Source organism: Heterocephalus glaber, unplaced genomic scaffold (assembly GCF_053883595.1).
Source record: "Heterocephalus glaber isolate CG9 unplaced genomic scaffold, H.glaber_assembly_v1.0 deba00001550, whole genome shotgun sequence".
Taxonomy (NCBI): domain Eukaryota; kingdom Metazoa; phylum Chordata; class Mammalia; order Rodentia; family Bathyergidae; genus Heterocephalus; species Heterocephalus glaber.
Window position 1 is genome coordinate 339,287 of NW_028258343.1, and position 144,179 is coordinate 483,465.

General features: G+C 38.5%; 2 protein-coding genes and 2 pseudogenes across 8 annotated transcripts; 2 read left to right on the forward strand and 2 right to left on the reverse strand.

Annotated features, from left to right (window-relative positions):
* The first annotated feature begins 8,714 nt into the window (after positions 1-8,714).
* On the forward strand, positions 8,715-16,715 carry LOC101711075 (sodium/hydrogen exchanger 6 pseudogene; annotated as a pseudogene).
* A 16,028-nt stretch (positions 16,716-32,743) lies between these two features.
* Tbpl1 (TATA-box binding protein like 1) lies at positions 32,744-63,512 on the forward strand. Of its 4 annotated transcripts, XM_087190002.1 has the most exons (8): positions 32,752-33,026; positions 55,979-55,993; positions 56,085-56,157; positions 58,145-58,227; positions 58,390-58,453; positions 59,931-60,034; positions 60,125-60,219; positions 61,284-61,816. In XM_087190002.1, exons 4-8 carry the CDS (start codon positions 58,154-58,156, stop codon positions 61,361-61,363), a joined length of 417 nt encoding a protein of 138 aa, XP_087046128.1. In that variant the 5' UTR covers positions 32,752-33,026; positions 55,979-55,993; positions 56,085-56,157; positions 58,145-58,153; the 3' UTR covers positions 61,364-61,816. The 4 variants fall into 4 exon arrangements, with proteins under 4 accessions (XP_087046127.1, XP_087046128.1, XP_004874886.1 ...); XM_087190001.1 differs by lacking the exon at positions 55,979-55,993 and having other exon boundaries at positions 32,744-33,026; positions 61,284-63,512; XM_004874829.3 differs by having other exon boundaries at positions 55,979-56,157.
* Slc2a12 (solute carrier family 2 member 12) lies at positions 37,484-114,263 on the reverse strand. 4 transcript variants are annotated; one of them, XR_001182923.3, is made up of 7 exons: positions 113,973-114,261; positions 96,334-97,674; positions 78,508-78,630; positions 74,805-74,937; positions 65,503-65,676; positions 51,845-52,031; positions 37,484-50,270 (listed from the first exon to the last, which is right to left on the reverse strand). XR_001182923.3 is itself a non-coding variant. In XM_013069283.3 (6 exons), the coding sequence occupies exons 1-5, from the start codon at positions 114,085-114,087 to the stop codon at positions 65,523-65,525; spliced, it is 1,866 nt and encodes a 621-aa protein (XP_012924737.1). In that variant the 5' UTR covers positions 114,088-114,261; the 3' UTR covers positions 37,484-52,031; positions 65,503-65,522. The 4 variants fall into 4 exon arrangements, 3 of the variants coding, with proteins under 3 accessions (XP_012924737.1, XP_004874888.1, XP_087046126.1); XM_013069283.3 differs by having other exon boundaries at positions 37,484-52,031; XM_004874831.3 differs by lacking the exons at positions 37,484-50,270; positions 51,845-52,031 and having other exon boundaries at positions 64,901-65,676.
* Positions 114,264-139,158: 24,895 nt separating this feature from the next.
* On the reverse strand, positions 139,159-140,196 carry LOC147824197 (cytoplasmic polyadenylated homeobox-like protein; annotated as a pseudogene).
* Between the last annotated feature and the right edge of the window lie 3,983 nt (positions 140,197-144,179).

Below are 144,179 nucleotides of genomic sequence, written 5' to 3' on the forward strand. Positions count from 1 at the left end.
GAGGTGATGTGTGTGGGGGTCCAGGCCAAGCCCGAGGCAGAGTCTGCAGCAGACACACGCAGGTCCCCTGGTGCTGATGGGAAGCCACCTGGAGGGGAGTCCATGAAGCTCCTCAGTGCCTGGAACCCAGGCCTCTTTGCTGGGCTCAGGCCGCTGCGTGTATTTCCCTTGGTGAGCTGTGCCCTCAGGTTGGCCTGGGCTGTTCCGAGGGACACAGGGAAGACAGTTCTAGCCAAGCGACAACTCTTTTGTGACTGCCAGGCAGGTGGAGTTGCCTTCATTCTTAGCACTCTGTCCTGCCCATGGTTTAGAAGCCATATGCTGTGGGTGAAGTCTTTCCCTCTGCTTCTCACCACAGGCCGGGCTCTGGAGGTGGGGGACCTGCTCAGCCAGGGAGCCAGCAGGGAGGAAGGGGTGGCCGCCCTCTGTCCCTCTGTGAGGATGGAGAATCTGGCTGGGTTCCTGGGCCTGGGGGCCCTCATGATGCTGCTCCAGCTCCGTGGCACTGGGGTCCCCGAGGCTGCTTGTGCAAGGGGCCAGGTGACCTCCCTGTCCCTGACCTGCTGCTTCCTCCTGTCCTGCAGCAGCCTTTTACCTGTGCCCTTCAGGCCCCTGAGGCCCCTGTCCACTGTGCGCAGCCTTCTTCCTCTCAGGGCCTCCGCCATGCTGTTTTCCTGTGTTGGAGCCCTTCCCAGTTTTCTAGATATTTGGGGCTCCAAGGTGGGACCCAAAAGGGTGGGCTGTATACCTCTGACAGTGTCTTCTTCCTTCTTAACCTCCTCCATTTTTTTCTGAATTTCTACATTTAACCAATTTCTGAGCAAATACAGCTCTTCCAATTTATTGTTGTTGGATTCATGGATAAAGGAGGACTTCTTTATATCCTTTTTTAAAGAATCTGTGTTATCTCCATGAAACACATTTGGAAAAACCCTTGCAATGAGTGGGAGTAGAGCTGACTGCACAGCCTCTGGGTTTCCCTCTGAGAGATAGGGCACCATGTAGCTGAGGGCGTCAATCACGTCACTTTGGTCATGAAACTTGAGCTGGTCGCTCATGATGCCTGACCAGGGGGCCACACTTTGCTGAGAAGACAACGTCTAAGGCTCAATGCTCAGCTGGGTGCTGGTGCTGTTGTTCTGGGCCTGCAGGGCCTTCATGAGCATCCCATCCATGTTCCCCATGGCTGCTGCCTCAAGGCACTGCATGGTGTTGGACAGACAGGCGCCGTCACAGTGCAGCTAGACTATCGGGCACACAACCTCGATATCACTCTTAATTTGGCAGAGGCAGCAGGCCGTGTGGCTCGGCAAGATCAGTTTTTGCAACTCCAGAGTCATGGTGAGGATGTTCTCCAGCACTGCAGGGGGCACGTGTGTTGCTCCCAAGTCTAGGTGTTTTAATGCTGGTAATTTACAAAAAGATGGATCTTCGATAGTTGTCAGAGGGTTATTGTTGAGGACTACTTGATGTAAAAACTGCATCCCGTGCCATGCATGAAATGTTCCATAGCTGATCTGAGAAACAAAATTGCAACAAAGATTTAAGTACTGCAGGGAGGAGTCTTTTCGTAATTCAGTCAGGGAGTTTCCATTGAGATTTAGTTTCTCAACCCACTGGTATGTTCTCCAAACATTCTTATCAAGGGAAGAAATAGAATTTCCTTGGAAATTTAAGATGGTGAAGTTCTTGTTGTGGGCACTGGGCTCGAGGGCAGGCACCTCGTGCAGCCTCCGGGTGGGGCCGAGGTCAGTGCAAGACAGGGTCTCCTCCTGGCAGGAACAGAGCTCGCATATGTCCTTGTGTGTCGTGCTGCTCTGTGCACCTAGCACAGTTAAAGCCTTCACCCCTGATGGTTGAGTGGTGACTTCAGTCAGGATTGGATGCTGAGCCTGAACCTGGTCTGGGTGTGGCAGCGTCACCCCCGTCCATGTTACAGGGGCTGTAGATTTCTGCAGGGACGGAGAGCGTGCGGCCTCTGTGGAGGGCACGGCAGTACTGCTGAGATCCACGTGGGAAGGTGGGCCTGTGACCAGGGGTGATGGGCGATGTTGAGAGGGCTCCTGACCAGGACTTGGAGCTCCCGTCTCAGGAGGCGCTGGAGGTTGAGTGACAGACTCAGCTGGGTCTGCAGGCAAAGGTCCAACTATGCCCAGAATCAGGTTTGGTGGTGGAAGCGTCACCTCGGTGGGCCTTTCGTGAACAGCTGCAGACCTCTGGAGGCCAGTAGGAAGTTCACCCTCTGTAGTGCGTACTGGAGTGATAGTGGCTTCCACATCATGGACAGTTTATTGAACCATTCCATAAATTTCAGATATTTAGATTATACTCAATTTCACTTTTTCACTTCAGGCCAGAAAACACATCTTGGACCTTTATCTGTACTTCCAGTCATAGAATCCTGTGGCTCCTGACACATATTTCCAAATTATATCTTATTTTACATTATATGTATAATTTCCTGGTTCATTACTTGGGCTGCATTTAAATTTAAGTGTTTTTTCTTTGCCACATAGAGAAGTTTAAACACCAAACAGATAAATAGAAAGATGGATCGACTTGAGCAAATTTCTCTTTTGCACTAACTATAATTATACCATTTGTTAAAGGGGCTATTTCCCCAACATATGTTATTGGCCCCTCTGTCAAAAAGCACATGACTTAAGGTACTTAGGGTTGTTTCTAGTCCATTTTCAATATGTCTGTTTTTGTGCCAGTATCATGCTGTTTTTATTAGTGTAGTTTTGTCGTATAACTTGATGTTTGGAATTGTGATTTCTCTGGCTTAGCTGGTTTTGCTCAGAACTGCTTTGGCTATTCTGGGTCTCTTGTGGCTCCTTATAAATTTTTAGAATTTTTTTTAATTTTATGAAAAATGTGGTTGGTAGTTGATTGGAATTATATTAAATCTCTATATTATTTTTGGTAATATGGCCACTTTGACAATATTGGTTCTGCCTATCTAGGAACAGAGAATTTCTTTCCATTTTCTAATATCTCCTTCAATCCCTTTTTACAAGCACTATAGTTTTTGCTATAGAGTCCTGTAGTTTTCATTGTAAGGTCTTTCATTTCCTATGTCAAGTTAATTCCTAGGCATTTAATTGTTTGAAGCTATTATGAATGAGATTGTTTTCCAAATTTTTTGAAGCTAGTATGAATGGGATTGTTTTCCTAATTGTTTTCTTGGTGAGTACATCATTGGTGTCAAGCACTGTTAGTGGTTTTTGTGTGTTGATGTTTTATCCTGCCACTTTGCTGAATTTATCAATTCTAAGAGTTTCCTGATGAAGTTTTTTTGTATCTTCTCTGTAAAGAATCATGTTATCTGCATATAAAGATGGTTTTACTTCTTTCATATTCAAATCTCTTTTATTTCTTTCTCTTGCCTTATTACTCCAGCTAAATTTTCAAGTACTATATTGAACAGGAGTGATGAGAGGGGACACTTTTGTTTTGTTTCTGATTTCAGAAGGAATGCTTTCAGTTTTTCTCCATTTAGTATGATATTGGCAGTGGCTTTGTCATAAGGTCTTTCTATACTTATTTTCACCAGGGCTTTTTTTTTTTAAATCATGAATAGATGTTGGATTTGGACAAAGGCTTTTTCTACATCTATTGAGATAATACTATGATTTTTATCTTTACTTTGTTTATATGCTGTATTATATTTATTGACTTACATATTTTGAACCATCCTTCCACCACTGGGGAAAAGGTGGCCTTTTTTTGGTACCAGAGATCGAACTCTGGTCCTTGTGCTTGTGAGGCAGGCCGTGGAACAACTGAGCTAAATCCCTGGCCCAGGTGACATTTATTTTTCCTTTTGTTTAACCATTCTCCCAGTTAAATTTGTTCTTTCCTTTGGGCTCTTTGATAATGTTGGCCTCATTGTCTGTCTAGGTTTCCCTTGAGTACTTTCTGCAATGCTGGTTTTGTGATAATAAATTCCTTTAGGTTCTGTTTGTCATGGAAAGTTTTTATTTCTCTATCAATTTTGAATGATGATTTTGCAGGATATATTAAGTGGATTGGCAGGGTTTTTTGGGAGGGGACCTGAAAAACTTCGCTCCAAGCTCTCCTGGCCTTTAAGGTTTGTGTTGAGAAATCTGCTGTTATTCTGACAGGCTTACCTTAATAGTTTACTTGATGTTTTTCTCTAACAGCTTTTAGTATTCTCTCTGTGAGCTGAAATTCTAGGCTTTTGACCATAATGTGTCTTGGAGTCATTCTTTTCTTCTCATAGCTATTCTATATGCCTCAATTACATGAATATTGGAATCTTTCCCTAGATTTGGAAAGTTTTTTGCTGTGATTTCATTGAATAACTTTTTATAGATTTTGTATCATCTTCTAATCTTTCCTTAACTCCTATAATTATTAGGTTGGTTTGGTGTGTGTGTGTGTGTGTGTGTGTGTGTGTATCATCAAGTAGCTCTGAATCCAGCTTCCATGGTGTCTTATTGATTTCAGGATATCATTAAGTACATGGTCAACCTTGCCTTCTAGTTCTGACATTCTTTCCTCATATTGGTTGTACCTGCTGCCAATGCTTTCAATGGTATTTTTTATGTCCTGGATTTCTGCTTGATTCTTTTCCATAATCTCTAATTCTTCACAAAAAGTGGTCATTCATATATTGTACTGTCTTGTTAAATTCAATCAACTTTTTGTTTGTGTCTTCTTTAAGCTTTTTGAAAATTTTATTAATGAGATCCTTTATCTATTCATTTTTATCCTCTTTGGCTCCACGGAACATCTTATGAATTTATTCATTTATTTCACCTTTAATCTCTTCAAACATTTTAACCATTTGGCTTTTGAGTTCTTTGCCTATAACTTCCTCCACTTCTGTATCTGTAAAATCAACTTTTGGAGAGTTAAGAGTTTTGGGAGGCATGTTTTTGCCTCGTTTTCTTGTGTTTCCATTGCTTTGGTGCTGGACATTGAAGATCAGTTAGGATTGAAAAACTTTCACTACTGAGGAAATCTCTTTAGTTAGTGTAAATTTCTCAGTGACATGATCTTAAAATTGGTTATGTTTTGGTATTTATACACCCCTTCAACCTACTCAGCATAATAGATTGAGTTCCAGTTGCTCCATTGAAAGGAGAGAATACCTACCAGTTATATCAGACTTTACAGCACCAACCATCTATCAAACACATAATTTAAAATTTGTTTTAACAATTTCACCCCTTTTAATAAGCCAAAAGACTGTCATACAGTTCTAATGACAAGTAGCGTAGGATGTAGAAAATGAGGGAAGGGAAAAAGAAGAGGAAGGGAATAAGAAAGAAGGAAAGAAGAAAAAGAGATAGGAGCAAATGAAAGAAAAAAGAAAGAGGACTTCATTGATGTTGTTTTTATATCTGGAATGGAGAGCGAGGGGGTTTGAGAGGTTGTTTGTTGGGGAAGCAAAAAGGAAGAAGAGGGATTGAAGTATCACTGAAGGTTGACAGAAGCAGTAAAAAGATTGGAACCAATTAATCTGCTGTTAGAAAGCTTGTGTTTGAATCCTTTATACAAAATTGTTGGTGAGGTTTAACTTGACATGCCCTTGAAAGATACTACCTAAATTAAAGCATTAATTAATTTTAGCCTCCATTTCATATATGCAAATACTAAATATGAAATGAGAAAAAGGAGAGAAAGAAGCACACTCACACAAACACAAATGAAGAAACTCCTGTCAGTCCTATTTACACTGTAGTCAGAATTTGCCTGGAGTGTTCTTCCCCCTACATTCACACATAGAGAAACTTCGACTCCCAGCAGTTGTGGGGCTGAGCTCCAGCCCTCTGTGGTTGAGTCCAGGAGGTTAGATGTGTCTCCTGGTGCTTGAGTTCTTCCCCCACTACAATTTGTTCTCCTGTCTACCAGTGAGTAAAGGGATTGGGGAATCTTGACAGACTGCTAAGTCTGCTTTTTTTCCATCTGCAGACAGTACTCTGCTGGACTTCAGCTGAGCTCCTGCATGTGAGACTAGACAAAGTTTTTTTGCATCTGCCTTATGATTGGATACCTGCAGTTGTATCAGGGTTTGAGGGACAGTGTGGATGATCAAGTTTCCAGTCTTCAGCAGACTTCCAAAGGCGTCTTCTCAATCTCCACCCCCTTCCCTTCATAATAATCCCTGCAGCTGCTTACATCTGCTCTTTCTATACCCGTCTGGGTGAGCGTGCCCTTTTGGTCACACTGCTCCTTTCTGGCTTTTTGGCATGCACCAAATTCTGTCCCCGCCCCACAAAGGGTCTCAATCCAGCCCATGATTTCAGTAGTGTTTAGGGCTCATAGAGTTCAGCAGCATGAGGCTGGCAGTGGGAAAGTTCCCACACGGGCACCAAATTCTGCAGTGTTGGGAGGGCGAGTTATAGGTGGGATACCCCATGGGCACAGAGCTCACTGCTGTTTGGGGGAGCAAAGGGACAGAGCCTACTTTAGCACTGCTCCAATGTCTTTTCTCCTCTCCTGAATCACAGGGTTGCAACCACTTCCTACCCCACAGACCTCTCGATGTCTGGCTACAGTTCTCCAACCAGGACAGCATTTTTGTTCCTTTCTTTCCCAAGGGCTGGCCAGTCACTGTCCTCTGAATGATTCTCTGGATTTCAGTTTCTTTAGTGCCCTGTAAATATCTCACTCACTGGGCTCCTTCTTTCAGTGAGGAGGAAGTTGGAACAAGTGGGCACTGGGCAGTGGTTGCTCGACCGAGTACCACTCACGGCAGCCTGACAATTGTACTCAGCTCTTCCTTCAGAGGCTTAGCTCTTTTCTCAAGATGATATATTTGCCAGACCTGGGATGTAGGCAGTGTGATGATCGAGGAATGGCCCTGCTTCTTTTTCTAAACACCCTTGATACTGGAATTCATCTGCTGTGCTGCTGCTTCAAGTTACCTTCCCATGTATGGGTCTTGGGTCCCCCATGTTTCCAGATAGCCACATTTCTTGGTGTATATCTTCCAGTTGTCTCCTGAGCACTGCTGCCTCTAGTCAGGCAAGATGATCTCCCTTCTCTAAGGAACTCTTAAGGGCTGGGGCTATTGCTCAGTAGTAGAGCAGTTGCTTACCATGCACAAGGGCCTGGGTTCAATCCCCAGCACTTAAAAGAAAAAAGAAAACTAAAGAGTAAATAAACAATTCAATTAAAGATAGACAAAGCATGAAGAAGCATTTAATAAAAGAAGATATGCATAAGGCAAAAAAGCACACAAGGACATGTTCAAAATTATTAGTCATTTAGGAAATGCAAAAAAACACAATGAATTATACTGCATACATTGCAGAAGGGCTAAAGCAAACAAGGAAGGAAGGGAGGAAGGAAGGAAGGAAAAATGAATGAACAAAAGAAAGAGAAAGAAAGAAGAAAGAAAGAGAAAGCAAGCAAATGCTAATGAGTATGTAGAGAAATTGAACATTGCTAGTGGAAATGTAAAATTGTACAGGCACTCTGGAAAATAGTTTTATATGTACATATACCAGCTCCCACAACGAATGCAAACATTATGTACTACAAATATGTACTAATAAAAATACAAAACATACAAGAACCATCAATTGCCAGTCATTTGTTTCAGAGAAACAAGATTTGTGTTTACAGAAAAACCTGCACATGAATGCTTAGAACAGCTTTATTCATAATAGCCTCAAACTAGGAACAACCCAGCCATCTTTCAACAAACAAATTGATTAAAGAAATGAGGTATATTTAATTTACGGAATACTGCTCAGCACTAAGAAAGAAGGATGAGCTGTTAAAACAAATAACAATCCGAATGAATCTGTAGAGAAATATGTTAAGTACAAAAACCAGTCCCAAAGGTTACATAATATATAATTCCACTTGAATAACACTCACAGGCAAAGAAAGGGTTACTGTATTGGCTAGAATAACGTGTCCAGATTATCAGGTGTACATTGGGTTGCTGATATGCATGAAGGCAAGGAAGAACATACGGGAGATTCTCTACAGCGTTTCTTAGTACAGCCAGTACTTGCCACCCATGGTAGTTATGTTCTATAAAATAGCTACAAACACTGATCAAACCAATGCTCCTAGGGGGTACATGTATATATTTTAAATATGTACAAACATATCTGGTGTAAATTACAACTTTAAATCCTGAGAGCAAGTCACCCTCTTATCTATCTTGTTGATTTGGCAGAAGTGAAAATTCTGTAACTGCCTCAAAACAAAAAAAGTTTGATTTTTTTTTCAGTTAGAGAAAGGTTCAAAAGTGTTAAATGATTTCTCTGAGGCCACCCTACTGGTTGTCAGAATTGGGATTAAAATCCCACCCACTGACCCCACAGCCGGACCTTCTTGTACTTTCCTGCCCTGCCCCCTACTGGCTCCATCCTCTGGTCACATCTGCATGAGAGCTGGAGGAACAGGCTGCTTGCTTGTTGGTACCTCAACTAGAAACAAACCAGCAGGGGAGCCACCTTTCTCTCTGCCCCATGCATCACCTCCAACGGCCACAAAAGTCTGCATTTCACACTAGCCAGCCAGATCCCATGATGGAGTAGGCCAATTCCTGCAATAAATTTCTTGATATGTATCTCCTACTGGTTTTGCTTCTGTGGTTGACGCTTCACTGATACACCAGGCTAAAGAGAACAAGGGCTGCAGATAGGATCAAGCTCCATCATTGGCTGTAGCTAACTTTCAGATGCATTGCCCTGCATTATCCAGACAGGGCCACTGAGGTCATGGTGTCCTTCAGCATGGAGGAAGAAGACAGAAAAGCCTGCCAGGATGATGCAGTGTTGGAAAGACCAACCCACCATCGGGAGGTTGAAAGGTACAAAAATAAGTCAGTGGAGGACCAGAAAAAGGAAGAGCTACAGGCAAATGCTGCCACCCTTTAGAAGCCAAACTCTTCCCCAGATCTGCTCAGGTCTACATTTTTGTCCGGTCAAACCAATTTTGAACTGTAACCTTCAGAACTATAAGATGATCAATTTGTGTTGTTTATGCCACTAAGTTTGTGGTAGCAGTTTGTTTCAGTAGCAATGGGAAATAAATATATCAAATCTATAGAAATTTCCCTAAAATTTTCACAGAATAAAAAGTGAAAATACATAAATCTAGTTTATAATACATATAGAATATATGTACTTAAGTATATGTCCATTTTGTTTCTAAAATATGTAAATTTTAATTAAATCACTATAGCATTGAGTTAATTTGTGCTTTATAAAAGAAATTCAGAAAAAAAATGACCACTGGGATTAACCTTTGTGTACAAGAAGGCTGACATTGAGGTTTCTGCCGAGTGCACAATAGCAGATGTAAGATTCAAGGCAGAGCCACTATGAAGCATTTATAAAGAAAATGTTCCAAGAGTTGGTTTTGTGATCCTTGAATGCCTTATTAAAATAAAAAAGCTAGAAGGGACAGGAAAGTGTGGGGAGGAAATGAAATTTTTGTGAGATATTTGGAAGACACTGTGTGTTTTAGGGCTGAGCTGTAAGCCCCTCCGAGCTCTATCCCAGGGGCGAGAGGACAGACCCCCATCTCACAGGTGAGGAGCTGAGGGTTACTGGGACAGCTTCAAATGTTATTCTTGCAGACGGGGAAAGGTGATTTCTGCCTGAGCCCACAGAGACACTTTCCTCGGTGGCAAACTCAGGATTGGGGCTCCCAAAGCTTGGCATTTCCTGGAGACAGTTAGAAGGCCACCTTGGGCCCAGTCCAAGCTGCACCTAGAGAGGGAGAGGCACCTGAACTGCAAGGTCCACAGACAACATCTCAAGCAGCCATCTGAACAGAAGTTGCACCTCCCTAGGACATGGGACAGGATCTATAGAGAACAAGTGGCTCTAAATATCTGCTGATGCAAAGGAAAGGGAGCCAAATTATGATGATGTCCTGTTTTTATAAGATCTGGACCCACCTCTTCCTGGCTCATCTTTTGGGAACAGAGACTGCCAGGGTTGGGAGAAGAAGGAGAAAAACAAGAGGGACTTTGAGTAACCCAAGTGCATGTCCTTGCTCCGCTGCCAGCTTTAAGCAGATCTGTGCTGGGGAGTTGAGGTTTAACACATACTATTTCTATTAATGCCTTCAGTTGGACCTTCTATTTGTTGACCTGATACTCTGTGACACTTATAACTGTTCTCTATCTCAGAATTAGCAAAAAAAAAGTCATAGGGCTCACCAAATTTTTATTCACGGAAATAAGAATAACTTCCTCCTATTGAACACTTTTTTAAAGAGACAACAGATCTGGGCATGACACGTGCCTGTAATCCCAGCACTCCTGGAGGCTGAGGAAGAAGATCTCAGGTGAGGACAACCCCCGGGCAGGTACACCAGCTGCCAGTTTGGCCCTGTGGTCAGACGCAGGTAGCTGCGCCCTGCTCCTTCCGACATGCCCCGCCCCCTTGCATCCGGGAGACCCTGAGGACACCCCCCCCCCGCCCCCGCGGGCCCACAGGCCGCCTGCTTGGCTGCAACAGCCCCACCCCCACCCACCCCAGCCCTGGGCCTCTGGCCTCTTGGCTGTGCAGCTACCCCGATTCCACACTACAGAGGCACAGGGGGACATAGAGACCATTGTCCTGAGTTGCTGAGGTGAACAGCAGAAAGAAGGCCTCTTTCAGGCTCCCTGATGAAAACTGAAGCCCACTGGAAAGGTGAAGAGAACCTCTGCAATCTAGGCACACTAGACCACCGTACTTGGTTAGTTGGAGGGATCATCACCTCCCATTTGATTCTGGACTCTTTTCAGTGGAAAGACAGCCGGAACCTGTAGTGGAACCTGTAGTAGAACCTTACGGAGTTCTGCCCTTTGGGAGGGCAGGGAGCTCAATTTGGGACTTGCAGCCGGAAGTCTGTCTGAATCTCAGGGGTCTGTAACTGGCTTACTGAGACTCATTGACTTATAACTGACAGTACCAAAAACAAAAAAAATGAAAAGACATTTAAGCAAGTCACAAACCCGGGCTTCCACCCCACAAAAGGCAATTTCTGGGGAAAACGAGGTGGAAAAGTCTGATAATCAACCATCTGGATACCCTGAACTGATAGCACTGGAAGTAACAAAACAGAAGAATGAGGCTCTAGAAAAATTCAAAGCAGAAATAATCTCCCAGATAACTACAGAGATGGTGAGCAGAGTGAAAGACATGATTAGAGGCTCTAGAAAAGAAGATCTTAAATTGAAGTCAGCCTGGGCAATTTAGTGACTTAACAAGATCCTGTCTTAAAAATAAGAAACAAAAAAGAATGTGGTATTTATACACAATAGAGTACTACTCTGGCATAAAGAAGGATAATTTGAGTCATTTGTGGGATAAATGAATGGACCTTGAAACCATAATGTTAAATGAAATAGATCAGAGACAAAAGCTTAAATATTGCATAGTTTCTCTTATATAAGACACTCAATATATAAGTAATTTTTAAACAAAACAAAAGATAGAGAATAGGAAACAGGGAGATAGATATTTTGCAAATGGGAAGGGAGCCAAAGGATGGAAGGAGGGGAGAGGAAAGGATGGAAGGGGAAGTAAAAAGAATGAAGATGTGTTATGTACATGCGAAAACTCCCACACGGAATGTAATCATGTATTCCAAACATGTACTAATAAAAATTTTTTTTAAAGACTTGGGGATGTAGTTCATTGTAAAGGCCCTGATTTAATCCCTAATGTCACAAAAAAGAGGCAATAAGAAAATTGGTAAATAAGTACACAGAGTGTTTGGGTTACACCAGCACACCAGTTCAATTTATTAAAGGGACTATGCATTCCTCACAGCACTTTTCAGTCAGACTGGAAAGCCAGTACTAACACCTTTTCCCCTTGACTCCCTGTTTCTGCTACCACACACAACTTGAACACAGAATTGTCAAGTTCCCCTTCCTTATATGCACCCATGCAGGATCTAATGTGTTCTTCTTTTACCTTATTTTTATATCTCTGTTTCTTCCTTTCCATTTCTCCTACCCTTGTTGCTATTATAGGTCCAGATTGCCCCAACTCTTGTTACTATAATAGTTTTTCACTGGTGTTATTGCTTATGTCTTAGGACCATGCCCCAATTCAATCTATTTCACATTAAAACCAAATCTTTATGAAATTATGTTACCTCCCATGATTATTTACCTGACAGTCAAAACCTTCTGGAATCTGACTACTTTCTTCCCAACTCTATTCTCACTTTTTCCAAATCCAACGTGTTTGTTCCAGATGAATACAAGGTATACATCTGGATTTTTCCTTCTGCTTGGATGATTCCCTTGATTCTGGCTATGGTGCGGTTTTGTAAAATCTCATCCCTCCTTTAAGGTCCAAATCCAATGCCCCATCCTCGGGAAGCCTTTCCTAACCACCTCAGCTAGAATGTGTAAGCTGCGGTGTGAGCGAGGCAGATTCTGGCTCTAGTCAGTATAATCTTCGTAACTAATCAACTAATAACTGGAAGAGACAAAACATTCACAGGGTCCTATCAATACCGATTTGATCACACAGTGAAATCTACACATCTGAACCAAGGATGAGTTAACAACAAGGACGCGATTCATATAAAGAAACAAGATCTCCATTATAAATCAGAGCTTCCCAAGAAGATATGAGGGACACAGGAAATGTGTTAACAAGAAAGATACCTTAGTGGTGGTATAGAGTTCCCTGGGTTTTCACAGAGTAGATGAAGGACCCATCTTTATAGGCAGTGTCCAATTAGAGGGCAGAAACCCCACAGCAGCCTTCTATAACCTGACTCTATTTTCTTCCCAACTCTATTCCTACTTTTTCTATAAAAAAAGAACGTTTAAAAAGTTAACTACCATAGAAGTTTGACTGTGAAGGGAGAACCCTAGGACTGAGAACAAACTTGGAAGAGTTGCTTCCTCCTTTCTAAGTTGGGGTCCAGGCTCATTGGGAAGTCGGCTGAACAGGTTCCCTGGGTTATCCAAGCTGAAGCTGACCTATAGCAGGTCTGAGCAGAGACTGGAAAGCTGGGCATTTCCGCTGGAGCCAGCAACCGGGGAACACCTTTCTGGGGTGTGGTAGGCAGAGGCTGACAAAGTGGGAACCTTAGGAACTGGAAATTAGTGGGGAATCTGTCCTTCAAAGTTTTAGGGAAAGCCAATCTACAAGGGGCGCCACACTTGAGAAGGTTGTGTAAAGCCATCTAAGAAGAGATCTCCACAGGGGTGGTGATGTGTTCTGGCCACCTTATGCCCCCCTGCCACACCTCCTGCAGAAGGCTGGCTGGTCCACCAAAGGAGCCCTGGGGAGGAGAGCGGTGGGGGAATGTGAAAGAGGAGCCTCTTCCTCCTGCAATGTTCCTGCAGCTCCCTCTACTGACAACGCTTAGTACAGTGCCAGCTACAAGGAAGACGCGCTTATAAAGTCCAGCTCTAGGGTAAATTTACAGCCAAGCAATGAAGGGTGGATTTGGAGGCGACAGGTAATAAACTGACGTCTGGAACATTGCTATACCATTTTATTCCTATGTGCTTATTTTTCTATTCATCAAACAAAATAGATTTGTAAATCACTATGCTAGGATCCTAGATCCCAGGGTTTCTCCAGCATCACCATGATCATCAAAAAATTCCAAGGAAACCAAAAACATTTATTGAGATTAGCTCTAGGATAGGTGTCTCCCTGATGTAGGATAACATAATGAGAGTAATACTTTTTGTAAGCAGTACATAAGTACTGAATACTATTCTTATGCTGTGTACAAGGAAACTGAAGTTCAAGTACACACAGCTATTGAACCTGAGGTCATGTAAGCAAAATATCAGTGTTCTGTTCACTATCTCAGCCTGAATTTCTTATCAAGCGAGTAAATTTTTGTGATGTGCTAGGAAATTCCATATTCTAAGCTGAAAATGTTGTGTCTCCATTAAGGTCTGTTTTCTGAGGAATCCTGCTATTACATTTTAGATGACACGCTTTCTACGAATACTTTTGAAGTGCAGTGGAAGTCAAACTCCCCCCACCCTGTTTTTGAAGAACTAGGGATTGAACTCAGAGCCTCACACATGCTAGGCAGGTGCTCTACCACTGGGTTACATCTTTAGCCCTTGTAAAATACTTGCCGTCATTGTCCCTCAACCTCCCAGGTAGCTAGGATTGCGGGCATGTACCACCTCACACAGCAGAAGTTAAGTTTTTCTTAATGCAATTTGGCAGCTTTTTGCAAGCACAGGTCAACTGTACACACAGCTTAGCTTTCATGGAGCTCTGAGTGTTAGGAAGTGCTAAGTACCGTGCATGTTTGTCTGTTTGTTTTTGCTGCATAATTTTTGCTGCAACCCAGGTATTGTTATCTCATTTTCTAGATTGGAGAACTGAAGAGTGGAGAGGTTAAATAAGTTGACCAAAATTATCCCCCAAGTAGTGCTACTGGAATTTGTGTGCAAATAGACCTGGCTCTAGGGCTCAACTTCTCGGCCATGTCAGGAAGCCAGAGCCTGTCCACTTGCCCTTTGCTTCATCCTTGGGTATAATTTAGATTTTATGTTTTAAAAATATATAATTAAGCTAGCATATTTTTCATATGCTTTCAATTAATAAAAGAAATTACGCCTTTGAGATGATAAGAATCCTTTAGGAATGGTAAGCTGTCTTACAGGAAGTAGCTCATTTTTAACCCTTTCTGTTATCTGGGAAGGAGCCACTGATAGGGCAGCCTCTGATTCCAGGGGACACATACAGAAGATATGCAGGTGTCTGCCTTGAGCGGTTTGCCATTGTTCGGGATGAGGAGACAGCAGTTGATGTAGTATTTTTGGCAGACTTATTTTCCATTGCCTTGCTTCCTAGCTTCCTGTCTTGGGTCAGCTTCCATTGCCTTGCTCCTCATCCTGGCTCAGCTTACTAGAAGCATCACATTCCCAGGGCAGCTCTTCATGACCTTGAAGCAGTGAGTCTTCTCCTTCCTCCACTTTATGTTTAACAAAAATAGATCTCAGTGTGTGACACTCTGACTGCAACAGAGCTTACACAACTGCTGGAGGCAAAATCTCCTGAAATGTTTAATATGTATTTGCTGCACTTGGTATTCATAAAACTAATTATTTGTGAAAAGAAGAAAAAATACCAATTTTAAGAATTTAATATCCTATAACATTATTTTACTTAATTTTATTTTTGTTAAATGAAATTGTGTATATCTATGCCTGCTGAATCTGTGCTGTAGAACCATGGACATCTATTAGTTATACACTCTTCCTCGAGGATGCTTTTCATAGTGTTCTTCATTAGAGATTAAGGGTTAGCTGATCTTGACTGTTCTTGCCATATTCCACGAGCTTCAAGTTGATGTTGAACTCTACACACTTCCTTTTGGAGAAAGTGTCCTCAGTGATGCTTCTGCCATAGTGCTGTCGCCATAGTGCTGTCCTCCTAGCCTATCAGCCAGCTGGAGACAACAGTCCCACCTTTGATGTCACAGCCATGTTCAAGTCTATTGGGATCTTCCTTGGGATCTTCCTTGGGATCTTCAGTGGCTCTTTTGCAATGGGTGCTGCTACAGGAGTGGTGACGGCTTTGGTGACAAAATTCACCAAATTGTGGGAGTTCCAGTTGCTGGAGACCGGCTTGTTTTTCCTGATGTCCTGGAGCAGCTTCCTTTTGGCTGAAGCATGAGGCTTCACAGGTGTGGTGGCCGTTTTGTTTTGTGGCATCACACAAGCACACTATACATACCACAATTTATCCGCAGAGTCTCAGCATAGGACAAAACAGTTCTTTGAGCTTCTCAATTTCTTGGCAGAGAATTTCATCTTCTCCTACATGGGGCTCACACTCTTGACCTTCCAGAACCATGTCTTTAACACAACATTTGTATTAGGAGCATTTATTTCTATTTTCTTGGGAAGAGCTGCCAATATTTACCCCTTGTCTCTCTTACTTAATTTGGGTAGAAGGAGTAAGATTGGATCAAATTTTCAACATATGATGATGTTTGCTGGTCTTCGTGGTGCAATGGCATTTGCCTTGGCCATTTGAGATACTGCCACTTAAGCACAACAAATGATGTTCAGCACCACACTTCTAATTGTGTTTTTTACCATGTGGGTATTTGGTGGGGGCACCACTGCCGTGCTGTCATGCCTGCATATAAGGGTTAGTGTTGATTCAGACCAAGAACGTTTGGGTGTTCCTGAAAATGAAAGGAGAACTACTAAAGCAGAGAGTGCTTGGCTCTTCCGGATATGGTACAATTTCGATCATAACTACCTGAAGCCTCTGCAGACACACAGTGGGCCTCCCCTCACCACCATGCTCCCAGCCTGCTGCGGGCCCATTGCCAGGTGTCTAACCAATCCCCAGGCTTATGAAAACCAGGAGCAGTTGAAAGATGATGACTCCGATCTGATTCTGAACGATGGAGAGACCAGTTTGACATACAGGGATTCTACTGTGAACACCTAATCGGCACCATCTGGTGTCCCAAGGAGATTTATCGGCAACAGCTCCAAAGACATCTTGGATCGGGAGCTTGCATTTGGAGATCACAAACTGGTCATTCGAGGGACACACCTGGTTCTTCCTATGGATGATTCTGAACCTGCATTAAATTCATTAGATGATACGAGACACAGCCTAGCCTAAGCTTATTAGTACTTACTTAATGATTTGTATAATTTGCATATGTGATTGTGAAGAAATTTGTACTACCTAAAAAGTCCTAGTGCATGTCTCTGAATGTGTAAGCTATATAAATGCTATTTATATGGCATAGAAAGTATATAAATATCCTGTACAAGCCAGATTGTGAGCAAACTGTTCTTTTCAGTTTTGATGGCTGCTCTGTGTAGGCTGGATCTGTTTTAGACAGTTACTTTCACAGTGATGTTGTGTGTTCTGTTAGCTTTATGTCTCAGTTAAAGTATAAAAAGTGACAGATTTACTCTTTCTTGTATTTACCTGACACTCATCCAGAGTACCAAGTTCTTGTGATGTGAATTAATCTGTGTGTGCACATGTGTGCGCATGTGTGTATATATGTGTGTGCATGATGGGGGAGGGAGAGGGACAAGGGGGTGTTACTGCTGAGGGAACCCAGGGAGGAGAGGTTCTTTTGTTGGCAAACTTCTGTTGACTGCTGCTGTCTTTGTCCTGACCTTTCTCTTTCCCTTTTCTCAGGTGGCCCACTGTGGTGCAAGAAACGGATGGCATTTTGATCTTGCCCCATTCAGGTTGGGGAGTGAAGTGCAGGGGCCTTTTGCCCCCTTGCTATGAAAGAACAGATTCACTGACTACCATACATTGCTGTTCTGAAAGCAGGCTGCACATGACCTCCAGGACCTTAGTGCTTTGCTTCCAGGCCAAGACTGCAGGAGTCAAATCTGGCTGGCTTTGCCAAAGTACAGGTGTATGTAGTTCAGGACACTTGATTTACATTTGGAGGGGCTGGGGCAGGTGGAGAGGGCAAGAAAGAAGTAAAGAAGATGGTGATGTCAGGGGTGTCTCTTCCCAAATATGTAAATATACCCAATAAGTTTAAATAAGAAATCTAATTGCTGCTTAATTTTTGATCATGTACTTTATCTGTATAGCAAGCTTTGTTGTCCGAAGTTTTTTTTATCGATTTAAATTGCTGCCTTTGAACAGCCAGGCAGGAGCAAAATGTTAAATTTTTAAACTTACTTTGTCTAATTGTCATTTGTTAGTCGGTAGTAGATGTGAAAATTTAATTTATGAATCCATGATCATCCATACTACACCAAAGGCAGTCTCTGGAGCACTTATGGCAAGGTGGCCCCTTTGTGTGCACTGGGTATAGTTGTCTTCTTTATCATGTTATTTTCAATATTAAATACCTAAGCTGCCATATGAGTTTTTATCTTTACAGTTTTCAAGGAAGAGCACAGAAAAATTTCCCATTTCATATTCATAGTATGTAAGTGGCTTCTATTTTGTAATGCTGAAAATACTTAACAGTGCATTGAACACTTGGAAGGGAAATACTTTTTGGTGTTGATTCTGTTAATGACTCAGAAGAACAGTACACACCCTTGTGGATTTTTTTTCCTCAGGTCTGAGTAGCATTGCCTTAAATCTTACCCAATTAGAAAGTCACTTTATTTAATGTGATGTTCAAATTTTCCACCAAAAAATCCTTCCAAACAAAAGACATACTTCTTCTCCAAAAGTGTTCTGTGCTATCGCAAATACTCCTTGAGATTTTAAAGGAATTTCCATGTTGTACCCTTTAGTGGCAGCCTTGACTGTTGGCATAGCCATCTGTTATGTAGTGGTAGGCAACTTTCCTGCCATGCAGGACTCCCTCCTGTGAAGTGTATGTTTTATACAGTGTGTGCCTCTTCATGTGGCGAATAATTTCTTGTTAATGTATGTTTGAGGGGCTTTGAATGTCAGCATTATTTACCCACAGAGTTATTCAAGTTGTAAAAGGTTATACAATAATTTAACAACTACTTTTTTTATTCTGTCAGGTTACTGAGCTCACTTTACGAAAGTGGCTGTAAGTACTTAGCATGACAAATTCTGTAACTCATCTGTTTCAGCATGCATTAGGGAAACTGATAATGCTTGAGTCCACTAAATCTGCCTTCAGTACTTTATCAAAGAGGAACCAAGCCTGCTGTGCTTATATCAGCATCTCGAAGATTCTTTGGTCCTCCAATCAGTGTACACATCTCCACACAAAGAAGAGAAAACCATCTCTGCTCAGATACCTATCGGATGGAGACACCTGAGTGAACTTTGATGAAGTACAGTCTGAGTTACCATCATGCACGAGTAGAACTGCTCTTGGACCTGTCTTTCTGTCATTTGCAGAACCTACATGTTTGATTGACTTGAACGTTGCATCTTTTGAGGCTATTTTGTAAGGTCTCTTGGCATTTATCCTAGTTGTCTGTTTGGCAATGTGCTGTTGAAGTAAGAGACTTTTAATCTTTATGTATATTTTGTTTTCCCTTGAGATATTATAGTGGTTTCTTTTAGGAAAATCTGTCATTAAAATTATAGCCTTGCAAATAACCAATGACCATATTGAGTCACGGCTTATTCTAGTGAGAATAAATAAATAAATAAAAATAAAAATAAAAATAAACTCTTCCTGGGACTTTAGCTCCATGGCTAGATCTAGTATTTGTGCCCAGAGTTCCTGATGTAGGCTAAAGAGGTTTTCATGCTTTTGAAAGTAGTCACAATCACAATTACAAAAGTAATGTTGCATATTACTGCTATAATTAATGGAAATTCCTACTTTTCTCACTTTTGGGGATAAATTCCTCCTTTCTGTTCACATATCACACCACATGGGGGCGAACTTGTTTCTCATTTCCTCTCCTGCATTTCTGCAGCAGGAATTATTTTTCTATTCTTTAGAGCACATTATTTAAGATTGCAATTATTTTTCTTCCTTGAATGTTCTGTAGAACTGTCCGCCAAACCATCTGAACTTGGAATTTTCTTTGTAGAAAATTCTTTTGACTATTGATTGGAAAACTTAATTATGGAAAAATGTTTTCCTAGGAATTTGTCCTTATTTTCAAATTCATTGGGATATAGGAATGTTTATCCTATTGTCTGTTTTAATGACTGCAGTATCTATAACAAAGTTTTCTTTTTTATCTCCGATAGTAATTATTTGTACCTTTGTTTTGCAATCTCAATTAGGTAGATATTTATAATTTTTAATATTTTAGAAAACCAACTTTGGGACCTATTAATTCTCTATGGTTGTTGTTTTATTAATTTGTCTTCTGATATTTAATATTTCTTTCTCTTTAATTTATGTAAGCTTATTTTAATTTCTCACAAATGATAAAATTAATTTCAGTCTTCCTTCTTTGCTGATATATATGCATACAAGATTTTAAATCTCCTTTTTCAGTATTTCTACTTCAGCTAGATCACAGAAGTTTGCCAAAAACATATTTCTCATCATTCAGCTTAAAATATTTCCTAGTTTCTACTATGATTTTCCTTTTTCAGCCATGAATTATTTTGAAGAGAATTTTTTTATTTTGAAATATACAACAATTTTCATATTTTTACTTCTAATTTTTATTGTATTGTATTCAGGAAACATGTTTGCCTGATTTCAATCCATTAATATTTCTTTAGATTTGTTTCAAGGCCCTGTGTTTTGTAAATGTTTGTATATATTCATTGTGTGCTCAAAAATATTGGTGGATTGTTCAGTGTGTGTGTGTGTGTGTGTGTGTGTGTGTCTGTTTTAGGTAAAATTTTTCCTTTGTGCTATGTTAATCTGGTTTATTAATTGTGGCAGTTAGGGTGGAGTGTCATCTTGATTTGCTTTGGGATCTGCCCTGCAGATTGGTAGACTATGCTTGTGGGTATGTCAGGATGGGTCTTGAAGGTATGGCTTTTGGGTCTATATCTGGTTCTGTCCCCCTTTCTTTCAGGCACTGTATCCTGCTCTGCTTCTGGCTGCCATTAAAAGCATCCTTGCTCTGCCATGCCCTTCCCCAGTAGAAACTCCCTAACCATGGACTAAAACTATGAGCCAAATTAACCTCTCCTCTTTTAAGTTATGGGTGTCTTAGTGATGGGAAATCCAATATTATTTTAAATGTTTTAATCAAATTCTATGAAAGGTTAAGAAATATCTTCCTTCCTTGGTATGGATTCATATGTTTCTCTTGGTAATTCTCTCACTTTCCCTTTATATATATTGAATCTCTATTGAGAGGTACATACAAATTCTAAATTGTCACATTTTCCTAGTGAGCTGATATTTTATCATTATGAAATAACCTTCATTATCTCTGGTAATATTTTTTGCTTTTAAAAACTGTCTTGTCCAAGGAGATTAAGATGGACAGCAAAATACAGCCTCTCCAGTACCTGGAATTAAGAGACTTGAAACACAACAACTTCATGGAAAAGAAAAAAAAAAAGAAGTAGATCTCTGGGAATCAAGAAGCTGCTGACAGGGAAACTAGAAATTACAGAGAAGCTGGAGAAAATGAGCACAATGTAGAGAAAAGAATGAAGTAGTCTAGAAAGCTAACCTCGACTTCCGAGGAGGGAAACGTTTTTCCACTAACACAGGCAGGGTAAGCCTGAAGTGAGTTGGTGGCTCCAGGGAGAAACTATGAGTTGAGCCAGTAGTGCTAGTCCCAGGGAAAGCCTGCAGTTATTGTAAACTGTGAAAACAGCATGGGATTTTACTCTGAAAGTCTACCTTTCCACACAGCAGGTTAGAGTTGAAGAAGAAATCCAGCACAGTGCCCACAATATTTGAGAGTGTTTAATCAGGAGCCATTTGGGGATGGGGTTGTTTTAAGACTAATATACAGAACAACTATACTTAAGGGTTTCTGGGATTACCTTACCCCAGTGACTGAGTGGAAGACAACCATAAGAGACAAGTGTACAGAGGGAACAGACAAGACATAGATCCCCTGAGAAATATAAACTCAGAACAGGACGACGCAGGGGTCCTACCCTCCATAACGAGAAACCAGGCTGTTGGTGAACAACTGAAATGAATAGATACTTCTCAGAAGAAAAAGGCCAAGAAATACATGAAAAAAAATGTTTAGCATCTCTGGCTAGTAAAGAAATTCAAATTAAAACAATATTGAGATTCCATTGTACTCCAGAAAAAATGGCTGTCATCAAGAAATTAAATAATAGCAAGGCCATGGGGAAAAAGGAAACTTCTAAATTATTGATGCAAATGTAAACTAGTACTATCAATACTGGAGAGTTCTCAAAAAACTAAAACTAGAAATTCCATTTTACCCAGTTATTCCCCTTCTAAGTATCTTCCCAAAAGAGTTAAAGACATCATATTACAATGATACATGCATACCCAGGTTTATAGTAGTACTACTCATAATAGCTAAGTCTTGGAAGTGGCCTATATGTCCATCAACAGATAAATGGATAAAGAAGTTGTAGTATTTATACATAATGGAGTACTACTCAGCCATAAAAGAAAATAAATTTAAGACATTGGTAGGAAAATGGATGCACCTTCAGATCATAATGCTAAGTGAAATAAATAAATAAACAGTTAAGCTTAAACATCCCATGACTTCTATGAGAAATACGAAATACAAGTAAATTAAAGAGAAAAATAAAAAATATTTAATAGGAAACAGGGAGATAGAACTTTTGTAAATGGGAAGGAGACCATGAGATGGAGGGAGGGGAGAAAAAGGGGCCAGGAAGTGGAAGTGAAAAGAATTAAAATGTTTTATATACATGTACCAACTCCCCATGATGACAGTAAACATTGCATACTACAAACATGTAGTAATGAAAATAAAAATTTAAAAATTAAAAACAAAAACTGTCTTTTCTAGCTTTGTTTTGGTTAGTATTTGCACAGTACATTTGCTTTCAATTTTTTCTATGTCTTATTGCTTCAAATGTGTTTGGAAAGCTACATATAATTGGATTTTATCTTTTTAAAAAATCATATTTGATAGTCTTCCCTTTCACCAGAGCATTTAGTCCACATGCATTTATTGCAATTTTCTGTATATTTGGATTTTAATTTACCACTTTTTGTGCATGCTTTTTGTTCTGTTGATTGCGTGTATTTCCTTTCTTCGATTCAATGAAAATTTTCTTATTATTCAATTTTCCCCTTTACTGGTGGGAGTTCACATTGTCTTTTCCTATTCTTTCAGTAATTATTGTAGAAATTACAATGTGTATACTTAACCTTTACCTTCCTCCATAACATTAGAAGTACTTTAGATAACTTAACTATATTTACCCTGCATCAGCATTTATGCTATTATTTTTAATTTTTTATTTACTGTATTTCAATTTTCTATTTTAAATGCCATGTTGTTTGTTCTTTTATATATTCACTTATTTACTACTTTATTGTCTCTTTATTCCTTCTTTGCTTCCTTTTTTTTTTTTTTTTTTTTCTGGTACCAGGGATCAAACTCGGGACCTTGCACTTTCAAGGCAGGCGGTGGAACCACTGAGCTAAATCACTGGCTCTCTTTATTCCTTCTTGTATCTTACATTTTCCATCTGCACAATTTAGCTTTCATTTTATTAATTAATAAGCATAGTTGTTTATTATGTATTTTATAGATCTAGAGATGCAAATACTGCATTAAATATTTGTGATTTTGTTTCTGTTGTTTGTTGTTTCTATTGGTACTTATTTATGTTGTTTTGTATCCTCGGGTGTCTATTTAAATTTGACTATATATGTGCTGGTAATGGTATTTGAAAATACATTTGTAAGAATAATTTGAAGTATAGGAGGAATCTATTTTCCTACAGAGAGATCTCTTTATTCCTGCCAGGGACACTATCAGGTCTGAGACCACCTCAACCTAAGTTCAAGATTTGAATTCCCTGAGACACCAACATGATATAAACAGCTGCAAGAGGACTTGTTTAAATATATTTTTATTCTCAGGCTATACATTTTTTAGGCCCTGCCTTACTTGGTGTCAGGATGGGCTCCTGTTCAATTTCCCACTTTGTGCAATCTCTGGGCAATTACATTTAATGAGAATATCAAAATGAAAGTTCAAAATTTCAAGATTGGCAAATGTTCACAATGCAAACAGACCTCCTAGTGCTCATGTTTCTTTCTTAATTATTTGTTCTTCATTTTGGTCTCATTGTCTTTTATTCTTTTTCCAGACTATTCCATTGTCTTTAAGGAAAGCTTCTCGATTCTCCAGTATCTCCAGCATTTTTAGTTGTTTTTCTTAGTAGAAATGGGCAATTACCAAAATTCAGAGGTCCATTCCTTTCTTTCTGAGCCACTTTTGCAAAGTTATGTTTTGTGTTTTATTTCATCACAATGTTCAAGTGTTTTTGGCATGAAGTTCCTCATAGTGTGTTTTTAAAAAAATCTGTTTAGTCTTTACTGTATCTGAAGTTAGGACTGTCTCCTTGTTTCTTGGTCAGCTATAGTTCTTTTTCAGATTCACTCAAAATTTGTCGGTTTTATGACTTGTATCAAAAAATCAATAGAATCCTCCCTATTTTATGTTTTCCTATTTCACTAATTTTTGTTTTTATCTTCTTCCTCATAGATTTTTTTCTACTTCTTGGAGTTTCTTTCCTTTTCTTCCTCTAGCTTCTTAAATTGGACACAACTCATAATTTGTCAGGCTTTCTGCTTTAAATAACATTTAAATTCCTATATCTCTACTAATTTTTATCTACTTTACTCAGAGAGTAAAGCTTATTGGTATATCTGCTATGATATAAATTTGTCAATTTTTCATTATAACTATTAATTTTTGTTTTTATTTTGCCTGCTATTAATATGGCTACTAGTTTTCATATCTAATATTTTCCTGGAATCTTTTTTATTTTTTAACTTTCTATCTTTCCATTCTTTAAATATAGAGTCTTTTAAAGATAGTAAAGTTTTTCTTTATTTATTTAACCCACCGGAGTTATCTGGCTTTTAATTGATGATTTCAATAGATTTATATACATAATATAGTTGAATTATTTTAATCCATTACTATATTTTGTTTTTTGAAAAATCAATTTAATCCATCCCCATATAGCATAATTGTTGGAAATTTAGAATTTTTTTTCCACTTTCTTACTTTGCATTTTCTATTTGTCCTTTTTTGCTGTTTAATTTTATACTCTCTTGACTTTCTTTATACTTTCTGACTCATTTAAAATGCCTTCTTATTTCATTTCTTTCTTGTGCTATAAGAGAATACACCAATTTATTCTCTCATGATAGAATTGTCTTATTTCTCTTACTTAACAACAAGATCTAGAATTATTCATAGCCGAACTCCTCTTTCAAACACTCAAGTTTTAAGGAATTTTCTTACATTAACCTCCACCCTTCCCTCTAACTTAATTGACTTGCTATGGAATGATACAGTTCCTGCAGTGCAAATAAAATGGGTAACTTTCCCACCACTAGAAAGTGAAATGCATTTTCAAAATAACTGTTCATTCCATATAATTCAAAATAATGTTAATATTTATCTTCACCTTATCTTCGATCTAAATTTAATTTTTTAAATGCCTAACTGAATTTTGAGGCTAATAACATATATTTACTTCTTTATGCTTCTAAAACTCAATTAAATTAAAAAAATAAAACTCAAATTAACACAATAAACATAAATGTTAATTCATAGAAGTATTAAAAACCAATCTGAGGGGCCACCAGAAGTGGAGAATTTCTAGATCATATTCAGTAGATGTCATATAAAATACTGAGTTGGCAGGAGGGATTGAAGGAGACTTCACAGACAGTGTGGTGTGTGTGTGTGTGTTTGCACGTGCGTGTGGGTGCTGCATTCATACAAAAGGTGTATTCATGTATTTGTGTAGAAAAAGAAATTACATAATTGTTTAAAAATAAATGGTGGGCCGGGGATTTAGCTCAGTGGTTTCGGCTGCCTGCTGCGCAAGCGCAAGGACCAGAGTTCGATCTCCGGTACCAAATAAATAAATAAATAAATAAATAAATAAATAAATAAATGGTATGGATCATCTTTGAAACCTATATCTGTGACTAACACTATAAAGATTTCCACTATGGGAGCTATGGTCAGAGACCATGGGGATCTGTATACCATGTGGAATTTATTTTTTGTTCTGAAACAAAGATCTTATTATATATATTTTTCAAATGCACAGTCAAGTGACTTAACAGCTTATCCTTTTCTCGCAGAGTTGCTATGACACCTTTATCATTTGCTATATTCTTTTCAATATGTGGATCTGTATTTTCTGTTCTTTTCCACTCATATTTTTGTCCATCCCTATTCCAGTACTACTTTGTGCCATTATTGTTTTTCAGTGTGTTTTTAAGATTTGGAAAGTTTAATGTTCTTTTGCAAATTTTTCTGTTATGCTCTTGCATTTTCTTTTCCAGCTGAAATTAAGAATCTAATTTCATAAAAAATTATCACATTGGCTCTTGATTGGGATAACATTAAATTTATAACTACACTTGAGAATTGACATCTTCAGACTATTGAGATTTTCTATGCAAGTAGTTTTACACTTGCTTCTCTTCTTTCCATCTTTTGTCTCTGATTTTCTTGGTGTTAACTTTATTATCTGCTAATATCATCCTCTTCCTCCGTGAGTAGGGCATGTCACCCTCTTGCAATTCAGATGCTCCAAGTTTCACTATCAGAAAAGGGAATCACTTATTCTCCCAGATGTACCTTAAGTAAGTCATGGGATAGGCTACTCTTTCATAGAGCTTGGTCACATACCTTTTTCCCATTAATCACTGCAGTTAGCAGGTGGGGTAATGAGTACAATTAGGAAAGATAAATCCACTGTAATTTAAGCAGTGATGGTAATATAAAGAATGTTAAACTATAATAGGTATGGAAATATTAAGGGGTTGGCCAGGAAAAGAAAAGTCTATGGAATAATAAGGAGCAGGCTGTACCCTTAGGGCTGGGATGGCTCACCCAAGGAAGAGCCTCCCTCCATCTGTCCCACTCCACATCCCCACCATTATCTCCAGGCTAACTGGGGAGGCCATGGCCATGGTTCAGCAAATGACATAGAATCCATGGTGTTTCACAAGCAGAATTCATTGAACATCTGCCCTCTAAGTGCTGGGAAATGCAGTTTACAGAGAAGTGTCATTCTAGGGGCACTCTCACCAAAGGGGGCAGTGTTTTAGTTATTTTTCTCATTGCTGAGATAAAATACTCAACACCTAAAGTTAAAGGAGGAAAGATTTAGTTTGGCTAACAGTTTATAGAGGTTTCAGTTCATAGTTGGCTGGTTCCAAAGGCAGAGGAGAAACAGTTTTTGGTGGGCAGAAGGAAACAAACCAGTGAAGCAGCAAGCAACAACAGCAGCCATCTTTCTGTCCTTTATATCCTTCACATTCTATCAAGGCTACTCACTCTCAGGGCAGGTAGCACTCACACTTGGCTGGGGGACTCTTAATCTTAGCATTTTACTGAGAATCAATCTCAGCATCACACAGTCTAGCTCCAGCTACCTCTGAAAAGCCCCACCTATGACTGAGAATGAGGAACGAATACTAATAGTTATGGAGTTTCTTTTTTGAATGATGAAAATGTTCTAAAATTGATTGTAGTGCTCATTGCACAATTCTATGAACACACTTAAAATAATTACATTTTACACTTTAAATGGGCTAATTGATGAGTAATCTTTATCTCCATAAATAAAACAAAAGGCTTGTCTAAGTCTAACCCTCCATTGCCCGTGCTAGGAAACTTATTTGGAAACAGAGTTTGCAAAATGTAATTAAGTCTTCAGATGAGATCACATTGGATTATACATTGGACTCTGTAGCCAATGGAAAAAGAAGGGGAGGAAGAGTTGTGACAAAAACAAAAATGATGTTGAGATGGAAGGAGGGACTGTAGTGGTATGGTATAAAGTAAAGCACTTCAAGAATTGGCAAGTGGCCACCAGAAGCTAGGAGAACGGCATGGAAAACATTCTCCCTCAGCTCCTGAAAGGAATCAACCCTGCTAGCACCTTGATTCTGGATTTCTGGCTTCTAAATTGGTAACAGTATACATTTCTGCTGCTTTAAGCCACAAATTTTGTGGTGTTTTGTTACTGGAGCACAACTGTCAATGTGAATATAAAATAAAAATGCAAAGTGAAACAAGAAAATTATTAAATATGAATAGACAAATATAACAAGCCAATAGAAAGTATGAAAACATCACAGTCCTTGTTTCACAAGTCTGTAATTGATAGCTATGACTTCATTTTACCTCTTTATTTTGTATTTCTTCTGCTCTCAGCCAGTGCCTCATCTATTTGTGATTCTTTATGTGGCAAAATGGCCCAGATCTTCATTTTTGAAGAGTCCAAGTCCTCAAGAAACCACCTTTGATTTTTGGTTGTAGTTGATTTTCATTGATCTTGATATTGGGAAGTACTACAAGGATTCCCTGGGATCCAGATGTCCTCTGAATCTCCACTGCATAGAAACAAGCTGATTTGCTCTTGGGAGTCAGAACCAATCACTCTGGCCACTAGACTATCTCCTGTCTTTGCCTTTTGTTTTCATGGTATGAGGAACTCAAATAGCTAGGTGGCAGTTCCACTGTCCAACTTCATAAACTTGTTGACTTTTTTTTTTCTGGTACTGGGGATTGAACTTAGGACCTTGTGCTTTCAAGGCAGGCATGGTGCCACTGAGCTAAATCCTCAGCCCTCCTTGCAACTCTTGATGGAAGCATTCTCCCCATGGGAACTAAGGTATCTAAACCAGCATCAAAGTTCCCAGGTAAGGAAGGAAAAATTCTGAGAGAAGGCTATTGGTGATATTGTAAGAAGAGCCACTCTCCCTGCCACATTTTGATTCACATGTATCTTGACTATGGGAGACACACTGTCACATGACTCATAACATCAGAATCCTATTCTGATAAGACAGAATCCCATTTTTCCAGGGTCCTGTCTCCCAGGTGGGACCACAACTGTATCTTTCATAAGTAATTTCATCTTTAAGTGAGCTGCTTCTAAGTGGTGGTGTGTATGTTCAGCCCAGTTAATTCTAAGGCACTTCCTTTGCTGTGAAATGAGTTCCCTAGGGCTGAGGACTTAGCTCAGTGGTTCCAGCACCTGCCTTACAAGCACAAGGTCCTGAGTTCAATCTCCGGTACGGGAAAAAAAAAAGTTCCCTGATAAGAGGTAATGTTGATTGAATGCACTGATTTTGTGAGTTCACAGAAAATGGTGTGAACAGAAACACTGTGAGCAGTAAAGGCAAAATCATTTCCAAAGTATATGATTATTCCACCAAGGATGAATCTTTGTTTCTTCTTTGATGGAAGAGATCCAATGTAATCAACCTGCCACCAGATGGCTAGCTCTTCATCCTCTGGGAATGGTGCCATATTAGGTACTCATTGTTGTTCTCTGCTATTGACAGAAGCGCTTGGCAGTAGTGTTGGCAAGGTGAGCCCGGTAAGGTAAAGCCAGTTTGTTGACCGCATACATGACTTCCTTCACTACCACTATGACCACTCTGATCATAGATGCATTAAGCAAACAATGGGTTGGCTGAGCAAAGACATTCACTGATATCCTCATGTGCTGTTTTGCATTTTGTCCACCTGACTAGTAACAGTTTCCTCTGGAGTGGATACTTCTAATGTGCATTCAGATAGGACATAAATGTCTCCACAGAGTGTGCCCATGCAAAGAAGTCCATCCATATACCTCTTTCTTAGACTTCTTTGTCACCCAGTCTCCAATCTCATGCCTTCCAAGCCCTTGACACTCTAGACAAACCACTGGCAAAGTGGATAGCCTATTCTGGTTATCTCTCACTTTTTTTTTTTTTTGAGATGGAATCACACCAGGTTGCCTAGGCTGGCCTTGAACTCATGATCCTCCCATCTAATCCTCTTGAGTAGTTGGTATTACAGATTGTGCCACTATACTTGGCTTTATCTCTCACTTTTGACAAGCTGGACAAACAAATACTCTGACTTATGGACTGCATACCTGGAGCCCTCACCAATGCCTTTCAGGGCTGGGAAATTCACCTGTCTTCCCAGGCAGTGGATTCTGGGGTGGCCTTCTGTGCTGCAGGAGCCTGTCTGGGGTGCACACTGAAACCAAAGAATAAATCCTTTCCTATTTCAGTGTCTTGTCAGTATTCTCCATCAGTATTGACGGAACTTAACATTGCGATGGCAAGGAAAAAGAGACTGCTTATAGGGTCTGGATCCATCTCACAGGAATAAATTTGGATCTGAAAGGCAATAAATCCACTATAGCACAGGCACTACTGGCCCAGCTCAGGTCACAATCCCTCTTCTCTATAAATCACTGAGGCTATTAACGTTCCATTTGGACGCTTGTACATTGAGGATATGAAGAGGAGTAGCTACTCAAAATAAGGGAGAAGAGCCCTTTTCCCAATAGAATAGAGGAGTTCTAGCCAAATGAAACAAAAATATCTTCCCTATACTTCAGTCTTTGATAGCTAAGTGTATGTATGAACACACACACGTTTTATCCCTATCTTTAGGTCCTCTTAATATAATTTAATTATCCCATAGGCCACTGCAAATGTATTCCATCTCTCCTCAGTAGAAAAAGAAAATACAGTCACATCCAGATACTGAATTCATGCTCAAATTCAGGATCTTTGAGTGCTGTAATTCTTTATCAGGTCCAGATGGCTAAATGACAAATAATGAATACAATGCCCCAACACATGATCAAGGAGGGGGAACGGGATCAAAACTAGCAAGAAAAGCAAAAGGAAAAGGAACATACAATGATGGGGAGCATATGCCTGCTGAACAAGAATAGTCAGAGTAAGAAGCACTGTACTTCTTGTGGTTTATATCTAGATGTCTCCCCAGAGACTCATGTGCTAATAGGTAGGGCTTTAGGAAGGTGACTGAGTCACCACTGATGAAGTTATAGCTAAATGTTATTTGGAAGGTGATCTGGAAGGTGAAACCTGCTTGGAGGAGGTAGGTCATCGAGGGTGTGGCCCTCCTTCCTTGATCTCTGTCTGCTTCCTGGCTGCCATACCATGAGCTGGTTCTTCTCTGCCATGCCTCTCCACCATGCTGTCCTTCCCTGGAACACGATGCCTATGGACTGACACCTCTACAAACTGTGAGCCAAAATAAACCTTTCCTCCTTTAAATTGTGGGTATAAGGTATTGTGCTCCAGGGACAAGAAAGTGAGACACTTCTCCAGCAGAGAATCAAGAAAGATCTTTGTCAACCAAAGTTCCAAGATTTACTTCACCTCAAAGGCTTTGCCTTAAAGGTGTAAATTTTAGAGAAAGAAACTCCCAGAATCGTCCTGGCAGCCTAATTTATCCTTCTACCACATATGAAGACTGGGATACTGCCTTTAAAGAAGCACAACCATAGGTACCTTTTTCCAGGTTGAGAAATTTCCAACAATACTTTAAAACTTTACTTGGCTGCCAATCAATGTGACTTGGGGAAATCCATTTGGTTGTTATCAGAAATCTCACTGAGACATGAGCTTTGAATGTGGACCCTGTCCTTCCTGTTTTTATCTCTTGGAAACTTGCCCAGCAACTCTGTCAATCTCTCTAGCTCTTAGTTCAATGGCTTTTGTCATAGACTCTGTCTGAGTGTAACAGGAAACAGGAGGAAACAGGCTGGGAGGATAAAGCCAGGTTATAGCATCAGACTCCATTCCTTAAGTTGTTCACTGCTTAGCTGGCATGAAAGAAATCATTTTTATGCTAAGGGTATGTAACAGATGGTATCTGGGGAGAATTCTGAGGAGTGAGGTATTCTTGATTCCACTCTCTGGGTCTCCACATTCATACTTAGTGTATTAAATTTTTGTGAGGTAGAAAGTTCAGTTATTTCAATTACTAGAGTAAATATCTGATCCTTACTGATATAGGATAACTAGTCTTCTGGTGAAGGTACTCTTCCTAACAATGCTGTATAATTTTTGCCCACTATTGCCTGTGTCTTTCAGAAAGGATATGCTGAACTATAAGCCCCGTAACACTACAGGAGGCAAGAAACAGCCATCATTTCCATAGCCAGATTTTTTTTGTTCAGGTAAATTCACTAAACCTACAGCCTTACTGGACATAACAAATAAACTATGAGTGTCTCTCAATTTCCTGTGATGAAAGATCTGTTTTGTGTTAGTTTTTGGTTACCAATCCACCACAACAAAAGCTTTCATGAACAGAAAAATGCATGCTTAAATGCCACTGTGATGTCAATTATTAAATATTTCAAAACACTTCTATAAATTTCTAAACCTATTTAATTTCTGACTACTACAGCTTGCAAACTGATGTCACATTTTCAGTAGCACTGATTTAACTAATAAAGTTTGCTCTTTTTCCTGCCAGGAGTGAATGACTTCTCATTATTTCTACCTCTAAGACTAAAACTACTACATTTCGCAACTCCAGCAATCAATTGCTGTATTAATCAATAGTCTTAGTGAAAAACATACTACATGTTCTAACATTACAATGTATTTTCTTCTAGCTGGCATTTGAATAATGGGGCACATTACAAGAGCAGTGAAGTCCACAGACTTTATCTCATTGTCTTACTTCTCTCCTTTGAAATTAATTTCTTGGTTAGAGGAATGACATATCAGATAATGTGTTACTGTAAAAGCATTTAGTAAGTCTATTATTAAAGGAAAATGGTGCTTGCAGTAGAACCACATCCACTTCCAGAATGAAGCAAATTGTTGACAAATCCATGACCAAAGGGAGTCCCGAGTAACTGGGCTTGACTCAGGTACCCTGCTGGTCTTGAAGGAGAGCGCCTCATAAAGCATTTGCATTATCACTGTTGTAAAATTGACTTTTCAGCAGTGGCAGTAGCCAATGGAATAGCATTTCGCCAACCATTTCCTTGGTAAGTCAGACCATGTTAGTCTACAGCTTAAAATTCCACTTTCTCTAGCACCTGGAAGAAAATCCAAACGCTTACGGTCTACAAGGCACTGATGGTTCTAGGTCTCTAACGATTGACCAAAAACAATAAAGTCCATTTATGGTATACTCTATGCCCAAAATTAAATGCACATGTTTAGAAAACTATACGAGGGATACATCGTTTTTTCCGAATCCTTTCCAGTGGCTCGCAAGCAAAGCAGTCCGGCCCAACGCACTTTTGCGCCACCCTCTCACGTCCTCCTAGATCGGCAAGTGTGCCGGAGGGGCCTAACTCCGGGACCCGGAAGCCGGAAGGTAAAGAGAGGGCCGGGCGAGGGAAAGTGACGGGGAGCAGTGAAAGCCGGAAATGAGTGGCTAGTGAGGCGCCCAGGAGCGCCCTGTCCGGCGACGCTCTAGCCCCCGCACGCCGTCTCTATGCTCTCCCGCGGCTGGTCTATTTATTGTCGCGGGGAAGCAGCGGCCGCCCTGTACCCGGAACAACAAAGCGGGGAAGACTGAGCCCGAGCCTCGGGGGCCTCCTAGTAACGGGCCGGGGCGGGAGGTCCATGGAGACTGGGGAGCGCGCTCGCCTCATCTTCATCCTTGTCCTCCAGCTTCTGCTTCGCATCCGACGCAACCGGCAGCAGCGCTGCCGCCGCGTCCTCTGTGGCCGCCCGGTCTTCCCACGGTAACCCGGCCGGCGACCCTGGGCGGGGGAGGCGGGCACCAGGCGGCCTGAGCGCCGGCTGCGGGCCGTGTGGGCGCGGGGCTGGAGGGCTGGAGCCGGGCGGGTGCCGGGGGGGGGGGGAAGGCGTGCGGGGGCGGTGACTGAGGAGAGCAGTGAGTGGGGGAAACCGGCCCGGTGGCTGAGGGCGCGTCTCGCCCCGAGGAGGACGAGGAAGAGGAAGAGGTTTGGGCATCTCTTCGGGGATAACGGCGTGGGGGTGGGGCGTCCCTGCCTGGGCGCCGTACCGAGCCCGCTATGGGCTAAAACCACTGGGAAAGCCTAGGAAGGGAGATTGCCCATCTGTCTCTGTGGTGCCCTCACCCCGGGAAAGAGACAACGTGCCAAGATGCTGGGGATCCATTGCTTCGCGGAAAACTTCCAGCGGCCTCTCTGCAGCGGCGGGAACGCTCCCAAATAGCGGCTTCATGGGCGCCTGGCCTGGCAGTGCCAACAACCCCACTTTATTTTATTATTGTTATTATTAGCCAAAATTAGGTTTGATGAAAGAGCTGGAACTGAGCAAGAGAAAATGAATTGTAGGTAGGGCTGAGCATAATCGTTTAATAATAGCAAGTAAGAGCTGCAAAAGTATATCAGGTAGGGAATGACGGGTTTTTTTTTTAAGGTTTTTATGCCGAGATGTACATCTGCAGCTCTGTCATTGCAATTAGATTCAAACTGTAGACGGTACGCATCTGTGAGCTCTCTGACTGCATCTGTCACCTGCAGTTCCACAGCGACGCTGGCAGTACCTAGTGTGAACTTGTGAATTTAGGGTTACGAACATGCCTTCAAATTGTGCTCAAGAAAAGAGAACAGGCTTGATGTAGTGTGTGTATATGAGGAACCAAGGACAACTTCCCTGGGGAAATTGGAAAAGAGAATTATAAGGAGAATGTTCAGTCATCCTGCTGTAATTTGCAGGCACTTTTAAAGTTTGAAACAACGACAGTTCTTTGAACCAGAGAACTTTTAGCATTATCTGATTGAAAAATTATTCAGTTTGATATGCCCAGTTAAATATTCATGTTTATGGTGTCTCTTTATCCGTGCATCACAAGCTACTTAATAGTTTAATACGTTCCAAAACCATTTTAGGTCAGTAAATGAGGATTGCCTGTGGCACACTGGAAAGGTCACATATACATACTACAGTAATAACATTTTTGTGGTCAGTGAGAACAAAGCTCTCTCTATAAAGTGGAAGACTAATGATGAAAGTAAAATTGATAAATCATAGAGGCAATTATATCAACCGCAGCTTCTGTTTGTCTACCATGTCTCTTACTAAGTCTGGCTTCTCTTGAACAAAAAGGCATTATCTTTAGCCTCAGTGTCCCTCCCCTCTTTTTATAGTCTGTTCTCTCAGAATCAGTCTCAGAAACTGTAATGGCCTGCTACTGTGTACTGTCCTGAATGAAGGAGAGCTAGCCAGAATACTCACTTTCTGAGTCAAGTGTTTTCATTTTAAGCTTTTAATCTGAAATTGAGGTTCAGTAATTTCATGAAGTAATTTCATGTCTGTGCAAGGTGGTGGGCAGTTTTCTTTAACAAGAATGAGTAGTGTGAACATTGGGAAATATATTGCATTTTAAGACTAAGAAGAAAAATTCAGTATTTCTATCTTTGGATTAATGAATCCAGGGATGTTGTTTAATCTTTTTATGTGACTGTTCTGTGAAGGATATTCTGGGATGACCCCACTGAGCGTTGTGGATATTGAGTTCCAGGATTTATTTCATAGTGTATATGACACATAATGAACTCCCTTGACGTCAGGGATGCCATCAGACTCCCTCCACTTTGAAGTTCCTTGCTGAGTCCTCTGTCCCTTCCTAGATGGAGACGGGGGGGGGGGGTCAAGTCCTGTCTTATACCGCTATTAAAGATCCGATTCTTGCTCTCCTTGCTCTCAGTCCCGACATTCCTGATATTTGGTGTTTTCTTAACTCCACTGTGTACTTACTCATATCTCAATGAAAAATGATTGTTCTATGATGTTAGTATTTTTTTTTCTTTTCCTTATGGGCTTTTCAGCATATGTCTTTGAAAATATTTGTACCTCTAAGAGTAAAAGAAATTTTGGAAGTGGTCATACTGTAATTGTACACATAGTCATTCTAGGTGAAAGGGTGTTGAAAAGTAAAATGGTAACACAGAGCCTGCTTTGTCTTAAATCGAAGCTTAAAGTTTCATAATTCTTATTCAAAAAACTGATATTCTTAGCATGAGTCTATTCCGATCATTTTGCAGTTGAATATTTGACTAAAATTATGTTGCCAAATTTGAGGAAACTACTTAAACTATTTCCCCACATTTTTCTTTATGTGGGAAATTGTCACATCAGAATTTTTAGGTGGGTGTATCTATGTAGAGAAGGTGCAGAATTTTCTATAAAGTACAACAAATAATGAAATATAACTGAAAATCCTGGAGCATGTCATTACTTATCCATGTATATGGCGTGTTATTTAAAAATCAGCAAATATTACATAATTTAGTGGGTTTGAGTACTTTTTTTAATAAAGGAGGCCAGTAATAAACTGGTGATTGATTTCCTTTTGTTGCATCATAGACCATGTGATGAAATTATTGCTGTAAAAAACAAAGTTTAAATTGATTTTAGAAGAATTTGTAGTAGAATGTTTCTGAGTTAGAACCTTCAGTGGCTTGAAAATTTAGCTATATTGTGAAATTTGAACCAATAAAGATTCCTTGAAATTTATTCCCATTTGTTGTACCTTTTATATGCCTGATGCCACTTCAGGTGTATATAACTGAATGAAAGATGTTTTGCCCTTCGGGTGCTCTTTGTGTACTTGTAGAAAGCAGAGAAATGACATAATGGATAACAAAAAGTGACATAGTTTGACTTTTAAATACTTTTACTACATACTACTTGGTATTATAGTTATTGGTGTGTGGATGTCATCCTGCCTGCGAAATTAGAACTTTTTTGAAGGCCAGGATTATGAATCACCATATTATAAAAGTTCATATCCTGTAGATATGTATTTTGAAGTTTGATATGTTACTAAATGGAAATGATATTTTTATTTCAGTTCAGAGGCTTAACTAGTGGATGAGGAGAACCTTTTTAAAATCTAATAATTGATGCCTAAAATTTCAACTTTTTATCCTAGGGATGCAAGTTATAAGCTGCCAAATTTTTTTCAAATATAATTAGGTGGGGTTTTTTTTAAACAAACAATAGAAAGAACAGTTGACTGATGTAACCTGTAGTACAGGATTTGCTTTTGTTACATAACTACCACTTTAGGAGATTTCAGGAGGTTGAGAAACTATACACATGAGGTTTTTAACAGGCCACATGACAAATTTGAATTCTGTGTTTTGATGGAATGTTTGTGCTTGTATAGATGTTAAAAAGTAACATTCGGTGGGGGGGTGGGGGGGAGATCTAGCTCAGTGGTTTCACTGCCTGCCTCGCAAGCACAAGGTCTCGAGTTCGATCCCGGTACCAAAAAAAAAGTAATAGTCTAGAAGTATGTCATGTCCTTAGTGGACAGGAATCAGATCACATCAGAAATTCTACTCATCTGGTCGTGTTTGTGACTAACAGGTGATAAATTGAGAATTTGACTTACATGGCTAGTTTTGTCCTAAGAAATGTGTTGCCAGGGGTGCTATTAATATTTTTTTGAAAAAACACTAAGGTGATGTCTGGGGCAGTTCAGATCCACCTTTTTGTGGGAGTCAATAACAAAACTTTAAAATTTCACCAAGAAATGTAGATCAGAAGTTTAGCTGTTGGTTAATTTCATCATGGACCAGTATTCATTCATTAAAAAAGAATATTGCAAATCAAATGATGTGTTAAAGACAGTTTTCTTAGGACATGTGCTAGTGACACAAGTATGGAATTGTGCTAGCATGATAAACACCTGGCTCTGGACATTGCCCCATGTTATGTTTTGGTGTAACTCAGTAGATGAGGGCTTAACATCTTAAAAGAAGTAAAACAAAATATCTGTTGCTATTAGTTATTTCCAGACAATTAGTTATTTCCCTTTCTCTTCCTGATAAATTGCAAGCACTTTCAATGAGACAGCAGTTTTGATTTGAATCAAGTTGCTTTTCTTGGGGTTAGCATGGATATAACATTTAATAGCATGGACTCTGGACACAAGATGCCTGTGTTTAGCATCCTAGCTGTGCTTGTTAGTTGAATGGCCTTGGACAAAAGGGTTTCAATGCCCTAAACCTCAATTTCCTCATCTGCACTATGTAGTTAATATTAGTACTACCTCATGGGACTGCTATGAGAATTAAGTGTAAAGTACTTATAACTTTAGTTAAGAGCTGAAAAAAATAATAGTGCCGTTAGTGGTCCAAGGTACTGCTTTAAAGGTGAACCATTAAGTTGCTTGAATGGCGTGTTTCTTTTGTTTATAGACTTCTCCTAAAGTTTTTTTTTTTTTTAATCGTGGACCATTAGACTTTGTGGTTAGTTTTTGGGAGGGGAGGGTACTTTTTTTAAAATTTTGAATTGTGACACAGACATCTGGTTATCACTTACGGCAGATGGACTAAGTAAAGGGAGACATCTATGTTTCTTGGAAAAGGAAAGCCAACAAAGCCTAGTCTGGCACAGGGTTGCAGCTATTGAAATGCTTTTTCCCTGAGGACCTGCCTCGTTTAGCTGAATGAAAGGAATAGACCCCATTGGTTTCATTTAGCAGAATTAGTCTTTCTTTAGAAGACAGTGTTTTTTACTTGTATAACCTTAATTGACGGTAAACTTGAAACTTGTTAGTGTCATCTTCAGGCCATTTAACTTGAGTTTTCTGTGTCACTATACTTGGTGTAAAAGTAGCTTGTAATTTTAGAAATAGCTGAAATTGCTGTTCTGCTCCAATAATTCAAGTGGCCTATGAATGACTTTGAAGGATTGCACAATTATTTGTTTATAGGAAGGCTAAAAACAAATACTAAGGCTATCTAAGGGAAATAATTTGATAATTTTAGCTTTGTTTAGGTTGCTATTGAGATAGTTAACTTTTTAAAGTTTTAAATGTTTCTGGTTAAACAAAATGAACTGCAAACTTTCCTTTCCTGTTTTGTCTAATATCTATGTTTTGTTTTTAGTTGAAATATATTTTATAAAATATAGCTTATATAAAATATATTATTAAAATTATATTTTACCTTAAATATGTAGGGATGAAGTTTTACAACTTTTTTCTTCCATGTATGCCAATTTTATTTTAGTTGCTTTTTAGAAACCTTCATACACCCAGGGGATTGGCAAATAGTATATTTGTGTTTAGAGGTGTGACTTTTACTTTCCTGTCTAAAGAAAGTAAAGCCTAGCTGATTATATTGAGTTGAGCAACTAGATTGGCCATAATAGTCTCACTATTAATATCATATTAATATTATTGTCATAGCCATTGTGGATATTTGATCTAAAAATTATTGAGATAAGAGAAGAAATGATCATGGTTATTTTCACAAGAATATATTTAGATACATATCTCCTTTAATTTTATATGCTCTGATGACTGTCAGGAAATTTTTAAGAAAGCAAGCCTCCAAGGTGTCAGTACTACTGCCTACAATAAAACTTGTTTTGAGCCAAAGTCTAACACCTCATTAATGTTTCTGTGCTGTGCTTTCCACCACACCCTTTCAGGGACAGATGTTGCTATCCTTCATATAAGACAGTAAAAAGCCAGTGTGTAACCCAAAAGCGCAAAAGAAGATGGGAATTTGATTTATGGCTATAGTCAACATTTATAGGACATATGTGAACTGGACGCTTCTGTGGAACAAGAACCACCCCATCTTTTGTAATTTGCCAGATACATTTGTTAAGCCACAGATCCTTTTTTCTCTCACCTGCTACGGCTACAGTGAGTTTCTTGTATGTGTGAATAGCCTAGTGAAGTTGTTCTGAGCATCCCTTAACTGGTTGAGGGCTGACCATGTTCCAGGAGCTTTGGTAGCCACACATTGGGATGGTCACAGGAGACACGACCATACCAGTTTGTTAGACTTCTTCAGCACAGATTTGGTGTGCTCACCTCAAAGGCACTGTTCTATCTACTGTTGGGGGTATGAGATCAAAGGTGTGACGGTGGCTCAACAGACTAAAAAGCTACATGAATAATTCTGTCTTCTAAGCAGCATATTATTGGCATAAATCTTAAGTCAGTATTACAAAATCTTTGAGTGGCCAGTAATTTTAAAGCTTCTATTTTAAAGCACAGTACAAAACTACTTGTGTAATCATAGTCATAATCAATGTCACCTAGTGACATTTTACCATACCTTTTCTGCTTAGATATGTTTAAAATAAATACACACTGTTGCTTGCAGTATTCAGTACAGTAACATGTTGTACATGTCTGTAGCCTATACTAATAGACTTCACCATTAGTGTAGGTGTATAGCTTAGACTATATCGTCTAGGTTTATGTAAGTATGCTGATGTTCACACAGTGACACAGTGACAAAATGTGTAACTTTTATGGGAAGGCAAATGGAATATTGGAAGTGCTAAAAGTCCACAGGTTTTTTTTAATTAAAATAATTATTTTCTTGTATCAAAATGTATTTCTGTATTTTAAAATCTCCTAGAACACAGTTGCTGTTCAAGATTTTGAGGGGTCTATACTAAGACCAATCAACCTTCTAGGCACAGCAGCACTAAATTGAATTCAATGGAAAGTGAAATAGGGGAATAATAGGATATCGTTGGAGAACTTGAGTGTTTTGAGGCTACTTGAAAATTCTATTTCAAAGCATAGTACAAAACTACTTGTATAAGTATTTAATGTGTATATACATTAAGAATGCATGCCTCCCGATATACTTTCTCATAAGAATAAATCTTAATCTGTAGGATTCTTTTTTGTCATTGCAAAAATGTTCTTTCCACATCCCCCAGCCCACATTTCTTTCTTTTGTTTGTTCTTAAATTATTCATTTAATCTAGAAACATTTTCTTGTTTTCAAGACCAAGTGCTAGTTACTGTATAAAGATTGAAAGACACATTTAGCCAGGCATGGTAGTGCACACCTGTAATCCCTCCCAGCAGTCAGTAGGCTGAGGCAGAAGGATGGCTGTGAGTTAGAGGCCAGCCTGAACTACATAGCCAGATCCTGCCTCCAAAAAAAAAAAAAAGACCAAAATATATAATAGATAATGTGAAATAGGAAGCAAAGGTTCAAAGGAAAAGTGGGGGAGGGGGAGGAAAGAAGGGAAAGAAAAAAATAGAAGAAAAGGAAAAAACAGAAACAAAGCTTTTGTAAATAGGGAGGGTGGAGAGGTGGAAGGGAGAGAAGGGAAATGGGAAAAAACAAGAACTAAGATACATCATGTACAGGTACAAATTATCAATGATGAATTTGATCATTCAAGAACTCATTTAAAGAATCATTTTTCTTTTCATATAGTTGAAATGCCTTCCCCAGATCATTCACCCTAAACTTTTTCTTTTATCATCTTATTTCCTAGATTATATTCTCTAATAATTTTAATTGCTGGCCTATCTATATGTTGTCTTTTTTAGACTGGAGTGTAACTGCTAGAAGAGTTCTTTGCGGGACCATTTTGTTCTGTATTCCCAGTGTATACCCACAGGGCTTGCTTCACAGCAGTTACTTTATACCAAATGTGCAATTGTAAGAGTTTCTTAGTTAAAGAGTGGGAAAGGGCATTCTGGACAGGTATGAAATCATGAAAGTGTCTGCCATTACAAGAAGAATGGTATAAAGTGTAGACTGGAAGTGGAAGATTAGGTTATAAAAGGAGGACTGGAGGTGGGATGTGTAATGCATTCCAAGCCAAGCAGATTAGATTCTATTTTGTCTGCCTGAGAGAGCCAGGACATGTTTTTTTAAGTAGGAGTGTGACACAATTAGGAAGATAATTCTGGTAGCAGTTTGTTAGATGGACTAGATCTTGGAGGTTGCAAGCAGAGAAGAATTTCATTTGAAGACTGTAGCCGTAATAACATATGGGAGACCCTAAAATAAAACTGTTGGTTTAGGTACGGAAAATAAGCTGGATTTGAAATTAAAGGCGCATAGGAGAAAAGTGAGAGATAAAAGATGATTCTGAAATTCCCATTCACTAAAATTAAGAGACTGAACAGTATTTCTGAGGGGATTAATAGTTTGTTTTGAATGTGTTGGTTTAAAAATAATGCACCCACTAAATATTTGGGAATATAGAACCAGATCTCTGATGGGTTAGTTTTGATGTAGGAGTCAGCCTTAATAAACTCGTGGATAGCATTTGAAGCCTGAAAAGCTTCATGAGGACAAAGATTTAAGATTTTGGTTTTTCAGGGGTCTTAAAATTGTTTGAGAATGTGAGAAAAACAAAGGCCTCCTCAGGCACATATAGGGATTTATCTATATACAATTTCTGGGAGTTCCTAACCTCTGAAACTATTGTTTTAAGCTTTTTAGGAACTACTCTATATAGACTTCAATGAAGAACTTTTAATTTAAAGAACAGATGGAAATATTTCAGATGGGAGGAAAACCCAGGAAAGATATCTCAGAACCCAGCGGTGGGGGTGGCAAAGGAGAATTTTGAAAGCCAGTTTCCCAGCGCTTTATGCTCTGGAGCAGTCCAGTAGGAGAGTTTCAACCTTGGCCGGCCTCGGCACTGAGCTGCTCATTTGTAACATTTTGTACTGTGTAGAGGCAGAAGGCAGATTGTGCCAGTTTAGAGCACGAATGGAGTTCAGGAAAGAAGCCATGGTAAACAGAGTGCAGAAATCTTGATGTTCTGTGTGATAAAGAGTCCTGATATAAGAATATGGCCCTTTTTAAAGACTTACTGAAGGAGAAATTCCATCATTTTGATTACCTATTATGGTGTTTTAGCCCAGTGGTTCTCAGGTGCCTGCTCGTGAGAAACATCTTACAAATGGCTTCAAAATTTAGACCGTACCAAGGTCAAGTGAAGTCAGTACCTGTGGTGAATCAGCTTTTTCATAGTTTTTATTTTGTCTCTTTTAAATAGTTAAGTATCAGTGTTCATGCTGTGATTTGAGTAAGTTTGTTTCCCCTAAATCAGGTAAACCCGAAGTTTTATGTTACTGGTATTAAAAGGATGAAATGTTACGCTAGCTATGGTGTTTAGGGACGGTGCCTTTGGAAAATGATTGGGTTTAGATAAAATTACTAGGGTGGAAGCCCCGTGACTGAATCCTGGGGACTTTATAGGAAACAGCACAGGGACATTAATTATAACACAGGTCCTCATCTTGTCCTGTGGTACTCTGCATTGCCTTAGGGTGCTGCTGGCAAGAAGGCCATCGCAAAAACTGAGCAGATAGGTGCTGGCACTGTGTCCATAAGGCTCCAAAATTGTTTGCTAACTAAAGCTCTTTTCTTTAAAAAGTTAGCCTGTCTCTGGTATTTTTTTTACACTAAGGAAAAATTGACTAATTTAGGCCAGAAAACTTCTTTATCATTCTTTGTATCTACCGTGTAAGAATTATTACTTGAATGTTTACAAATTACTCACCTTACTGTTGTGCTACTTTAAAATCAGTGTTTCTAATTTTAAATTTTAAAAATTATGTGTTCTGATCTCTAGCCAAGTTCTCTGTAGTATCTCTTTTGAGTGACATGACCTTCAGTTCCTCATATCTGATCGGCTTTGTTAAAAGGGCTTACCTGAGGGAGGGTGTCCAATTTGTAATCCTGTTTGTTTTAACTACATTGTATTTTTTTCATTTGAATTTTGTTCTGTTTTTCTGAATAACCTATTTCATAACATCTTTCTTAAAATGTCATTGATGCATGACACAGACTTTAAACACATTTTTTTATGTTAAAGCAGACAGTTCATATGAAGATTAATCCTCCAAAAACCATTGAAAGGAAACTGTCCAAATAGGAAATTTCACTTTTTTCCCCCTCTGCTTTGCTTTCTCTTGATTAAATTTTTGGTGAGCTATGAGTGGTTACAGACACTCCATTCACACCCTTGAAATAATATTCAGAACACAGAGGTTTGATCTCGATGTATGCTAGCTCTAATACCAACCAGAAGCTAGAAGAGGATTTGTTTAGTTCATTAGCTACCTAGTGAGTTAACATTTATACTTACAAGTAAAAATAATTTTAAAATTATATTAGCATTAATTCAATGGCTAAATTAGTCTTTAAATTGTAGCTTCCTATTATGGAAAAATAATAGGAATAAAAAATTAGGAAAAATACCAAGCTTCTCTCTAAAGAGATAAAACTCCCCAGCTTTTAAAATGGTAGTTTATATTAAGTGAAAATAGGAACATATGTAAGACCTCTCAAGAAAACTGATAACATACAAATAGAAAGAAATGAACATCTTAAGCTTAATTTTTAAATTTAATATCCTAAAGTGTTGGACTTCTAATTTCCCTATATTTGTAGGTAATATTTAGCAAACTGTTTCTTTTATAATATGTAGTACTTGGTCAAACTTTTCTTTGTCTCCTTGTCTGTTTTATTTCCTTCATGACCTCCCCCTACACCTCCTCCCTAGATAAAAACCTCATAGTCAACTATTTGTTTTTATTTGAAATGATTTTTTGTTTTTTTGGTTTTTTTTAAATTTGTGGTTAAATTTAAGGGTTTTTTTTTTTTTTTACCAAATACTAATTTGACTTAACAGAAAAATCAGAATTGTATTTTTTATTTTACTCCTTACTATTAAATTTGAAGAAACTTGGTCTGTTTTTGTGTTCCAAAGCTGGAGGGACTGCAATGAATAAGTAGAAATCCTTTCCATTTTTGAACATTTCTCTGTCCCTGGAAGATGAAGAAAAGAGGTAATAATAGTAAAAATAAGAATTGCTAAATTTGAATGCCCACTATGTATAATCACTGTGCTGAGCACATTACATGACATTTTACTGTTGTAAGATTCTATTGTCAGCCATATTTTACAAATGACAATAATGAGGCACCACAGTAGTGTTCAATAACGGAGTAACTTTCCCTCAGTCATACGGGTCATAATGTAGATGTGGGTGTAACCAAAGCAGTTTGTTGAGCCCTTTCTTTTGTGTGTGCATTGCTTTTTTTAATAATCTGAAGCTAACAGTTAAGCTCTGTAGACATTTTATTGAATGTGTATAGTGCCTTGGGAACCATGCCAGGATTGAGGTACAGAAACAAGTAAAGTTTGATTATGGTTCTGGGGAGTTTATTGTCTAACCAATACATATAAATAGGAAATACTTCACTGTAGGAAAGTTTCATAATAGTGTGGAAAACTGCCATGATAGAGGTATGCATAGTAACCTGGTAATGGGACTTAAAATAGGGACTTAGGCTCAGTCTCAGGTATCAGATTTCTTAGTTCCTTTGATTTTTAAAAAAATTTTATCCATGCTGATTTTTTTGGTACCAGGGATCGAACTCAGTACCTTGTGCTTGCTAGGCAGGCGCAGTGCCACTGAGCTAAATCCCTCGTCCTTACCAGTGATGATTTAAATTACCTTCTGTACTAGTATTTTCAAGTTTTCATTTCTAATCACAGGACTCTTCTCTGATTATCTATTCTCTATCTCCTCTTGAATGTTTTACAAGTTTCCTCAAACAAAATGTCCAAAACAGTTTCCCTGTCTGCCCTGCAAACCTGCCCTCCCCACAATGTGTCCTGTGTCATCAGGTAGTGGTTTAAACTACATACCTGAAGTCATCCTCCATCTCTCCTTTCTTCATCCTCATAGTTATCATAAAGCTCTGTTTACTCCGTCTCCTGAGAATGTCTTTCTGTCAATAATTACCACCACCATGGACCAACACACCACGGTCATCTCTTACCTGTAGTATGGCAGTAGACCCTGGCTGGGTGTCCTTACCCCTTCCAGTATAACCCTGAGTATCATCTTCAAATTCAAATTTTCCTTATTTATATGTTTGTTTCTGTGTTGAAACAATGAAATTCCTACATTATTAAGATGGGATGGATATTAAATTGTGCATTCTTGTGTATTACAAATTATTTCATTTTCCCAGCCAGAACTATTTCATGACTACATAAACCATTGAATGCATCTTTCTGTAAGGACTCATTCAGAAAATCAGCATCATTTCAACCTGTCCCTGCTACCTTTTAGGCAGCATTACAAATAGTTTCACAGACTGAAGCATAAAATACATTCTTCTTTACTATTGTTGTATTTTTTAAATAGTTGTTGGCATCCCTCAGATTTATTGTTAATTTCCATGAAAATCATACTCATTTTGATGCAAGTTATTGACTTGAATGCTGCATGGTTACCAGTCATCAGACTTGGCATTTAGATGATCATGAAGACTATCTCTGTATTTAACTTAATGCAGTGATGAAGGTTTTGTATATCAGATACTTTTAGTTTTACTTAGGTGTGTATTAAATGTTTATATAAGTGGTATATTACATAATCCTTTCCCTTGGAAATATACATTTTTTGTGTGTGTGGCCAGGAGCTATTAACATTTTCTTCGTATATTGTATGACAAAATTGCCTTCCCTTTAGGACTGACTGAACTCTTGAGCCAAGCACAAAAATGTCCTAATGATGGAATGTGACCCTGCCAAGCAAGGGAAAGGTTATAAATCATTTGACTTATGATATGCATCTAACTTTAACCCTCTCTCTTAACAGTAGTTCTATAATTAAAATGGAAATTTAGTGTCTAATTCTTAACTTTGCCTATATTGTGTCTTCATCTTTTATGTTAGACTCTTGAGATTTTAGAATTCATTTAGAATTATCCAAATTTGTTTGGTTCTTATGGCAAAATTTCAGACATCAAGAGAGTTATCTAAAACCTTATCCAGATCAATTAGTGGGTTTAGATAGTGAAAGATACCTATATTTTATTTATTTATTTGTTTGTTTGTTTGTTTTGGTGCCGGGGATCAACTCATGACCTTGTGCTTGCGAGGCAGGCACCACAGGCACCACGGAACCACTGAGCTAAATCCCCGGCCCCAAGATAGCTATATTTTAAAGTTAAGGTATGTTACAGATTACATTCCCTCATGGATATTTTAGTATAATCTCTGAAAAATAAGCGTGTTTATCTGCATAACCATTCTGTTATCCTACCTACAAAATTAATAGTAGTTCCCTGATGTCATCTATTATCAAATACATTTAGATTCACTTAGATCAGCCAAATTTCCTTCAAATGTCTCATACTAGTTTGTTCATTTTGATTAAAATATGGACTTTACATTTATCAGTGTTAAGTATTATTTGATAGTGCCTCATTGAGTTAGCCCAGAAAACAGCCAAGTTTTTTCAAAGGACCACATAGTAAATATTTTAGAGTGGTGGGTTTTGGGTGTTTGTCAGAACTCCAGTTATGCTTCAGTCACTACAAAAACACACAAGCGTGGCTGTGTTCCAGTAAAACTTACAAAAGAGTTTGCTGTAGGGTGCGGACTACTGCTGAACCTATTGTGATCTGATTTTTTCCCATCTGTTGCTCTGACCAGTCTCAAATTTTCTGTCAATTCATTAAATAACTGTACACGTAACATTATTCAGTTATCTGAATCTATCAAACAGTAATAACTCATTTAATCCACATGTGCTGTATGCCATGTACTGCCATAGATAATCATAGTTAATTCTTAAAAGTACCCCAGGAGTTTCAGATATTATCTCCAATTTACAGAAGAGGAAATGAGCACTTTGAAGTTAGGTAACTGACTCAGTGTCACACAGCTAAATGCAAACACTACATTAGAGCCCCCACCTTGTGCATAATTTGCGCGTGCCCCAAGCACATGTGAAAGGACATGCTCTTTCTAAAAGGCAAAATGTTACTTTTTTTCTTGTTGTTTTGTTTTCCTTCATCTTGGTCACGGGCATATGTTGAGAAACCATCAAGTAATGTGTTGGAATCAGGATACAAAATGTCTTACTTTCTCATGCTTTATTTTGAGGACTTTGTAAAGAATGTGAGGTTAGTTTGGGTAGCATGTCTTAGGTATAGAAAATAGTCATCAGTAGGTGAGCACATGGATTCATGTTGTATCTGCATATTGACCAATCTTCCCCTTCTCCCATTTCTCAGATCATGGGTAGTAATTTTGTGGTTAAACCTTTGAAGCCCTTTACTCAGTATTTTCAGCTACAATTTGAACATACTTAAAGTAGTGAGATTCTACTGTTTTGTAGAATCAGTTTTCATTTTTGGACTTTCAGTTAGATTTCAAGGTTTTTATTGCTTTGATTCATGGAAAATTTTACACGGTAGTCTGGTGAAGTTTGTCTTCAGAGCCAGGAGGTGGCGATGTTTTCCAGGTGATGACTTAAGGTGGCAGTTTCTCATAGTTGCTGAAGTTGTGTTTCTGAATACAACCACAAAGTCAGAGGCTGACTAGAGGACTGAAATATAATGTATTCTTACCCACAAAATCATTGAGCAAGGGAGAGGCTGTTTCAACTTCCATGGTGCCTTTATATAGAAAGCTAGAAATGGCATTTCCTGAAAGTAGGACAGCTGTAGTTTTGAACTTTACTTCTTATTAGGAGGAAATATTTGACAGATCATACTCATACTAGGCATTTACTTGAGAAACAGGACAAAATACTTAATCACACCATGACTTAATTTTAGGCCATGGACAGTGGGCAAGTTATTTTCATTTAGAATGAAAATTTTCTTACAGTAAAACTAATACATATTTAATACTTTAAAAATCCGGACTTGACTAAAAAATATAAGGGTGGGGCAGAGTCACTCTGCTGTGCCACTTCTCTGAATATTTGTCAATATTTTGGCAGGTTTAAGTATTAAAGTGCATACCTAGATATATAAACCAAAATGAATTCATGAAAATTATGTAATTTTTCTTACTCTAAAAGACAATATTGTCTAAAAGATATATTACATCTGGAATTTTATCCTTCATAAAAATATATGTAGTAGTGTTTTATATGAGACTGTGCTGTACTTTCACCAGTCCCATTTAGGTAGACATGTAGGTTGTCTCTTACTAACATTTGTACTCAGTTCAATTATTTCTCAAGATACTTGTGTACCCCTTAACTGAAATTCCACATATGTGTATGTGTCCTTTAAATTACTTGAATAACCATTGCCAGATTATCTTTTCTAGAAAGTTTTTGTGCCAAATTATAAGAGAATGCCACTTTACTCATACCTTTGCCACCACTGTTTATTTGCCGATGTAAATAAATAGTACCACATTCTTTTAAGTTAGCATCTCCTCAATTACTGATAAGCTTTTAAAACATATATTTCTAAAAGCAAAGGACTTCTAAATAAATAAGCCCAAGAAAAATGTTAGTAGAAATTTAAATTTTGTTAGAATCAACATTATATATCCAGTTTTAGTCTCACATAAAGCCCTGGGCTATAATAACCTTAAATGTTCTTACAAGAAAAAAAGTTAAAAACTAAAGTACTAAACATTCAACCAAAATACTTTACAATATAAGAAATAATAAAAGAATGCAGTATATCTGTAGAAGAAAAGAAATGGTAAACATGGGCAAATAATTTAATAAATCAGAAGGATCAACTATTTTTTTAAGTAACTTACCAAAGTAGAAAACCTTTCAGCAAGATTGAGAAGAACAAAAAACAGGGACAAATGATACTAGAATGAAAAAGGATTATACTGCAGCAGAGTTTATAAGATTATTAAGAAAACCATGAAGAATAATATGCTTGATATATGAAAAAATTTAGTAGAAATAAGAAATTTCCTAGGAAAATATAGTAAAACTGATTCAAGGAAAAATAGACATTAGTTGTCTTAAAAAATTGAATTGGTTTTTTAAAAAAAGATCTAGTAAGAAACGGATCCACGTAACTTTTAAATAAGATCTTTTAAGTGGTCTTCCATAGAATTGAGGGAATAAAGACCACTCTAACTTGTCTCATATGTCTAGTATAATCTTGATATTCAAACCAAAAAGAATCATATAGGCTACTTCTGCTTATGAACATAGATATGTCAATCCTAAGTGAAGCATTAGCAAACCAAATCCATCAGTTTTTTAAAAATCGTCACTTAGTTGGGTTTATGGACATAATATAGATGTTATAAATTTAAGAGAAATGTATGAGGATAAATAAATTATAATAGAGGTTTACTGGAAGGTAGGGATGAGGATTTGATTTGGGAGAGATGCATGGGGGAGATAGCAGTTGTAATGTTTATTTTTGAAGCTGAATAGATGTTCGTTATATTCCCTTTGCCCTTTTATATATCTTAAGTATTTCATGGATAGTGCTATAGTTAGCAGATCTGACAGCTTTCCGAGTTTAAATGTCATTTCTAAATACTGTGGTGTTTTTTGGAGTTGCTTAAACACATTCTTTGTTTTACAGACTAGTTTAACACATGAAATATAATAAAGTTTATTACTACATAAGTAATCATGGATATTGTGTCAAAGGGCTCACAGGGAAGAAACTGGCTGTTAGCTCTTTCACCTTCATATGAAAGTAATGGAAGCTTTGGAAGTAATGTTTCAGGCTTCCTATAAAAATTTTTTTCCATGCCTAGAATAAAAAGAAACAGTTTAGATTTCTAGGTGGATGACAAGTTTTTATATAGATATGAGGTTGAGATGGATTTTTATAGCATTCACCTGCCAAATAATAATTGAACATTTACTCCTTTCCAGATACAGTGTTGAGCCATGAATGTGTAGCCCCGGGGGCCATCACTGCAAATTTTTGAAAGGTGCCGTATGATGGGTGTATAATGCTCATGTTTATTTTTTAGAAATGTTTCTATTGATGAATTATTAATTTTAATTTTGAGTTTCATTGATCAATGTATACTTAACAGGAAAATAAAACATCAATAGAATAAACTATTACATTTTTAAAATGTAATGAGTGTTTAGAATAAACACCAACATTTTCAACATCAACTGTTTACTTGCTTACAAGATCTAAAAAATAAAAGCAGAAATAAATTCCTATGTGAATTACAATATAAATACAAATAAAAATAAAACTACCACTTAAATTATCACACACCTAAGGCAGTTTTCACACATGAGAGGAGCATGTTCCATACACAGGTATCACTTACACTGACAGCCAGCCCATGTGTTCTGTTTTCCTGTCCTCTTTGGCAGGACCCACTTGACATCTCGCTGGGCTTCCTGTTTTCTTAGGAGGTTCTTCTGATGTTTCACCTGTCTGTTCACTGGGCTGCTCCAGAATTCTTTTTGAGGAGTTCTGTAGGCAGATACATACTATTCTTCCTCTGTTGTAATTGATCATTTATCAATTCCAGTCTCCTCTTAAGAAAATTTCTCCCTGATATTTTTTGCTTGTTATTTTCTTTGTAAACTATGAAACTATTTATGCTTGACATGTTTAGGATCCAGTAAAACACCACCACTGACCAACACTTTGTGTTTCAAGTGACATCATAGTTGCTGCATAACTCGTCAACATCTACTCTACCTTTGGTTTTCTCAGAAAATGTGACCTTTTCTGGCTTCATTTGTGTTGAGGATTCACTATCCATGTTTGTTTGTTTGTTTGTTTGTTTGTTTGTTTGTTTGTTTGTTTTGAGACAGGGTCTTGCTGTGTAGTCCAGGGTAGCCTGCAACACTGTAGCACAGGCTGACCTTGAACTCACATCCTCCTGCCTAAGCCTCCCCAGTACTAGAATTACATGCGTGCACAGCTTCACTGTCAATCTTATCATCATAGTGTAATGTCCACAGTATCAGTACTACTTTGTTTTTCTTCACCACACAGGCCCAGTGTTATGTCTTTCTTAAATCTAAAGATTGTGCTATACATTTCTCTATTGTGAACTTGGAACAGTCAACATTTTTTCAGGAATCTCTGTGCTTTGTTCTTAGGAATAGTTCCTGGTGTTCTTTTAGCAAATGTAACATCAGTGGTTAACTAGTGAACCACTTATCAAATATGATATTTGGTTTACTTTTTGAAATAGACACAAGTAATCTATTCACAATGTCATATGGTTTATTATTGCATGAGTAAAGACCTAGTGGCTGGGTTCCAGGATAAATTCTTTTTTTTTTTTTTTTTTTTTTGGTATTGGGGATTGAACTCGGGACCTTGTGCTTGCAAAGTAGGTGGCGGAACCACTGAGCTAAATCCCTGGCCCCTAAATTTCTAAATTCAAGGTGTAAAATGTCTTCATATCTACCAGGGCACATATTTTTATACCTTATTTGGAAGGTTTACTTGGTATATATTGCCAAAACTTTCAACAACCATAAAATGAAAGTTGTTCATCAGTTGTCGTGTATTTGGATGGTGTATAAATTACTTGACAGTTCAAAACAAAACTTTAAAAAAATAAGCAAATAGCAAAATTGTCAGATTTTTTTCTTTCTTGACAGGTCTTTTTGTTGTCAAAATGTAGGCAATTTTGAAGGAAACCAAGTCTCTTGGGTGTCGTTATTGTTCTAAAAATCTGCATGCCACATCTGTCACTTCTCCATAAATCCTTTAGATTCTGATGATTAGATTGATAAAGTCCTTCTGTGAAGGCTTTTAGTTCAGATAGTGAGGTGTCGTGATAAATATATTCTTGAGTATTACTGTTGATGCATATGAAATGTTTTACTTGTATTTCACTATTAGCATATTTCAAAACATCTTGTAGCATATTGTCCATTACAAACAATTTCCAGAATTGAATTGCAGTGTTGGCATTCTGTCCAATAGGTTTCATCCTTGGCAAGGATCTAATCACATTTTCCAGCCTAGTTCTAACATTGGATTGTTCAGGTATTCATGATCTGACTAGTCAGATATTTACTTACATTGTCGTTTCTTCCTCATCTGAATCATTGTCTTCATTCTGTAGTTCTCTCTCTGTCATATGTTGCTAACTTCTTTGGCTCACATGATGCAAGTCATCATTGGTACCCAAGTCACCTGTTGACTCACTTTCAACCTCCTCCCAAAGTTGTAAAAGCAGATTTTCATGCAATATTGTACTGAATTGGGCTAAAGAAAAATAAAAAGAAAACATTTTAATGAAACAAATTATAAATACACAAAAATGTAACATGGCACATAACGTGGGTAAAACTCACTCGTTTACACTTTGACACACGCACATTGTACCAAGTGAGTGAGTACAAAGATTGCTTCCTGTATTCCCATGGTGCAGCTACTGAGATACACAGCCAGCTACTGTTATGCTAAAGTAAATATTTTAATTAGAAAAGTGTGGTATGGATGTCTGTGACCCTGAGTGAGGAACTGAGTTATGAACCCTTAAGACATAGTCTTTGACCTCAAGAAGCCTACTTAGTAGAGGAAATGGATGATCCAGATGTTTAATTATAGGTACCATAACAATCAGGGGCAGTTTGGAATGTTTCTTCCCTAGTGGGGGGAAATTAATTTCTACCATCTTTGCTGTATCTGTTTGTTGTTTTTTCTTTGTTTTTGTAGGGAGGTTATTTGTTTGTGTTTTGCTTTTTTGGAATAGAAATAGAACCCAGCCAGGACCTTCACACTGCATACAGCCCCATCTTTTTTTATTTTGAGACGGTCTTGATAAATCACTAAGTTGCTCAGGCTGGGCTAGAATTCAAAATCTTGCCTCAGCTTCCCAAAATGCTGGCATTCCAGACATGCACCACTATACCTGGCTTGTTATTTTAAACAAAAGCTGTATGTGTGTATTTTCAGGAATAATTTAAGCATTTTTAAATACTAATACTCATGTAAGACCCTTTAAACCCATTAATACATGATTTACACTTAAAACTAGAAGAGAGTAATAGGCCCTCTGATGCCTTGTAGAAATTGAAATTAAACTCTTTTTACTGAATTGTTATTCTAGTTAGCCTGAAGTGAATCTTTGTTTATATCCAACACTATTCTCTTATTTAAGATTGTAAAAGAGTCCTTTTTTGTACTTATGAAAAAAAGTGAGGTCTTTGATGTATGGTGCCTCTTCTTTACAGCACTAACTTTTCCTTGTATATCTTTGATTGGAAGTTTTTTGTTAAAGCCTGTTTGCTGGGTTACTTATCTGGAATATGATCAGCTAATAAATTAGGATGAACTATTTCCATGTCCTAATTTTTAGAGTTTAACTTGCCAAAATGTAGAAATAGTTGTCAATTTTGAATTAGTTTCAAGACTTCTTTGTACTTACAAAGATTTCCTTTACCCCTCTTTCTTGTCTTTTTACCCTATACTTTACATTGTCTCTCAGGCCATTCAGTAGTTTAAAACTTAAAGTAGTAAACCTGAGTCAGTTTGTTTTTACCTGCTTCGTATTAAGAAAAAATCTGGGGGCCCGGGATTTAGCTCAGTGGTTCCGCCACCTGCCTCCCAAGCACAAGGTCCCGAGTTCGATCTCTGGTACCAAAAAAAAAAAAAAAAATCTGTCATGAAAGAGTAAATTTGGTACATTTTCTTCATTCAGAGTGTCTCCTTAGGTGTTTAGTTTTTGTACCTTATCCTTGAGATACGCAGCAGCAAGGATTAGGTTGGGCTACATATAACAAAAGTTCAACGTGAGATCTAGAATTAAGAGGTGCAGGGATAGTAAGGAGATTCACACCATCAGGAGCCGTACTTTTATCATAATTCTTCTGCTGCTTTCATGTCATTATCTCATGGTCCCAAATGGCAACCTAATCTCTAGCGCTTGTGTCTCATGTAACCCCAGGCAGCAAGAATGAAGGACAGAAAGGCAAAGAAGACCTTACTGGCCTAGTTCATTGCTTTAAGCAAGTGTCCCATAAAACAGTAACCATTTCATGTTACATTTTGCTGACCAGAACATAGTCGTGTGGCCACTTGGATAAACCTTTTGCCAGAGAACCTAAAAACTACAGTATTTTTGTCACTTTTGTACCTAGCCAGGAATTTGTGTCCTGATCATTATGATCACAATTTTTTCATAGTTTTTGTAGGAAACTAGCAGAAGATATTGCAGTCACCAGGTGGCTTAATTGTGCTATAATATAATCATGGGAAGCAGTGCTGAGAAATCTCTGATCTGCCTCTTAGTTCATGAATAACCACTGTCATTTATTGTGTTAGTATTTCCCAGATACATGTGCCAAGTACTTTTCGTACATTACTATTACTACTTTTAAGGTACTGGGGATGGAACCCAGAGCCTTGCACCTTTAACACTAAGTCTTCCACTGAGCTACACCACTCCCCATCATACGTTATTTTATATAATGTTGACGACATCACTCTAGTAGGCTCTATATATTCCTGTTACAAATGAGAACAGAGGCACGGTCCCCACTGCCACCTTTGCCTTACTCTTGTACATAGAAATGATTTGAGACAGCTCAAATGTACACAAGAAACAAAATGACATGGAGATTAATGAGAAGGTAAGAATGTAAGAATGAGAAAATATGATGAAATTGGGGTGCAGTTGATACACAATTGAGTATTATATAGTCTTGTACATGTGTGAATTCTTGGTCTGATTTGTCACTTTATGAGAAACTGAAAGGCAGAAAAATGAGGGAATTAAAAAAATTTTTAATCTTGACATCGTTGCTTTTGTTCTGTAAATTAAATGATTGTGTAGAAGGTTAGTTTTTTTTATATTGTGGCTCTAAGGACTCTTAAAGATAATTAGAATATATTGTTAACATTTTTTCATTTAGATATGTGTTGAGGGTGAGGAGGGGGTTTGCTAACCCAAATTACTATTGCTTTTTTTTTTTCTTTTTTTAATTAAATTCTTTTATTGGTACATTGTAGGTATACAACACAGTTACATTTCTCATTGGGAATTGTACCTTTACATAATGCATCTTGGTTCTTATTTTTTCCCCATTCCTAGCTATTGCTTATTTTTTAAGATGTGAAAAACTCAGAAAAAAATTATTAGATGGATATGGGTCATGTGCTTAATGTAACCTAGGGTTTGACTAGCTGTGGGTGGTGCCACATATCTGTAATCCCAGCACTCTGCGAGGCTGAGGCAGAAGGATTTCAGTCTGAAGCCTAGCCCTGAGCAACTTAGTGATTTAGTGAGACCTTGTCTCAAAATACAAAATTTTTTAAAATGTCTGGGGATGTGGCTCAATGAGAAGACCTTAGGTTCAATCCCCAGTGTCTCAAAAAAATTAAAGAAGAGGGGACTTGATTATTTATATAAATGTTCTTATAGAGTCTTGAAAAATATATTTTAGAAGATTCTGACCTTGATAAATATTGTATTTGTTAGGTGTCTCCCCTGTTGCACAAGCTTGTGAACTCTGGGGAGAGTAGACTGCCTTATTTCTTTTTTTCCTCCAGTAACCTCTGCATTTTGAAAGTATTCAATAACTGAGTAATGAATGTATGATCTAGGAAATGATAAAAATCTTTTAAATAGTATGATTAATATTTTGTGTTGAATTTTAAATGAACTGGGCCAGGGATTTAGCTCAGTGGTTCCACTGCCTGCCTCGTAAGCGCAAGGTCCCGAGTTCCATCTCCGGTACCCCCCCCCCCATTTTTTTTTTTTAATGAATCAGTTACTGTGTCTGAAAACAAATCAACCATTGATAGCCCCAGTAAGTTTTGTGAAGTATTAATAAATACACTGATGGCTGAACTTTGGGTCCACAAAGTCTAGCTCTTGAACACAAAATTTTGGGGGACTTGCTGTAACTGTGGTACAACTGGAACATAATGGTTGTGAAGGCAGGTAGCAGGAGATAAGTCTGTCAAATTATTGGCATGTAAAGGTTACTTATTGAGTTGAGAAATGAGAGATCCAGATCTTGAGGGCTATCATATGGCATGCTATTTCTTTAATGACATTTTTAGTTGTGAGAAAAAGGGACATGATTGGATTCTTGAAACATTTGAAAAATAGATTTCTTACATTTTTGTGTCAAGATTATTTGTGAAAAATAAATCAAAACATTTAAATTTAATGATTTTTTTTTTGTATGTGTTTTATTTCTCAGGATGTGAACTTCGTGGTGGGAAGCTAAGTTTTTAAACTATCCCAATGGATGCAGACAGTGATGTTGCATTGGACATTTTAATTACAAATGTAGTCTGTGTTTTTAGAACAAGATGCCATTTGAACTTAAGGAAGATTGCATTGGAGGGAGCAAATGTCATTTATAAGCGTGATGTCGGAGTAAGTATCTGAATTTTGTTTTGTGCACTAGGTAGTCTTTAATTTTATACAACTGTGAATGGTACTAAAATATATTCATCCTACAGGCAGTTTATGAGTACCTTAGCATGAGTTAATTGTACTGGATACAGAAGTGAGCCCTACATATGTGGTCCTTCTGTCATGGAGGTGACAGATAATGAAGGAGATAGCTTATCTGAGTCCTCAGGAAACTTACTCATTGTCAGGAGTTTATATTACTGTTTCCTCTGTTCTTTTGAAGTGAGGAAAGGGATCTTTATACTTCCATGTGTATTTTTTTTCAGATACAATTATATTTGTCTGATGCCCTAATTTTTTATGATTTTTGTAGTATGTTAATTGTCATATTCTTCGTAACTTAGCAAGGATAGATGGTTTTCTTTCATCGATTTGCTAAAAATATGGTTCATACCTCAAATCTGTAATATTTAAAATGAAAGCCTTAGTAGTAATGAGTAGTAATAAACAATGTTTTGAGATTAACATTAGAAATGAAAGTATTTGTTAGGTGTTTTTTTTTTTTTTTGGTACTGGGGATTGAACCTCAGGGCTTTGCCCTTGCGAGGTAGGTGGTGGAACCACTGAGCTAAATTCCCAGACCCTTTATTAGGTTTTTATAAACTAAAGATTAAAAGATAAAATTCGCAGTATATTTAAAGGTGATATTAAGCTCTACAAATTAGGCTTCTAAGTATACTTAAAGTGTTAAGTAAGTTCTTAGTACTAGAAACCAAGTTACAATGAATTAAATTCACTTAAAATTTTCAGTGATCCACAATTAAAGATTTTCAAGTTTATCAGTAATACCATTTTCCCCTTAAAAAGAAGAAAAGAATAAACGTGTCTGCTAAAAAGTTTAGAAAGGAAAATGCCAAACACTGCTTTTGGATTTTAGCATGTGGAAAGAAAGTAGATTTTTTAGGAAGGTTGACTGAAAACTCTTGAGTTTTCTTGACAAATTTGTGATGAGAGACAATTAAATACAGAATAGATTCAATCCAGTGTTACTTATGTGGGAAGTGTTATGTATTTTAGTTAAAATATCATCTTGATCTTTTTAAAATTTTAAGCCTTCCCCAGATTTAACAGTGCTTTACTTTGATAATATGGTGTATGACAATGAAAAGGAAGAATTTGAAATGCAACAGAAATTTTAAGGAAAAATGTCATTTACATATTATTTTATCTGTTGAACATTTATCTCTTTCTTACATATAATGAGCATGTAATAAATATTTCCATAAATGAAAAATTGCAGTGAAAATTTAAGTTCCTAGATTATCTTAGACCTTGACCTATTTAGCCTGTAGGTACTTTCGTTCCAACCCATATTTTAAAATCCTTTTTATCTCCAAGGAATTTGAAATTACATCTTCAGCTCCAACATTTCTCCTGTGCTTGAGATTTCCATGCGCTTGAGTGTATGATAGGCATCTCAACTCTAAATATAATGTAATGTAGTGATGGGCACCCTGAAGCAGAATAAAGCAGAGCTAGGAATTAGAGTATGATAAGAGATGAGGATTTTGATGTGATAGTCACTAAAGGATTCTCTGTGGGGATGACATCTTGTAAGAGACCTAATAAAATGAGAATATTGAGTGGAGACTATTCCAGCTGGGAGTAGCAGCTATTGCCAAGCTCCTGTTGTGTGAACAAGTTTGGCGTGTGTGAGGATCCATGAAAATTCTAGTGATGTGGCTGGAGTAGAATGAGAATTGAAATGTTTATGTACTTACAGTCCATTGATCACAAATGCATTGTTGAGAGATTATATAGACCTTGTTTTTTAATTAATTAAAAGTCCTTGGGGAATAATTTTGTTGTTTGTGTTGAATATTGAATTTGATTTCAGAATGGATAGCCATACATAGGCTTGGAGTGGCCTATGTAACATGGCCACATAGAACAAAACCATATGTGAAAATTAATACTTATTAAGTAATTAGATTGTTTTTTTTCCCAGAAAGTATTAATGAAGCTTAGAAAACCTAGAATTACAGCTACAATTTGGTCCTCAGGAAAAATTATTTGCACTGGAGCAACAAGGTAAAGTTACCTGAATTTTTAATTTTTATTTTTTCCTTTTCTCCCCACAGAAAAGACATTTCTTAGACTGAAAGTAAAGTTATATGTAATGTTTGCTATGTTTCTCAGTATAAAATTTACTTCCTTTGTAACTGATAATCTTTCTCTTATTTTAAAACATAGTGAAGAAGAAGCTAAATTCGGTGCCAGACGTTTAGCCCGCAGTCTGCAGAAACTAGGTTTTCAGGTAACATTTTCAGAATTTGAACTACAAATATTCAAGGATTTATTTTTGTAAAATTAAAAATTTTAATTTAATAGACTAAAGAAACCACCATAGGAATTCTTCTGATTCTTCTTTTTCTGAGGTTTCTGGCTTTACAGTGTGAAAATTCAATAGCAAAACTTGGCCATGTGGGTATTTATAAAAGATCTTGGCTTTTCCTCAAATTTCTTTCCCATAAATAAATTTGATTCTTTTCACATTAAATGCCTTTTCAAAAAAAGTTCTTTATTATTTCAAAAATGCTAGGTCAGAATGTTGAGTGTGATGAGCACTGTTGACATGGACGTGTTGAATAGCAAGCTCTCATGTGTACAGTGACTGTCACGGGCAAGGCAGCCTTTTCAAAAATGTTGTTCAGCAAATCTTTGAATGAAACTGTTATGATGGATTTGCTAAGTCACTTGCAAATGTTGAGTGAAAGAGAAAGATAAGATTTGATCCTTGAAAGATGAGTTTTAGACATGCTGAGTGGCAAGTTCTTACATGTGGAAAGTGACTATCACTGACAAGTCAGTCTTTTCAAATGTTTTTGTTCAGCAAATCTTTGAATAAATTGTTATGGTGGACTTGCTATGTCACTTGCAAACTGAAGTGAAAGTTGAAATTTGGTCCTTGAAGAGGTAGACCAAACTCTTTGGGATTTATGTAAACTGTGGGATTAGTGAAGGGAAGTTAAGTTTGTCTCAGATGACTTCAGTCTCGGAAGTAGAAGGAACTGAACTTGCTGGTCTTGGCACTTGAGGAGAGTGGGAGTAGAAAGAGCCTTGAGTTGTAGCTGTGATGTGATGTGTGTGGTATTACTTGGTACTTTGGCTTTCTACTGCTTTGTGCAAGTACTGAGTTGGAAGACAGCTCATCCAGAATTCTGGTTGTGGGAGAAATGTTAGAAAAGATAAGGAGATAAAATAATGCAAGATGTTGGTTGGAATGGCTAAAGTTATTATTGTTAAGAGAACATTATTTTCGCCTTACTGATATAAGAAAACATCTGACCTTTGGAGCACAATGTACACTCTTTAATTGACTTTTTAGAGTGACAACTTTTCCTGTTCAACTTTTCTAGGAGAACCCTGTTTTGATTTTTTTTCCACCTCTCAATTCTTCCTTCTTTCTTGGCAATTTTTATATATCCCACTTAAAGTATTAAAATTAAACTCTGCGTAAGACTCAGAAATCCAGATGACAAGTACATTTCTCATCATGAAAATACCTCTTTTTACTATTTTTAATGAAGTTTTTCAGGTTTTTTTTTTTCATTGGATTTTAGCTTTTCATACTAAACTTTTCATATTTTAGCTTTACATTACTAGATCTGTGAATAAGAGAGTGTTTCATCTTGTTTGGTTCTATTTAAAGGATTGAAACTTAATAAGGATTGCCGTGACGAGCAAATTTTTTATTTCAAAATAATTCATTAAGCTTTACTTCTCTCCTAAAGGTAATATTTACAGATTTTAAGGTTGTTAACGTTTTGGCTGTTTGTAATATGCCCTTTGAAATCCGTTTGCCAGAATTCACAAAGAACAATAGACCTCATGCCAGGTAGGTCGTTGAGAATCAAGATGACTTACCAGATTTGAAATTACCAGTCAGGCTGTAAATATTTATATTAATTGTGACTTTTTAATATAGTTATGAACCTGAACTTCATCCTGCTGTATGCTATCGGATAAAATCCTTAAGAGCTACATTACAGATTTTTTCAACAGGAAGTATCACAGTAACAGGTAATCTGTGTTACTGAAACCAAACTTGTCAGTTACGGGCTTAGTGATATAAGACATGCCCATACCAAGATAGAAATAATGTCTACATTGTCCCCTTCAGTTACTTACGCCCTTGACGAAGAGTAAGTCCTTTGACTTTTCGCACTATAGATTAGTTTTGCCTGCTTATGTACTACTTGTATTTCTTATGTATAATATAATGTGCTATTTTTGTCTCTGTCTTCTTTCATTCTTGGTTATCTTGTGAGATTCATCCATATTCTTGTGTGTAGGTCATTCACTCTCATTGCTATATAGTATCCAGTGTGAATGAACTCTCGATGGGCATTTGAGTAGTTAAAAAAACAGCTTTCCCAGTTCCAATAGTTTGGAACTATTAAAAATATTCTGATATATCCAGGCGTGGTTGTGCACACCTGTAATCTCAGTGCTGTACTCTGGTAGGCCAAGGCAGGAGAACTGTAAGTTCAAGCCTAGCTTGGGCAGCTTAATGAGGCCCTGTCTCAAAATTAAAAATAATAAAAGGTGTTGGGGATGTAGCTCATTGCAGAGGCCCAGAGTTCAATGTCTAAAACTGCAAAAAGGAATTTTTTTTTACATATGACTCCATAGTAATGATTATATAAAGTTATGATACTTTGTATTTAAAATAACCAAGAGAAACCAATTTTATAAACTTTACAAAGATTTTTCCTTAAGATGTTCAGATAGAATTGGCATCTATTTGTTATGTGTGTTTTGTTATATTTTTTGAATCATTAAGAATTTGGAAGGGGTGGTTACAGAAGACTAGGTTAGCATATTAAAGGGTGGTATCAGTGTGTAGGATGATTTTTAAAGAAAATATGATTATAAATTGTACAGAAGCACTGCTTGAGAGTCAGGTCCAGTCTTAGACAAAATTGTGTTGAAGAAAATTTCTTGTAGTTTTTAGTTTTTTCTCTTCTTTGTAACCAGTCAACTTGGTATTCTAAGCCAGGTGAATGTTTTTAACTCTGGGAAAGCTGTTTTTCCTAGTGCTACCCTTCTTAGCCCTTCTCACTCCTTCTTCCTGTTTGTTACAGGGCCCAATGTAAAGGCTGTGGCTACCGCTGTGGAACAGATTTACCCATTTGTGTTTGAAAGCAGGAAAGAAATTTTATAACTCATCGCTTAAATTGGTTAGAATCTCTAACTGAGCACCTTTTAAAACCTGTGACACATTGGACTCAGAAGGAAAACTGGACCAACAGTAATTGAGGAAATAGACTCTTTTATTCACTCACGGCTACAGTGTAAGCACCAGTCCCTTTGGATTTTATTTCAGTCTTTGGTGTAATATAAAAAAGGAAGTTTACAAGACATGACATTGCTGCTTTTACAAGAGGACAGTCTATTTATTTTCGCAGTAATTCTCATGTCCCCATAAGCAGAGCTGTCACAATGTGCACTACCTTAAATTGTTTTATTGTTTTCATTGTTATTTTTTCCAGTTTGAGCTAATGTGTTTAATTTGTGAATAGTCTTTTACATTTTTGTATGCTGAATATGGGCACCAAAGAACCTGTAAAAGTTATCTTTTCAATTGAATGTGCACAAATAAAAGTTTGGAAAAAGATTTCTCTTCATATCCATTCTATAACTTTTACTCCCCATTTTCTATTTTAACAAAAATTGTATTCATAGTTCTTTTTTTTAATCTATGCAAGATTAGACTTTGGCTAAAGTGTGTTGGCTTCTTTTTGAAGTGTATTTTGTATATATCTATATGCTACATGTGTATAGTATCTTTTCATGGTCTGTTACCAAATATCATAGAAATTTTTTTCTTGCAGATTAGAAATAAAAATATGTGTATAAGCTCTAGGGAACTGGGATAGAACTTTATAGATAAAAGATAATGTTTTATGTTGCTAATTTAATATGATAGAAAATGTTAAATAACTTTTAAAAGTTTAGAAATTGTAGTTCTAAAAAGAGAAACCTCTTACCCACTCGATGGATGTGAGAAAGAAGCTGTGATAGGTTGTGTTTATCATACCTTTGTTATTCTGGAAAGACTCAGCTAGAGTTGGAGGGAAGTGATTGAGGTTCTTAACTGATTAATCCTAGGTTGGTGCTCAAGGCTATACGAAGATCTCATGAGAAGTTGATGACATTGTGCTGTTTTAACAAGAAGTGCCCACAAGCAGCCTCTGTGCCACAGTGTAATTATAATATAGTTCAACTTGAACTTGAAAGCCATTTTTCAGGATATATGTTTCCCCTTGCTGTGTCTTATTTAATGGAGCTAAAAATGACTACTCATTGTATGGGATCACTACGTTTACTGTTTATAGTAAATACACATCAATGAGCATTGTCCTCCTGCGGGAGCCCTGAGGAGTAACAGAGGAGCAAGCAGGAGTTGTGGTCTACTACTTGTGTGTAGGAGTTTCTAGGTGTAAACCAGTGACTTCACCTAGAAATGCAGCCTGTGTAGAGTCAGATTAGCTTCTCGGTAAAAACTTAAAAGAGACAGTATTCCAATACAATCTTCCGTGAAAACCTGAATTACCAAAATGTCTTGAAAAGTAAAAGCTTGAAACATTTGAACCTCTGTATTTAGAACATTTTCCTTACCAGAGTATAAAATGTTGAAAATCTAACTTAAGCACTGCACTGAACAGTACATATTATTTTGTTTCTTTTCGTCTTCTTCTGAAAGCCTTCCCCTACCCTGCCTGCCTGTCCTTCAAAAGTAGGAGGTAAAGGCTGACTTTTATACTTTCTTGTGAAAGATTTAAATGTGACTTTTAAACTTTGATTTTTTTTTTACATTTTGTGTTTATTTGCTTTATTTTTAAGATCAGTAGGAGAGCTAAACTCATAAATACAGAGAATAAAAATAGATAAAAGTTATAGGCAGACTTAAAACTTTGAGATTTTTCCACTTAGTTTTAATTGACAGTAATAAGGTGAACTCCTGTTTTGCAGTGTTCCCACATACACACACAAAATATATATATATAGAATAGGGGAAAATATAATTATATATCCAAAGTACAGATCCAGATGATGTAACATTTTCAGTATTCAGATGATTTGAAAACTGGTCAGTAGCTCATGGACATGCTTTATCTGAGAGGGGAGAAAAGACAGTCTGACAGGCTAGATCCAGCCACGGTGTGAGCACCCCTGATTGTGTCCGTGGGTAATCCTCTAAACAGAACAAAGCTGGGAAGATGTGAGTGTGTTTGATGTCTTCTGCTGGCTTTCCACAAGTACTGTAAATTTTTTTTAATAAATAAAAACTGTGAATATATACATACAAATTATAAGCTTTCTCCTCTTTTTTGCAAATAAGCTTCATTTGGTGTGGGGGAGGGATGGGAATTGGGAAAAATTATTTTGAAGACAAAATTGTTATACATGTAGGATAAAAAAAATACATGAAAGAATGTTGAAGATACTGAAGCTGAAGTCAATAATAAACCAGCTAGGTTTATTTTTTTGTGCATTTACAATGAATAGCCAAACCAAGAAATAGGTAAAGTATATATTGTTTGAAATTGAAAAGAATCATGGAGCAACTTTGTTAAATATATTACAATCTGTGTGATGCTTACCAAAAAAGAAAAAGTTCATACTGATAAACCAGTCTTGAGTTTTAAAAAAAAACTTTGGCGTATAATTCCACCAAAGATCCCTATAAGTTAAATTGATTCTTTGTAGAACACACCTTCCTTTCTTTTCCCAAAATAAAACATAATACGTGTTCTAACTTGCATACAAAATGTACTGTGACAGAATCAAGATCTCAAATCTCCTTTTACCATCTTGCCAATGTTAATTTGGATAATAAAAATGTTCAAAACCAGGACTTTCAAAAGCAGGACTTTTAGTCTCCTGAGTCTTTGATATTATCATTTTACTACTGCTTACATCGGTTTATAGTCTATCCAGTCTGTTATAAGGGAATGTACAGTAGTGGACTGTTTCCTTATATAAAACTGGGATAGTTTGTTAGGGGACAGAGGGGGAAAAATGCCAAGCTAAATAAGGGATTTGGCGCCTAGAATTCTTTTTTCTTCTGTTTAATCATATTTAAAAAATTTTTTTTAATGTTAAGTTGGTTGTACTTTAAGTTTTTGTGTTGTCTTCCACAGTTTGCATTAGTAATCTAATAGGTGGGCCAGGAATTTAGCTCAGTGGTTCCACCGCCTGTCCAGCAAGCGCAAGGACCTGAGTTCGATCCCCGGTACCGGAAAAAAAAAAAAAAGAATCCACCAGTAATGGAATAGGTTACTATTTCACTGTTTCAAGATTCTTTTTTATGGACTTTCTATTAAGAACATGGGTAGTGAATTGTCCAGATGTCTGAATGTCATTTATTTATTATGTCTAAATTCATCTGAAAGTCAGCATCAATTATAGTCTTGTCTGCCATAACCTGAGGTAGAGATAATTCCTGAAGAGTAGGAAGAACTGCAGGAAACTGTGATTACTGTAACTCATCATGAAAGCTTTCCAGGGAGAGAATTTTTTAGGTTTGATTTAATAACTTAAACCTAATTGCTTAGAAATTTGGATAAATAATCTATGGCCTGACTCCTTCTCTGACAGTTTACTCACAGCTACTTCTAAATAAATATGGTCCCAGGATTTTCAAATTTATCTTTCTAACCATTAAAAAAGACAAAAAATGCTTATTTTTCTCAAGTATTACAGAATTGTTTAATACTTTATACGATTAAAATCCATAAAAGTAATATATTTTGCATTAAATTTTACTTTGTAAATTAAGTTGCATAATCCTTGTGGAACTGTAACTAGGAATTAACACTAAAATCCTAGCCAGGACCCTATCCTAATCTAGAATGGATGTGCAATTAAGTTGTCCGCCTTGTGTCCCAGTTCTTTTTTGTACAAGTCCCAGTCCAGATAGTGTTTTAGTAGGCAAAAACTGTAAGCTTGTGTGCAGAACACCTGTGTCTAAATAATAAAAGTGACTGGGTTCATATAGCCGTTTAAGGCCAAGATAGATCTCATCACTAGGACTTACTCTTTCAAAGGTGGCTGTGCTAAAAGAAAGTACTGAATCAGCCAGTTTTTATTTTTGTTTTTTTTTAATCCTGCTATTGTACTCTGAATAAGTAAGAGTTGCTCAGGACATTGTTCCTCATCAACCTTTAAAGAAGGGATTAGCGGTTGTCATTATAATATCAGGGTGTCTTTCTTAAAACAGTGTCATGACACTGAACAGAAAGCATGGGAGTGGCAAATATGCACAGGTACAAAGACCCTGCAAACATTCATATTAACCTTCGTAATGATTTGAGGCCTTAGGTCTCTGGAGAAAGCTGCTTTGGTTTTCCGCTTCCACACAGCTTTTTGCACTTCAGAAGCTTTTCTTGGGGTTTGCTTTTTTGAAGCTGTGTTGGCACTAATTCTTTTTGGTGATGACTCATAAAACAAATGTTGTTTTTCACATAGTTCCTGAAAGAGAAAGAAGCACTAATGAAAATGTCATTCTTAGTTTATTCTACTTGAAAAAAAATGTGCAGGCTATTATTTTTTAATTACCCTGGGGTTTTAATGTAGCTATGCAAAAACATTTTCATTGTGAAGCTTTGATGTAGGGTGGAATTCAGTGTATACTACAGATCTTCGTGAATCTCATGCAAAGGGAAAGGTGGGATGTCTTCTCAGAACCCAATCAGTCCTCTGCAGGTTAAGATTCCAAGGGTAGTATGGCATACAGAGAACTAGTAAAGATTTCATCTGAAATCATTTCATTTGCTTCCATTTCTCAGATTCTACCAATACGCCTATATTTATATCTGTATATCTTGCCTTCTGCATTATCTCATCACATGCATCAATAAATTCTGTAGTATTATTCCCAACAGCATAAAAATATTTTACTTTTATTAAAAAGAGGGATTGTCTTTGAACCTTCCTTTTCAGATTTTTTTCTATAATGAACGAGTGAATGGAATTGCTGTGCCATGGTCAGTGGTATGGATGGAGTGGATAAACATTCCTGCTTTCAGAGAGCTTACATTTTCAAAGGAAACAAGCACATAGAAGCATAGAATTAACAGAAGTGCCAGTGAGACATGTAATCAGGAAAAGAGAGAAAGAATGTTTTAGTTGTGGGGAGGGATTATATCATACAGGTGGCATCTCTAAAGAGGTGACACATTTAGAAACTGGGATGAAGTTCAGGAGAACATCTGATGAAGAATTCCAGAGAACTCCAAAGGGGGCAGGGAACTGGTTTGGTTCCTAAAGAAATTTGAAGTCTAGGAAGGTAGTTTTAGGATGGGAAATTGCAGCTCTAGACACGGGCATGCAGATGGGGTATGTGTATGTGGTGGTGGTGGTGGGGTTATAATCCCATAGACGGGAAATTGAGGGTCAGTCAGTGCACAAGTGGAAGCACTGATCTTTGCACCAAAGAGTAGGTGGTGAGTACAGACATGGGTAGATGAGTAGAGCTCATGGCAGACGAAGTGGTCTCTGTTTATGTTTGTTCCATGAATAAAGGCACTGACAGGGAACATAGGCAGTGTTAAAGGCTTGAAGAGAGCAAACAGATGTGACAGTCATCTTGCAAAGTAGGAAAGCTGCCTCACCAGGGAACTGCAGTAGAATGCAGGACATTTCTAAAGACCTAATTGCAATTTGTACTTGGCCTATCCAGTCTGATCATCTATATCTTTCGGCTTCAGCAATACTGTATATGGTGTGATTTAAAAAAAAAATAGGCTGAATGGTTAAAAAAAAATTACAGTAAGAGACATTGGCGTTAATCCCCCTCAGAATACTCCCTGCCTTGAACACATTTATCCCATCATTCTTGCCACTTTCTGAATCAGTTTACCGTGTATGTTTGCACTAATTTCTGTCAAAACATTACACTGTGCTCTCACACACGTTGTTGACTGGATCTGGCACCGGGTAACTTCTGGCTCTTCCCTGAAGTCCACACTTTCAGTAGATTCAGGACATGAAGGCAGCCACAACAGCACAACTAAAGACTCCAAAGAGGACTTCCAGAACTGCTCCAGAAGGCAACAAGAACAATGAGATAATGTTCAAAGCAAAGGGGGTGGGGGTGGGGGGGGAGTTCTGAGGTGTATTAATGCCAATGTGTCTTTTACTGTAATAAATTTTTACTTTTCACATTTCATCATATTTTATGATGATATTGCATCATATTCTGGCTTTTTGTCCAGTCTGGATGCTTGTTCCTTTCTTGTCCTTTCTGATACTCCTTCTCTGCTTATTCTCTAACTGTTGACATAATGTGTCCTGTGCTTCTGATTAGATGGTCTCATCTGGTTCTACAATTTAAATATCACTTAAAAGCTGATGGCCTCCCACATTTGACTAATGCAAAGGGTCTCCAGAATTTTAAGCTGACATGTCCACCTCACTAGTCATAGATCTCTATTTGATGTCAAGTAGACATCTCTAGTATGTCCCAAACAGAACACCATTTCCTGCACCCTGAAATGACCTCTTTCAGATTTTTTTCTTTTTTTCTTTTTTTTGTACTGGGGATCGAACTCAGAACCTTGCACTTGCAAGGCAGGCGCCGGAACCACTGAGCTAAATCCCTGGCCTTCTTTCAGATTTCTTTATCCCGCTGTCCATCCACTTTCCCAAGCTAAAATTCTAGGTGTCATCCTGACTACTCCATTGCTTTACTCCTGTGTTCAACTCATTCATTCATTCACTCAACAATAAGCTCCAATTTTTTTGCCAAGAGATTGTTTTGGGTGCTGGCAAACAACAATGGGCAATATATACAAAATGTCTCTGCCCTCAAAAGATATAAAAGTAATGAGAAGAGGTAAATCAAGTAAAAGGCAGTAAAGCAACTGTTTTGGGAAGAATGTTCCTCAGTAAAGTGCTGAGAATAGTCACTAATATGGTCTAAGGTGAGGAATGAGAATTGACCACTGGGTTTGGGAATATGGAAGACATTGGGGTGTTACAGACAGCTCAGGAAGGTGGTGGCCATGTCTCATTGGAGCAGGCTCTTGAGAAAATATGTGGAGCAAATTGATGATTGAATATCAACAGCTGTTTAGAAGAAACAAGACAGAGGCTGGAAAGGAGAAATGGTACCAAAAGACTTTAAAAATAGGTCAAGAATCACAGCAGGTTTCTGTTCTGATGAATAGAGTGGTGAAAATACAGATGATGTGCAGGGGTGAGTAGGGAAAAGTCTTAGAGAATGTGCTAGAGAAGGGAGAGGGCATGAAGCAATTGGTCTCTCAGGAATGACAGAGTTGATCTGAAGAACCTTTGGGGATGAAGAATGGTAGTAGATACACACACTGATGCATGGGTTGACACAGGGAGTGGTAAAGTTCCCTCCTGATTATGACCCCCTTTTTGGTGAAGTCAGAAGCAAAGCGAACAGTGGGGAGTGAAGATAAGGTTTCCAGAGAGAGGTGATTATGGAGCTGCCACTTGGGACAGAGGCAGATTTAATGGGCTGGGTAAATATGTGATGGCCAATTTAATGGGCTGAGTAAATATGTGATGGCCAAGCACCAATGAGGGCCACCTAAGGCCAGTGGTCATTGCCAAAGCAGGATCCACCACTGTTTGCATGCATCCCCAGCCTCCTTCACTAGGTTGCTGCAGGTGCTCGCTTGGGCAGGCCTTAAAATGTAAATCCTGCCATGTAACTTCTCAGTCGAAAGTCCTTTGGTAGCATCCCATTGCAATTAGAATGAAGACCAAACTCTGCACTCAGCCCGAGAAGCCCTACACACTGGTCTCTACCTACTTTCTAACTTAACTCATGGGTGGTGACCTCCTGGACTTCAGTTCCTGGAACAGGTTCAGCGTGTTTCTGAGTTAGCCTTTGCACTAGCTGTTCTCTCTGCCCAAGTTCTCTTTCCCCTGATCTTCTTGGGTTGGCTCTTTGTTACTACCCAGATTTTATCTCAAAGATTACTTCTCAGAATAACCTCAGAATTACCCAGTCAAAAGTAGCCCCCAATCGCTTACTGCAAATCAGCATGTTTTGATTCTCCTGGTAGTTTTTGTAGCTGATAATGTTGGGCCTGGCACTTCATAGTAGCACCGGCATCGTTGCCTAGCACTTAATGCTCAATGATGTTTAGAATAAATGAAGGAATGGCCACACCAATTAACTGCTAAATGTGAAAATAACTTAAACCTCAAAACTGAAATATTTATAAAATATGCTCATTTTTTTTCTGTTTCCTCTTAGATTAGAGAAAAGGGTAAATAAAATCACAATTGAAAAAGCAAACACAGCAAACGTCCCATTTTGAGTTCATAGCTGGCAGAGCAGATGTTCAAAGTAAAAATCCTATCAAATTAAATTACTGTAGGAATCTTTTCTGACCTCTCAGCTGAGTCACTGTTTATTTTATAAGGAACTTAACATCCTTAGAAGAATATGTGTTTTTTCAGCTTTGCAGCAGTAAGGGTAGAGGAACCCAGCTCCAAATATGAGAGAGGAAAATATTACACAATGTGTAGTATCAAATTCAAAGTTAATGTGATATTATGGTTTCCCTTCTTACCCCTTAGAAAAACTCATTGGGACTTTACCATTGAGACTGGCTTCCCTAGCGACAAAAGTTGATTCATTGTTTTATTAACTTCTAAATTCCTGAAGACTCCCTTAGCGCAGCAGTTTTCAGCTTCTTTGTACTAGCAAGTTCCACGTGCTTCCTCCTGCTCAGGTTTCCTTAGGTAATTTGATAACTTATCAGTACCACTATTTGGGGGGTTTTGTCTTTGATATTTATCTCCAGGAAACCATTTTGGTCAGTTTACATAATTCAATCTGCTTATATTTTCATTCTAAAAACTGTTACCAACCCACAGCCCCAGTAAGAAGCCCTCTGCTCTCCACTATTGCATAAATAGGAGTTAACCCACATTTCTGACAGGACATTCTTCCTTCTGGCCCTCATTACCAGCACACACCCAGGAGGTACTGCTGTTGGCTGTAATTAAGTTTGAAACGCAGAATTGTTTTGCCATCTTATCTTTTATATTTCTCTTCACCAATATCCTAATATATTTTTGTTCTTTGACACAGACCTCAAAGTACTGTCTAGTGGTCAATACCTTTGGCCTCAGTCTTCTCCTAATGTACAATTATAATTTTCTTGGAGAGAGCCTGGACTTAAGTTTGAGTAATTACTTGATTTGAAAGTAACACAAATAGGATTCTTTCAAAAACATTTTATATGTAAGAAACTTATTCAGTTAGATACTTTTCCCACCCCAAATTCTGAATTAATAAGTTTTGCTGAGTTTTAGAAACCCAAATTATATGTTCTTTAGAAATGTCTTTTTCTTGAAGTCTATGAGATGGAAAGACTGGATTTAAAAATTTTTTCTCTTCAATTTTTCATTTGGTTTGCAATTTGATGTATTCTGACAATTCTATATGAAAAATAGATCTGAAAGTTCCTTAATCTTAAATCATGCAGAACACTCTGTTTTCAGGTTAGACTTTCAAAGGGGACAATAGAGAATGATAGTTAATAGGTACTTCATTTTATTCAATTCATTGAAAGAAAGTAATAATTCATTCGGGTAATTTATTATTTCTCTTATCTTGCTTCAATTTTTAGTTAATTTTTGTTATAGTTTAGATATCTCCCGAAAAGTCTCATGTCTTCAAGTGGAGCTTTTAGAAGGGGACTGTATCATTAGACACTAAGGTCATCAGTGAATTAATCTATTGATGGGTTCGCAGGTGAATGTGCTGTTAGGCTGTAGGGCCTGGTTGGAGGAGATGGGTCACTGGAAGTGTGACCCAGAAGAGTGTACTCTTGTCCCCAGCTCTTTTCTCTTTCTTTGGCTCTTAACTTTCTACTTCCCGCCTACCATGAGTTGAGCCACTTTCCTCCTCCAGCCCTTTCCACTATGCTATTTCTGCACTGGAGTTAGCTGACCATGGACTGAAACCTCTGAAACTATGAGCCAAAATATATCAGTCCTCCCTTAAGTTATGAGTATCAAATATTTTTTCACAGCCACAGAAAACTAATACAGTGTTGTTCACAATTTTTAAAACCCCTTTTATATGCTTAGATTCTTTCCATTCTGTCTGCATGTCTCAAGGGTACCTCACATGTGATCTGTACAAATTGAACTCTCATCACCATCCCCAAACCCCATCTGACTCCCCTTCCCAAACCTGGTCCTCCTTCATGTCTTACTTCAGTGAATGTCACTACTATATACAAGGTTAGTTTCTGAAGCTTCAGAGATATCCTAATTCCCTCCTTTCCCTCAACTGTCTTTCCAGTCTAGCTTCAGGTTCTATTCTACTACTATACCACATCCAGCCTTACATTTTCCTATCTGCTTACTCCAACAGCCTCTTTGTAGGTCTCCTTTATTCAGTGTCTCATTCCATTCTCCATATTTTGCTAGAACATTCCTTTGAAGCTCTGGCCACTTAATTCTACTGCTCTATTATTTTAAATTCCACTCACATCAGGATAAAATCCGAAGTCCTTACCAAGATGGACAAGACCTTTCTTTATTGACTGCCCTTTGCTCTGGGCTCATCTCTCAATTCTCAGATAAAAATATGTTCATGGTAACACCACATCATTAAATGTACTGAGCTCTGTAAGTGACCATCCTCCTCTGACTCCTCACAGGCACCTTCTTTATACAGATAACTTCTAAAATTTAGCTCTTGAGAGATTTTATCTTTCAAGAAGCCTTTATATAATAAAATTATCATATATATAGTATATATACGAGAATATATGATGTACATACACACATGATATATATGAGTATATATATATATGAGAATATCTGTGCTAATACAGTATTTGCAATAATCTGGTTTCTTGTCTGCCTCCTAAAGTAAGGAAGCTACAAGTATAGATTATTTTTCTTTTGTATTTTCAGTTCTTTCATAGTAGACAATCAGCAAAGAGTTGAATAAAGAACTGAAGTAGTGGGCAATAAAGTAATACTGCATGGCCAATATGTCTCATTTATCTTAACCCATACCTTTTCCTCCTCTCATTGCATAAAGTAAATCACATCCTGTGATCCATTTATCGAAACTTGTGTGGTTTTTATTGTCCACCATGTTGGATATTGGATTTTCATGTTGATATTCAATCCCCACACACGGTGAATTTAGCATTGACCTCGTCTACAAGTTGTTATATCAAACAGCAGATACTTTTCAGAAGTCTTCTAGGAATCAATATGAAACTAGACATTGTAGAGATCACTTAAGAAAAATAAGGAACATTCCTAAAAATTAGAAATGTATCACCTAAGGAGGTTTAACTGTAAGAGTCTAGCTAATAAAGTACAGAAGAAAATGGGACCAGAAAATATTGAAAATCTGAGGGACAGAAATGCTCTCCAGGCCTTGAGTTCCTTAGGCTTCAATGGGGATTGAGTTGACTCTTAAGAGATAAGGATATAGAGCTAAGTCTTTGAAGATAGCACTAGTGTAGGAATAGAGGGAGAAGTAAAGAGATAAAAGTTAGATAGGGGCTGGGGATTTAGCTCAGTGGTTCTGCCACCTGCCTCGAAAGTGCAAGGACCTGAGTTTGATCCCTGGTACCAAAAAAAAAAAAAAAAAGTCAGAGAGATAGAAGGGGATCCAAGGAAGAAGACTGTTTCATGGGAGCTAAAAGAATTTCAAGAAAAAGTAGGCATGGTAGATTAGATGTGGTCAAAAATTCTTTGCCTTTTATCCCATCAAGAGGTAAAGTCTTGTTTCTATACCCCTTCAATCCAAGCTGGGCCTGGGACGTCCACTGACAGTAGAAAGCAGAAGTGATATGTGAATTTCAGAGTGGAGAAGGGCTTTGTAGCTTTGGCCTTCACTGCCTTGGAACACTGTGTATGAGGAAGCCATATTAAACTCCTAAAGGATAAGAAGCCACGTGAAGGAGAATTGAAGCTCTCCACTGACAGCCAGCACCAACTGCCATATACACGATCAAGCCCTATGTGATCACAGGCCTTCCAGTTCAACTGACCATCCTTCCTACGTCACCCATGAATGAGTTTAAGTGAAACAAGCAAAGCACCACTCAGCCTACCCATAGAACCATTTCAAATAGTAAACTGCTATTTAAGCGCTCCATGTGTGATGGTTTGTTACATAGCAATAGGTAACTCATATGAAACCAGAATAGGGAAGGGTGAGAAATGAAGGGAGACCAGTAGATTTGGAAGTCACTGGTGTCCTGACATCTCAGCACTGGAAAAGGCCTGAATCTGGCAGCTATGTTTCCCATTTCCAGATGGATGCATCCAGTAATTGAGATCTGAGGTCATTAATGATTTGAATCATATATTTGTAATTGATAATCTTGTGTAGATCCTACACTTATCAAACAATGTAATCATTTAGAAACTTGCAGAAAGCCAGACAATGTGCTGATCAGGCCAAGTGTATATCCAGAGTTCTTGACAATTCTAACTCTCATTATAAATGAATCATTTCATTTTATTTTTTTTAAAAACAGGGCCCCATCTGTGTCAACATTTAGTTGTACAATTTGATATTTATCTTACAGTTTGAACTGAGAGATATTTTTCTGCTTACTAAAATTAAATATTTTTGAAAATTTCAACCATTTAAAAGTGCATAAAACACAAGGTGAAAATTTTCTTGGATTCCACTAACTACAACCCCTAGTAAACTGGAATTAGCAGTTTGGTCTATATAAATATATATGCATACATATATCCACATCAGTTCACCTATAGGTCTACTTTTCCTTCAGATAAAAGTTCTGTAGCACTATGCCCACAATTTCTGTACTTTTCCTTTTTTTCTAGTGTTTTGAAATGTTTTTAAAATTACAACCTGTAAAAAAAAGTTGTCTCTTCCTATTATATTAAAACTCAAGAATAAGTATCCCTATGTTTCCAAGTGTTAGAATTTAATCCCAAGAAGAAAAACAAGTTCCTCTTCATTCCTGGCACCTCTTCCTCCAGGCCATCGATTTTGGCAGTTAAGAGCTATGAGCTCTGTTACTAAAAGAAAGTTTTCTATGGCCAACTTTTAAGTTAAATTGCTTTTTTTAAAAAAAAAATCTGTCCAGGTAAAATTTATTTAATTAGTATTCTAAATGCTTGTTTGTGTCAGAATTTTTTATGTTTCTTAACATTATCTTGACTATGCCATATTTAAAACAATTGTGGATATGTAGACCCAAGGATTTGTCTGCTAATTGTAGCTTTAACTAGGGCTCAAAGACCTGTAAACCTGGAAGAGTTGAAGACATGCTTCTGGCCCAGGCTGAACACAGTATTCCAAAACTTCAAACAAAGAAAGCCTCCTCTGTGGGGAGCTAGAGAAATGGGAGAGAGATTCTGAGATCATTACTGAATAAGGTTTGAAAAGGCCCATTTGTTGTAAAATAATAGTTTCTCCTCTCCTCTGGCTGAATAAACCTCATAAATGCAAAGGAGAGAATCTGAAATTATGCATTGAGACATACTTACCCCAAGGGGAATATCCTAAAATAATTTCAGACATTATTTACTTGTATATAAAAGTTGTATTTTGGACCAACAACTGTTGTTCAGGACCAACACATACAAATACTTACGCTTTTGCCAGCTCCATTGATATTTGTTCCAAAGAGCATCCCTTTGTCTCGGGTATAAACATAATAACAAAACCCAGAGATGCTAGGCTCATGAATGCATACATAAAGCATACCCATGGCAGGCCAATAAGATCTATAAAGGACAAAAGAAAATGATTAGAAATGTACTGTGTAGTACCTTGATCTCATTTGGAAAGAATGCTTCTTAGAGTGCATAAAAAGCCATACCTATTTTCACACATGCCAATAGTGTGTAGGAAAAGAGGATTCACACTTTAAATATGTGCCCAGCCCTGGAAGTTTTGTTTTACTGCTTCAACTTTCTCAGATAAAATAAATAGCAGTCTTATAACTATCACAGTTTAAATCCAATGCCATTGTCTTGGTAGGCATGTCTTTCTCAAAATGGTAATGTATTTTTATTAATATAAAAAAAGCACATGCTTATTGCAAAAACAGAACCTCAAATAACAGAAATATATATTACTTTACTTCAGAAGGTAATATTTCTCACCCTCCACAGTTTCCATTTTGGAAACTGTCACTATAGCAGTTTGGTTTCTATTTGGTGGACGTTTTTATTGATATATTTTGTACAAATGGACTTTTCTTGGATTGAACTCACCCTTCTTCCTCTGATTTGAATAAATTGATTCATGATGGCAATATTTCATCACCTTTATTAGCCCAACAGTGCATTTTAATTCTTCTTTCTGGGTCCAGAGAAAAAAGGGATAATGGGTCCAGTGAAAGGCATCCATTTGCCAAGATGCATTGGCAAGAAGCAGAGCCTCAAGACTGTGATGGATTTCACTTGCCAGCCTAGTTTTTCACTTGACCACTTCTAGCCAGAGATATGTCTCTTTGTAGTCATTCGCCAAAATCAAGCTACATTAGCTGATGAGATGTGCCCCAAAGCACTTGAGTCTGCCATTTGCATTGTGCGGGGTCCTGGCTCAGCAGCAGAGACTAGTGTGATGGGGAGCAGGGAGAAAGTAGCTGGCTCTTTTTGCACACATGGTCAGAGCAACTGTACACAAGATTTGCAAACAGCCCTTAACAGCTGCAGGCACAGATCACAGTTGGTCAGGCTAGAAAACTGCCTGAGCAATGTATAAGTGCAGCGTACAAGGATCCAAGCATAGTGACCACTTGTGAGGGACTTGTACTGAGAAAGGAAGGAGCAGGAAGAAAAAAGAGCACTGCTGTTCTTTTGGCAGTTTTAATTAAACTCCTCTCTCTGTGCTTGTCTTATGCTGGTACAAGATTTTATCTGGAAGATTGCTTCATTAAGTGCTTGTAGAATTGTTCCTTCTTCCATCTCTGGAACATAAGCTTGAATATAGGTATTGAATAAACTCAAAAAGTTTTCTCATCAAACTTGTCCCCAGTTCTGTTTGAGCACTTTTAGTAACAGAAACCTCACAACTTCACAAAGCTCTTCACTGCCCAGTACCATGAACCCAAATCAGCCTTTCAGATACTCAGTTCTGTCCTCTGCATGACACATGTTGAGTCATCTCTTCCCACCCCTTCTTCATGACAGCCAGTCTAATATTTTAATGCACTTCATTCCTTTTCTTGAGAGTCCTCTGGATCAAGTCAAACCCCCTGAACTCCCTCAACTATTCTTTATAGCAGAAAAGTGACATGCTCTCCTCATCCAGGTGGACAAGTTTTGAACAACCCTCTAAAAATATTTTACCAAAGCTGAATGCAGTACGGCAGCTGTGCCATGGCCACCCACTGCAACATATGTTTGTCTGTCTGGAACAGTCTGCTTTTATTGTTTCAGATGAAATTTCATTAAAATGTTGATATCCAAGGGCTTGTCGCCAAGTAGAATCTCACATCTTCTAGGTCTCTCTAACTCATCTTCAGAAAATTGAATTTTGAAAATAAGTAGAGACATTTAAACATCCCAATTAAATGTCATCTAAAGGTTTTGGATCATCCCAGGCTGTTTTTAAAATTGGATCTGTTTTCCTAATATGTGTTCCAAAAGCCCATGCAGGAGAACTTCCAAATCTTCATTAGCTCATCTAGTTTATTAGCGAAGCTTCCCAAATATTTGTGTCATCTTTTTTCATTTCTCATTTCATTCTTTCATATTTTGCTTTCTCCACACCAAACAGCAGATGAAGAGTGTGTGTGTGTGTGTGTGTGTGTGTGTGTGTGTGTGCACATAAAGGTAAAGGGCACATGTTTATATGTGTGATCTAAGTAGGAGAAGTAGTCAGTGCTAATAACCAGTTTGGTTGTTTCCTTCAGTCTTGGGCTATTTCTAAAACTGTAACATTTGAAAATTTTATATAAAAACACAAACTGTACTTACTTAGCAACTCGAAAAATTAATTCCCAAAGTGATATACTAAATATATACATGTATATAGTTATGTATATATATACATATAGTTATGTATATACATAGTTATGTATATACTTATACATTGAATAACCATCCACTTTTGAACATTATACACGTACATATTTGTATAAATGAGGAATATATGTACAAAATGGAACTGGGCCATTTGTTTCATAAAATTTTCCAGTCTGGATTTTTTTTATTATACTCACATTGTGTGACCTTTAAATAATCACACAATTATATGAAATAAAGAAAACCCAACTGATTGGACAATTTTGGAGGATACTAGGGAACCACCTCATTATTTTGAGAACCAAAAGAAAATAAAATTACAAGCATTTATCCTGCCCTTCTTATATGACCCACACTTCAGAGTAGCCAAATTCACAGAAGTACTTTGGATAAGAACTTGGAAGGAATGATAGAATGAACACAGTGGGTCTGGGTCCTGATCATCAAAAGAGCCTAATAGGGTAAAGTGGGAGACAACTCACCCCACGCTGCTCTTGATGGCAGAATACACTGCTGTCACCCACTGAGGAGTTGGCAAAGAGCTCAGAAAAATCTGAACTTCCTCAAGCCTGTCTAGATCTGGACAGAATCTTACAGGGAATACAAAGACAGACATGTGACATAAGTACAATCCACAAAATCTAGACTGTACAAAATTCTATGAAACACATTATCCAGGTTTTTTTTTTTAATCAAAAGTACAAGCCAGGGATTTAGCTCAGTGGTTCTACCATCTACCTCGCAAGCAGAAGGTCCTGAGTTCGATCCCCAGTATCAAAAAAAAAAGTACAAGGTAGAATGAAAGGTAGAGGAAATGAAGGTGAAATCTATAAATAATAAGACCTGTCAATTAATTGTAAATTATGTATTTGGATCATGGTTCAATCAAAGTTTTTAAAAAGTGGTTATAAGACAATCGGTAAAATGTGAACATAAATATTTTGTATACTATGGGATAATTAATATTTTTGGTGTGTTAATTATATAGTGATTTTATTATTTAAAATGTTTTATCCTTCAATCCCCGGTACCAAAAAAAAATGTTTTATCTTGTACAAGGTCCATGCTGAAATTTTAGACATATATGACAACATGTGGGGTACATAACACAAAATGATTTGGTGGGGGGAAGAGCAGGTGGGGTTTTAAGATGGAGAATTGCTTAGGTTGGGTGATAGATACATCAGATTCCTTGCCATTCTCTGTACTTCTAAGTGTGCTTGAAAATTTTCACAATAAAATGTTCTTTACTAGAATATGGGTCCCAAACATTTGTCCTAAGAGAACAAAAGACATGAGAAGAAAATAAAGAGCTCTTACCTGTTACTGTCAAAAATGTGAGAGAGATGAGGAGATTAATGCCCCAGTTCATGCTAGAGGTTAGAGCCATGGCTCGTCCTCTAATCCCACCTGGAAAAATCTCGCTGAGCACCAACCAAGGCACTAAAAGAAGGGGAAGAGATTGGCAGACACCAAAATTAACAAAACCCATTGAAAGTGAGAGCCAGCTCACTCATGTCTCTTTGCCCTGGACCTGCTTGCCTTTGTTTTGGGGACCAGGGCCACTTCCTACCTTACAGGACAGGCCTTCTGCTTACCTCCAGACAAGAGAGAAAGGCTGAGGAGAAGCACTGGGCGAACTGGACAGTGGCCTTCATGAATGGGAAGGAGCACGAAGTATCAGCATCTGACACAGGCCGCCAAACCCAAAAAGGACAGTGCCTGTGGCAGCACAGAGCCAGTTTTGGACATTTGCCTAGCATGGGAGCCTTAGGGGCCAATCCTGGTCATTCCTGCCACAAGACAATGCCTTTTCCTGTACTCTTCTTTCCCCTTGACCTCGGAAAAGTCTGTAGTCGGAACTAAAGAATGAGTAGGGAACAGCTTGATGGGTGAGAGAACACCGGCTATTCTCTTTTCTCCTACTTGGACGTCCTGGCCAGGGGCAAGATGGGTGAGGAGAAGCCCTAAATTAAATAGAGTTCCCAGATTTGATTATTATACCAGACCAGACATTTGAATTGCTGGAGGGAGACTCTTCTTGGCACCAAAATTGATCAGAGGACTTTTTATTATCTGAGAGTGACAGAGAACATTACGGGGTTTGCTTGATGGGATTAGAAAGGGTAGAAGAAAGCAAATTAACTTGTCTTCTGATCACAGCCTAGCAAACCCAGTTTGCCTAATAAAATAGTGGCGAGTTCTTACTGTGGGCTGATTTTATAAACATTTCTACAACATTATCTCATTTGATCCTCATGAACTCCTACAAAGTAGGTACTATCACTATTCCTCTTTTACAGAAGAATAAACTGGGGCTTGAAGGAGTTAAAAACTTGCCAGGATTGCAGAGTTTCTCCTAAGTGACAGAGGTGGCCTTAAAACCCTGGCAGCCAGAGTACGGAATTCATGTGTTTTAAGTAATGTGCTCTCTTAGTAGTGGCTTAAAAATATTGCTTAATTGATAAATGAACATAAGTGTAAGCACATCTGATCTTGTGGAAAGGACTCAAGAGTTGCCCTAGCCCTAGCTCCCTGTTGTCTAATGTACCAGATGTTGGAAAGCTAGGGTCTATATAGTGACCAACCACAAAGTCTTAGCCCAGAAGAAGTGGATGCTTGTGCCAGAATGGAGCAGCCAACTGTGCCTGTAACTTGCCTCTCACATCAAGGTCACACTCTTTAGAGGAAACATCTGCTTGTGGTACATGTGCTGTTACAAAGTAAGAAAAACAAATCACCTTATAGGTGAGGACTGAAAAAACTTTTTCTTGATTATCTTTTCCAAATGAATCTATACAAGGTTAGCTTGAAGGCATAGATCATTGTATCCAATGAAATTAAAATTCCAAGTTTTCAGATCCAAGGAGAGTGAAATAAAAATGTTTAAGTGGCATTGGTGGCAAGAAAGTCCTTCCATTGCAGATTATAGTGCAAGAATCTTATAGGCCTCAGTACTCTCCAGAAAGATGGTATGAATGACCAAAGCAGAAGGAATGGAGGACCTCAGTGTATTGGTCAGCTTTCTGTTGGTAGGAAAAAATACCTGACATATACAACTTAAAAGAGAAAAGATTTATTTTGGCTCATGACTTCAGAGGTTTCAGTCCATGATTGGCCAAGGCCAAGGCGGATCATCATGACAGAAGGGCATGGCAGAAAAAAGCTGCTCACCTTACAGCAGGTAGGAGGCAGAGAAAAGGAGGTAGCTTGAGAGAAAGGCACCAGGGATCAGGTATAGTCCTTCAGGTCATGTCCCCATGATATACTCCCTTCAACTAGGCCCCACTTCAGAAGTTTCCATTACCTCCTAATAGTGCCACCAAACTATGATCTCACCAATGCACGGATTCACTGATTAAGTTAGAGTCCTCATGATTCACTTGTCTCTTGAAAGATCCACAGACACACTAGATATGTGCTTTACTATCCCTTAGACATTTTTGAATTCAATAAAATTGACAATCAAGATTAATATCACACTCAATTTCCATTCGTAAGTAAAGAGCATAGAGATATACACTACCACCTGGGAATTTACTATAGTGATATTTATAACAAGTAGAAGTCTTCATAAAGTCACTGATTTTTTTCCTCAGTGAGATGGCCCACTTTCTCTCCAAGCTATCGCTACAGGGGAGGGCTCCCTTTCACTGCCATAAGGAGGAAGCGGTAACTCTCTCTAAGCACCCTCTTTAGTCCTTACAGTGATGACAGGCAACAGAGGACACATTGCCATATTTGCTTGTGAGAGCTCTGCAGTACTCATGACAGAGATATAGTGTGCACAGCCACTTGAGTTCGGGAGGCCATGAAACAATTCTCCTGCACTCAATTTTCTACCTTCAACCTCATCATTCCAGGACCACCCCAGCAGTTTGTACCCTCATAAATATCAGCATCTGCATGTCCTTAAGGTATGTTCTATGCTGCAATAATTTGGAGTTGGGGCAGGGTAAGGGAGTGGTAATTGCTCACAGATACTGATAATTGTTCACACATATTTCACATGGTACTAAATCATTAGAGCTTGCCTCCAGAACTTGCATGATCCAGATTAAATCCACAGTGTTTCTGGCTACATAGTGTATCCTAAGAAGACTATCAAAGTTTCTCTGCGTTTAGTTGAGCACATGGACTTGGATTACTAGGGGTATGTAATAGAAATAATAATCTTACCACATGTAAGTTATCCTGTGTATTTCCTTCCTCCTATTTATTTCTGGCCTCTCCCCCAGATTTTCCTACAGAAACTGTCATTTAAGCCCCTAGGCTTTCAGATTTAAATCATGCAGCAGTCCAGGTATATTTTCCATTTGGCTTGAATTCTTCCTGAACCACCTGGCATGCTAGCCTCGAGTTTGAATGACTCATTGAGGTCTTGAAACTCTTGCCAGAGAACTCCTAGCAACTTTGGAGGGAGTCCTACACTTCAGCGGCACAGTTTTCAACAGTCTGACTTGCCAAGGAACCCACGCCCTATACTTGGTAGGAATAAAGCTAAATCCTATGATTTTTATTGCCCTTTCAAGCAGCATGCAGCACACCTTACTCTTCTCCTGCAAGGAGCCTGTTAAAACGTGAATTTGAGCAGGAACATGCCCATCCCTTCCAACCAGATGCTTAAATTCTGGCCTCAGAAATTCCCTAAATGGAAAAATTATGTTCTGTAAAAAACAAACTCCACTATAGGCCACCAATTCCAACACTAGCAGTGATGTGGTAGATTTTTTTTTTCTTTTCTGTATTCTCACTTCTCTCACTCTCCCTGAGTTGGGCCACTCATAGCCTTTTGTAAAAGAAACATTTTATTGAAGAATACTATCTTGGATTACTTGAATTACAGACTAAGAAAGGCAATAAAATAAAGGGTCAACATATCCCAGTTTTTCTGCCCTAGTGATTTCTAATTTAAAATCAACTAAAATAACTTTTATGTAAGTATTTTGGGGTAACTGGACTAAGTGGAATAACCCTATAAACACTCATAATCATAATGATAATAACATGCCAAAGTTAAAAACGGAACCCTGTTGTGATCCAAATGGGGAATAGGAGTGAACTATGTTAGTAGGCCTCAAATTTTCTTGTTTGTGTAGCCTTTAAAGTAATTTGAAAAACAAAGTAAATTTTTCACTTAAAAACTAATATTGAACATTTTTTTCACCATAAAGTTAAGTAATAGCAAAGGATGCAATTTCTACTGTTCTAAACTTTAACATTTGAAGTAAAATAGTGGTATTATTTTTAAATGTTTCCAGTGAATTTAAATACCATACCTATTTGATTCCCAGCATCATCTATCATGCATGTGAGAAAATAGGAACAAAGGGGCCGGAGATTTAGCTCAGTGGTTTTGCCGCCTGCTGCGCAAGCACAAGGACCCAAGTTTGATCCCTGGTACCAAAAAAAAAAAAAAAAAAAAAAAATAGGAACAAAGTATTCAATTTTTATTGTTTCTTTTTGTTTTGAACTTAATATTTTATCCTATTGTAATGCATTGTTAATCCTGAAAGTCTTTCAGATCAACTTATCATACTTCTCTCTAAAAAATAAAACTCTAGGGCCGCAGATTTAGCTCAGTGGTTTTGCCGCCTGCTGAGCAGGTGCAAGGATCCCAGTTCGATACCTGGTACCAAAATACAAAACAAAACAAAACAAAAAAACCAACTCTATGGGCTGGGTATGTAGCTCAGTGCCACAGCGCCTGTCTGGCAAGCGCGAGGTCCTGAGTTCCATCCCTGGTACCAAAAAAGAAGTACAATTTTAAATGAAAGTTTTAGGCTTAGTTTTACATACTCTAGTAGCTTGAAGTATATTTTCTGAATTAAGTTAAGTCATTAATGCAAAATGAATCAAAATTATAGAAATATCTAAAATATTTTCAACAAATATTAAGTATGAGAAGTGAGAATTCATTATTTAGTGATGGATGAAGAACTTCTTTATTATGTGTCTGGGTGAATGTCACTTATTTCTAGAGTGACATGATACATTTCTACTTTTTTTTTGGTACCAGGGATCAAACTCTGTACCTTGCACTTGTGAAGCAGGTGGCAGAACCACTGAGCTAAATCCCAAGCCAATACATTTCTACTTTTTAAGTGAAATTTATTTTTCTCAAGAGTAAAATAGTAAAACAGATGGAAATTTTATAATAACAATGTTACTCAGTTCTGGGGATTGACCACAAAAGTTGTTTTTGATGATATATCAGTTGATAACTGGATTAGGCCATCCCTTATTTTTTGTTTGAAAGCAAATCATTGGAAATACCTTGCTTATGAAAGGACTATCATATTGTCATTTGAGCCATTTCTTATCACCTATGCCAATATTTCCAAGTGCTTTTTTATTAGTGTTCTTGGGTTTTTATAACTTGTGACATTTATCATGATAAGATTTATGATGAACAATGTGTGAGCTTTCTTTGAAATGAGAAAGTAGTTATAACTGGGGAGCTGGGGGAAGAGAAATTTTAAGAATTTTTTTTGAACGTAAATTACAGGTCTGGAAATTGACTTTCTTGAAGAATCATCAAAGGAATACTTTTTGGAAAGTGAACCTCCTGAAGTATGCATGCTCTAGTTTGCAGAACACTAAGCTAAAGTATAAAATGAGAAACAGAAACAGAGGGGACAAGAAATTCATCTTTTGTAGTTTAACAATGTCTTGAATAAGACAGCTTTAGATATGATACTTTATATTGTACTTTTTCACTAATGATTCTTCAATTGGGAAAGGACTATCATTTTAATGTTGCGAATGTTCTTTGGAATAATTCTTTTTTTTTTTTTTTTTTGGTACCAGGTATCAAACTCAGGACCTTAACACTGCGAGGCAGGTGCAGCACCTCTGAGCTAAATCCCCAGCCCACTGGGATAATTATTAATGTGTTTTGGAAACAAAGTAACAAATAACCCTTTGTGTTTATTAATATAGTGTTAAAACCTTAGTTCGCTTCTTTAATGTCTGCATCACCCATGTTTTGATACATAATTGATACATAATTCATTTTGTTGGAGAGATATATATGTATCTTTTTTTATCATTTTCAATCCCTTTACCCCCACTCTCTACCCTCCCTCCTCCCCCTTCCCCCAGTCCTTTCCCTTCTCCAAAAAGTCTGCCTCTCTGTTTTTTACCATCTCTCCTTTATTTTATTCTTTATTTAATTTATATTTTGGATTTCTATATAAGAGGAACAACATGATATTTAACCTTTGCAATATCTATAATTTTCATGGTCAGAGGATATGATGGGAGTACTAGATGGAAAGGAAAGTAGAACACTGATATCTTATATGAGCAGTTGCCTATGGTGACAGAATTGATGGAGCCATTTCTCTATATGCTTAGCTCTGCTCATGCTGCAAAAATGCAGTGTTAAAATCTTTGGTTCTGTTAGATAGTATTTCTGCATCCTTTAAATCTAAAGAGGACAAAGATTCCATTAGTTTGATGCACAAATTTCTTTAAGCATTTCCTCTGTTGTTTGGATGTAAAGTTAGTGCAGAACTATGAGGATACTATGTTTTTAGACTGCATTATTGTAATGACTAACACCAAAGGACCAAATAATTATTCACCTTGTTCAGTCATAATGACATTTAACCTAGTTCACTGGGGAAAAGGAGAAGTGACAATATGAATACTGGTGATAAATGAAACTTAAGATTTCAAAGAAAAAAATGTGCTTTTGAAGATACTAAGGGTAGGAACACAGCATAAATTCACTATGTGAATACTACTGTATTATGGCTACATTTGATATTCTTCTGTTTAAAAATAATTTATGCAATATACCTTTCCTCTAAAGGCATATAATTAACCCACGAGAATGGTGGTAAGTGAAAATGAGCACTTAAAAAGCCTTTGACTGTGATAGCTCTGATTGTTAGAGGCCTAGAACCTAGAAAGAAATGTAAAGAACGTAAAAATCTCTTTTGAAACACTTGATGTGCCTCTGGAATGTAAGCCTCTTTGTCTGCAACCCAGCATGTTTTGGAGTGAAGCAGCTAGTCAACTTCCAAATTAGAACCTGCTGTTCCACCTTCCTGGAATTGTCATATTTTTTAGCTGTACAAACATCACATGAACAATTTTTTTGGAAGACCCAGAGCTGTTTGGATACAAAATCTGAATTTAAATGTTATGGAAGATGACTCTTATGCTTTCTACTGATACACATCCTCCAAATGACTGCTTCAACTCCGTAAAATGAAACAAAACAAAAAAGTAGGCTCCACAAGTGCGGAGCTTGTAAAAATTCTAATCTCACTTAAGCCTGAAAAGAGGATAACTGAATTGTAGGATATTTGGGTTGGAAAAAATTCTCTATTAGTCTTTGCCAGTTCTTTTCATTCATTCATTCATTCATTCATTCATTCATTCATTCATTCAGTGGTACCGAGGATTGAACTCAGGGTTCACACTAGGCTATACCCCTAGGGCCTTTTTATTCTGTCTCTCTCTCTCTCTTTTTTTTTGTGGTACCAGGGATCAAACTCAGGACCTTGCACTTGCAAGGCAGATGGTAGAGCCACTGAGCTAAATCCCTGGCCCAGGGGAAGAGGGGACCCTTTTTATTTTGAGACAGGGTCTCACTGAATTGCTCAGGCTGGGCTCAAACTTGCAAAACTCCTGCCTCAGACTCCCAGCACAGGATTATAAGCATGTGCCAACACTCTTGGCAGTCTCTGGCACTTTTTCATGTCTTGTGAGCAATAGCACTGATCATTTTTACTCCTGGGTGTCTCTCTAAGGCTGTTATACAAGATAGAGACAGTGTATCCCTCTAGAGAAAAGGGCAACTTTGTTTACTGTACAGTAAAGCAAAGACAATGTCAACTTCCAGGGAAGAAATCAGGCTGGATCACTGTCCACTATAAAATGTGGGTTCTCTATGCTTGGGGTTCCTCTCATATATAAAACCCAGGGGCAGGGGTTATCTAATCTCTTCATGATGACCTGTGGCATTGAGGCTTGGGGATCTAGCACAAATACTGATGTTCTGGCTCTTGCTATGATTATGAATAATAAACTGCACTTTGTCTCTGACCAAAAAGTCTTTTGTCTTCCATCAAGATCCATGAAACTGCAACAGGCTAGCTTGGTAACTTGTCAACTTGCAAGTGGGGTGAAATCTCAGCCACTTTACAGTTACTGACAGTTTGATTATTTGTGACTATGGTATTATTTTTCTACAAAGATCTTCTGTTACCTTAGATTGCCCATTTTGATCTGAGGAATTTGCTGTGATTTTTAAGCCTGTTAATCCCTTGAAATATTTCTATAAGCTAGAATAATACTTAGTAAGTAGACAAGACCATCTCTCTTCTAAATCCCAAGTTTAGATTTTTACATATTTCTCTTAAGAAAACCATGAAGGAATTGCCTCAAAAAGATCTTTTTGTAAAAAGTGAAGTGTAAGTATATTCAATTACTAGGTTAATTCCTATGGAATTGATAGTCTCAGTCTTTTTTTTTTTCAGGGGAGGCTTGGAGAACAAAACAGAAAAGCTTGGAAATGAACATTTCCTCTAACATACACTTTTTAAATGACCTTAATTTTAGTTAATTTAAAACATGAGCCTTCTTTAGTTGTGTATCCTCAGTGAAGTAGCTTTATTAAGATATAGTTTTTAGCTAAATGTGTATGGGGTTCCACACAAACCACATTCACTTTTTATTCCCTAGCTTGATTGATTCCAGAGGGGATCTGGATATATTAACCCCAGACTAAAGACCTCCCCATTAATCATGGAAACTAAGACAGGTTTAGAATTTTTAAAAGAAAATTCATCCAACTTATCATGGATCAGGTTCTATTTTAGGCTCAAGAAAGCCACAGTAAATAGGGCAGGATTTGTATGAGCACAGAACATGCAGTCTAAAGTAGTAGCAACAACTCAGAAGAGTGAACATTTGGGTGTTTCTCAGTTAAAATCACACATTTTACCTTTCATCAAAGCTGCAGGATTTTCTGTAAAGCCTATCTTGTTTCCTAGGAAACCTCTTAACTGTAGGTGATTCAGGAACCATACTACCCAAAGACACAGATCAGTTTCTACAGCCTTGCACACTAGAATAGTGTATAAAGGAATGTGAGGATGACCATAGCATCATAAATCAGTATAAGGCCATGGAGTATATCCTGTGTGTCCCTGAGATGTCTAAGCAAGGTGCTTGCTTAGTCAAAACTGTCTCACGTCTAGACCACAGCCAGATGTTTAGTATTTTTTATCACTAAGTATATTGGGCCAATGCTGCACACCAGGCTCTGAGCTAAGGAGATATTATACATATTGTTCATTGAACTCTACAATTACAAGATGAGTTAGATCCAATTGGGCCCAATTATCTAAGTAAGAAAACTGAAGCTTTGAGCTATTAACTGACTTGCCCAAAGTCTTATATTGTGGAGCTGAGATTCAAGGCCAGGCAGTTAGAGCCCAAAGCCTTGTCCAAATCCTAACCCTATGTGGTACAGGCTCACCTGACATTCTTGCTGTTCTCCTAAAGCCTCACCTGTCATTCTTACTGTTCTCCTAACCCTTCAAGCTTATGTCCTCCTGAAGGCCATTTGACCTACTATCATCACTGCTTAAGCTCTCTTCCCAGATCTTCACACTATTTTCCTCAAATAAGCCTTGATGCAAATGTCACCACCTCAGAAACACCTTCTCTCTCCATCATACCTGAAGAAAAACCCCTTCTCTAAACATGCTTTCTTTCTTATCCTTATTTTTCTTTATCACTCTTGTCTTTATCTAAATTTTAACACTTAACTTTCCTGACACTATATTATACACGTATACATTTTCTTGGTTCTTGCTGACTCCCATCACCAGCTCCATGAGGTCAAGCAGTACTGGAGTTTCCAGCACCTGGGCCATGCCCTGTATGTCATGGGTGAGCAATAAACTCCTGCTGGGTGAGTGTGAAAGTGAAAAGCTGACTCCCTGCTACTTTCTCTCTCCATCTTCTCTTCTTGGTCACTCTATGATGCACACTCCTGCCTATTTTGATCTTCAGAGTTGATAAAAGAGGCTGGGAGAGATTGTGTGGTGTCCTTTGCCGTTCAGTCTTCAGTGTTAGGTTCCACCTAAATATGTGAATCAAAAGTAGCTGAAGGGTGACAGCCACAATCTCGTCATCTAACTTAGATGGTGGCATTAAGACAAATTTCCAGGCTGGGGATTTAGCTCAGTGACACTGCGCCTGCCTCACAAGGGCAAGGTCCTGAGTTCAATCCCTGGTACTAAAAAAGGAGAAAAAGACAAATTCTCTTCATCTACTCATAATGAAAAGATGCTAATCATGAAGAGGAAGATGAAGTTAATTAATTAATTTATGGACATATGAATTTTAGGCTAAAAAAGCTCAACAATTATTGTGGAAATAATACCCCAAACATTTTTTTCGTAACTTTTTTTCTATTTTAAGGGGAGCTGGGTTTCTATGCAAGCATCACCTCAAATGAACTCATGAGATAATAACATTAGGTCTTCGGTTTTGGCTTGTCTTACTTTACTTGTGAGGTATGAGTAGAAGAGAAATTTTCGTGTACTCTGTGTCCTCAAAATATTAAGCATCTGTGATTTTATGCTGAAAACATCTTAGCTATTAAAAGGAGCCCCAGAAAGACAGTGGAGAGTTGGGCTAAGATTTTGAACCTATGTGAAGTGAAACATGAGGTATGGATATTAGAATATTTAGTAAGATTCTTATAATGGCAGTGGAGCCCATGTTCTGATTTTATTTGATAGAAAAGTTTTAATTTTAATTACAGAGAGATGAAGGACAGGAGCTCTTACTCACTTGTGGGCCATGAGTGCCTTCAGCAGGTTCTTAAAGCCAAGGGACTCCTTAAAATCATATTTTAAATGAATAAAATATATAGGATTTCTTGGTACCATATTTATATCCCCTCCTAAATTCTAGAATCTAGAGCAACCTTGTTATTTTTACAGTTTGAGAAGCAGAAGATCAGAAAGTGAAATGATGTAAGGCATACACTTTAACCTAAGAATAGAAACACGTTTCTGGCAGAAGAAAATCATACTGTGATCTAACACAATTAAAGAATGTTGTTTTAAGCCAATCCAACTTATTTAAGAAGATTTAATAAGGATGGTTTAATTTCCCTTTCCATATTACTTTAAAACAGCAAGTACTTTTCCTTTTACACCTCTATTTGCACAAAGGATTTGTTTGTATTACAAGTAATAACTTCTCTAAGTAAAATACTTAAGCAAGAATCACATCACGTTAATAAGTTTTATAATGCATTCAAAAATCTGGTATGAAAAGCTTGCTCCTAATAAAAATCTTGTTTAAACTTCAACAGTTCCTACAGTTTATATCATTGCCATAGAATATAATTTTGAGGATTGAAATGGAATTCCTATAATATGTTTTCTTTAGGGAAGAAAAATAACTACACCATTAATATGGACATACATGTCTGACTTTTGCCAAAGGAGAAAAAAGGACAATTATTCAGATTCTCCTGAAAATACTAAGAAAATTCATAGTCCATGCCACAGTGAAAAATGACTGTTCTTTTTAAAAACGGTGATTCAGATGTTTGCCTTTGATAGGATGACCCAGGGTCGCATGTGATCAGCCACCCAGTCTATGGAACTGTAATTATCAATCAGACAAACCATGATATGAAAGAATTATTTCCTTTCTCACACCCCAATTGCCTTCAATCCTGAGGTTTTTCCATCATCCTAGCATTACTTTTAGTCTAAGAAGTTCTCAGAAAGACTCTCTTCCATGTTGTGGCAAAAAGAAAAATTGTCCCCAAAAATCCAGGACAACTTTCAGATACTGTGCCCAAATAGTTCTTTATGACTTAACAAAGAAATGCCCTACATGCCTTCTACTAGCTGGTTCTCAGTACCACTATCTCTCTGCATTTTTCTTACAGATGAAAACAGAGAGAGTTTTAGAAATCACATCGAAGTGATGGATTGTTCTGCACACCCCTCAAGACAGCGTCTGGCAGCAGCAGGGCTTTTCCTGGCAGCCCAGGATTTCCAGCTGATTGGGTCCTTCGCCCACTCACTTGATGGCTCCACACAAGTTAAGAAGCACCCTCAGGTCTTCCCTGTATCTGCGTCACATTTTTAAAGTCCTTTTCCCTCACCTCTCTTAGCAACCCAAATATAACCCAGCATTATTTTTAAACAGACTTACCCAGTGCTTGCTTTTAAAGGATCATAATGAAAAGCATGAAATGTGATTTCTTCCCTCAAAGAGTTTATAATCTAGTAACTATATTCTAGTTAATAAACCAAAACAAACATACAGAAGAAGAAACACGTATGTCATTAAGGACTGAGCTGTGTTGTCCCTCTGTAGCTCACTGATACCATTCTCTACACGTACAAAGCACTGACACACATTTGTTAATTTGACATGCACCCACTCTGGAAGACAGAACTGGCATTATTATGACCATTTCATAATGGGAAACATCTTAGAGAAAAGAAACGACTTAAGGTCACATAGCCAGTTAGTCCAAGAGCTGAGATTTTTAACTCAAGCTCCTAAATTCAAGAGCTGGGATTAGAAACTAGGCATTGATTTTAACTCAAGCTCCTTGTAGGCCAGAACTGAATGACTATGTGCTGGAAAGAACACTACTAGCTCATACAAATGAAGTCCTCTAAGAAAGGCAGGGGTCTACAGAGTAGATAAAATTTGTATTAAGCTTCAGGGACAAGAAGGATTTGGGTAGAGAGGAAAGTAACATGTTGCAACAGTGCATTGTGTCTATTGATTTGGGGGTGGCACAGTGAGAAATACAGAAGCCCAGATACACAGGTGGTTGGCACAATGTACACGACTGGCTCTTCATTCACTGACTATACGCTGCAGCATCCAGATGGACTTCCATGTCAGTCATGGCACTGGAGCATGGCTCCATAGAGCACGACGTAAATAGTGCATGGATGACTTGGTGAAACAGGTGGAGATGAAAGAGTGCCCTGAAAGCCAGACACAGTTGCTCTCTCAAAGATAGGGGGCAGGCAAGGAATTTGCCTGGGCTTTTCACCCTAAACCTGTGTGACCTCAGTCTTTGAAGCTTCTTATTTGTTTTCTATTAAAGGAAAATGTTGGACTAAATAATTTAACATTTTTTCATTTTAAAAGGCATTTGACTTCTCTCGTGTGGTAAAGAGTACGAAGGCATGGAAGATTTGGGAGCATGACCAATATGAGGAAATTGACATTTAATCAATACTGGTACAAAGGATGGATGGGCATGAGGAGGGCCTGGGATGGAAGTAAACTATTTCAAGGGTCTCCCAGTAGCCTAGACATGAGAACACAATGCTACTAGGATGGAAGATGTAGGAAGGGAACAGTAAACACAGGAGCCACTTGTGAGGGAAAATCCAGGAGTGTTTGGTCAATGACTGGATTGAGAAAAAGCCCCAAAGCGTCAGCCCTGAGTGGCTAGTGGAGTGGCCCATGGAAATGGGAAAGGAAGGGAAGTGGTAAGCCATCCTGGTGTAAGGTGAAAGAGAATTCAGACCTAGGCTTTTTATGTTGGGTTGACAGTGATGAATCAAAGTGGAAAAGCCTCATACTCGCTGGGGAAAAAAAGGAACTGAAAGTCATGTGAGATGATAGAACTGGAGATAAGTGAGAATCATCAGCCCAAGGGAGATAATTAATGTTCCTGAGAAAACAAACACAAAAGCCTTTTCAGTGCATTAGCCAGAGTGTTTTTTGGTTTTATAGCTAAAGAAACAAAGTCCAAGAGACATTAATAAGATGATCTCACCTCTTTTTAAAGAAGTGGATGGAATTGGAAGCTATTCATACATTTTAATAATTAACATTTTAATTTTCTATCCCTACAACTGAAGACTGAATTCAGGGTCCTTAATCTCTTGAAATATATTTTTCTATGTTCATATCTATTTCAGCTGAGTCCAGAGTTTATCACTGTGATGGTTTTGTGCTGTGTCAGCTTAGCTAAGCTGCGAATATGTTTCCCAGAAATCCCTTCTCGCACCCTTCTGGGTGAAGGTTGTCAGGAAGAGAAACCTGCATAAGCTGGGAAGCCCCATGGGACACATCAGCTGGGTGCCTGCTGGGTGCTGCAAGGCCCTCACCACCACTATGGCTTGCGCACCATGTTGCTGACCTCTGGCTCTCCTTGTCAGTGGGACCAGAGGAGCAGTAAGTTTGGCCAGAGCTCCTCCTACATCTTGTCCAAGTCCCAGGCTCATTGTCAGAGTTCTTGGAGGACAGACATTTTCCTGCAGATGGCTTGCATGCCCAGACCTGACATGGGAGGAACAGATGCAGGCTGCAGTTTCTTCTCATGGACTCCAGTGCTCAAAGATCTCCCTCTAGCTTGAGGCCAGCTCTTCTATCCTGCAAGGACTCCAGGCCACAATCAGATACACAGTCAACATCTTTCCACAGATATCCTTCCACCAGCCTCCCTTTTGGGCCCTGATCAGTAGGGTTTTCCTTTCCCTACCATTCGTTTCTTTCTGACCTTTGCTTCCTCAGATTCTTCCACAATTGTTTCATGTCTAATTCCTTTATGAAATTCCTTACCTGCATCACCTGCAGCGGTTCAGATTACAGACTACTCAGGCCTTTATCTCTCCAATCTCCCTTGAACTGACTGCACTTTGTACATTGCACTTATTCTCAAGGGACCCCTGGCTACTAGTCAAGGATAGTAACATTAAAAATGCATCTTAGTATTTTAAAATAATCATCATGATAGATTAGGAAGCAGAATTAAAGTACTGGCTAACACAAGGTCTAGGGAAATTACAGGCTTCTGATGTTTGACCTTGGGCACTTCCTCAGCACCCAAAACTACCCACCTCCAACTATTAAGTGAGAGAGAAAGAAACACCTAACTTACTTAAGATATTGTTATTTTGGTCCCTGTTACATCAGCTGAGCTTCAATTCTAACCGATCCATGCATTCAACATTTCCTTAATCAAGTTCAGTTATTCAAGTAAATGCACATCATAATTATTATTATTCTCCTTATCATTTTTCCTGAATCTCAGGCTTATAAAAAGTACATGCTCACTTACCTAGAAGAGCTTTGGAAAAAGAGAAACTGTATCTCTGTCTTGCAACAAAATATAGAATGGCCCATTGAAAAGTACAGAATGGATGGACAAACTATACACTACTTTTGTTCATTCCTACATCTGATGTCTCTTCAAGAAGAGGACTGAACTACAAATAATTAACTACTATTTTTTGGATCTAGAGGGCCCCATAGGCCTATATGTTAAAAGTGTGGTCCCCAGCCGTGGCGTTAGTGGAGCCTAGTGGAAGGAAGTTAGATCATTGGGGACCTGCCCTTGAAAGTGACACTGAGACATAGGCTTCTTCCTTCCTTTCTCTCTCTTTGCTTCCCAGCCTCCAAGAGGTGAGCAGTTTCCTCCACCACACACTTTCCCACCATGATGTATGCCTCACTATAGGCCTAAAGGCAACAGTTTCAACTGACCATGGACTGAAACGTCTGAAACGGTGAGCCAAAATAAATTTTTTCTCCTTTAATTTGATTGTCTTAGGTATTTTGTCACAGCAATGGAAAGCTAAAACAGTAAGATTTACTATTAAGACCAAAACAAGATTTCCTATTCTTGCATTTAACATAATAGTGGCCCATTAAACACCAGTTGAATCCAAGCTTAAATCATATTTTAAAAGAATAAGAGAATAATGTTGCTTAAGTAATTCTAGAAGGTAAATAACAAACAGCCTCCATAAACTATTTCCAAAATCAAACTGGATTTTCTGAAAAGGGTAACTCCAATACAATCAGATATCAATGATGTGTAATATACTAAAGGATTTGCTGTAATTTTCAAAATTATTAAAAAACTGAAAAAGGTGACACGAGGGTAAAATTATTCTAATCATAAATATGTTTGTTTTGGAAGTTGAAGTCAATGTCTTTTGTGATATGTGCCATGACTCAAACTCTTTCAACATCATGGTTCTCTGAATTAAAACCTAGAGGGCATCTCTTTCTTTCTGCTAACCTTTTCTTAGATTCTTTGTAGATTCTTGATATTTCAAAAGATTAGATGAAGAAAATTGATATACAAAGGAAATATTTTTTATTCTATCATGAATATAGAGAGGAAAAATGATTCTGGTAAAGGAAATTAAGGGATTGATGACCACTACCTGAAGTTTATCAAATGAACCAAACCTACTGTACTTGTTTCTATACAAAAGTTCCACAAACAAGATCAAGGTTTTCCTGAATAAAAGATAGCACCTATACCTTGCCCTTCTGATAGACTATGAAACATTTCTTGGAATAAAATGTACAGAAGATACTTAATCAAATGCATGAAAACATCATCATAGTCACATAAGTATCTCACAGGTATACACCCAAGGCAATTGAATCCTGATGATGGTAGCAGCTTGTTTTCAGGAAGCTGTTTATTAATGACAAATATTGTTAAGACTTAAGAAGTAGAATCAAGGTACAGGAATAAGCCATAAAAATCAGGCTGACAGGATGGTAATGTTTGTTCTACCTACAGCCATACACCTTTTAATGGGGAAATATATCTACTCAAGGAGCTAGAGAACAGCCAGGTTTCAGTCACCTGTGTTTTGGTATGTATGACACGACCTTGCCACACCTGATTAAGCTGTCACCTCTGACTTGGCACAGCAAAGAGCAGGGTCCATCAGGTGTCCCCTCTTCTATGGAATATGAACACATCAATATCTAGAAACTGATATTTTAGATGTGGGTGTGGAAGCTATGAACTTTGAGAAGGTAGGGTTGGGGCAGGAGAGGCCACATCAACACATACAAGTCTAGTCACTAATTAATGGAGATTGGGCAAGCAACCGATCCTGACCATTGCTGAGCAGCAAGAAATGAACGCAAGGAATACAGCTCATTTATTCCACCATATTCTTCTTGAATACAGGAACAAAGCTTGCTTTGTTCATTACTGTTTTCCCAGCATTAACATGGTTCTTGGTTATTTAAAAAAATGACTCATTTGATACATATCTCCTGAATGCACAGTTAATGAGTTAGCAGTGATGGCTAGAACAAGCCTTTATGTGACTTTCTTTCCAGAATACCCATCCAGCACCTGGTACCTGAAATGCCCTCTTCAACACAGCCTATGTTTGCGTAGTTGTCTAGAACCTCCAATACTTCCCTTTATTTGAAGCAATTTATTTGCCTTTTTGATCCTTATAGATAAGTTTCAAAACTAATTCTGTAATAGAGAGGAGTGCCTGAGCAAGAAGAGGGAAAAGAGGAGAAGGATAAGAAGAAAAAGTACAAGGAGGTAAGAAGTGGGGTGGTAGAAAAAGACTGATTTTTTAAAGCTTGTTTTTCCTAGTGAGATACAGAAAAGACCTTCCTAATCATGTTCCAAGAAGGTTTGGAGTATGAGGATAAAAAACTATAGAACTGCTAAAAACAACTTATTCTAGAAAATCCATTTTTGAGAGATCTTGCTCAAGAGAAGTGTTTAAACTTTGTCATGGAGCTAGAAATTGAACAACCTTATATTTTTCTCCCTGTAAGTTGTTTGCATCGTGTTAGATAGGACTAACTAGACTCCGCTTCTCTTATTTAATGGATGAGAGAGAAGCGCCCTGGGAGGTTACTGTTGTAAAATTTACTCAAAGAAATAATGCATCCAACTTATAATTCCTTTCTTCATGATGCATCCATTATCATGTCTTTAAGAAAATCTAAACACTTGATTTTTTTCTTTTACCTATAAGTAAACTCAGAGATGGCATAGAGGAAAATTGCAGCCCCAGTAAACTTAGATTTCATAAAACAATATAATGCCCTTGGGCAATAAATCTCTTTCCAATTCATCTGATTATATTCTCAAATAACAGATAATGGAAAACCTATCCTTCAGTTGAATATGAGCACTGAGCTTTTCAGAAGCAGGTATAAGTTAGGCACACTTTCCACATTAGCAGAAATGTCTGATGGCTATTATTATCCTCCTGTTGCTTCTAGTATGTACATGGAACAAGGTCCTGTAGTAGTAGCATGTACTGATTAAAAACAGTACAGTAAAATTCATAGTGAAGAGAAGAAAAGAATAAAGAATAAAGTACTTACTTGGTCCTAGACCAATTGAAAAAGCAGCAACATAAAAGAGCAGACTGGCTAAAGACAGCCATTTCAAAGAAGCTGGGACATCTGCAGGGTCCGTGGCTATCTGGTATTCAGTTTGGTGTAGTCCAGAATTTGGTAAGAATGTGGAGTTCATCTCCCCTTTCTTATCCATGTCATTTCCCATGGGCATAAGTGAGCTCCTGCTGTGGGAAGTGATTTCTTTAAAGTGCTCTCTGAGAATATTGTTGCTGGCTGACAGGTTTCCTGCTCCATAAAGCACGGGCTCATCCAAGGACTGGTTAACAGAGCTGTGGCTTCTACAGATATTTGTGGAATTCATGTGTATGTTAAGATTCACAATACCCATAGTCAGCAATGAAGCTGCCATCATGGATGAACCAATGCAGAGGAAAGTTTTACTGCCAACATGGTCTACAAGAAGGGTGGCCGGGATGGTGCTTATGACCTTGACCACCCCAACTCCAGTGGAAGCCAGGCTAGCTGCCTCATTACTTTCAAAGCCAACAGACTTCAAAACAGTTGATGCATAAAACAATATGTTTGGCTGTCCAGTGACTTGTACAAAAAATACCAGTGTTAGACCTATCATTATTCGAGTCCTCATATTGTCTTTGGTCCGAAACAGATCCCAAAAACTGTACTGATACTCATCTTTTAAGGAAGATTTTATCACAGTAAGCTCTTCAGTTGTGTCTGAGATTGCTCTTAATCTTCCCAGAACCTTGCTAGCAGCTTCCTCTTGCCCTTTCATCACCAGAAATCGAGGACTCAGAGGGAGAAAGTACATTGCAATTGCTTGCAAAATTCCTACGGGAATCACAAGACCAAACATATACTTCCAGCCATGTGAGATATTGGCAAATGCATAATTTGAAGTATAGGCAAAAAGGATGCCAATGACAATCATCAGTTCATTCAGTGACACAAGGAGGCCTCTTCTATGTTGCGGAGCAATCTCGGCAATGTATACACAGGTAGCAATGGAAGAGAGAGAAATGGAGACTCCAATGGCAATGCGTCCCATGATGAGAATTATGTAGGACAAGCTGAGGATCAAGACCAAGCTTCCAAGTCCAAGTAGACAAGATGACAAAATGATTGCAGTCCTTCGTCCATATCTGTCTATCAGAATCCCTCCAGTGAGAGAGGCGAGGAAGGCCCCAATTAGCAGGGAGCTCACAACCATTTCCTGCTCATGACAGGTCAGGGCCAACAGGGTTCTGATCTGCAGAAGAGCTCCAGAGATGAGCCCAAGTTCATAACCTACCAGGAGGCCACTGAGAGCTGCAGTGACAGATGTCAGGAAAGTAAACATGCTGCAACCTACAAGCAGAGAGGAGAAACAGAGAGGTCAGTTCTGAGTTGTTAGTTTAAACATCTTGCATTCAAATAGGGACTTAGACCTGTGTAAGTCTTTTGTAATATGGAGTTGAAACACAACTATAGAAAATAATGCACTAACCAAAACTGATTAGCTATAGAAAGAAAAACCAGTTTTCTTTGTTGTGTTGGCAGAGAGGTATGGGGACATTTGGGAAGTCCAATTTCCTTCTACCTATGATGTGATGTTTTTAGTTAAGAGCAGACAACTATATGAGGTAAGAAGATGAGAGATGATAAAGACTGAGTCAGTAAGGATATCATTTAGTGTGTGCCTTGGCACCAGAAGGAAAATTCACATAGCCTGGCTCTTCTAGTCCCACCCCAGCTCTCTGAGAGCAAGCCCATAATGGTGGAACAGCAAGCAGAGGCACCTCTTGAAGGCCTACTGTTCCCTGCTGGACGATCAGCCACAGTTGGGGGTGCAGTTGACTTCTGCTTATGCATGGGCTTTAGAGCAAGGGGTGGAGGTGGGAGTGCGAGATGTATGAATGACATAACAAAGTCAAAGTTGTGTTAGAAAGAAGAAAGGGAGATATGGACGCAGGGTAGGGAACTAGCAAAACCCATTACTCTCTCACAGTAAAAAGGAAGAGGAAAGAATGAAGGAGAATAAAGAGACTTTACATATTTCTCTCTTTTTTTTAAATGTTAAAATCCTAGGGAAATTGTCAAGAGGTTATTAACTTTTGGTAAAAGATATGCAGGTATGTGTCCTAGGTCAAAATGAGCCGGACATAGTGGTGCATGCCTGTAATCCCAGCACTTGGGAAGTTTAGGCAGAAGAGACCATGAGCTTGAGGCTAGCCTGGACAACTTAGTGAGACCATGTTTCAAAAACAAACCAACAAAAAACCAGAAAGTGGCAGAGGGAAGAGCATTCCAACACAGGAGTACTGTTTCTAGTTTCCAGGGTGGAAGACAGGAAAGCTTGGGTCATGTCTCAGAACTGTCAGATGCCAGAGCACACAATATGTGGGGCTCAAGGGGAGGCTGGAGAGGTAGCTGGGAGGGGCCAGAGAGTGACTATGGACAGTTGTGAGGGGGACACCTCGTGCAGGCCTGGAAGGTCACCGTGAGGCCTTGTCATTGCATTCTAGGATTGACGGTGTTGATACCTATCAAGTGGCTCAGAGGGCACTGGCCCAATGGATTTCTTCTTTTCTTAGGTGCTGCTGTGTGGACTAGCTCTTTAAGGGGAAAGACTGGCAGCAGAGAGACATTTATTACCTCGGTTTTGACAAGAGGTGGCGATTTAGGTATTGAGTGGAACTGTACATAAATCAACAGATACAAGGCTTAGTTTTGAGCTCAGAACAGTTCTACTTGCTCATAGTTGGAGGTGGAGAGTAAGAAATTAGGTTGGGCTCCAAAGGTGGGATGGGGCCCAAATATGGCTTTGTGGATTGAACAGTCAGGTGGGTGATTTTATAATACTCCAATCCTATGTATAGACTACATGGGACAATAAACGAACCCAGGAAAGACTAGGAACAGAACTAGTGTGCGATGATAAAAAGAGTGCATTTTGAACATACTAAAATGTTTTATTTGTTTTACCTCTAAGATATTTGGGCAAAAATACCCCGTGAAGGACTAGGTCTACCGATTTGGAGCATAGGAGGAAAGTCAAGTCTATAGGCAGGTATTTGGGAGTCAGCAGCATGTATTTGGTGTTTAAAACCATGCAAATGGACCTCGTCATTGAAAGACAGATGGAGGGAAAGGAGAAGTGGGATCAGAACCAAGACCTTAGGAACTCCGATATTTAGTACAGGAAGCATCAGGAAAAGAGATAGAGGAGAAGCATCAGGAAAGGAAGTGGAGAAGAAACAGAAATGAGATGCAAAGAAGATGGGGTGGAAACAAATACTTGGGCACATAAGCTCACAGGCTGAGGTAAGGCCATTGAGCCCTGGCCTTTTGGGGAGAAGACATGGTTTAGAAATGCCATTTAATTTTTGAGAACCACAGATCAAATTAAGGTGATGTACATCTCTTCTCATTGCAAATATCCAAGGTATTTTTCATCTCCAGGATCCTGATGGGACATGGGAAGTGGGAGATTCAAGATAATCATCATCATCAACATCATCACTGGATATTTAGATAAAAAAAGCACATAAGAATGCAATAATCCCTGTTAAGTAAAATTAATTTGTGGTGATTAAATCCCATAGACCAGATATTTATTTAGTTAAGTAGAAAATAAAATTTAGCACCATTACATAGCAGGCACTTTTCTAGATGATGAAATACAGATGTATGTAGTGGAATAAAACAGATGCAGTCCTTCCCTCCAAAAAACGTACCCATCTGGGAGTATCTCTATTATCTATTACTTTTTATGCTCTTTTTTTTACACACAAAATACTTCAAAGTACTCTCATAAATCTATTCATGTTCTCAGTTTCTACACTTTGTTTTCTTCTTATAATCTTAAAGCCTCCATCAAGGAAAATTAGGTAGATCGTCTCATCTGCATAAAGATATTGCATTAGTCTTCTCTCTACTTGCCTTTGTTCAGTTAATCAATGTGCTGATGTATGTGTGTTTGGCAATTGGTAACTGGTTGCTGAAATTCTGATTGGAGAAATAAAAGATGTAGAGAATGAAATTCTTAGGAGGCAGATTAAGTGAGGCCCCAGGAAGGGCAATTTGGAGTGTCTGAGGGCAGCAGGGGACACTGAGTTAAAGATGTAAGGAAATCAATGCCAGAATTGCTTGAGTAGCAGAAAGTATCCCTGTCATCTTCTCTGCCTTCCCCTTTCTTTTTTTTCCCTTTCCGTAGAAGGGAAAGAATGTTGTTTCTTTACAAAATCAGACTCCTTGAAATTTAAAGGTTTCTTCCTTTGATGCTCTATTGTCCTACTTAGAGATGGCTGGGGGTAAATTGGAGAGGAGAGAACATAAAGCCAACTTCTTGCAGTTTGGGGAAATACTCTTGACAGGAGAGCGATCCAGCTTTTGCTGCTGCTGTTTTGAGCTATGTTGTTTGCCTGGACCTTTAGCAAGGACGCATAGGACGCTGACAAACAAGGATGTGTGCAAAGGGTCTGGATGCCACCTCAGTTTGTCAATGCCTTTCTTGAGACCCAGAACCTAACACTGAGTATAACTGACCAGAGACATAATAAGGGCATTTCCATATATTAATTGTTCAAAACATTTTACTTTAAGTTTTATAGTATTACAACATACTATTATCTTTCTCGTTATCTATTTTGTCTACCTGTAGACAATTTACTTCTAAAAGATTAAAAACCTGCACAGGATATTCTATGACCTTAGTCTCACGTGGAAAGCTTATTGACACAGGGTTTTATGCTACAGAATTAAGGTAAGGTCTCAGTTGTCTGAATTTCATTTATCTTCAGATGATCATTTGTAATTACTGTTCTTCAAAAAAACACCCAGCACTGAAGTCAGTTAGCTCTTGACATAAAGATGACGTTTAGCATTGCCAGGCATTTTGCTAATGGCCTTGCTTCCCAGGGTCCCTTCTTTTACATCCCTGTTCTCCCCAAAAGTGCCACAGGGAATTCTCAGCTTTCTGTGGCACCGCAGAAGTGGAAACTTGGGTAGAGGGACAGCCACGGGCTACCAATGCTGCTTGTCCCTTGTGATTTCTGGTCACTTTGTTAGAAGAGGAGCAGCTGCAAGAGGAAGATCTCCAGTGTCTCTTTAGATGCAATGACAATTCTTTATTAAGGTAATGGGAAGATGTGACCCTAATCAAGAGGCTTTATGCAAATGAGTGGTGAGCCGCACAGCACCAGGGCACAGAGGGTGGGCAGGCGGGCAGCACTGGCCATGAGACGCAGAGTTGGCTGCCGTAACAATAGCTCATTGTCTCTGCTCACGGTGAGTCAGATGAAGCCACAGTTGTAAGCAGCACTCAACACGAAATGCTCCATTTTTCACAATATTTGAGTTCCTGCTTCTTTTCTTCCTGCCTTTCTTCCTCGTGTGCCTACTAGGGCGAACGTACATAATGGGTGCATAATAAATACTTGCCGCCTGACTAAGCCCCACAGTAGGCTGAAAAGCATGCACACATGGGTCTCCCTGGCAGGCAGCCAGGTAATCACACAGCCTGAACAACTGTGAATGCTCTGCAGATTAAAAAGACCCCTCCTTCATGTTTTGTTCAAGAAAAGCTTGCAGTAGCCCCTAAACGTCCTTGCTGCTGTGGCCTCCCTTTTCTTGGCCGCTTATCTTTGCATGCCTGTCATTCTAACTCAGCATCTCATGCCACCTCCCATAGGAGACCCCTTCAGCCTCGCTCCCCTCCCTGCTGTATTCTTCTGTCCTGCTCCCAGCCCCATCGTGCTCTCTGTGTACAGACTCTGTTTCAGGGCGCCTATCCCATTGCAAGGTACGAGCTTATTGACCTGTTTGTCTTCACTATTAGACTGAAAGTTTCTTGAAAGCCAACATCTGCTTTACTCATATCTGCGTTCTCACCTCTAATCTTTTGGCACAAGGAAAATACTCAATCAATGTTTACTGAGTTAATGAACAAATGAATGAGTAGAAGCAGCACTCTAGAATACTGATCCTTGGTCCTCTGCTCCCCACCGTTATATCATCAGACTAAGATCAATACGCAGGATCCTGTAATGGTTAGCAGACAGCATTTTATAGTTCCATAAATGCTTAGCATTTGTGTACCTTGCTACCAACATTTCTATAAAGCTTTTGGCACTATTATCAGCTGGTTAATAGAGCACTATCATAGGGATCACAGGGTTTTAAGCTCATGTGTATATGCATATTTAATTAAATATCATCCTGTGTATGGGATTGTTTTCTGCTTGCTCATATTCAGCATTTAGCTGCTCCCTTTTAGGGGCAGGTTTTCAAGTTCCATGTCACTCTCAAGCACCAATTCTCTGGCCCATCTGCACCATTTACTGTTTCCAGAAACTCCTATTTTTTCTCTGACTTGTGCTTCTCTTCATGCTACCCATTAACACACACACACACACACACACTCCACAGTCACAACCACCATCACAGTGTCCTTCATCTTCCTTCACAGCCTAGGGAAACCCAATTCATCTTTAAAGATCCTGGTCAAGTATCTCCACCTCTACAAAACCTTTCCAGACTTGCTTTCCTGGGTGAGCAGTGATTTCTCCTCTCTCTCTTGCCTTGCATCTGTGGCCGATGGCACCCCACTTATATCATTATGTGTGTCTCCTGCCTTAGATGGGGGCCCCTAGAGAGCAGTAGTATGTGCATCACAGGTCTTGCTCAGTAGAGGTCTAGAATGGCCCAGGAAAGAAGTGCTCTGGCTTAGACAGAAGTCTCGCCTCTCACACACTCGAGAGCATGTGTCCCAAGGCTATCTGTGGTGTGGGCTTTCCAGCCCTCCAAAGGCCTAAGACACTACTTCTCAGTCCTGGAACAGGTGTGGTGCCCTTTTGATGGTACGTATGGGTTGCTCATCTTTGTCTACCTCCTACTCCTTCCTGCACCCCAACCCTCCCTTTATCACACAGGGAAACTCAGACCAGTATATCCTTGGCCTCCCTCCCTAAAATTGTCTGAGCTTTCCAAGAAAAAAAGCACCTTTGCTAGTATTCTTTTTCATTTTTCCAAGCTCAAGTTTGATTTAGTAGTACTTCCATAGACTACCTCCCCCAAATAAATATTTGCTTATTTCTAGTTGGCAAGAGAGGTTTCAAGAGGGGACGTTGTTTACATTTTCATATTCATACTCACTCACATTTGGCTTTATTGTTCTTATTCACTATCCCTCTCTGCCTGAACACACATATAACCTTTCTTCCTTCCTCCTATTCCCAACTTTCACCAAGATACGTCTGGGTTCTTGTTTCTTCTAAATTTTTCTGGTTATTGGTTGAGTTCTTCTGCTGAGAGAAAGATTTTTTTCTCACATTTTTCCTATTTCTTGTCCTGTTCATCTAGTCATATTATTTACATACTAGTTATGCATATTCTTTTTCTTTTCATCTCTATCTTCTTGTGTTTTTATCTATACCCTAGAATAGTTTCTCATATTTATCCTCCACATAACAGTTTTTTGGATAATTCTGGTTGTCAGTTTTATTCTTTCCCACTCTCCACAGGTCTTATAAAGGTGTGTTTGCTCTCAGTTCTCTGCTTGATCTATCTTCACTTCAGTTTACTCTTATCATTGGATGTTGCTATGGTTTGGATATGGTTTGTTCCCTAAAGATTCATTTGTTGAAAGCTTGGTACCAGTGTGGCAACATGGAAGGTGGTCAGAACATTAAAGAAGGAGGCCTTTGGATCATGTCCTTAGGTCACTGGGGACTCTGTCCTTGGAAAGGGAATACTGTTTTTCTAGAGTGAGTTCTGGCCAGAGTGGATCCTTATAAAAAACTGTGCCTGACCCCTGACTCTCTTTCTACCTTCCTGTTTCAATGTGTGATCGCTTCCTCTTATACATGGTCCCACTATTATGACACCATAGCCAAAGGCTGAACCAAAGGGAGCCCCAATCTAGGACTTTCTGCTACAAAACTGTGAGCCAAATAAACCCTTTGAAAATAAAGTTAGCCTGCCTCAGATATTTCATTACAGTAACGAAAAACAGATTAATATGGAGGATATTCTACATCATTTTTCAGTCTTTGCTTTAAAAATTATATTGATAACAGAATAATTTGATTTCCAAAATCTATGTTTACTACAAAAAGAAATCTTAAAATGGATCACTTTCCATTGTATTCGAAATGTACATGGGGTGATCAAAATATACAGTGAATATTTAAAATTTAAAATTTTATTACGGTAAAATACACACTGCCATTAGTCCCCATCAAGATACTCACCTTTGCTTCTAGCACACTTAACCCACCACTCTTGCCACCTTCTGAAGCAGTTCTAAGAGTCCTCTTTCATGAGTTTCTCTATGAATTACGATCAAAATAAGGTAAATGATATTGCCAAGTGCCATCCAACAGAAAGCAGGGTCATAAAAACATTACAATACATCCTTGTCCACTTTGTTCCCTTGATCTGGAACTGTGAGACTTCTGGCTCTTCCCCAAAGTCAAAATGACCAAGAAAGGTAATGTTTTGAATCAATTCAGAATATAGAGGCAGCATAACTAAAGAGATTCATAGACAGTACTTCCAGAACTGCCTTGGAAAGTGACAAGTGTATACAAAGTAAGTGGGAGTGTTTTGAGAGGAATTAATGGCAATGTGTCTTTTACTATATTTTTTAAAAAATATAAATGTTCACCATATTTTTATCACATCTCATATATTCCAATAACCATACATGCAATGTCTTTACCCTCAAGTCAGCTGTAACGCTTTGACTCTAAGAATGAATAAATCTGAAAAACAGGGACTTAAAACATAATGGTATTTATTTTAATTAGCAAGAAGATTATGTTGGGTTTGGTGTCTCCAAGAATTTGCACTCTACCTAGCCTTCTCTTCTTGCCTCTTCAGAGGTATTCTTTTATCCTCTGGCTTGTCAACATATGTGCAAAGTGGCTATCACAACACCAGGAATAAGGCTCTCACACAACCAGAGCCAAAGGGAGGAGATAGTGAAGAAGGCTCAAGACAGGCCTATGTTCTCCTGTTCTTTCTTTTGATCAAGGGGGGAACTTTCCAGAAGCATCCTGGAAGACTTATTCTCCCATTCCATTGACCAGAACCAGTAAGTTTCTGGTCAAACTGGCTACAAGAAAGACTAGGAAGTAAAAAATGAATCTCGTACTTACCTAGATAGGAAAGTGGAAAATCAGAAGGGAGTTGGAGTGGCTGTTGTGTACTCAGTCTCAGGCATGCCTGAATACACAAGGTGGCCACCTGGCTGGAATTAGAATCTCTTAGGTCTGAAACTGCAGGCAAAATGATGTGTACAGCTGACAGCCAAGTTTCTGAGGGCTGAAGTTATTTTTCTGGTATAAATCCACTGGACTGAGAAAGAAACCTTTTTATTTTTTGCTTCTACTTTTTTGATTTCCTGATTAAAAATAGGGGATATTGCTCCTGGATCATGTAAAGCAGATTGTAGTTCTTGGCTCATTAAAAATAATATGTACAAAACTACAACTTCTAGAATGTACTTCAATGGCTCTTCTAGGCTTCATCTTTTCTGGAAAGTGATTTTATCTTCCAAAATTTTGTGAGACTATCTTTCCTATCCAGCCCAGAAGTCTTTGAAGTTATGGAAATTGTACTGGCTGAAGAGACATAGAAAATAAGTAAGAGGGACAGGATGGGGTGGGAAGAATTAGACTGTAAGATATGATCCTCAGAGAAGGCAGCTGTAAGGGTCTATGGAGTCAGTCTCCCATTCTGTGTGGTAAAAGTTCCCCTTCTGTCAAGTAATTGGAGATATAGAGTGGGGTCTCGTGGGGCTCTAACACTGTACTGCCCCATCTTACACACAAGCATTTCATCTGCACCTTGCTCAGTGTTAAGTCCTAACTCACATTCTGACTTTCAATGGTATTGCAGTTTTGCATCTGCTTCTATGTTTTCATGGATCTTTTCAATCGATGGTTAAGAGAAGTTGAATCAGGAGAACCTATCCTGTCTGCAGATCTCCAACATCTCTAGTATGAAAATTCTTAATGTGTGGGAGCTGAGATGAAAAGCCACAACATCTTATGAAGTAATTCCATGGGTTATTATTTAATATTGGAAAAAATAGCAGCACTCTCATTTGTATTCCAAAATGCCAAATGCATGTGAATAGAATGGAAAAATTTTTTAACAAAAATACAATGCGTTCATGAATATGTAGTAGTTTATGTCATTATATATTACCTAATCAATAAATATAAAACTGTAAAGACAACTATATGAGAATTTGACGTTATTTTTCTATTTCAAAAGGAATCTGCATATTCCAAAATGGCCAAGAATCATGTCTTGAGTTATTGAAATTCTTTAACTGGGGAATTGAAATGGGAAGGCCATAAATAATATTATAAATCCTATAGATGGCAGTTCTTTTAGGAAAAACACTTTATTCATTAAAATTAAGATCTTAATGGTCACATGGATGTCAAGAGAGTCACCCAGAGGACATTTTCATGATGGGAAGGTGGACTATGGGAGATGTGGAGGGAGAGGGAGAAGATGTTATGATGCTTTATACAATACAAAGGGAGAACTTGGGTGAGAGGGAGAAAGAAAGAGGAAAAATATATCATAATCTGATGGAATCATGGTTGTATATAAGTCAGCAAGTCCATCATTGATGAAAATGTCATTATGTGGTACATGACAGTGTGTACTTAGATTTTTATCTTCCTGATGAGTTGGTAAAATCTATAGACAGAGATAATGTTCTAGATATCCTTACTATGAAATATCCAACCCTGAGCCTCTCCTACAGGAAGTGTTCAGTAAGGATTGTCTGAATTAAAATGCCCAAGTTCACTTCAGCAAGCCCTTCTCCACTCATCTGCTCATTCAGTATTCACTCATGTGCCACATTCTGGCACTGCCTTGGGCACAAATGGCAGGCAAGGCTCATCTGGATGGTCATCAAAACCAGCCTTAGTGGTAATGGTGAACACTGGTTACATCCACATTCAATGTACAAGACGCCGGGCTTGTGTCACACGTAGTGATCCCCGATGTCTAGGTTAGCAATACAGAGGAAAAGGCACAATTCCCGCCTATTATGAGTTGCACAACACTTTCTAAGCACGGTCAGTCAGCTCAGAGCTCTAATAGATACCAGAATATATATCTTGTCCACAGAGTTATAATTTTATAGAAAAAAAATACGTCACATGAAAAATGGGGGAACTAGCTAAAATAGACTGCAATCAAGTGCTGAAAAGAATGTAACAAATTCCCAGATTGGACAGATCAGGAAGTAGAAAGCACTGGTGAATCTGAAGAGGACAAAACCCTGGGTTAGACTGAGTTGTGAAGTTCAGATCCCTGTGCTGCCACCTACTTACTATCTGTGCTACATTGTAGGACAAGTCCCTTGGGTTTCTCCCACAAGTACCCCGGCTGAAGGGTGAAAGGACAGTCTGGAATCAGAGTGCCTGGTCAGTTACAGCTACGTTTTGACAAGGCCAGAAAGACTTAAACTTTCTGTTCCTCTCTGTCCTCATTCATAAGGAAAAGATAATAGTATTACCTAATGCACAGAGTTGCAGAACGAATGAGATGAAAGCTTAGTAGACGGCAGTGAGCACTTGATAACATCAGCTTATTCTCTTGGCCTCTGTTCTCCCCTCTGACCTGGAGGCAAATTACCTTGATTGCCTTTTATACAGATAAGAAGGTAGAGCCAGGTATGCTGGCACATACCTGTAATCCCAGCACTCTAGGAGGCTGAGGTATGAGGATTAGAAATTCAAGCTAAGTCTGGACAATTTGGAGACTTAGTGAGATCCTGTCTCAAAAAAGTATTTTTTTCGGATCATTTACTTTATCAGTACGCTTCTGTTATACATAATATTTACGTTCCTGGTAGGAAGGTAGTACATGTACATAATACTCCTTTCTTCATCCCCTTTCCCTCCTCCTTGCCTTTCTCTTTTGATCTTCCTTTTTCAGAAAGATCTATCTCCCTACTTCCTGTTATCTATCTTTTATTTTAAAAAGGGCTAGGGATGTAGCTCAAAGTGAAGGCCCTGGATTCAATCCTAAGTGCCAAAAAAAAAAAAAAAATCATTCAACAAAGGTTGTTTAATCTGAACTGAAGTGATAAATCTCCTTAATATGAAAGTAAAATTATGAAAGTCTCTCTTACTGCCATCAAAGGAAATAAAATTATACCTGTTTCCAGCACAATTCTGCCTATGCATAAATTCTTGAATTTTTAATTTTCAAAATTGACAGAACCTACATAATTGGGCTGACATCCAAAAAAGAAAAAAAATCTTTGTATGATTTTTGCCTCTTGGCTTCTACAGTTGAGTTTCCCAATGGAAATGAAACATTTTATTAGCATGGGGATGCTCTCTCACCATAACAATTGATCCTAATTAAAACATTTCCCCCCTATCCTTAAAAAGCCTCATGCATCTGAAGCTAAGGTGTTATTTCAAACAAGTTTCTAAATTAGCTTGGCAGATAGCTACCAACTCCAACTTCATTAAGCGCGGAAACATTTTATATAAAGTTATGTATATATATGGATGTTGCTAACAGCCCCACAGCACGATCAAGCCAGGCAGACCTGAGTCATGAGTTGCTTGAGAAACAATTACTTCTAAGGGAACCATAATTGAACAGCTCAAAGTTATATTACACTTGACTAACTCAAGGAAAAAAATATTCCTATAAGTCAAACAAAGGACTACACTTTTCTCCCTGCTATTCTGGCAGAACCAGAAAATGAATTGTTGTTCAAAAATAATGAAAGCTGCTAAAATTAGAATGATGTGAGAAATCATTTTAATCTTATGATGACTTTTACCCAAATTTTATAGGTGAAGAGAATGTTACTAAGGCATAGATATTTAGTAAGTATATAAATGTGTGTGCTGCAACACAGAAAGGAAAATAGTATCAGTGAGCAAACTCAGAATAAAACAGAAATAACCCATATAAATTTATGATTTACTGTGAAGGTTATTTCACTCCATTTCAGCTGGGAAATATATTTAGGAATTTTTGTTTCTTTAACTGAGTTTTGGTTCTTTTTGAGGGACATGTGATGAGAAATTGTCCTCATCTGGTATATGGTCAAATAGACTCTTGGGAAGAAGCCATCCAACTTTTCTTTCTCATCCCGTAATGCTGTGTATTTCAAGTTATCCAATCATCCGTCCTTCTGGCAAAGACTGTTCTTGAGGAAAATACTGAACTAGGGAACTCCATTTCTGCTCAATTTAAAGCTCTTATAAAACCAGCTCTCGCTCACACACTCTGAGTAAATAGCTGCTTTAACTCACACACATAGAGAGGGCCATTTGGAGCTCTCAGGTTTTCTAACTCTGAGGCTACCTAGTACTTCAGTTCCTTCTACTGGGAAACTGTTACATACGCAACCATGATTCAAGGACTATTCTTGAATGTAAAATAAAATCTCACCCATCTACAGCAAGTACAGCAGGGTGGTGTGGAAAATATAGAACTTAACAACTGGGACAGAGGCCCTGACCTGTCAGGAGGGACACTGGCTGCGAGAGCCAGTTCAGGCAGGCGGCTAAGTGCTGGCTCGGCTGGGCCCGCCCAGGTGGGCCCCAGGGCTTGGCTGGCTCTTCCCGCCCTGGCTGCACCCACGTGCTGGCTGCTGCTGCTGCTGGGGGGTGGGGGGGTGGGGGGTGGTCTGTGGCAAGTGACAACCTCTGTGTGTGACGTGTCCTTAGGGACAAGAACACTGTTCTCACTGCCTGTGCCAAACGCTCCATTTGAGCTTGTGGTGAAACCAATCGCACCATGTTTGTTTAGAGCCTTCTACTTTCTAGGAGGCCCCAGAGGAGCCATTTGCTCAAGACTCAGTCATGCAGTCTCAAATTTAGACTTTCTGATATGATTTCCAAACGAGGCTAAACATTCTGTCTCACAGAGGTGCTAACTGGTCTGGAAAAGAAGAGCTCTCTCTCTCTCTCTCTCTCTCTGTCTCTCTGTCTGTCTCTCTCTCCCTCCCTCTCTCTCTCTCTTTGTGTCTCTCTCCCTCCTTCTCTCTCTCTCTGTCTCTCTGTCTCTCTCCCTCTCTCCCTTTCTCTCTCTCTGTCTCTCTCTTTCAGTACTGGAGATTTAACTAAGGGCCTTCACACTGAGGTACACTTCTAAGCCTTTTTATTTTGATACAGGGTCTTGCTAAAGTCGCTAGGTTGTCTAGGCTACATTCTCAACTTGCAATCCTCCTGCCTCAGCCTCCCAGAGTGCTGGGATTACAGGTGTACACCACCATGCCTGAGAGATTTATCTTTAAATCTGGTCTCATTACCATCACAAAAATTTTAGTGCTTCATAAATCAACGTGTCTACAAATCCTATCATTTCCTTGAGAATATCTTAATACACACAATAATTTTTGTTGTCATTATTTATTTTGCCATCCACTTATGAAACACATTTGTAAAGCATAATATTTTTCATGAGTTTTGGCACTTAATTTTTTACTATGTAGAAAGACTAGAAAAATGGGAATGGCCTAGCATTGCCCAAAGTAACTAGCCTGGTGTTAGAATGTCTCTTCTTACAATCACCTCTAACTCTCTCATTTTTGAGAATGTTCATTTCCACAACAACCCCCTCCAATCTCCCTTCAAATACTCCCCTGGGTAACGCCAGGAAGCCTGAGACAGCCAGGCCTGAGTGAATTCAAGGATTGCTTGTTCAGACTAAACCTGAGAAGGACACTCAGTCGCAGCTTATACACTGTCCACCTCTCTGGCTTCCACGTGTGAAGAAAAGGAGTGACAGCTTCAAAGTTTCACAACAACTATCTTAGGGGATTCTTTTGACTGGTGAGAATGTGTATATCTTAAGTCCCAGGCTTGGAATCTTTGGGGGATCAAGTGTAGCCTTTTGAGTGGGTCCATGACTCTAGGTCCGGGTGCCCTGGGCGGCACAGAATCTGCATGCGCGCAATCAACACAACTCTCGGTTTCTGACTTTCTGGCCAGATAGGAAATGAAAAGGTAGTGTTAATGGGGGAAAGGGAGCCGTAAGGGAGCTCTCTCCCGAGCCGGTTGTTTGGATCATGAACTAAGGAAAGGCTTGCAGCTGAGGATGAAATAGCAGACTTCAAACCTCCTCGGCCTGAGGCCACCACCTTCAGTCCTGCCCTAGCTGGATCTGTAAACTGCTCTCCACACCAGGATGTCCAATTAAGCTTGACTTTGCCCTAGAAGATCAATTTGTATATGTCCATAAACGCTGAAAAATTTACTAACAGTGTATCTACTTTGAGTCATAGCTTCTTGAAAATGAATTAAGTTCATTAACTTGTAGTCATTGGAACAAAGCATTCTTTCTAAAGAGAATTGGCCAAAAAAGACCTACTAGAATGCCTCATTGTGTGCAGTGGCATTAAGGGGAGGAGGTTCAATCCCAGAGCTTAGGGGTTTTGTTTTGTTTTTCTGTATCTCACATGATTTAATCACCTTGCCCTAGATTATGTAACTCATTTCTCTTTATGCTTTGAATTTTTCCATTTAGAAATCCAGAAAAGGTTCCCACTTTCAAATCCAAAAGTAAGATGGTAATTAGTAAGCATATTGTAAATACTCTGAATTTCTTGATAAAAGAAATTGTAAGGCCAGGCATGGTGGCACATGGCTGTGCGCTCAGCACTCAGGAGGCTGAAGCAGAGGATCTCCATGAGATCAAGGCCAGCCTGGACTACATAGTGAGACCCTGTCTCAAGACAGAAAGAGAGAAAGAGAAAGAGAAAGAGAGAGAGAGAGCGAGAACTGAAATTTATATACAGAGAAGCCAAAAGCAGTATTTGACAATTATTATTTTTTCACACCTCAACATCTTTATAAAACCAATTAAGGTATCATCCTAATATTAATAGATGGAGACATTCAGTAACTTGTCAAAACAAAACAGCAAGGCTACACAATGGATTTATTCAAACATAAATGTGTCAAAGGATGGGTACCTTTGGGTATCAAAGGACGTTAAAGCAAGTTAGGAAAATTTACGGAAGTAATAATGCAGAGTTTGTGTTCATCTAAATGTAAATTATGTACAGCATAAATCAAATGTATATTCATCTGATATTTTAGGAAAATATTTAGGCTTCTTGTCTACATAATAAAGGCTCATTTAAAATTAAACTCGAAGGGCAATTTATGTTGTTCATTTATCATTTCTTTATAAGAACATAAACAATTGCATGTTGAGTTAAATTATGAGGATATATTCAACTTTTACAAGCATAAGCACACATATTCCTTGGAGATAATTGTAAACTTGTACCCTACAAGCTATTACAGAACACTGTGCTTTTACAGCCATATCAAAATTTAAATAGTCAACTTTTAACGGTTATTGAAAAAGTCCCTCCAAGACAGATTCTTTTCATTCTTTGGTGACATTGCCACTGACTCCTTTTGGTGCACTCTTTGGTTGTTATCACCACCTCAGCTTGCTGTCTGCAGCTCAGTTTCTCAGGAATTCAGAAAAAAGAATTGTGCAACTCTATTCACACCGAAATACATGTTCCCCTTGCCTGCTTACAGGAAACACTGAGTCAGCAAACAAAGCTATAGGAAGAGGGACAGCTCTGCTGGAGGGAGATGAAAGATGGCCCCAGGTCTCCATTCTGGACAAGGGGTAGGGAAGAAAGAGGAGGCTGAGCTGGGCACAGGACAGGGGAGCAGGACTGTGCCTTCATTCCCTAGAGGGCAGCTCTTCCACTCCATGTAAGGGGCTGTGGACTGGATTCCACAGTCAGGAAAATCTCCCAAAGGCAAAGCATTTGCATCATTTAATCTTTTAGATTACTTACAAAATTCCAATGTATGGTTTGGGAAAATAATACAAGCTTAGGAAGGTCAGAGCTGAGGAAATCAGTAGGAAGGAGATGATTATTTGTATTTAATATCATTTTACAATTCACCTCCAGTTCTTTGGGAACTCGCTAAATGAATACGAAGAAGCAGCAACAGGTGTACGGTGTGTCTGTGGGCATTTGGGCTAGCAAAGGTAAGTGAAATAAATGAGAATTTCATCAAAGTTCACCTCTGGAAGGAAAAGGTGTAAAGCAAACCTTAGTTTGGAAAGCCAGTTTTAAAGAAAGCAGGACCAAGCAAAGAAGAGGTTTCAAGTTTGGAATAATCCTCAAGTTCATTACTGACATGCCCGGAATTTAGAAAGAAAAGTTGTGTTCATTGATTACATAACCAATAATTTTATGAAGCACACTTAAAATACTGATTCAAAAAAGTGTTTACATATTGTCCATTAGCAACAATACGTGGGGAAAAAAATGTGAGTTTACAAATGAGACTCTGTTGCCAATCTACTTTTCCAAAATGAAAAAGATTTACACATTGTCTTATGTAAACACAATTGATTAGCCCTATCATACCAAGAGTGGGTATGTAAGTCCCATTTTCTTAACACACAACGTCCCAACAAGACTTCAGTCCTCACAACGTTACAGCCCTAGGTCACTCCAAGTCCCACCAGACCTTGTCCCCTTTCTCCCTGCCTCCAGCCCATTCACACACGCGCGCGTGCGCGCGGACACACACTCACTCACACTCGTGCACGCCCGAGAGGCACAGAGCACCGCTGTCCCTTCCAGCGGGTCACCGGAGCCCAGCTTCTCACTTTACCTCCCGCACAGGCAGGATGCCGGCCGGCTCTGGCTCTGTAGCTGCCATCGCTCTCCACCTCTCTCTCCTTCTGGTTTAGCAGCTTGGGGCCCTCTGTGTTTTCAACAGGTACCATGGTCACGTAGAAGTTACAGCCACTCTCTCGCCGCTAAACCACCGTGTCCTGCACCGCCTACAGGACTGGTCACTTTCCCCATGGTACCGTACTAAAGAAGTGTGGGGGAGGACTTCGGGCAAAGCCTGTGTGATTTGTGACCAACTTTGTTTCTATTTCCGAAGGCTTTGCCCTTTTCGGTGACACAGGCTGTTGCTATTCTGAGCAGCCTATCACAGGCAGGGGGAGGGCCGTGTCCGGAGGATTGTTGTTGCCTTAGATGCTGAGTTGGAAGCAAGAGGTTAAAAGACTTGCTCACAAGTCTCAGCCACAGTGTTCGGCCATGTGCTGGGGCTAGCTCTTGCATTCCTAGACCTTTAAAAACAGGCAGAGAAAAGAAAGTGCAGATTCAAATGCCAGGCCTTAGTGGTGACAGAACACTCACAGATGCTATCACTTAATCTTGCAGAAAAGCAATAATTTATGCAAAGACATACCAGAAGGAAAGGTGTTAATTTTTCAGCAATACTGTTATTCCAAGAGCCAGGACACTTACCAGCTTACACAAAACCTAAAACATCTTTACTGTTTCAGTCTAATTGCAGTCTAGGTAAGTGCTAATTCTACTCCTCTCTTCTAAGGCCTATCAAACAAGTCAAGGCCTGCCACCAACTCAGAATACACAGATTCTTCAGATTTTGTATATCTTGAGATCATAGCAAATTAGTCTCTTTTTAAATGCCCAATTGTCTTTAAGAGAGAGCTAATCCTCAGTCTTCCGGCAGGCTGAATTTTGCTTGGGTGGGAGAAGGACACTCCCCACTCACAAAGGACGAAATGACCTATTGTGTGGGTGTTCAGGTCATATAACCTGAAACAAATCAGGATGTGAGGTGGAAGATCGCTCTTCTGATTTGTGAAGGTATTTATATAAACAGTCTTACAGAGTGATGCTATTTTACCTTTACATATTTAGCAGATCACATTTATTGAAAAAAACCTTATAGAGAAAGCTAGGATCTTGCTGGAAAATCATTGAAGAGTGAAAACTAAAATCTGTGCAGTATTTATGTGCCAGAAATTGTACTAAGTCCATTAACATGAATGGTTCTTTTCAGGAGGTAGGGGAACAACCTTGTGAGGCAGATGCTGACGTTCGAGCTGAGAAAATGGAGGTCAAGTAGCTTGCCTGAAGTCTCAAAGCTAGGTAGCATGACGCTGAGATGGTGAAGTCAGGAGGCCTAACGCCGTAGCTCTTAGCCTCGTCCTTCTCTACTAGCATTTCTTGCCTTTGATTTTATTTTTATTAGTACTGATTTGCAGTACCTAATGATTACATGCCTTGTGAGGAGGTGGCACATAACACATAATGCAACAATGGCTTAGGCAGCTGCTTTGATTTACTCCCAGGTTGTGTTAATACCAAAGGAGTGGCGGTTTTTATCTGTGAGACATGTATTTCTCATCAGTTCCCCATCTTCTCTTGGCTTCTGTCTTCTTCCTGTGCAGAATCAGTGACTTGAGGGGGGATGGTAGTGTTCTTGTCCTGGGGGAGTTTTGTGATTGCTTTGTTTCATGATCCCTAGGACCTGTGTCAGCAGGAAGTTTGCTGTAGCAACTGAGCAGGCTCAAGCTAAACCTAATTCCAGATTACCTTGTTACTTTCTTGTTCTGCTTTTCTTGTAGCCAAAGTATCCAGGACCCTGAAGGCTTAAACCCACCAGAATCCAAAAGAATGGGGAAACAATGCAATCAACCACCTTCCTTCCTGGTTCACCTAATTCTATTCCTTGTCTGGTTGTTGACTTGACAGGAGGCAATGTTCATTCTCTTAACTCAGATGAACGCTGGAGAGGGATATTTCTTTCTCTCAGGAAGAAGGGGACATTTTCTTTGAATTCTCTTAAGGGACCCTACACCCCCTCCAGTGGTTAGCATACTTATGATGAGTTTTTTAGAGTTAGGTGCGGTGACTTGATTAAATTTGTCTCTCCTGGTGGATCACAAGGTCCTCAAAGTGTGGAGCATATTCCAGATGGCTTAGTAGGGTGTTTGAAGTTCCTAGAAGAGAGTAAATACGCAGCAGATACTGCTGGAGTGCAGGCTGTGATACTCCAAAGTGTGGTACCTTAAATGCTGGGTCCTTTGAACTGAAGGCTGTCGGAAGGGCCTCAGAAGCAAAGTTCCTCTGAATTTCTCCTGCTCTTTTATTTCTCAGCTACTTTCACTGTCCCAAAGCAAATGATTCAATCAGAATTCTTTTCACCAAGGTAAGCTGCTCTCTCTCAAAGCAAGCCATAAACTTAGGAAGGTCCCTCTTTCTCCCTCTCCCCTGAAGACGGCTCCTGCCCCCATACTCCAGGAAAAGAAGTGCTACACAGGGAGCCCTAGAAGAACTTGAACAGGCCTTGCTGGGTTCCTCATTCTGTCACCATTACATCACACCCTTTTGTCCTCTTGCATTTCTACATGGCTGTGCATTCTTCATCCAAGCTAAGCATAAAACCTGATGATTTTCCCTGGATCTCTGGGTCTTCATCCCTGAAGGCTCCTGTGTCACACAAAACTTTGATTAAATTAATCTCTATGCTTTTGTCTTTTTAACCTGATTTCTCTTACAGTTGTACCAGCCATGAGCTTTAAGATGGCTAAGGAAGGTATCCTACATTTCCACCCCTACAGGTAAAAGACTGATTCCCTGTAAATCCAATAAACTTTATCTTTATCAGAATGTGAGCCAAGTACAGGCACTTGTATCTGTTTGTACCTTCATCTACCTTGGTATCCCTGGTTCCTAGGACAATATGCAGTAGACACTCAGTAAGTGTTTGTCAAACAAATGAGTGCTCACAAATGGAGCTTTTAGAGCCAAATAACTATTTTGTTATTTAGTATCAAAACCTATATGATGATTGGCCATGATACTGTGTTCTTCTCTCCTCTTCACCAATCCCTCTATACCAAGTGTCACTAAGGGACGTCTCTCTTCCCTGGAGTCTGAAACACTGCCATCACTAGAAGCTATTCATCCACCCAAGGAATACAGAATCTGCCATCTGCTGAGAGATAGGTCATCCTCATAACCCAAATGATGTTCTTACATACCATTTTAGACCACTGCCCATACACAATGCTACCAAGTCCCAAAACACTTCTCATGGTTTATAAACTGACAGAGCAGTGAAGTAAATGCTTTGCTTTGAAAGGAAATGCTACTACTTCCATTTTGCAGAAATCTAAACTGAGAAGTTTATAAAACATGTCCAAGATCAGAAGACATTTTCTGATGTTTTATTATGAAAATGTTGAACCACACAGGAAAACCTAGATATCGTAACATTTTACGGTACTTGCCTTTTCACCTATCTGCTAATCCCTCATTCACCCACTGATCCACATTAGTTTGTATGCATTTTAAAGTAAGTTGAAATTCTTCCTATGCATATTGTTAACTAGAGCTCAATATTTATTTAGATTCTTTTTTATCTCTTCCAGGCAAGTTTTATATACAAGGCAGAGCACAGATCCTAAGGGTATCATTAGATGTGTTTAGAGAAAGGACACACACTACCCAAACTCTTACTATTTTACAGAACATGATCATCATCCCAGAAATTTCCTTCATGTCTCTTCTGAGTAAATTCCCATCCCAAACTCTAGGAGTAACCAATGCTTTGGTTGTTTTTCACAGAAATTATCTTTGCCTATTTTAAATTGTCATTATCATGAAACTAGAGCATTCATTCTTGTGCAAGGCTTCTTTCAATGAGTATAATTTGAGATTCATTCATGTCTTTGTGTGCGTTAGTAGTTCATTCTGTTATTGCTGAACAGTACTTTGTGAATGTCTACACTACAGGGTTTTTCGGTACATATTTGCAGAATATAATATTTCCATTCCCTGTGTGGAGTCGGTACATGTATATAACATATCTTAATCCTTTCTCATTCCCCTTCCTCCTCTGCCTCCAACTCTTGATGACTTTCCCATTTGAGAATATCTATCTCTCTATTTCCTATTATCTTTTATTTTGCTCTTTGTTTATACTCTGGGTTTCTCATATAAGAGAAACCATGCAGTATTTAAACTTGTGTGTCTGATTTATTTCACTTAAAATTTATTCATTTCAAGGTGCATCCATTTTCCTACAAATGATTCAAGTTCATCTTTCTTTATGGCAGAGTAGTACTCCATTATGTGTAAATGCCATATTTTCTTTATCCTTTCATCTGCCGATAAACAGGCCATAATCAAACAATAAGAAATGCTGATGAGGCCCCAGGCAGCGCACCCTTCCACACTGCTGGTGGGAATGTAAACTAGTACAACCACTATGGAAATCAGGATGAAGATTCCTCAAGAAACTAAAAATAGAAATTCTGTTTGACTCAGCTATTCTTTCTATATATCTTCCCAAAAGAATTAAAGGCATCATATTCAGTGATACATGCATATCTATGCTTATAGCAGCACAACTCATAATACACTACAGTTTATGCAGTTTCCTATTGGTGAACACCTGGGCTGTTGCCAGTTCTTAGATATTATAAATAAGGCTGTTGTGAGCATTCTTGCATAAGTCGTTATTATAGAATGCAACATTTCAAAGCGCAGCAGTCAAGCCTGTCTGATTCCAAACCCACATGCTTTCCACAACACCCCGTTGCTTCTCTGTAGGGTACTACATTCATGTGAAATGCATCTTCAGAGGTTTTAACCTAAAAGGTTTCATCATAGTACAAACATAAATGGGACAATATGATATTTAGATAAGCAAACAAAATATCCAGATACAAATTCAGTTTTTATTAGCCATATCCCAACAAAATATCTTATTATGATTATTGGGAAGGATATTTATTATTTCTTCTGTTTATATTAGCTACTTTAATATTAGCTAATTATATTAGCTACATTAGCCAGGGATTTAGCTCAGTGGTATCATGCCTGCCTCGCAAGCACAAGGTCGTGAGTTTGACCCTGGCACAAAAATAAATAAATAAATAGATAAATAAATGTATTTAATAAATATGTTAGCTACATTACTCTCTAAAAGCTTTCAATATAAGCCGGGTGTGGTGGCGCATTATTGTAATTCTAGCACTCAGGAGGCTGAGGCAGGAGGATCACTGCAAGTTTGAGGTCAGCCTGGGCTACATAGCAAGACCCTGTCTCAAAAAAACCAAAAGTTTTCAATATAATTTTCTTCATTATGTTTAGAATATTAACAATCATAATATATTGATCAAAGTTCTTCAATTTACAAAATAAGTATAACTTCATTGTGTCCACTTGGAGTAATATTATATAATAAATCATTAAATGAAAGTGTAACAATGGAGAAAATGTTATTTCTATTACTTTATGTGAGAAAATTACAGGAGAAAATTGTGTATAGAATACAGTAAGCTTTAAAAAATATACATGTATCTGTTTAACACTAGAAGTGTACATGAAAAAATTGAGGAATAATTGAATTGGTATATTTGGTGTGATAATTAACTGTTGCGTCAACTTGATAAAGAAACAAGCGGGATGTGAGGGCGATCTGGCTGCGACATCTCTCACCGTGTTGATCACCGGGGTTGATGTGGCCGATCTGGCCGGCTAGGCCGGTGTCCCCCTCCTCCCTCACCGCTCCGTGTGCGTCCCTCTGGAAACTGCAAGCTCAGTGAAAGAGGGCAACCGCTCCGACAGAGGAGGACCTTTCCTCTGCCCAGGGTAAAAGAGTGCCTGCACTCCCCTGCTGGAACCTCTGAAAAGCTCTCAAGATACGATTACCTGATTGGCTTAGCATAGTTCTGGGTGTGATTGAATGAAGAATTTAGAATTAGGAATTTAGAAGTGGGAAGACCTGCCCTGTCTGTGAGGGGCACCAACCAATATGCTTGTAGGTCGCCTGAATGGAATAAAAAGAGAAAGAAGGAAGGCTCCTTCTGTTTCTTCGGAGGAGTCCAGTCTTTGCCATTGCCTTGGACTTTTGTCTTGTGGCTTCCAGCTCAAGACTTTTCTGCCTCCCAGCGCAGACTTTACTTCCTGATGCAGATTCGCATTGACCTCTTCAGTGAGCTCTAGGCCTTTGACTTTTGACTGGATTCTTCAGACCCTTGAGCATCTTCAGCATGGCCCTTTTGTACTCTTCCACACCTGACTCTGCGGGAAGCCATTGTAAGCCTACCATGTAAATTCATATATATATATATATATGTCTTATATTGAATCTGTTTCTCTAGTGACCACTAACTGATACAATTAGGGTGGCAAGTCATGTGTAAAAAGTACTTAAAAATTACTGACTTGCTGGGCTTATACCTCAATGGAAGAGCATGCACAGGGCCTGGGTTCAGATCCCCAGAACCACATATATGCAAAAATTTATATTTTTATATCATTATACATATAATAAATATAAATCTCAAGAAAAGTTTTTCATATTTAGGGCTGCCATTCAAGTGGGCCATTCTCATTTACAGACAGCAAATTTACTTATAAAACAGTTTTTCCAGAATATGATAATAAAAATATCTTGAGGAAGGGGTAGGTTTTTCTAATTTGCACAAAGGTACATTTGAATAACTCATGGGACCACTCAGATAATAATTTCCCTAAAGTCACACCAGGATCTTATCTATTAGTTTGCCCTATGTCTGCTTTGTAAGGATTAGCAGCATAAAGTGAGCACCCTTCTCCCTTTGATATAGCTCCTTTTCCAAATAAATTATTTCTAACTTAAAAATAAATAGCATTCCTTTACACCAATAGTGAACTCACTGAGAAAGAAATATAGAAATAATATCATTCACAATAGCATCAGAAAAATTTAAATACTTAGAAATTTATCTAACCAAGGAAGTGAAAGACCTCTACAATGAAAACTATAGTACTCTGAAAAAGAAGATTGAAAAGGACATCAGATAGTGGAAAGATATCTAAGTTACTGGATAGGAGGAACTATTATAGTCAAAATGGCCATTTTTACAAAACTTGTATGCAGATCTAACAGAATCCCAATCAAAATACCAGCATTCCTTGCAGGACCAGAGAAAACAATCCTAAAATTCCAATAGAATCAGAAGAGAACCAGAATATCAAAAGAAATCATAGACAACAAGAGCAAAGCAGGAAGCATAACAATTCTAGACTTCAAGTTATATAACAAAACTACAATGATAAAAGCAGCATCGTACTCGCACAAAAACAGATTTGTGGATTGTCTTAGTTACTTTTCTCATTGCTCAGACAAAATACCCAACACCCAAAGTTAAAGGAGAAAAAGTTTATTTTGGCTCACAATTTATAGAGGTTTCAGTCATAGTTGGCTGGCTCCAACACAGGGGTGGTATGGCAGAGGGACATGGCAGAGGAGAAATAGTCCATGGAAGGCAGAAGGTAGCAAAAACAAGCAAAGTAGCAAACCAGCAAGGTGACCCAAGGCAAGCCTCTTTTCGTCCTTTTATCTTATCCAGGCTACCCACTCTTAGGGCAGGTAGCACTCATACTCTTAATACTAGCATTGTACCATGAATCAATCCCAGTGTCACTCTAGATCCAGCAACTTCTGAAAAAGCCCTGCCTTTGACTGCCTTAGGGTTTGGGGAGACATCTAGACACAAGCCATAACATGGATCAGTGGAACAGAATAGAGGATGAAGAAACAACCCCAGGGACATTCAGCTATTTGATCTTTGATTAAAAAGGACCAAGCACATACACTGGAGAAAAGATAGCTTCTTTAATAAATGGTGCTCAAAAACTATCTATATACAGAGAATTTAACATAGACCCATATCTCTCACCTCATACTAAACTAAACTAAAAATGGATCAAAGATCTAAATGTTAAAACAGAAACAATCTGCTGGAAGATGAAATAGATAAAACTCTTGAAGACATGGATCTAGGCAAGAACTTTCTAAACAGAACCCCAATTCCACAAGAGATGACAATATGAATCAACAAATGGGATCATATCAAATTCAGAACTTCTGCACAGCAAAGGAAACAACTGACAGAATAAAGAGACAACCTACAGAAGGTAAAAACAATTTGCCAGCTACACCTTGGACAAAGGACTAATACCTAGAATATACAAAGAACTCAAAAAGATTAGACCCTCAAAATAAAAAACTCAATAAAAAGTGGGCAACTGAAATTATTAGACACTTCAGAAGAAGAAATACAAATGGCTAATAAATACATGAAAAAATGTTCAACATTACTGGCCATTACAGTGGTTCCGCTGCCTACCTCGCAAGCAGAAGGACCGAGTTCGATCCCCTGGTACCAAAAAAAAAAACACACTGAAATTCCATTTTATTCAGGAAAGAATTGTCATCATCAAGAAATCAAATAATAACAAATTTTGGGGAGGCTGTGGGGGAAAATGAAAACTTCTGCCTTGTTGGGGGGAATGTAAACTAATACAACCACTATGGAAAACAGTATGGAGATTCCTCAAAACCCTGAAACGGAAATTTCATTCTATCCAGCTATTCCCCTTCTAAGTATCTTCCCAAAAGAGTTAAGGACACCAAGCAGCTGGGGATTGAGCTCAGTGGCGCCGTTGCCTGCCTTTTCTCAGACTTCCCCTCCCCCCAGTTTGGGCCAAATGCCTTTCCTCTCTGCTCCCAGGACGTCTAGCAGAACACTCACTAGCCAGAGTGTGGGGTAATGATTTATCACTCTGCTTTCTCTATTATTCTGTGAGCACTGAAAGAGCAAAGTTATGACCACTTTGTTCACACTCCTCCAGAGCCTAGCAGGCTACCTGAGGCTATGAGTTCTTCACTGCAGTAAATATTTGTCGAAAGAAATGCAGTAAGGAAGGATGGAGAAGAGGCTGTCAGCAATGAAGTTTCAGCTGGATCTCATCTTGTTTTATTACCACACCATCAGGAAAGTATGATCAAGGATAAGTCTTGGTTCTCATTCTTGCCGGGCCTTATTTGCCAGACTTAGTAAGTCTGGAGATTCTTTCTGCCTCAGATTTCTCATCTCTGCAATGGGATGACAGGACACACCCATAGGGTTCTTAGGAGGATAAGGCACTTGGTAGTCACACAATATTTAGACCAGTATCTGACCATAGAGATCCTCAGTCAATGTAGCTGCTCTTGTCTCTATGGGACTTCATAGAAGGAGAAAGTGATGATAGGAAAGATGCTGATTCAGGTACAAGACAATATAAACTCTTGTGTTGGATTTTTATTTTGTTATTCATATGACTTTAGGCAGGTCAAATAATCCCTCTAGGCTTATTTTCCTTATCTCTAAGATAAGGAGACATTCACTAGCCTTATATAAAGCTGTTAATTACTTGCCCTGAAGCCAAGCTCACTCACTTTGGCTATATTCCTGTAAAGTTCTTTTGTGAAATTGCATGCAGTTTTAATGGACCTGCCAAAGAATGTATGCTGCCCCCAAGCGAAGAGGTAGGCTTGCAACTACCTTCCAGTTAACATACATCACTCTCTAGCCCATGGCTAGGCTTGTGACAGCCTGCTGTGATAATCAGATGTTCTATCTTGGAATGTAGGCTTTGAGAGGTGGCTCAATACTTAGAATAATAATTCCCAATGGTAGACCTCAGAAAAGACCTTACTCTAGTTTCCATTATTACCTGGTTCTCCTAAAATAGCCTGGCTCTTCCCAATGATTTGTTCCTCTTATTAGTCTCTTTAGTTCTATGAACAACTTTAAAGCTGAGGAACAAATTCATTTTTGGCTAGTGTTACCCAGAGTCCAAACATTCCCTAATGTAAACTCTCTCAAAGGTCTTTAATTAAGATAAAATCAGATAGGACTGGAGCCCAGCTCCAGCTGGCTCACCATGCCCCCCTGTCACCAGAGAGATGATACCTGGTTCCACACTACAGAGGCACAGGGGGATATAAAGGCCACTGTCCTGAGCTGGAGAAGTGAACAAAAGATAGAGGGCCTTTCTCAGGCTCTCTGATGAAAACTGAAGCCCACTGGAAAAGTAAAGAGAATCTCTGCAATAAAGACACACCAGACCACCGTACTTGGTAAGTTGGAGGGATCATCACCTCCTGTCAGAACCTGGACTATCTTCAGGGGAAAGGTAGCTTGAACCTGCAGTAGAAACTTGCAGAGTTCAACCCTGCAGGAGGACAAGGAGCTCAACTTAGGACTTGCAGCCAGAAATCTGCCTGAATCTCACAGGTCTGTGACTGGCTTGCTGAGACTCATTGACTTATATCTGCACACCGCTGCCCAAGTTGTCTGTTGTGACAGCAGAGACATACTCTGAAGGAGGCCCTTCATTTTTATCTTTTATTTGTTATTTTCAAAATTATCACTATTTTTTTTTGCTCTTATTTTTATTTTTTTCTTCCTTTTCTACTCTTTTTAAATTTTTATTTTTCTCTTTTTTCTTTCTTTCTCTCTCTCTCTCACCCTCACTCTCTTGCTGTCCCACATTGTTCTACATCTCCCTTTGTGTTCCTGCTGTGGCCCTAATTCATATTTCTTCTTTATTTTTCTTTATTTCTCTATTTCCTTCTCTTGCCTGTGTCCTCTGGCCTCACTGCTAACTTTCCTCTATCCTTCTACCTACCTATCTCTCCCTCCACAAGTCTTTCTAACTCCCCATACTGAAGGGTAAATTGCTATATTGAAGAGTTTATTCACTATAAACATATGTTGGGTTGGTCATTGATTTTGATTTAATTCACACAGTGAAAGGTGATAGATTAATAACTACCACAAATTGTCATTTTCTAAGAGGTACTTGATGCTATGGTGTTGCTGATTGTATCACTTGGGCTAAGGTATTGTGATTGATCTAATCAGTTGTCCTTCCTGGTATAATGAAAATGAGATAGCCTCAGAGCCATTAGAGACTCAAAACCTAAAGACCAGCTGTATCTGGAAGACACCTCTGAGAGGCAGCCATTCCATAAGAGTTGTAATTACAAGCAAAAAAGATAATTACAATAAGCAATTTCAAAGTATCAACCCAGGAATTAAACCAAGGACAGTACCTAAAACAAAAATGAGAAGACATTTAAGCAAGGCACAAACACAGGCTTCCACGCCACAAAAAGGAAATTCTGGGGGAAATGAGGTGGAAAAGTCTGATAACCAACCACCTGGACACCCTGAACTGATAGCACAGGAAGTAACAAAATAGATGGATGAGGCTCTAGAAAAACTCAAAGCAGAAATAATCTCCCAGATAACTACAGAGATGGTGAGCAGAGTGAAAGACATGATTAGAGGCACTAGAACAGAAACAGATAAAAAAATAGATGAGCTAAGAAACATGCTATAAGCCATGAATACCCAGCATAAGAAAGAAATGGAAACCATGAAACAGATTCAAACAGATATTCAGGAGATTAAAAACTCTATTGAAAGTAGGCACAGCAGATTAAGGGACTCTGAAGATAGAATATCAGGTATAGAAGACAGGATTGTGGTTAAGGACCATGAAAACAGAGATTTCTTAAAAATAGTAAGGGACCGAGACACCTAATCACCCCGCTGCAGACAGGCAGGTCTGCCCATGCCCTACTAAGGCTGTGAGTCACACAGAACACGCCGAATCAGCCCGCTGCAGACAGGCAGGTCTGTGCACGCCCTACTGAGGTCCTAAGTCACTCGGAAGACACCAAATCACCCCACTGCAGACAGGCAGCCACCTGATTCCATACTACAAAGACGCAGAGGATACCAGACCACCAGACCAAGGTACTGAGTCCCAATGCTCCTGGTCCAGAGGAAGGGGCTTCCCGGTCACCATCCCTCCCGCTGCTCCCAGCCCAGAAGAAAGGGCTTTTGGGCCACCTTCTGTCCCACTGCTCCTGGCCCAGAGGAAGGGGCTTCCAGGCCACCATCCCTCCCATCACTCCTGGCGCAGAGAGAGGGGCTTCTGAGCCACTATCCCACTGCTCCTGGTCCAGAGGAAGGGGTTTCCCGGCCACCATCCCTCCGGCTGCTCCCAGCCCACAGGAAAGGGCTTTTGGGTCACCATCCCTACTGCTGCTCCCGGCCCCTGTCCCACCTCACCCACCTCAGAGGAGGTAATCCATGCAGGCGCTAACAGCCCCCTGCCCCAGTCGAAATGAGAAAACATGTAAATAAGTCTCAAAACCAGACTTCCAGATCACCTACAGCAACACCAAAGGGAAATGAGATGGAACACTCTGATAGTCAACCACCTGGACCCACTGAACTGGCAACAAAAGGGGATCTGGAAAAAATGAAATCAGAAATAATTTCTCAGATAACAGGAGAAATTGTGCCCCTAGTGCAAGACATGATTAATAAATCTAGAGAGGAGCTCAGGAACATGATGGAATCCCAACATAGGAAACAAATGGAATCCATAAAACAGATGCAAATAGATTTTCAGGACATGAAAAACTCCACTGAAAGACTACACAGCAGAATGAGCCAATGTGAGGACAGAATTTCAGATATAGAAGATAAGATTGCAATTAGTGACCAGGAAAAGAAAAATTGGTTCAAAATTATAAGGGAACATGAGAAATCAATCCAGTAGCTGCTAGATGATGCAAAGAAGAATAACATAAGACTGATTGGGCTCAATGAAGAAACAGGAGAGAGTGCAGATGACATAAAAAATCTCTTCACAGAAATAATGGCAGAAAACTTCCCAAGCAGGGGAAAAGAGCTTGACATACAGATAAGTGAGGCATATAGGACTCCAAATAAACTTGATCAAAAAAAATCTACACATAGGCATATAATTGTTAAGATTCCAGAAACACAACAGAAGAACAAAATTCTCCAAGCAGTGAGAGAAAAGAAACAAATCACATACAAAGGAAAGCCCATCAGAATCACAGCAGACTTCTCAACACAAACTATCATGGCAAGAAGAGCTTGGAGCGACATATTACAAGCCCTAAAAGAAAACAGCCTCCAACCCAGATTGATGTACCCTGCAAAACTATCTTTCAAAATGGATGGAGAAATAAGATACTTTCATGACAAAGAGCACCTTAGGAACTTTGTGAATACCAAACCAGCACTCCAAAGAATTTTACACAATAGCCTAGGAACAGACATTGAGGATCCCAACCCCAGGAAGCAAAGCAGAATGAACCCATCTGGCATGACAAGAAATTAAATGTAAAGGGGGAGAACCCAACAAAAAGAAAAAGTCATGGCAATGACAGGTCAATACATTTCAGTTATAACCATCAATGTTAATGGTCTCAATTCACCAATCAAAAGAAATAGACTGGCAGAGTGGGTCAAGAAGCAAAATCCAACAATATGCTGCATCCAAGAAACACAATTCAAAAGGAAACTCATAGACTGAAAGTTAAAGGGTGGAAAACAATACTCCATGCGACAGGAACTTGAAAAAAAGCAGGAGTAGCTATCCTCTTGGCAGATCAAGTAGATTTCAAACCAACACTGATTAAGAGAGATGAAGAAGGACACTACATTCTTGTAAAGGGAAGAATCCAAGAGGAAGAGATGACAATCATAAATATCTATGCACCAAACACTAGTGTGCCCAACTATATAAAACAAATACTAACGGACATGAAAAGTCATATATGCACTAATACAATTGTAGTGGGGGCCCTCAACACCCCACTGTCACAAATAGATAGATTGCAAGTGCAAGGACCCGAGTTCGATCCCCAGTACAAAAAAAAAAAGAGCTAATGAGATAAGGCTGAAATAATCAACTTCAGCATAAAGATAGGAATGGATTTGAACAGATGGCATTTCTGAGCTCTTCTGCAGAGCTTGTATGTTTCTTGTGATATTTTTATGTAGAGCAATAAAAAAATGAAGGTTCTGTCTCAAAAAGATTGAGAAATTCTTCATACTGTAAGAACATACACTTCATACTCTCAGAACATCAAAAAGACATTTTACATCTAAGAAATTTTGCAGAACAGCTAGTGCAGAAATATTTAAAAAATTTGTATCCTTAATCCTCCCCACTCACTAAGAAAAAGCCATTAACTTTTAGAAGGACACAGTCTGGAAAATCTGCTTTAAGATGTTTGTGGAAGTGGGATGGATGGCTTAGCTCACATGGCCACTTATCTGAATTTCTCTTCTCTGCTGCCCTCTTTTGATAAGTAGGGAGAAGAGCATGTTTCCAGTCACATGGACAGAAAAGGGAGGATGCCAGTTGCTGCCAGCATGTATTACACTGGGAAAACCAAGAGAACTGTTTGAATCCTGAGAGTTGTTTTTGTCAACTGTACTGTTAAGTTTTTATGGCACCTGTCATCTGCTTGTTTGTGCTGTATCTGTGCCTTCCAAAGTTTCTTTGAGCCCTCAAGAAAAGGGAATATGGACATTCATTCAGAAATTCATCTTCCATTCAAACATTTATTATGTGTCTACCATGGGCCTGATGCAAAGTAAGGCAATAGAAATAGACCAATTGGAGAGTCATTCTCACAGAAGAACCAGAAACTTTTCCAAGCTGTCTGATTACCTGCAATGCACTTGTGCCCAGCTTTCTTTGGACTCTAATATCCTTCCTTTGTAAACATGAATTGCAAATACTGAATTCTTTGATCTAGATTTCTCTCTTCTTGTCACATCACACCCAACAGCCATCTTTGCCCATATTTACAGATCCCAACACTGTTTAGTTTGCTTTTTAGCTATAAATGACCTCCTTAGGTTCATTTAATTGTCACTGTTTCCAAAATTTTTGCTTCATTGTGTCTTATTATATGAAGATTCAGACAGAATCTGACCCAGAGGGTATACCATTTGAGGCTACCTTTGGCCTGAAAGGATATTCACTCTGGAAAGAAATTTTATTAGAATTCTTAAGATCTAAATGTGTCATCATCCTGTGGTGGTTCAAAAGAAATGGAACACTTCAGAATTTCTACAGAAAATAAAAAAAATCATAAAGCAGTTTCTAGGCCCTCTATCCCTCTGTGGGCTACCTCAGAATCCACAGTAACTCCTACATGGCAATAAAGTAGCTTCAGAAAATTGGAGCATTTTCCTCAAGTCCAGAGCACCATGGTGTGACCCAGACAGGCTAAGACACTTGGTCATTTCAGGCGTCATTATCATATAGTATTTCCTGAAGAAGGGGAGTTAAGTGACAGAAAAAAGAAAAGAAATCTTCTAGCATCCTGGGAACATGGACATTATTTTATTCTCTCAATCTGTTCTCAAAACAACCTGCTTACTCTGAGCTCTGGGAGTTCTGGTGTGTAGGGAGCCTTCCAACCTCTTCCACACAGTTGGAGGTCCTGTGTATGATTCACTGCCTGGACAAACAGTTCACTTTTCTTGCTTTCTGAACTTCTGCCAGACAGGTATAAACAGTACCTTCTATTTCCTTCTAAAAAGGATAGAACTAGGACCTATATACCATGATGGTTAGGTCAGCAGAACAGTGGCCCCACACACACTGTCTGGAGCTCTTTGCCACAGAACTCCCCAGCTACTAGAGTTTGATCTCTCCCCAGAACTTCATCTTCATCATAGTATTTCTTAATTCTTTTCACACCCCTCATAAGCTGTGCTAGTGTCTTTATGGTTAATACACTGATCTCACACAAACAATGCTTTTCTCAGAATGATCCTTCTATCCCTTAATTAAATGTTTGAGAATGAAAGAAAAGAACACCCAGATTTGGAGATAAGTGTGTCTAAGGAACCTAACAATTACCAAACAGGTTGATTCAAAGAATGAGCACCTTCCAGAAGAAGAGTGGCATCCAAATGCCTTTCTTGATTAATTTCCAGTACATGAGTTCTGAAGAGTAGATTTACACTTTTCTAAAGTGTTTTCTCACAACATGACCAAGGAAGGGCTCAGGAGATAATTTTTTCTGATGCAAAATCATGATTCAATAAGTAAATTGATCCTTGATCATTTATTCTTTTGAGTTTTATAAAAATCTCAGCAAAAATCACAACATGTAAGGTCTGAATGTGATCTCAGAGAATGTGTCCTCTTTAGACTGGTAGGAAACTGAAGCCCTAGATGGTTAAATAATTAGCTACATAGTGATATACTCAGCAGCTTTAATTTATAAAGGAAAGGATAATTATGAGGCAGCAGAATTATTAACTTTATATTATCTATGGTTTTTGATTCTTAAAGTTATTGAAAAATATGAAAGTCCAGCTCCCTTGGGCTGCTAAACTTAATGTGGAGCTGCTGTTCCCTGGGGCCTGCGTCACTTTGCCTCTCCCCTGCAAAGGACCAAAGGACCAGCAAGGAAAGCATCTTGTCCAACTGAGGAAGAGGACAAAGATAAGGGTTAAACACTGTAAATATACTTTTTTCTTATTTTTGTGTGTAGTTCCTATTTTCTTCTTTACATGATGAATATGTAATCACCATGTTGGGCAATTGAGAATAAGTAGGATGTCCAAATTTGCTTTAGTTAGGGAATTTTATGATGAATAAATTTTTGATAATCATCTGAGAGGGCTTTTGTTTTAGTCATCATCTGAGTATTCATTATGCAATTCTCTGCCTACTTACTATATAGTAAGAGCCACGATGAATATTTTCTGAGTTATTCTGGGTAATGAATGAATTCCACTGTCATACTGTGATGTCTTGAAGAGGAATCAATGTGTGATACATGAAGCTGGCTTTGCTACTTCATTCATTCATTTCTAGACAGTGGCCCTCAAACAGTTTTGCTCATGAACACCATCAAAACATTTGAAAAACTCAGTATTTTTTCACACAATTTAAATCAGCCATCTAAATGTTTAACCATTCATTTAAATAGTTATAACCTCGCCAGCACAGAGGAGGTGAGCTACTCCCAGTGAACAGGAGGAGGCTTCTGGGACACAGTACCAACACCACCAACACATAGGAGGTGAGCTACTCCCAGTGAACAGGAGAAGGCTTCCAGGCCGCTGTACCACCCCCACCAGCCCAGAGGAGGTGAGCCGCTCCCAGCAAATGGGAGAAGGCTTCTGGGCTGCCATACCACCCCTGCCAGCACAGAGGAGGTGAGCCGAGCAGGCACCAGCAGCAACCCCCCTGCCCCCCATTGAAATGAGAAGACACATAAATAAGTTTCAAAACCAGACTTCCAGATCACCTAAAACAACCCCAAAGGGAAATGAGATGGAACACTGTGATACTCAGCCACCTGGACTTCCTGAACTGGCAACAAAAGAGGATCTGGAAAAAATGAAATCAGAAATAATTTCTCAGACAACAGCAGAGATTGTGCCCATACTGCAAGACATAATTAGTAAATCAAGAGAGGACACAGATTAAAAAAATAGAGGAGGTGAGGAACATGATAGAATCCCAATACAGGAAACAAATGGAATCCATAAAACAGGTACAAACAGATTTTCAAGAGATTAAAAACTCCATTGAAAGTATACGCAGCAGAATGAGCCAATGTGAGGGCAGAATTTCAGATATAGAAGATAAGATTGGTATTAGCGACCAAGAAAAGAAAAATTTCTTTAAAATTCTAAGGGACCACAAGAAATCAATCTAGCAGCTGCTAGACAATGCAATGAAGAATAACATAAGACTGATAGGAGTCAATGAAGAAACAGCAGAGAGTGCAGATGAAATAAAAAAGCTGTTTACAGAAGTGATGGCAGAAAATTTCCCCAGCAGGGGAAAAGAACTTGACATACAGATAAGTGAGGCATATAGGACTCCAACTAGCTAGCCTTGATCAATAAAAATCCACACATAGGCATATAATTGTTAAGATTCCAGAAACCCAACAGAAGAACAAAATTCTACAAGCAGTTAGAGAAAAGAAACAAATCACATACAAAGGAAAGCCCATCAGAATCACAGCAGACTTCTCAATGCAAACCCTCAAGGCAAGAAGAGCTTGGAGTGATGTGTTTCAAGCCCTAAAGGAAAACAGCCTCCAACCCAGATTGATGTACCCTGAAAAACTATCTTTCAAAATTGATGGAGAAACAAGATACTTTCATGACAAAGAGCACCTTAGACATATTTAATTCAAAAAGAAACTCTTAGACTGAAAGTTAAAGGGTGGAAAACAATACTCCATGTGACAGGAACATGAAAAACAAAACAAAACAGGAGTAGTTATCCTCTTTGCAGATCAAGTGAATTCCAAATGAAAATCTGAAACACTCTGGTCCCAAGAATTTCAGATAAGGGATACTCATCTTGTATGTACAAATCTATTGTGGACATGTGTTTTCATTCCTCTTAAGTAAAAACTTAACAACAGAACTGTTGGTTCTTAACAGTAATACAAGAAATTTCTATATTGTTTTCCAAAATGGTTTTATCATTTTACATTCACATTAGCAGTATTAGTAAGTTCTAACTGGTTCACACCTAAGCTGACATTTGTTCTTTTAAAACTTTTAACTTCATCTCCCTAATGAGTGTATAATTCAATCTTGTTATTGTATTGACTAGTATTTTTCTGATTCTAGAGTTGCACACTTTTCCTTGTGTTGGACTGGCTATTTATCATCTTCTTGTGTCTACTTTTTCATTGGGTTGTCTATTAATGAGCTGTAAGAGTTCTTTATATATTCTGGTCTTAGGTTATATGCATTATAAATATGGTCTGTTTAAGGACTACTTTTCATTTTCTTATTGATGTCATTTAAAGTTCCAAATTTTAATGGAATTCATTTATCAATTTTTTTCTTCTATACATCATGATTTTTATATTCTAGGGAATTCTTGCCTACCCTAAATTCATAAACATTTTCCCTTATAATTTCTTCTTAAAGTTTTATAGTTTTAGTCTTTCATATTTAGGTTCATAGGTCCTTTCAAGTTATCTTTATGTATGAAAATAAAGGGTTGAGGTTAATTTTTTACATTGCTGAAAACACTATCTCTTCCTCTGCTCTTGAATTGAGTTTATGTTCTATAAAATGTTAATGTTAAACAATCTTTCAAAACTCAGTAGACCATATATGTGTGGTTCTATTTCTAGATTCTCTGTTTTATTCCGATGATCTATATGTCTTTCCTTACACCAACACTGCCTTGATTACTGTAGCTTTAGAGAAATTCTTAAAATTAAAGTACTACATGTCTTCCAACACTGTTTCTTTTTTCTTTTTACTTTTCTAGGTCCTCTGTACTCCTACATAACTTTTAAATCTCAATATCCAATTCTTCATTTATAGCAAGTATACACAGACCTGAATTTTTATATATACTTTGTGTTTTCTAATCCTGTTAAATTCAACTACAAGTCCTAGGGGCTCCTAGAGATTTCTTAGTATTTTCTCTGTAGATGATCATTTCATCTACATATAAAGATTTTGCTTCTATCTTGCCAATCCTATCCTAATTGTGTCATTTTATTGCCAGACAATTTTGGTTTGGGCCTAGGTTTCAAAGTTTAATGGACAGATGAAGAGTAGGCATATCTGCCCTTGTTCCCCACCTTAAGGAGAAAGCATTGTATCTTCTCCATTCATATAAGGCATTTTTGCTGAAAGCATGGAGTACATGGCTTATCTGTTGAGAAGGTTCTGTTCTACTTCTAGTCTCCTGATAGCTTTTACCATGAACAGCTACAGAATTTAGTCCAATACTTTTTCTCTAACTACTGACAGGATCATATGGCTTTTTCCTTTCCTCTGTTAAAATGATGACTTTTGGGGGTGGATCTTCCAATGCTGAACCAACACTGCCATCCCTATAACAAAACCACTTTCTACATCCTGCCAGATCTGACTTCTAATAGTTCGTTTTGCTAAACAAATTTCTATCTATGTTCATATTTTTTTCTTCCATTATCTTTATCCAGTTTTAGTATTAGCACAATGTTGATTTCCTAAAATGAGGGGAGAAGTGTTCCTTCTTTTTTCTGCTTTAAATGTTTGATATAATTTATCAGTTAAAATGTATATGAGTCTGTTGTTGTCATATAGGTAGGTTTTCAAGCTAGGAATATACTTTCTTTAATAGGTGCTATTCAAATTTTATATTTCCTCCAGAGTCAATTTCATTAATTTGTCTTCCAGGGTAATTCTTAGAAGTTGTCAAATTTTATTTCAAGGAAGATTTTTGTAATATGTTTTCTATATCCTTTTAAATTCTGTAAAATCTGTGTTAATATCTTCTAGATCTTGATATTGTAATTTAAAAAATGTATAAGTGATATTGTGTAATAGGAAGAAAAGGTCTAAAGGAGTAGGGGAAGTGGGAGCGGTAGGGGAAAGGAAAGAAGGGAAAAGAAAATATGTGAGAAAAGGAAAAAAATGGAAACAAAGTCTTTGAAAACAAGGAAGGGTGGAGGAGGTGAAGGGAGGGCAGGGGAAGAGGAAAAATATAAGAACCAAGATACTCATGTAAAGGTACCAGATCCCAATGATGAATGTAACTGTATTTTATACCTAAAATGTACCAATAAACTTAATGGAAAAAATAGTTACAAATTCTGTATTTTTCAGAGCACTTTATAATGCATTTATTTAAAAATATATTAATTAAAATAATAACTATAGTTTCAATCTGTGCATAAGACCACCCACATATCCTAATAGACCTCAGTGTCCAACCAGTCAAATAATTCTTTTTTCCTTCAGAATATGTTTAAGCTCATTGTAAGTTCAAATGAATACAATGTGTACTGGGGATGCCTGAAACATTATTGGAAATCTCTGCAGTAGGCTCCAGTCTCCTGCCCAGTGTATGGAGGAGGCCTTAAGTGTGTGTGGGGGGGACTAAAAGACATAACTAAGAGAGACAGAAAGTGGGAGCCAGGAGGACCAATGCCAATGCAACCAACAAGTCCAAGCCACTGACTTTTATTGGTAATCAATTGGGGTAAAGGTGAGCTACATACAAGGGCAGTACTATGTGCAAGGATGCACAGTAGTGCAGTTTCTATGGAAATTAATGTAAACAAGTCTAGTAAAGGACAAGACAATGCATTCTCCAATTAGGAACAGAGTAGACAAAATATATGGTTGTAATTAGAACATTGTCCTTCTAGTAAGAAGGTTTTAGTGTGGGAATGGAATCTGGGTGTGAGTTACTCTGACCTTGACATGTAGGCTTTGGCTAGACTCATTTCTCAAAACAAGCCAATTGTGGGGTTAACTCTTTACAGCCTGCACTGCTTATAGCCTGCTTTGGGTATAATCAATATTGCAGTATCCTACAGTGTGTTCTGTGGCAGTCTTATTATTTCTGATTTTTTGTTCTAAAACAGATGGACAATAGATGGGAAGAAGGAAAGAAGGAAAGGGACTTACTGTATGTTGAACTTGAGACCTGAAGTTTGTAGGAGCAACAGGCAGGCCCAGCCTCCATCTCAAAACACAAATTGTGAAGAAGAGCTGGAGCTATCAGTCCATGAAAAGACATGTAGGAAATTCAAACATGTGCTGCTGAGTGAAAAAAGCTGATGGAAAAAAGGCTATGTATTGTATGATTCCAATTCTGTGGCATTTTGGAAAAGAAAAAATTATGGAGACAGTAAAGAGATCAGTGGTCACCAGGGGCTAGAAGGGAGGAAGGGACAAATAGGTGGAGATGGAAGATTTTTAGGAGAGGCAAACTATTATGTTTGATACTGTGATGGTAAATACATGTCTTGATACATTTGTCCAGGCTCAGAGAATGCAAACATCAAGAGTGAAGCCTAAAGGAAACTATGGACTTAAGGTGATACTGATGTATTATCATAAGTTCATCACTGTCATAAATGTATCACTCTGGTGGGGGACGTTGGTGGGGGGGAGAATGTACATGTGGGGGTATATGGAAAATCTTTGTACTTCCCACTCAGTTTTGCTGGGAAGCTAAACTATTCTAAAAAATACAGTCTATTAAAGGGCTGGGGATTTAGCTCAGTGGTTCCACTGCCTGCCTCACAAGCACAAGGACCCGAGTTCAATCCCCAGTACTGCCCCCACTGCCCCAATCCTTGAATAAAGTCTATTACTAAAAAGAAAAATCAACTGGACTAGATTGGAGCAGGCTCCATCTGTGCTGATCTGTCAATGTCTCACTGATGGCATAATACCAGACTAAGTTACTCCAGCTTGGGGACTATGCAATACTGGCCAATCATATATGGATAACATTGCCCTCTCAGCATCAAAGAAAGTCAAGACCTCTAGACTGGAGATGTAGCTCCATGAAGCAAATAGAAAATTCCACATCATCCTGAGAAGGCACAAATCTGGAAATCAAGAAACAGAGAACTTCAGGGATGAGACTGGGTGGGAAGACAGGGAAATATGTCTTCCTTTTAGTCTTTAAGGAAGAAGGCTTAGGAATCCAATGCAAGGGCATGTCCAGAGCACTGCTGCTAGAAGCCAAGGATGAGAGATGGCTCCTGAGTACAGGCAAGTGGGGTGTATGACAGAAATAGTCACATATGGCCAGCTCAGGGTCCCTGATCTGAGAGCTGCTGTATTATTCTTTGTGTTAACACTAGCTGCAGGTTTGGCACTAGGTGGCAGCTTGTTCCAGTTCTAATATGGAGAGTGAAAGCAATAGTCTATCCACAGGACATGCTCAAGACAAAAGCCGAGAGAGACAGCAGCAGTAGCCAAAAGGCTTCTCTTGCTCTGCTTCTGTAAATATTTACTTCAGGCCAGCCTGACTTACTAGAGCTGACACCTCTCTCTTTTCCTGCACCCCATGTTCACTATATCTAAATGTCTCACGAGGAACCGAGGAAGAAGTTTAATGTTTCCAGAGGAAAGCAGCCAAAGATCACCTATATGCTTAAATAGGCTCTAAGCTTAAGGACTGAAGGGTGGACTGGTCCTCATTGGGAAGTAACATGAACAGACCCATGCTAACTAGTTTACTGGGTGTTGAACCTGGGGGCATTTCACTGTAATGGTGTAATCTGAGTCTGTGTCTCAAGAAGATGAAGAGTGAAGTCAAGGACAAAGGAGATCATTAGGAGGAGTGTTTATTAAGAAGAGAGGAATAGTGCCCAATAGTGGGGAGGGGGCCTGAAAGTGGGTTCCTACAGGGACTCTTTGATTAGCAGTGTTTATACCAAAAAATAACTAGGGCTCAGACCACTCTGAATCAAACCAAGGTCAACCTATAAGACTAAGGCAAGCTTACTTAAACAAGAAATGGGGCTATGAGAAGTTGAGGCATGTAGCAAGTGCTTGTCTGCAAGGGCTTGTTGGCTTCAATCCTGTCTAAGTAATTCATTACAGGAACAAAATGAGAAGGAAAAAGCATTTTCCAGATAGGTAGGAGAAGAAGTTGTTACAGTGGTCAGAAGCTGTTACAGTTGCTTGTTACCTCCCTCGCTACATCTCTGGACTTCATTGTCCAACTGATTCTTGTTAATGCTTGACTTTAGGCTCCTGCATATCTGACCAAGGTCTAGTCATCCTGACTCTATCTTGGGCCCAGTGCCTCTTTAGCTATCTGCTATCTTCTACTTAATTTGCCCGTCTATAATAATCCCCCCTCTGAAGAAGTATCCCTGACTGCCATTAGGGGTGAATGGGCGATGACCAGTCTAATTTTTTCCTACTGATGAGGATCACAGTAATGTTTTCAGCAGTCAGTGGCACTCTCCAGGGGTCTAAGAACCCCTGATATGTAGGGATTTCATAACCTTACACCAGTTGGCAGTTGGAAGCTTTCTAACACCATCATTTGTAGGTGGATGGCTTTCAATCTGGAAAACACAAAGCACATCACATAATTAAATAAGCAAGGTCCAAATAATAGCACTGAAAAATGACTGCTCCAGTAATCAGTGGGCATTTCCACCAATGTGATGTGATGGAAGCGATGAAAGCCTTCCATAAAGATGTTTCCCAAGGGATCAACTAGACATAGCATGTACTCATGGGTGAAGGTCTTGAAGGGCCAATGAAACTTTGTCACAGTTATCAGGAATATAAATACAACACTCAGTTTTAATAATGGCACAGGTCCTTCCCTTAGCAGCTGTTAAAATATCTAAAGTCATCGAGTTTTGAAGAACTGCCTGTCTCATTAACTTGACTTCAGTATTTAAAAGAACAATCTTTCTTCAGACACTGCACCTGAATGTCAGGGGACATCATTTGAGCTTCTGGTTGGGGAATCATATTTACTTTTGGCTAGAATTGGCCTTCCTCACTTGGCGCCTTTAACCAAACTCTGTTTCCAAGAACATGACATTTTCTTTTTTTTCTTTAATGAAGAAATACCATTTTGTAAAAGAATTTAAGAATATCATGAGAAAAGCACAAAATTCATACTAAGACTAACTTAACCAAACCCTAAAGATAATCTCAGTGGAAAAAAACAAAACAAAACTGAGTGCAACTTATTTATGGACATAACATGGAACATTTTGAATTGAAACTTTAGGAAAAGTAATCCAGCAATACAAAAGTACAGATGCTTTGATTAGCTGAGTTATTGCAGAACAGAATGTTCTTTAGGCTGGCATGGAGGTACATGACTGTAGGTCCAGCTACCTGGGCAGCTCAATGAAGGAAAAGGGTAAGTTTAAGTGGAGCCCAGGAAAATTATTCAGACATAAATTATTTATTTAAAAAGGGCCTGTTGATATATGACAGAGGTAGAATTTCCTAGAGTGTAATACCCTGTTCCAAAAAAATTTATTTACTGTAAGAAAAGTCTATTTAAATGACTACAGGAACTTTAAGGAACAAAAATCATAATTCTTACAATAGAAGAGATAAAGGATTTTAAAACCCAGTATTATACCAACAAAGGGCACTAAAAACCTGAAAGAGAAACCAAAGGCATCTTTAGGCAGGAACTGATAATATACAAGCTAAGAGGAGCTTGAAACTAGGAAGTGCAGATGCTCCTGTGGCCACTCACTGTTCTGATTTCATATCCTATGGCACTTCTTACCCATGCAATAAATAAAAATGCATACAATTGTTTAGAAGTAAAAGTGTCATTTTTGATGAATGTGGTAATTGTGTACATATGTAATTCAGTGCCCCCAAACACAGTACTGTTTCATACACATTTACAGGATCTTCATATTAGTCATCCTGGAAGGGTTCATGTAAAGAACACTGAGAGTGTCTCCAAAGGAGAAGGCCTTTCTCTTCCCTTCCCTGTGTGGAGACAGGGTGATCTACAACTGTTTCTCAGGCCTTCCATTTCCTGAAGCCACACTCATGAGTTCAGCAGTGGACATCTGGAAAAACCCCATTCTGAAGCTGCTGGATTTCAAACCTGGAATGCTCTGCATAAACTTGCTGCTTCCCTTGCCCAAGAAGTTGTGGAGAACCATCTGCTATTTGCACAGGTGCCTGCTGCAGTAGAGCGCTCAGGGCACCTCCATTACTTTGCTGATCTGATGGAAGATTAGCCTCCTGTTGCCCTAAATCACTTGGATTCTGGTATGGCAAAAATTGGTTCTGGAATGACAACTGGTAATTCTCTTGGTAATATTGAGTTGGTCGCATCTGTTGCAGAAGGTATCCCCAGTGGTTTGGCAGCTGTCCTTGAAATATCAAATATCGATAAGGAGTGTCATACTCCTCTTGCTGCTGGCTTCTTCCCTGACCACTGAAAACATAATGGGAAAGGAAGGTCAGAGAATTCTGACTTTGCCCTGCCTTATATCTGACATTTTCAAAATACTGCATAGATGTATTAGGATAAGTAAATGAGTCTGGTGTGGAGTTGGAAGAAGGTCCACTTGCTGGGGCACCTTGATACTCCAGGGGACATCTTGGTCCCCTGTTAATGCCTGTGACCAAAGAGTCACCTGAGTCAATATGTCCACTGGGAATCATCTGGGTTTCCAGGGAAGAGTAGCCGGCTCTATGTAGTAGGGTCTCGTGGTTATGCAGGGAAGTCTGATTCATGGAAGAGTTGTCAGATTGTGCCTGGTTATTTGGGGACACCATGGACTGAGACCTTTTGACATGGAACCTATTTAATTTCCAGATGGCAACGATCCTCTTTTACTCTGTAGGTGGTAGTCTGCATCTTCTACCTTTGAACCACTTAATGACATGTGAATCGCAGTGTTGATCAGGAAGTTCTTCCTTGGTTGTGAAAGTAGGGTAAGGATTCTGTTCAAATGATTATTCCAGAATCTGTAATTCATCCTTTGTAAATCTGTGTGGAGGTCTTGTTTTCCATCTTCCACATTTTCTTTTTTGTGCTTCATTATGTTCATCTTTTTTACCTGAAGATCCTTTGGAAGCCATGTCAAATATCCAGTGCACCCCCTCCAAGTAACACTGCTCTCCAAGGTCGCTCTGAGAACTGCTGTCCCAGGTGAGATGAGTGTGGAAGAACATGACATTTTCTAGAGGTTTCATCAGACTAAGAAAATTCCAAGATGGAGAGGTACAGGGATTTGAGGAGTTGGCCTCCCCTACCTGGGCATTGGCACCCTTGTTGGAGACTTAGGCTCCTTTGCTTTGTCCTGAGGACATGTGAGTAGATCTCTCACCAACTAAGGAATGACTTCAGGTAGGGGAATTAATAACCCAGGAAACCAGAGACAGCCCTCTTGAGGGACATGGGGCAGGGATTTCAAGATACTGTTTTCAGAGACAAGAAGATTGCTTGGCAGGCAAAAGAGAAAGTAGAACACTGTAAGATCATTCTTCAAAAATACCAGTTTGCCTTTGGTCTCCCTTCTGCCTCCTTCATTCTACAAGATAGATAGGCGTTTGTGTTCCCAGCCAGCAGCATCACAGGAAGTAGCGGTTGCCAGGCACTCAGAGGACACTCGTCCTCCTGGCTTTTGTTTTGACTAGGCTTGAGCTGAGTGAGGGGAATTATTCTGCCTCAGAGGGAGAGAGAATGGAGAGAGTGCTCAGGGTTGAAAAGATCTATTCAACCATAGCAGTGGAAAGTTTTCTACAGCAACTAGAAAGGGAATGGGGGCTTTTGTGATTCCCACACCTAGAGAAGCAATTCTCCTTCTAACATATTCACATTATCTCAAACATTTGGGACAGGTGGCAGAATCTCAGAGGGCTGGATTCTTGGTTCACCCAAAGAGGCTGTTGTTCTTCCTGTCCCCATTCAAGCCTTTTGGAAATTAAAGATGCTCAAGCTGTCCCTGTCACACACAGGGGGTGTGAGCAGAGAATTAATTGGATGTCAGATCCTACTGGCTCCTTAATCCTCACAAACATCATTGGTCCTCCTTCTTCTCCCAATTCATTGCAGTTATTTTTAATTCTTTCACTGATCTCGCCACAAGCTTCCAATTCTCACTGTAACACCTCCTAACTTGTACAACCAACGTTATTTTTAAATAACCAATTTTTAATGTTTTTAACTTCTCCAGCTTTAAGGTTTTAACTTCTCTAGCTTTAATTAATGTATTCATGCTCTGTGGATAAACTGATTTAAAAAATTCCTGCTCACCATACAGTACTTACAATAGTTTGATTATGAATATGCATTTCTTTATGGAATTAAATAAAATAATGCTCTGGGACAAATGAAGGTATTCATGTGCACTAAAATCTGTGACACTAGAAAGATAAACATGACCAAATGTTAAAGTCAATTAATTTATTGTCTTACGCTGTATTAATTGCTCAACATCATACCACATTTTAAATTACTTCACATTTAAAACCTGACTTTGCAATAAATTTGTTTCTCTTTTACTTTCTAATTACCTTGGTGTTTTCCTGAAAAAAGCATGCTTTTCCTTTTCAGGAATGTCATCTAGCTCTTAATGTTATTTGCCAAGATGCATCCACTTAAATTACCTTTAATTTCTTAATTTGAGCAGATTGCTTTTTAAGTCTGCTGCATAATCTTTTTTGCCACTTTTATTGTCATAAATAGTAATTCATTACCTCCACAAATCAATGGTTTTCACTGTGATATTTCCATGCATGCATATATCATGCTTTAATCATATCCACTCTTCTTACTAGCACCCCTCCCCAAACTATCTCTTCCTCCCCTTCCCTAAAAGTTCCCCTTACTCCCCTATTTCTTGTTTCATTCCTTCTTTGAATCCATTTAACTTTTGCTGAAGTATATCCTCAGTATTTTTTAAAAGAGTACTCAGAGGAAAAACTTCTGAACCATGCATGTCTGAAAATACCTTTATTTGATTTTCATGCCTGTGTAATGGTGGGAGTTGGTATGTAATGCTAGGAAATGACTATTCCTCAGAAATTGGAAAGCATCCACAGATAGGATAAGAAATTTGATGCCCACCTAGTTTGTAGTCCTTTTCTTTTCTTTTTTTTGCAGTATTGAGGATTTAATCCAGAGCCTTTTCACTGAGCTACAAATCCAGCCCTTTTTTATTTTTTCATTTTGAGACAGGTTCTTTGCTAAGTTGCCCAGGAGCTCCTCCTGTCTCAGCTTCCCAGAGTGCTGGTATTCCAGGCATGAGCTACCATGCATGCCTTTTATTTCTTTTAAAAATAGTGTCCCATTTTTTCCTTTTCTTGTAATTTTTCCTTTCCCTTCATTCCTTTCCCCTTCCCCTCCCACTTCCCCTGCCATTTTGGACCTTTTCTTCTTATTTCAAATTATCAATTATTCTTTGTAAATAGGGAAGGGTGGAGGGGGTGAAGGGAAAGGGTGTTTTTAGGAAAAATGAGCACACCCAACAATGGCTTGTCCCTATATATTGTGAGGATCTATAGTGTGTTTGACTGGGTTACCTGTCTATAATAAGCATAATTTCTTTTAATTGGGGCTGTAAAAGGATTCAAATTTAAATTAAAATTTTTTTAAATGTTGGCTAAAAAACTTGAAACTCTTGTTAAACTCAAATAAATATTATCTTCTGTCATACTTTCCTACTGGGTGTTTAAGACCAAGTTATGGAGAGACCTATATTAAATAAAATCAACCTCTTGCTATCTAACAAGGTCAATTGAGTCTCCGCAGGCACTGTCTTGGAACCATGCATAGAGCCTCTTAGCTCCTCTGTCAGTGTCAGCCATCTGGATATGTCATGGCCTTGCTTGACCATGTTGCTTTCTGCGAAAGCATGGGAGATTTTTTCCTCCAGGTGACATTCCTTTGGTACACTTTTTGTTGGATATTTACTGTTTTGGTATTCAGCAACCTCCCTGCTCAGGAGGTTGGGTGACTCACCAAAGATGCAGGATCTTGGAGAAGGTTCCCTCATGACCTGGATCTTTTTGTTATTGTTGTTGACCTTGGAGGGCCAGGGCCAAAATATTGGCTGCCTTCTTAGCCCAGATACCTTTCTAGTTTTGGTCTCTAAACTTTGGTTGTTGAATACCCAGAAGAGAAGATCAATAACATTAGCATTGTAAGAGTAGTGAACTCAACTATTATAATTTTACCTGGATATTAAGCATTTTGGAATAAAAATATACTTAAAAGACTGTTATTATTGCCAATTATGGCTGTTCTTGTGGTTGAATCCCTAAGCAGCTATCTTTTTATAGGATGTCATCTAAGGAAAATAAATCAGCCTACAAGTGTGCTTATTATCATAGGTGGCTGGAGTGTAAGAGAAGGGCAAATATCTGAATCAAAAGGTTATTACCATAAACAATATGCTGGAAGACTCATACAGTTAGAGGGCATGAATACATTATATACACCAGAGAAGGAGCAGTAATAAATATCACCGTTACATAAAACCTTATGTTCTTCGATGTTGTTTGGTACCAAAAACATCTTTCTAAATAACACTCTTTTGTTTATGCCACAGAAATTAATCTTTTGAAGATGACCAATGTAGACATATCACAATAACATTTTCAGAACTTAACCAATATAAATATTTTATAATAACATATTTAGAACTTAAACTTCAATGATAACTGATGTAATCAATTTATAACAACATATTGAGACAATATTTATTGCAGTGTGTCTCCCATACGATTATGAAAATTACTAGGGGATTCCTTTAGTGAATTAAGACCAGAATAATTATTTTCTGGGTGGCTGCTTCTTTATTCACCAAAGGGAGTACCCACGGTCTCTATTTTGACAAATAAATCTCGATGGCACTTTGATTAGTTAGCAACCTGGGGGAAGAAGGGCATGCCTTTAATTTAATAACATTTATCTGTAAGCCAATTTAATAATAGGTGAATATCTTTCAAGAAAAATTTTTTTTTCAAAAAGTGAAAAGGAAAAGAGAGGAAAAAAATTTGAGCTCAACTGTACAAAAGGACAAACAGACAACAGACAAACATATAAGACCATTTATAAA

Coding starts and splice junctions, on each gene's coding strand:
- Tbpl1 (XM_087190001.1), top strand. CDS start 32,905: ATGGAGACTGGGGAGCGCGCTCGCCTCATCTTCATCCTTGTCCTCCAG. Junction 56,158..58,144: donor TTTATAAGCGTGATGTCGGA/GTAAGTATCTGA, acceptor TTTTTTTCCCAG/AAAGTATTAATGAAGCTTAG. Junction 58,228..58,389: donor ATTTGCACTGGAGCAACAAG/GTAAAGTTACCT, acceptor TTTAAAACATAG/TGAAGAAGAAGCTAAATTCG.
- Slc2a12 (XM_013069283.3), bottom strand. CDS start 114,087: ATGGTACCTGTTGAAAACACAGAGGGCCCCAAGCTGCTAAACCAGAAG. Junction 74,938..78,507: donor CACATTTTTGACAGTAACAG/GTAAGAGCTCTT, acceptor TGTCCTTTATAG/ATCTTATTGGCCTGCCATGG. Junction 65,677..74,804: donor TCAATGGAGCTGGCAAAAGC/GTAAGTATTTGT, acceptor TTTCTCTTTCAG/GAACTATGTGAAAAACAACA.